The sequence below is a fragment of the Argopecten irradians genome, chromosome 15 (genome assembly GCF_041381155.1).
Source record: "Argopecten irradians isolate NY chromosome 15, Ai_NY, whole genome shotgun sequence".
Taxonomy (NCBI): domain Eukaryota; kingdom Metazoa; phylum Mollusca; class Bivalvia; order Pectinida; family Pectinidae; genus Argopecten; species Argopecten irradians.
The window spans coordinates 7020381-7146603 of NC_091148.1; the positions used below are offsets into that span (position 1 = coordinate 7020381).

Sequence of the window (126223 nt, forward strand, 5' to 3'; positions counted from 1 at the left end):
TATCATAATTTAAGATCATTTTAGATTAAGAAAGAAATCTTACCGCTAAGTCTGTTGTCACCACCTGCTGATCCCGATCATCTTGTTATACTGAGCAGCGCCTGTTTTATTCCAAGCAATGCAGTTTTGTGTCAACTCCCATGAAAGATACACCGTTATATTCTCTTGTTTGTTATTCAGTAATAGGTCAATAGAAAGGCAAACGTGATTAGCTGAAAAACAATCCTTAGTGCGGATTCTGACACCAAGCTATACACTGTTTACTACAATAACATCTTTTGGGTTTGTTGTATAGTATATCATTGACATGGTACGTAAACTAATTATATATCTCTAGCGTATGACAATCATTTAAGCATTAAATTGCCTTCTTGGGGGATTTATGGTCCTATAATTCTCCTAGGCTTGCAGACAAATTGAATAACGCGCGACCGTAAATCCCAAAGAAGGCAATTTAATACTTAAATTTCCGTTTTCTGTTATTTTTAAGCTAACCTATGATGTACACTGTAATCGCTATTACCAAATCAAATCCCCGCTGCTCCCGTCAGTGGGGCCTCTTCTTGTGACGTCATCAATTGAGTTTTTCATATACCTGTAGCACGCAAGTACGCACAAAATATGCGCATTAATCATTTGCGTCATTTCGTCATGACGGCGTTCAGAACGACGTCACAATACACGTTATACATATTATTACACCAGCGGGGGTTATAGGATAATTATGATCTCATAAATTCCCTTTTGGGTTGGTAAGGTTATATAGTGTCAATCCTGAGCATATGGAAATATAAAAGTATAGTCTTTTAGGCTACAAGGCGAATTTATAAGACAAATAGCAAAAGAAAGGCCAAAGATCATAAGTACCTTAATACCGTTCATGTATCGGGAAGTCAATTTCTTTCCTTCCGTTCCTTTTTTCATAAATAAGTTGATGAAATGTCATCTTTATTTGATATCTAAATCTAAATTAATAATCAACACTTATATAGATACATTGTTGTAAAGCTGCCATGATTTAAGTAAATCTTGTCATCGTGTCTTCTTGGATGTTATTGGTGCCAAGCAATTCATACCTAATTATCAACGTATTGTGATAGCAATTCTGCCCAATTAGTCCACGCCCGGATCAATGCATTTATCAAACATAACGTGTTCGGTATAGCTCACAAATCAAAAACCTTGACGGCAAGGCGAACATAAAAGACAAATAGAAAAAGACAGGCCAAAGATTATTATTATAAAATGCGTCCATGTATCTGAAACACGCATCAATGTATCAATTAGTTGCCGTCATGATCAATACATGTATCAATCATAATACGTTTTATGCCCATAAACCATAAATCAAATTATCATTAGGCATGCAAACACATTGGGCTACTTTCCTTTATATTGGGCCTTAATACAATACACTAATGTAATACAGGAGTTATCTTCTCCTGACCACACTTCCGTTAAGGCTTGAAGAAGGGAGGCAGCATATGAACCGATTGAATCCAAGTGGTAAATCCACGGTATCTACATCTGTTTTGGCTAAAATTGCTATTTACACTTTACACAACAGTTTTTTTTTTATATATTACATGTAGTCTAAACTTCCTGCTCGTTAGCGTGTTGATATTGGCTTATGTGATTGAATACCACATCCTTCTCGTCACACGTAATGTATATCATTTAATATACCTGCTGTTGCCCAAATATGACGTCATCAAGATTAGAATTTCAATATCGCTTAAGCTTAGAATATACCAAATTATTCTATTTATCACGAATTTATAGATTTAGTATAAAACTACTGATGAATCAGTGTTTGTTGTGACGATAATTGAAAAAGCAAACAATTGTTGCTGGTTTATTTACATTAATTTTGTTAAATCGATATGCATAATTGGCCTTTCCTGTGATTTAGCCTGCTTGTATGGCCTGTTGGGGACATATACACACACTCACACATTTTAAAACACATTTATACAATATTTCAATGGTTCTATTTAAGAAATATTTATAGTAATATGTGTTCATCAATTTCTTCATTATGATAATTATATATTAAAATTCATGCATTAAATTGATTCGTATAATATAAGTTGATTAAATATAGACGTTAAAGATCTACAATATTGATATTTTATTCCTTCTTTTTCTATCAGCAACATGCCCAAAGCAGCGAAGAAACATTCTTCATCTTCAGCTACACAGCCAAAAAGGAGCTCATGATCAAGTCACCTTCCAGTTTCAAATTCCTCTCAGACAGTGATTCAGTCAGTGCAGGAGCTTCCAGTTCTAAGTTCCACTTAGCCAGGAATGCAGCTAGTTCTCAAGCCTGTAAACAGTGTCTCGTACGGTACGGTCATTGATCCTCGGCCAGGGCTTAAAATACACCCCTGGAAATTGTCCCAATCTTGCTAGTAATACTGACATCGGGTCCATTTGTTAATTGTGGTGTTGCCAATTTCAATAATTTTGAGAATTTACAACTTGATGCCGTCCATATTATTACAGGCTACCAATATATACTAAAACAGAGTTTATTTATAAAGAAATTGGATGTCTTCCGTTATCTAAACGGAGAGAGATAAGAAAATTAACCCTCTTTTATAATATAAAACATAACATAGCTCCCTCATATTTTTGTGATATCTTACCAGAAAACATTCGTGTCCTGACAAGCTATGACTTACGAAATTCCTAGAAAGTGAGGAAACAATGTTATATAGACTTCAAAGCAAATTAAACTCCTTCTTTCATTCAACTTCACCTTCGAATAATTTAGATATATCTAGTAGGAATTCTCCAACTTTAAATTTAATCTAATCAAATATAAGTAAATCATTTCTTACGATTTGTTTTCTACATTTTGGAACTAGACGCTTAATATTCTCCATTGTCGGTAAATTGTACGTAAACGCTTCGCATTAAAGCAATTTACCTCGTGCTCCATTGGGTTTATCATCTCATAAACTAAACAAAGTAAGAGGCAAAACCTCAATTAACAGCTGGTACACTTTGATTTTGATTTAGTTATTTTGTGTTTACAGCTGGCTGTAACACTTTAGTCAGATTGTTCCAGCAAACTGTAACCTTTCCAATGTCTTGCTCTAACTCTTTGGTCACAATTGCTCAAGCTTCGTCAAAGTCAATAATGAAGAGTGCTAGTTATCTATATAACTAGCTTGCTGTAACTGTTTATCACATTGCTCAAACATGAACATTCTATTTAGGTACTTTTCATGGAAGATGATATGAAAACTAATTGCAAAACTTTGTTTTCCATTCGATACATGTATATGGAGTATAATTTCCGATGACATAATAACTGATAAATTTACTTGTGCTAGATAATTTATACATCATAAGTATCAAGGATATTCCCACAGCAAGTGGTAAATACATTGGAGTCAACTAACCGTGTTTGTATTTATATTGGACGTTTACTGAACTATTAAAATACAAAATATGTTTGTTTATCTCTTAAGGGTGTTGACTTTAAACTACTTTGATTAGTAGATTATTGAAATCGAGACAGGCGCTGCACTGTATATTCACCAGCAACACGCGTATGCCGGCCAGGATCAGCAAGATTCTTATTAAGTTTCAGTACTTCCAAATATATTCATATAATCGTCATCATAATTGTATATACATGTATATATTCATAAAATAATCGTAACCCCACAACAGAGATACATATATGTCCATCTTTCTGTTACACTTTAAATTTACTACCACTGTGTACGTCGTACCTCATTAATATGAGTCGGGACTGACAACGTACGTGTTTTGAAACCCCAGTTTGCAGGTATAGAGATTTCTACGCATTATGACATCAGCAGATCGGAAGGATTCTGATGTCGATGCTTGGTATCTGTGTTTCGGTTTAGACATAGACAGCTTTTTCCTCAGACACACGCATGACTTATTTTTCAAGTTAAGATAATATTTTAGGAATGTGGACACGCTAAATTATGTACTGATTATAGCAAACTTTTTTTGTTGGATTTTTTTTTACAAATTTCACTCCAGTTAAATACGTCATATTCATGTATATAAATATATGGCGTTATGCTATAGCACATATTACATACATGTTCTTCTGTTTATCCTTACCGCAATTCGTTTCAGCAGACTTTATGAAAAAGTTATAAATGTAAAGTGAGTTTGAACAGGAGAATCAGACGACCCGGGTAAGGTTTTGGAATCTATAATGTATATGTCCTTAAAAGATTAATATACAAATAAATATTGTGATTTCTGTGTAGACTCTCCTGAGGATGAAAAACACTTCTTTTTGATGTCCTAGATTTATCACCCCACGTAAAAAACTCAATCAAAATACCTATAATTTGCTGGCTCCAAATGTCAATCATGACCTTATCATTAATCGCATACATGACGTCTTTGTTAAAATTTTATTACATGGCTCTGAAGATAATATCGATTCATCAAACAAAGAATTTTTGATTATGTTTCCGAATATATCATCGACTCCAAAAGATTCCAGATAATTATTTCTTTACACTCCAATCCCCCTCCCCTCTGCATTTTCATCGCTCTATCCCCCTCCTTCGCCCCCCTCTCTCTCTCTCTCTCTCTCTCTCTCTCTCTCTCTCTCTCTCTCTCTCTTCTCGATTTCTCTCCCCCTTCCCTTTCCCCCTTTTTTTGTCGTGGAATGTTTGTGTGAGTGAGAGTGTGTGCGTTATTCTAAGGTATTGTCATGTTTATATTGTATTGTCATATATGTCGAGGAGAGTATCTAGTGGCCCTAGGGCTGTTTAATCCTCGTTAAAGAAATAAAGAATTAGAACAATATCCATGTGTACATTTGTTTATTTCCAGTAAAATACAATTGTTGATCATGTGGTTCCCAACGCCGTGGATATACAGTGTACATGGATTATCTACATGTTATTTTATATTACTATGTAGTAATCAAAGATGTTCAGCAACGAAATATATATGTTATTAAATCCTTATGTTCCAGCGTATTTGAACTCATATCTGTGAGAAAAAAAAACTAAATGATAATATTATATAGGTCTCAGACATGTACAACGATATCTGTGTCTTTTAAATCGCTATTTACAACCAGATAGGTTATATTATTTGAAAGATTCCGAACATTTCCAGACAGACTTGCGATGAGAGTCGACCCTGTTGTCATTATGACGTCACAGGTTGGGGCCACCAAATCGGGTTGTAGGTCTTAGGGCTTCATGCGTGTTTTCGAGAGAAGTCGCGTGATCTCTGATAACGTAACCCCTATGAAACTCGAACTTTCTCCATTTTTAACACCCCTCACACTATATCCAATGACACATTTATTAAGCCTTTTGTAACAAACGGTTCCTAATTTCGCGAAGTCAGACCAGTGTCTTTATTGTGTATGTAATGGTTAATAAATTCTTGAAAATGACTTCGTGAAAGATAAGATCGTAGCGTTGCAAATTATGTATATTGAACTCGTTTAATAAGATTCATACAATTAAGAAATGTAGTTCATAGTCACTCATGTAAGATCCTCTTTGTCACACTTTTCAGTGCAAGATGACAAGGCGTTTTATATGATATATGTATCAAATAAAAACATGAATGTATAATCCAGATCTTATAAACATTAGGGAATTTGTAGTTAAAACAGTTAAAAATATAAAGGAAAGTACATCGTCCCATATTTTAACTCGGACAATAAAAATTCTAATATAACAAAGTCCTAATCTTGGTAACTATCTTATGAATATTTTATGTATAAACACTATTTTTCATGTTATTTGAAACCAAACAGTAAAAAAGTCCATGCTTTTGATCGAATATCCAATGTAGAATATATACACTGAATGTTGTGTACTTGTAACCCTAAATCCAATACTATTTTTTGATTATTATTCGAGAAACACTTAAATTTAATCTGGATAATAAAATGGATCCATCAAAATTATACACAATTTATCAATTTTGAAGGAAATGAAATCTATTGTCATTTTTATATCAATATTCAAGAAAATTTCCCGTTTTTACCTAATGAAAGTTACACAAATATGATAATTAATGTTGGAAAGATAATCTATATAATTTATGATTCCTATTCAACATTGTCATCATTATTCGATAACATTTCATATTGAGAAGACAATATTACCGGTACGTCTGTTGTTGATTCCTACCGTCATATGCGTACTGCTGGTGAATATACAGTGCAGTGCCTGTCTCGACTTTACAATTCCACTAATCAATGTAGTTTTAAGTCAACACCACCAAGAGATAAACAAACATGGTTTGTTTTTAACATTTCAGTAGACGTCTAATAAAAGGACAAACACGATGAGTAATTGATACATAGCTTGGAGTTATCTCATCGTGTTTGTCCTTTTATTAGCCGTTAAAATTTAATATTGTTGGCAATTTCATTTTCGTTAAAATATGTTTTCACAATCGTTTTATAATTGTTATAGTAGTCCCCGATAAAAAAACACTTGCTAAAAAATAATATGTTTCCTATTCTGATAATTCTATTCACGAGTAGCAACCCTGCCAATGACGTACGTTCCTCTTGTATTACAGAGCTTATTGCCACAATGATATTATCACACTAAGGATTACAACAATAAGTGTCAAAATCCGAAACAACCGATCGTTTTCTACCTGTCACGTTTGTCCGGTTAACTAACTATTACTGATCAATAAAGCAATATGTTGGTTTATCTACTAGGAAATTCTGTACAAAAGTACATTGCTTGGTACGTTCCATCGAAACAAGGTCTACTCTACTCACTGCCAACAAGACATTCGGGATCACGACGTGCTGCCAATAACCCAACTTAGCGGTAAGATTTCTTTCTTAATCTTAAATATTATGAAATGATCATTATATTAAAATTATAATAAAATTTGACATTAGATATTTTTACTGAACGCAAAATATTTATAGATTTTATTTCCATTACAATAGTGTAAATTTGATTTGACGAAACTTTATTTATTTTCCGGATTAATGTAAATCACATTTAGGGTTAAACAAAGAATATGCATTTGATTGTTTTCATCAATATTAATAAATTATTTATTAGCTTGATGATCTTTTTATTGTATTGATTACAAAAACAGGATAACAAATTTTGCTTTTTCTAACCTCATAATTGCCATCTTTATGTCAGTAAGTTTTGGGTAGACATTTATTGTTTTGTTTGATACACATATCAAAAGCTTTACAATTTTTAATTGAAATGTTCATTAATGACACATCGACTCTTACAAACGTGGTTATATGAGTTTATTTTTAACAAATTCATTAACTTGATATGCCATGAGTCTTCAGGCAAATGACATATCTGTATCACTGTATTCTACAAGCTGAATAAAATTCATATTACGTAGACACAATTATCACAATTATCATTTTTAAATGTAGGTTACTTTAAATAGAAAAATTACCATGGTAAGAACGCTTTAATATCATTAAAATACATCGTTAAACATTCTAAAATCATAAATTTTTCCCGGAGGAGACCCCCGGACCCGCCAAATTCCAAAATCTCGCGCCTTCGGACGCTCGCAAATTCATCAAAATGCATTGAAAAACTCATCTTAGCCATTCTAAATCGTAATATTTTTTCCCGGGAAAGACTCCCGAACCCCCATAACACCAAAATCTCGCGCTTTCGGGCGCTCGCAAAATCATCAAAATACACTGTAAAATTCATCCCAGCCATTCTAAATCGTAATATTTTTCCCGGGGTTGACCCCCAGACCCCAAAATCTCGCGCCTCCGGCGCTCACACGCTAATTTGGCCAGTTTTCGTTAATTTCTTTTGAGCGACCCCACTGTCTATAAATGTGTACAAGGATTATATTTAATGATATATGAAAAAAGTATATAAAGTATATATGGTTGTGTGTTGAATTAATCTCCTCCTGTAGGTGCGGCGGGGGGAGGGGGGGGGGGTTACAAAATATTGAGGACCTTTGCCCCCCCCTATTACGTTTCATCTTCCTACGCCACTGCCATACAATTACTGTATACAAACAATTGAAATTCACCTGTGGTTTGTCGTAACACAGGTTTACCTGCACATATCGTATACGCAGGCGTATGAGAACATACTACAACAATGACTGCTAATTATGAATTGTTTAATATTCCTTTCAAGTCTGGCTTCCTAATTAGTGTCACTTTACAAATTGTGACTTACCTGTATATAGATACGACGCGTGTTTACTCAATCACACCCAGCATGGCTCGATCAGCGTGGCTGATCATGACCGGAAGCGTGTTTGTTTAGGAATCAAAAGAAACGAAAGTGTTTCCTAAGGCTTGTTGATAGTGCAAAATAATTTAACAAACCCACAATGTTAAATGTCTAATTCAAATCTAATTACTGGCTATTATTGAATAAACTAAAATTATTGGCACACGTAAAAAGTATGTGTATTATATAGATGTATATAAATAATAACTCTCTTTTTTCTAAATTCTGATACATGAAGTTGTGTTCTTTTCTGGATCTTCAAGTAGCTTTGATAAAAAAACGTTTAAAAACTATAATATAGTGTCTAGATTGATATAAAATATTTTCAAAGTATGATTAAGAATTTCCTCTGTTATTTTGGGGGGACTTTTTAAATTAAAAACCTTTATCAGCGTATACATTTAATCAATTGAATACCACATGCTCTAAAGGGCTTTGGTATATAATCTTCATTAGCATCAGCTATACAGATTTTTTTCAGTTAAAGTTGCTTTGAGAGAAATAAGCAAAAATAAGCAATACACAAACATTTTTATAAACGCTACCTATCACTGACCATTTATTTTCTTTTTACCATAAACATCCATTTGATAGTAAGACAGACTCTAAGTAAATAACTATACATACCTCCCCATTTTACAGGTAGTCTGTCAACACAAGAGCAGCTTCACATCGGTAATCAGTCTTGCATGACAAAACGTTTATTTTTAATTAATTATTTAATTGTATCTTAGTTGATTTATTGACAAACAATTGTGACTTCTTGAATTGCTATATATTTTTTCACTGAATCAGGAGAAAATGTATCAACAATCTATCAATTCTCAATTTAAAAAAAAGTTAGAAAGAAAGAATTTGTATAGTGAAAATACTGACAACAGAGTACATGAAATAAAAGGTTTAGCGTTTAGTCATTAACTCCCATTAACTGTTGTGAGACTGGGAATTATACAATAGCTATCTGTTTCTTGTAATTGCTAATAAGGCACAATAACTTTAGGCTAATATTAAACTAGAATTAGTCAAGAGACAAGAAAACAAACTAGACTGAGCTAAAATTAGCGGATTTTAACTGAAACTACGCTACATAATACCAAAGATAATCGGTACTCATGCAATCATTCAAATTGATTTCACATATTTATAATCGAATCTCATAACATTTCATGCATATAATTTTCCGTTATATTTCTTTTTTTTCAATATAACGTATAATACACAACAACATATCAATCATACTTCCACATACAAACAGAACAAAAAAGCAAAAAAAAAAAAAACACACACACACACACACACCCTCACACACAAAGACACACATACTCTTCACACAAAATCATATAATCGAAATACTGCACAAAAGACAGCACTAAACTACATTATACAGAACACAACAATATACAATTGATAAAGCATTTTAGTTAAACTATGTTACTTCAATAAAGTGACTATGGTGGTCAGGCTTAAATTATTTCCTACTTCCTATTTACCACCAGCACTCCGCCTCTGGAACGCGAGTTCGATTCCCAAGTGGGGCAGTTGCCAGTTAATGAACGTTGGTTGGTGTTTTTTCTCCGGGTACTTCGGCTTTCCTCCATCATCAAACATTGTTGTTTTTACATAACCTTGGCTGTAAATAGGACGTTAAACTAAACAAACCAAACAAAGTTTGGTATAATATACAAAAATGTGAACCACTTTGCTTTAAATATTCATACTAGACAACATTACCCTCTTCTGCTTATTATTCTGTCAACAGATGGCGAATGCTTGCTACGTTCCATCGAATGTCAGTGACTACACAGATTACGACACAGATATTGCCCCGATGTGGATCCGAGTCGGAGTGGTGGTGGTTGGAGCGGCAACAGTGCTGGTTAATATCCCAGCAATCATTGCTGTAATATTTACAAAACTTCGAAATCCTCAAGCCCGCAATTTACATCTTCTTATCTTAGGATTGACAGATCTTCTAGTTGGATTGTCCTTGTTTCCAATCTTAATTACGTTCATTGATCCGAATAGTCAAATAAGTCATACGTCTTGCTTTTTCCGGATGTACATTTTTGCGTTCATCTACTTCAACTCATTAGGACAAGTTTGTGTAATATGCATCGATCGAATTCTCTTGTTAGCTAGACCGTCATGGAGATTCACATCGAAATACGTAAGACGATATTTCTGCATGCTAAGTAGCATGTTTGTATTGATATTTTTATCATTGACTTTGATCTTCTTGATGTTTGGGTTTCCAAAAAATCACAAAGTTGCTTGCAAGCTTGAAAGTCTTTTCTGCGACCAGTTGCGCCATTTGTGTATTGCCATTGGTGTTATATCTACTTCTATTGAGTGTGTAATTGTGATATGCTGTATAATAATGATAATAGTTCTACAGAGACACGAACGTAAAATTCGAACGCAAGTCGGACCTACAAACAATATTGATACGGCTACAAAGGGAGTATCCAATGCACAAATACAGACTGCTGAAAATCGATATCAGATCAACCAACATAGGAACGGGGAACAGGAAAGCCAAATGAATCGAATAAGATTTAAAAGCACATTGACAATTATCATTATTATCATTAATCTTTTTATCTGTGTGACACCATTAAACTTAGGATTTATCGTGCAAGGTTTACGTCTGTTAGAAACTAGTAGAACCACACGGCATGTGTTGTTGATTTTGACCTCTGTTAATTCTTTAATTAATCCTTTTATATATTGTTTCAGAACCCCTGAAATAAGACTTACCATGCGGAACGGAATTACCAAATGTAGATCTGTATTTAAATGTTAAATAATGTCGTTAATTCGAAGACGACGAACCCCAACAGTGACTTCGCCCACCAAGTAAATACGTCACTAGTGTAAAATAACCTTTGCGATTTCTATTGGTTGGAAACTCATCGTGTCATCAATGACGTGACGTCAGCATTCGAGAACCTCGTGACAAAATATATATGTTGTATAGTGATGTTAAAGTGTATGTTCATTCCCATACATAAATGATAGATACTTCCACTTCGATGACTTTTGACATGGGCACCTAAAACTTCTCCATTAACTGTGAAGTGCATATTGTATTGCGGTATGCAAAACAGTCGATTATTTATTATAGAGACATGCTAAAGTCATTGTTTTTTGGGTTTTTTTTTTGCATTTAGTTCGATAAGGTAATAATTTATAAAGGGTTTAAAAACGTATAGTTGTTATCACCATTCTTTCAAATCCTAGCACAATTAAAATGACTTTACATTGTGAAAAGTAACAAACTTCGTCACAATATCTCGTAATTACTTGATATCTGAAATATATCTCCTCGTCTTTATAACAAGCCTGATTATCTATGGCAATTGTTCATCAAATAATAGTTCAATCAGGTTATAATTTATAAACTCGATCATTGGACGATATTTAGTGTATCTTTACAGTACACAATGTAACAAAAGCATCATTGGGATTCTAATAAAACTATGGTCATTTACATGAAGAGACTAACGAATCTAACTGTTTTATATATTACATAAATATTCTTGAAAACCCCACATTTCTGTCAATTTTCTTTTTAAACTTCATAGTTTAAAATGAATATATTGTAGCGTAATGCATTTTATTGTTGAATCATGTCTATTTTGTCCATATTATTATTATTAACTTAAATATCAAAAAAATTGTAATGTTTTAATAGTATGCATACCAACATTTTAATTTGGTTCGTGTTATGATAATATAACTCGGCATTGCAGGGCAACAGACAAATTGAATAACGCACGTAAGCGCATTACATGTATCAACATTCACTATAACTACATTTTTTTTTATATTTATTCATTTATTTTGTTATTGTAATTCGAAGTATTTCATTTCATTCATTCGTCCTACTTTCGATTACTAATTCATTCCCTGGCTATTTCCTTAGCATTTGATAACGAATAACTAAAATTGCTTGAACATGGATTTTATTTTCACCAACTCAATTTACTGCAAAATTAATTGAGATTTATGACACCCTTTCGAATATTATGCCTAAAACATTTAAAACGTTGATTTATTTTCGCTTTCAGGTACAAAATGTATTTAAACCACTTTATTTCTCCGTATACGATATGTTGCGCGTTTGTTATTTTTAACATAAACTCGTTGCCAATGGTTCTTGGTAACAATTGTGCATTCATTTGAATCTAATTCCATCTAATTATACATTCGTGAAGCATCTGAGTTCTCTCCCAAAATTACGCAAAAATATGCACATCCCGAATATTATAAGACTCTTTCATATGTGGATATGAAGGATAGGGATATCCTACCGAGGGTCACAAAATGTAGTAAAATCCGAGGCTTGCCGAGGGTTTTCCAACATTTTGTGATCCCTAGGGTAGAATATCTCTATCCTTCATATCCACTTATGAAAGAGTATTTTTCTTTCATACCTCGACATTTTATTGCAATTTTCCAAATAAAATATCCCGCCATTTTGAAATAAATTCAAAGAAATCTACGGCTGAAAGTCAATTTTTCGAAAAATTACGTGATATTTTCAACAAAAAATCCGCTGTTTGCATCTTTTATAGTAAAACCAGTCAAGTTTGTGGGGAAAAAAACATTAAAATTTTACCGAGGAAATAAAAAAACTTGATGACGCCGTGACGTCACGAGGCTTTATTGCATGGGTAGCTATGCAATGCAGCCTCAGGCGGTATGAGTGTATTGCTCTAGACCACCCAGTATTACATTGTACACCCGTAGGTATGGAAGAAAAAGAGATTCGTAATGGTTTTGTTTTACTGAATTTGTTTTTAATGCTGAAGCGGGATTGGACTGCGTAGAGCATTCGGCTAGTGTTCGCAGGTCCCAGGTTCGAATTCCTTTCTGGCCGCTACATTTTTTCCTATCCTGTAACAGAATTGCCGCCCAACTAAATACCCATGGTGGTGGTATAAGGGTCTCGGATGTCTTCGAGGGCGAAAACTTTCAAGAAGGAGGGAGGAGTATAGCGGGATTGGACTGGGTCGATCATCGGTGACCATGTAGATCAACGCTAAAACATTCGACTAGTGTTCGGAGGTCCCGGGTTCGAATCCAATCTGGCCGCTAGATTTTCTTCTATCCTGTTACAGTGTCAGTTTTCTTATATAAGTCGCAAAAAAGCGAACTTGAAATCGTACTTGAAAATTATTTAGTTCAACAGTATCATTCATAATCAAGTCGAAATTAATCCGACATGTTATCTCTCAAACTTTTGCATTGCCCACAATTTTATAACATCGACTCGTCATCATATATGCGATGAAATGTTGAGGGCGCCATTTTCGTTACTAGGAATTCTTGAGCACTGTCAATAGCAACCCCCTGTTTTTTTATTGCTTACATTGTATTAATTATCTGCCTCTAACATCGTTTTCAATGATATCCATTTCCACCCAATAAATGACCACCTGTGCTCACCGTAGCCCTTAGCATATCGCTATTCTAAATTATATTAATCAATATTCCATCGTATTATTCTCCCGTTGTTTAATACCTCGTGAATATGTTGCCATATCAACACCATAAAGATAAGTATCCGTCACCATGATATGACAGTGAGCGTTCAGCCTTGCGATATGTCTCCCGAAGGAGGTAAAACATATGCTATAAATTATTACATTGCGTTGAAACTATTTAGTTAAGTATAAAGGGCCACTGCGCATGCCTTTCCGAAACGGCTCTTAATTTTTAAATTCGAGATCGATAATTTTGTAGAGTCGCAAAAATTATGAACTTACCGTTAATACTACATATATCATCACCTTCTGAACAATTTGATTAAAATAAATAAAATGTTAATTTTTATAACGCGGGTCGTCTTATGTTTCTCGCCGTCTTCCTATATATCACGTGATATATATCGTTGACAATCATGCATTGCGCCAGGCGACAAACCAGCGAAATGACCAGTTTTCAAATATTACGCAGGAAATCTGTATATCTTTGATGTTGTGACCTCCTCTAAGGCCATCGGTATAAATTTACTGATGTTATTAATGTTTTAAAGAAACCTTTAAAGTTTGCTTCGTAAAGGTAGTGGGCCTTTGGCCTTTAGACCTATTTGATGGTAAGAATAAAAGCGATTTTTTTAGTAAAAGTTATAACAGCATATTTACAATTGCCATTGTTTCTGAATCGATAAACTAAGTTGAGGCAGATCTCATTATTTCCCAATAACCTGAGTGCAGAACGTGACCCGATTCAGTGCGTATGAATACAATTTGTTCATGTAAACATTGGCGGACTTCATTTAACATTCCACAAAATCACGTGTCAATGTTTACAAATAACATATGTACGAAACAATCGCAGATATACAATAAAACATATTCAAATTTTTAGACATGTTATTGCTTTTTGACCTGAATAAAAAAACTGAAATATAGGAACTATTTTTTGTAATGTCATAGAGAAATGGGCGGGATTAAGCTGCAGCCAACGGCGCGCTTTTTCTGAATGACTGTTGTGCACGGATAAACATGACGGCAGAATAATTTTGACGGCGAATAGCACAAGGTAAAAATAATGTAAATGATTGTATCTGATGTTCTAGTTGATTTTATTGTTCAAAGAAAAATATTATAAATATAAGGATTAACCTCTTACTTTGCTTAGTTTATAAGATGATAAACCCAATGGAGCAGGAGGTAAATTGTACATAAACGCAATATACCTCGTTCTCCTTTCGGTTTATCATATCATAAACTAAGCAAATTAGTAGGCCCATCCTTAATTATTAAAGCGCTTCTTCTAACGTACAATACAATAAACACACGAGGTAAAGGATCTAGACAACGTAGATCGATAAACTGTTTTATTACATAAATACAAACAATTAATCAAATCAATGTTTTTTGCTCGACTTTCATGTTTCTGAAATTACTTTGGTTTACATGCTCAGTATATAAATCACTACAACACCATGATATTTTAAAAAAAATTGAAGAAACAAAATCAAATTTTAAAATGTTTCCAATCCCTACCGGTAAACGTAGTTAATATGTAAAAATGGAAATGACACTATTATATTCAATATCTTCTATTTGTGTAACGTGAATGTTGCACTGTGTGGGTCAGAGTGGAAATAACAACTCAGTGGCTTTTATGTTCCACATCAAAAGATTTTCAACATTTTACACTCTTCCAATCCCTAAGGGTAAATGTTGTAACAATGTATAAAAATTGAAACTATTCAAATAAATCAAATGCTAAAAGGATGTTAATATTAAATATTCAATATGTTTTAATATACATTTACATTGGACATGTACTTTAACATAACATTGCAAAAATGCATACTCGTTTTGTATGGTTCACGGTCAAGTTCATCCTCGATTTTCCAGGGGTTACTATCACTGTCGTGATATCCTCGATACTCCAGGGGTTATTATCACTGTCATGATATCCACCCTTTGGCTATGTTATAGCAAAACCAAAGGCCCTGTTTGTGACAATAAATGAGACAGATAGTTTCTTTGACGCACACTTAAAGAAGTTGATATCGATATGGTTGAGTGCATGGCTTTGAATTTGGACATCGCTGTCTCTGTAATTTTGAAAAAAAATGATATGGCATATTTCATTGGTTGATATACATGTAATGACAGTGATAATAATTTCTAGAGTATCAAGGATGGGTCAAATTATTTAATCGTGATATACAAGTGGACAGTGATATCTCAACCCGAGTGAAAAATTTTGGTTGGTCAACCCGAGGCTTGCCGAGGGTTGGCGGACAATATCTTTCACTCGGGTTGAGATATCCCTGTCCACTTGACAGACCTATATTTGATTATTTTCTCTCATACTTTCACAAAACATTATGCAAATGCAGTTTTTTTAGAAATATATCCATAGCGCCTCAATCAAAGGAACGTCACAGTGCTTCAAAATTAATGACGTCGCCCACAATAGGCACCGCATGTATTAATGACGTCACGTCATTGTCTAGCGCGTGTGAGCTGTCTTATCCCTACCTCACAACCGCAGTATAACCCTGTCAAGTATGGGAGAATACATTGTCTGTGTTATCCGTCATTTTTTAAAAATGTAATATAAAGTCATATGTATGTTTATTGCTGTCTTAATATGGAATATGCATAAAATAAAAATTGAAAAAAAAAAACAAAAAAAACACATGTTCGTATCATTCATAAGGGAGACATCAAATTCGTATGATTTCGGAGTCCGAGGTAGAGATGGGCACAAAAAAAATAGCATTGTCATTTTGGAGTATAAGCAACTCAACACCTACAGTGTATATATTTGAATGGCCTTCGACGGTAGGGGGGAGGTATTGTCAACGATGACCTAACAGATAGGGTTACATATGAAAAGACATGGTTTATTAAAGTCTATCCAGGAAAGACAAACGGAATCCTTAATTATTTCGAGTTTTGACCCAAAATTACATTTTTATGTAAATTATATTGTTTCTAATATTGTCACTTTTGAATTTTTAGATAATCGATTCCGGTTGTAAGTTGAGCTAACACATTCACAGGAATAACTACCTATATGATTGTCAAGATTCTAGAGTAATGCGCTATATACATGTATGTTTGTCATAAAGGGGCTTACATCGTCTAAGTGGTGGCACTTTGTTGATATATGTAGGATGATTTTGAAATGAAAATTATCGCTCTTTCCAACGGTAGTAACCATGATGATGTGGTAAAAATGTGTTATTATAACCGCTAAATCTAGGCGGGTTAGAAATTTCGAGTCTTGGAGCTTTCCACCCTTCTCATATATATTACCATGTAGAGTATGATTTTTACCATTTTTATCTAGACCTCTTAAATGTCTGAATATGGTCTTAGGGCACTCTGGTGGGTCCATGATTATATAATATGTAACTCATTCCAAGATCCATGTGAGCACACTGACCATATAAGTAAAACTATTAATAAAACAACTAGGACTTCTTCGAAATTTAAAATCCATTCTTTTAGACGTACATCAAGCACACTGGAATTTAATTTGTGCTGTACTAGAATACCCTAAAATCTCGATGATAAGTCTGAATAAAAAATAGGCCTATCTTGAAAGTTAGCTTTGTAGATCTCTTTTAAGGGTAAATTTTGAGCTATGAAAATAATAGTTCAGACTGTAAATATAAGGATTAAAGTCTCTTTCTGGTGGTTCTATCGAAGGATAAAGTTGAGTAGGGTATCGATATTTGTTTCATGGACCGCTTCGCGGTCCATTCCAAATATCGATACCCTACTCAACTTTATCCTTCGATAGAAGCACCAGAAAGAGACTTTAATCCTTAAATAAATGTATATTTGTATAAATTATCAAATGTGTTCATGTACCTAATGTATTTTGTTTTCTTTTGTTTTAATTTGAAATGTTTCGAATTAAGCCAGTGTAAGTAAGGCTATCATATGTTACAGAATAAACACATGTAACTTCTAAAATACGAAGGGCTTGAAAATAAGCCGGTCCTGAAAATAAGCCTGGGATTTCCTACCGCAATGTAAGCCGCGGCTTATCGTCGAGATTTTAGTGTAGTGATAGATACTAGCTATATATATACTTGAAGCAGGTTGTACTGTTAACGGATTACTATCAATAAAACATTAAAACTATTGATTGTGAAACTGGCTGGGAACCTTCGCCTAATAAACACTGTTCTCCATTGATTTGTTTTTCTGAAGTCATAATATATATTCAATTCTTTCAATTCCGCGTTGGCCGAGTGGGTCATGAGTTTGAATCCCATGTTGGGCTGTTGCCAGGTACTGACTGTTGTCGGTGGTTTTTCTCCGGGTACTCCTGCTTTCCTCCACCAACAAACATGACACGTCCTTACACGACCCTGGCAGTTAACAGCACGTTTAACTAATAAAACCCAAATTCTGTCAGACTTTGCAAAATATCCTAATCCTTTATCCAAAGAAATTGGATGTAACAATACCGGATCCCACACCTTCTTTCTAACGAAGAAAATTATACTTGTCCAAATTGTTAGACTTGGATCTTCGTATATTTGCTTTCCTTGTACCAATTTCCTAATGACACCAGACATAGACAAAGTATGTACCTGTATTACTTTTGGAAATAGTATTATCAACATAATACATAAGGAATCGTTCAGGTTCTCTACGGACCTTTACATATGTATTTAGATCTAGTTTTGTGACATATCGAAAAAGGCATTGCACCATGAACACATTCTGTTCAAGGGAACTAACTCGCAATACAATTTTCGTATTTCAATTCTAATGCAGTTATTCCCCTTTATTCACAACATTCTTTGGCCGTAATTATTTTTACACTGCCAATATATGCATTAATGTATTTCAGTAGAGAGAAGTATTTTCTGCATTCATTAATATTACCACATTTCAATTTTAAAAGCAGGCACACATTTTACCCAGCCCATGTACGCTAAAAGGGGTTATCACTAAACATCAGTGTATTCATTCAGTTTGTGAATATCTAATTAATCCAGTGTGAAAATTATAATCTTTTAAGAAATAATATAGGATAATATAATATACAGATATGGGGAAGGCTTTTAAAAACCAGCTCGTCGCCTAAAACGTATGAAAAGAGAAAGATGAAAGGAAGCAATAACAATTGTATAATGCACGTTATCCCCGATACAGTCGAAATGATCAAAGTTCGAAGTTGAATAAAACCCCTAACTTTCCTCTTAAATAACTCTTTTCAATAGCTCTAGTATCAGTGAATCAAACAGTTTATAGCTAATAAAACGAGCCGAGATAAGCCCCTGGTATTTTGCCTTTTTCCATGTGACCTTTTCTAGGTTATATGGCCCTGAATAGTTTACCCACCGTCTCGTATGGTGATAGGTGAGTGAAAGTGGTCGCCATCTACTTTAATATGTGATATATTTTTAATTCATCCAACCTATAAATAATTTCAGAATGAAGGTCGCCACGTGGAACACTATTTACTTGATCTATTAAGGTAATATATATATAATTTTGCTGAATTTTCGACTCATATCACATGGGCTCTATACATATATATGTCGTGATTTGGACAACACCGATGTCTATACTATATCCGCAGGATCTTTATTACTCCGTCTTTCCTCTAACCTTATCACCACACGTAGACACTATAAAAATAGACTGCTGATATACATGTACCTGGCGTTTCCCTTAAAGACGAACTATTGTAGTTCCGAGTATCAGTTGGTTCTGACACCAGACTTCAACATTTTAACAGACATAAATATATTGCGTTTAGGTAAAAATGTGTAGAACTTTCTAAGAAACAAGTAACAGCTTTTTTCTCATGAAATAATATTTTTTTTTGATAAATGAAAACAATGTTCTATATGAATAAGTTTTTTTTCATTTTTTTTATAATGAAATTAGTACCAATGATATAGACCAAACATATACATTTTCAATACTGAACGGGCACGACGAATTGTTGTTAAAGTATGAGCAAGTTATGTGTTTTCATTTTTTTATAGTATACGTTATAAACTAGGTACAGAATTATAAGCGGGAACCCGTATTTATTTAAGGCTGCATATCAGTATTACCAAAGTCTAAATAAGGACTATTTGACAGTTAATTTGATCGACTCAACCATGTGGAAATCGTAGACACGGCATTATGATTAAGTACGTATATATGTCTATCAATCACGGCATCTCTAATAAAAATTATTTCAATATTACTTGAAAATCATCTAATTTTTTGGAATGCTAAAAATATTCTTATTACAATAAGGCATTGCAATTAAACAAGAAAATCCTTTTGAATTTATTAAGTAATTAATTTTCTTCCCGAAATAACGAAAGCACATTTTGTTCTCTAGCCTCTATTTCCGGATAGGAACTAACCACAGCACTTCTAGATAAGGTTAATGTGAATATATGTACATGTATACATGCATAAGTGGTACAAACTAGTTATAGCTGTAGCCAGGACATAACTTTATTTTGCAGCGTTTTCGGTCAAAATAGAAATATGATATTCACAATGTATCTGTTTGTAAATTTGAAGTGAATATATATGGCCAAAGCTGAGCTGCGAAGTCTTCGATTTTAAAGTGAATTTGGGCACAGTTCTAGGCACAGATGTATAGAACTGGATGATAAATATCATCAGTGAAATGAGACTGACATTTGAAACTTTCTCGAGTGAAAGTGTGTGTGGTGCATAAATCTAGGCCATTTACAACCGACCCCATCGCACACACACGTGTACTTTATCACGCGACAGGGCCAAGTACGTATATACTAGTAGAGTATAATTTATGACGGACAACGAGCAAATGTCCGCGAAACCCTGCCACTGCCGTGTCAAAATATATGCCCCACCACTAGTACTGTGTCAATAAGTGACTGTTAATGAAAAACGGACACTTTACGGCTGGTCGCTTCCGTTTAAAAGGTGACAGCAAACGTTTGTGTGCGAAGTACTTGATGAAGCACAATATTACGTATTTGTTTGAATGTAAACACTAAGGGAGAGAGGTTAAAAGTTAGTCTGTTTGTATCCGTGTTCATCCAAGTGCGACCCTTCAAGGCCAGGACGCTAGGATCTAACTCCACCGCTAATGGCGCGCAGAACGTGCCGTACGGGACAAAGACATCCTACGTCGCGTGGATATGTGCACATGTGGGGACTACTGAGACCAAGCACGTGATTCCTGAGGGGATGTTTACGTTTTTTTCAGTTCTTTGTGCAAATTGTCATTTACTGTGATTTTGCCGGATATGTGACCTCATTGTAGCACGTGGAATTGACTGGACTGACATTGACTATAAACAAATCAAGGTACTGTATAATGTTTATTTTCATATTGTATTAACAATAGCCATTGTTTACTCATTGTGAAATGCATGCTCTTTCAAATCATTGTCATCAATAAATCAATGAGGGCGAAGCTTCACCATATGACAACGTTGAAACAAAACCCCCAAAAAATAAAAAAATAAAATGAAAAAAATAAATATTGTCTTTTATCAGGAAATCATGATATGTAATTGGTTTAATACATTCTACCAAAATGCGTAATGTCATCAACATCTAAAATATCAGATGAACTTCAACACATTTAACTTAAAATGACATATTATGAAAATGATTGTGTGTGATGTCCAATGGCCAACAAGTTAAAATGTCTAATATTTCATCCTAAACAGTATCCGCACATAGATCAAGATGGATAGTTTGATTTAACTATCAGCGACTGATCGTAGGTCGGTGATTTTCTCATCAAATACTCCGGTTTCGCCGCGTAATAATATACCACGTCTTTATATAAGTGAACACAGTTTCTGATAAAACCCTTTATCTTTGATTCTATACTAAATTTCTCTACGTAGATTTTAATTTTGATATTTACGTACACATGACAGCACGGGTTTATAAGTGAGAATCCTAGGTGACAGGATGTCATTCTTATTACAAAGGTTGAAATGCACGATAAAAAAAAAACCCTGACAAACGTGAACAAATACATCGTTATCACTTAACACTGGATTGATGTAAATGTAGCTTTTTATTCAATTACAACGTAAAAACGTGCAATGTGCATGGTTGCCTGGTATCGACATTACATAATTTCGGCACAGCAGACGGATATGTCGTAAATGTGATGAATATGATATTTTATTTGCACAATACACTTGTAATCAGTTTTCTTGGGTGGGTATGTATTTACACAATAAACACTCTCCTGCAATTTCCCACTTTTTATTAAATCTTTTAAACCACACTTCAAATATAGTGAATATCCTGTACTTGAAAAGTACACTGTAAGGAGAAAAAAACTAACATGTAATTTCACCTACTGAAAGTGACATGATGTAAAGTATGTTTTTCGACACAAATGGGTATATGGACCCATGAATGATATGTTTTCGACACAAATGGGTATATGGTCCCATGATGTAAAGTATGTTTTTTGACACAAATGGGTATATGGGCCTATGAATGATATGTATTCGACACAAATGGGTATATGGGCCAAGCAATGGTGCTACATTTTAACACATGTTGTAATATAAGCATATCTAAACTTAGATCGAGATAATGAAAGAAAGACGCAATAAAGATTTTATATTTGAAGACGATGGGATAATTTTGCCGCCAGGGTAACATTCGGTAGTAAAATCACCGTTATTTACATTATAACATTTTTTTATCGCTGCTCCCTATTGTTATCTATATACCATGCACACATTTATATATGCACTCTGACGCCTTCTAGCACGTGGGGTATGGAAATGAGTGACAGCGAAATGTGCATTTCATTAATGTCGCATTACGATATGGCGAACATGTCAAATTTCACCGAGGTCAAAGGTCAAGTTCGCCCGCGGACCATGTGTATATATATAATATGTGATAAGGAATTGCCTGCGGTGGTGTGCTGTACGGCCAATTTAAATACTAATGATATTTTATGCACTTGTCAACGTCAAGCATCAACTATAAATAGCTTTAAAGTGTCTACGGGTTTTAATGGCGACTCGGTAATTATATATTGTTAACATTCTCTAGAGCTAGATGTTGATGTGATAAATAGAGGTTACATAACGAGTGGCTGATGGGTACGGAATTTATTTCACACAAGGATTTAAAGTCTCATATACGTCCTTGTTTCACACAAGTGAATTATTTTGTAAAAGTTACAAAACACAACAAAAAGCTGTCTTTTTGTAGCTTTACTAAAGCCCAAGATTGTGAAATAAATTCTACATATCAAATAAGTGAAATAACCTCAATTTGTGTGACCTGTTTCTACCACAATTAAATCATCTTCTTGAAGACTAGACTAAGGTAATTAGTGGTTGCATAACGAGTGGCTGTTGGGTATGGAATTTGTTTCAAACCAGTGAGTTATTTTTTAAGTTACAAAACACAAAGAAGTCGTGTATTTTGTAGCTTTTACAAAGTACATGTAACTTACGAGTGTTAAGTAACTTCCATATCCAACAACCCCAGATTGTGTGACCTGTTTTCGGGCTACTACAATTAAATCGTCTTCAAGAAGGCTAAACCAAGATAAACAGAAACAGAATTTTTACGAATTACATTTTGAACGAACAACTCTTCGATGCATCCCTACTTACTGAAGGTCTTTTGTGAATCTACATGTATATTTCTATAATTACTAAAATAATAAACTAATATTCGTAACATGCGTACGTACACAGATATGATTGCATGTAGCATGATTACTGCTGGAAATTCAATTCGTTTTAGCTTTGTTGTGCGTCCCTGTTCCATATACCGCAGTCTCCCAAACCACACACCTCGCTTTTCACGCACGCAAGACACCACTACACGGGAGGCCGTCCTTACATGACCCTGGTTGTTAATAGGACGTTTATATAACAAACCAAACCAAACTGGCGCGGATAGGTCTCGAACCTACGATCCAGGAGTTGAGAGTAAGTGATGAGATATCTAACACTGTGATGATTCGGCCGCACAGTTAAAATAATTAGTGATAGCCATTTCTACATTATCATACATGTATGTGACAGAGTATTTGCCTCCTCATCTCGATTTCCCGGGGGATCAGAAATCATAGCAAATGCAGGATGGCACGACAATCTGTTTAAAACCATCCGTTTGCGACTTCATTTACAGTAAAGTTGTATATGTCTGACCATTTGAAGGTACCACTATTTTGGTCACATTCAGTTGACCCCGAACATCGTGAATACTCATTTGATACTGACTTATCAGAAGCGGTATTTCATAATCGACTTTGGTGGGTCTGTAACAAGATCACAGGGATCTGAGAATTAGTTACAGTTTATATAATTATGGATCCACCATACACAGGGATCTGAGAATAAGTTACAGTTTATATAATTATGGATCCACCATACACAGGGATCTGAGAAATAGTTACAGTTTATATAATTATGGATCCACCATACACAGGGATCTGAGAATTAGTTACAGTTTATATAATTATGGATCCACCATACACAGGGATCTGAGAATTAGTTACAGTTTATATAATTATGGATCCACCATACACAGGGATCTGAGAATTAGTTACAGTTTATATAATTATGGATCCACCATACACAGGGATCTGAGAAATAGTTACAGTTTATATAATTATGGATCCACCATACACAGGGATCTGAGAAATAGTTACAGTTTATATAATTATGGATCCACCATACACAGGGATCTGAGAAATAGTTACAGTTTATATAATTATGGATCCACCATACACAGGGATCTGAGAATTAGTTACAGTTTATATAATTATGGATCCACCATACACAGGGATCTGAGAATTAGTTACAGTTTATATAATTATGGATCCACCATACACAGGGATCTGAGAAATAGTTACAGTTTATATAATTATGGATCCACCATACACAGGGATCTGAGAATTAGTTGGATCCACCATACACAGGGATCTGAGAATTAGTTACAGTTTATATAATTATGGATCCACCATACACAGGGATCTGAGAATTAGTTACAGTTTATATAATTATGGATCCACCATACACAGGGATCTGAGAATTAGTTACAGTTTATATAATTATGGATCCACCATACACAGGGATCTGAGAAATAGTTACAGTTTATATAATTATGGATCCACCATACACAGGGATCTGAGAAATAGTTACAGTTTATATAATTATGGATCCACCATACACAGGGATCTGAGAAATAGTTACAGTTTATATAATTATGGATCCACCATACACAGGGATCTGAGAATTAGTTACAGTTTATATAATTATGGATCCACCATACACAGGGATCTGAGAATTAGTTACAGTTTATACAATAATGGATCCACCATACACAGGGATCTGAGAATTAGTTACAGTTTATATAATTATGGATCCACCATACACAGGGATCTGAGAATTAGTTACAGTTTATATAATTATGGATCCACCATACACAGGGATCTGAGAATTAGTTACAGTTTATATAATTATGGATCCACCATACACAGGGATCTGAGAATTAGTTACAGTTTATATAATAATGGATCCACCATACACAGGGATCTGAGAATTAGTTACAGTTTATATAATTATGGATCCACCATACACAGGGATCTGAGAATTAGTTACAGTTTATATAATAATGGATCCACCATACACAGGGATCTGAGAATTAGTTACAGTTTATATAATTATGGATCCACCATACACAGGGATCTGAGAATTAGTTACAGTTTATATAATTATGGATCCACCATACACAGGGATCTGAGAATTAGTTACAGTTTATATAATTATGGATCCACCATACACAGGGATCTGAGAATTAGTTACAGTTTATATAATTATGGATCCACCATACACAGGGATCTGAGAATTAGTTACAGTTTATATAATTATGGATCCACCATACACAGGGATCTGAGAATTAGTTACAGTTTATATAATTATGGATCCACCATACACAGGGATCTGAGAATTAGTTACAGTTTATATAAATATGGATCCACCATACACAGGGATCTGAGAATTAGTTACAGTTTATATAATTATGGATTCACCAGCGTACCCATAGATCATTTTAGACCTTTAAGGGATCTATATCTGAAACCGCTAAAATTCATACTCTACATTCTTCTATACAGTTAAAGAGTGCAAAGCTCTCCGACACAAAACGTCTACCCCACCTAGCTTTAGCGACTTAAAACACATTTCTAGCACGTCTTGACTAAAACGGTTACTACCGCTTGAAAGAATGACAGTTTTTCTTTCAAAACCATCCTATATAACTACACTAGGGTTAGGGTTGAACGTTTTTATACAAGTTGTCATCATTAAGATATAATAGCAGCCCTTTTCATCGGAATCTGGAAATTCATGATGCCATTTCTACTTTTCTTCGGGTGTCTCTGGTGTGTAGGTTACGCCAAAGGTAACTGACGAGGTGTCCCGAAAGAAGCATAACAACTTTTCATGACAGTCATCCATTGCGAATGTAGCGGAGGTTCCGCTCATGGTTACTGCGTGAAAAAATGACATGATAATTTGCCATTGCCCGATCGAGAACATTTGTCTTTTATTTTTGTTGAAAGGGGGCTGCTATCATTACACCAGGCACGTTCTCAATTGACCCTGCTGTTGATAGGACTTTAAAATAAGAAGAAAAAAAACCGCAAAGGATATGACTATAACTTATACCTCACTGTTTGTCTTAGTGTCCGGGTCTTATCGTGTCATATTGATTTATTTCTATTTTGTGTTTTTAATCATTTGTTTTTTTACAAGTTTTTACTTTTATTATTTCTTTGGTTTTTTTTTCCTTTCATTTGAATCCGACAAGACCAGGATACGAATGATAAAAAAGTTATGATCATATCCTTTCGTGACAAGTAAATACCAGAATATTACATCATGTGTTTTGTACATGACCATGATAGATGGAGAAAGAACGAACCCAAAGCACCGTAGATTTTAGAAAGATAAACCAGTCGCCATTTTCGTTTGTTTCGACAAAATATTACATGGATGTTTTAACTAATATAAATGGCTTGTAGGACGAAATAAAGTAAGACTGTTTTCTAGAGTTTCAAGCTTTATGTATTTGAGTCTCCTGTTAGTGGGAGTTTGACCATTTGAGACATATTTGAGTACATATAACGACAGAACCAGGTACAAAACAGGCATTTTGGAACAAACTACGCGGATCAGAGTTATCGACATTGATCTAAATTAGTTCTTGAATGTGTTGTTTTTTGGAATGAAGTAGTATGCTGTTTCCATCTGAGATATGAAAGATGGATTACATCTAACGACAGAACCAGGTACAGTGTACCAGGATCAGCGTTTTCGGTTTTTATCTAAATTAGTTCTTGAGTGTATACGTACTGGGCACCATATTTAAGCAATGGAATTATGGAATAGACTCTTATATGGCAAATCGTTTGACGAGACATGACAGAACAGCTGGTGAAGACAATCCTAGAAGTGATGTCTTGAAGAACCGCGTTAAAATATATATTCAATGTTGCATCTGCAAGACACTTGTTGCTGATCTTCCAGATGCCACGGACGTTATTCGACAAGGTGAATCTAAAATGGAACCTGAAAGGAGGGCAAGGCGGAAAGAGGGGGAAAGGCGTATCAGAAAAACTGTCAATTTCTTCCAACGTCGCATACACAAAGGACTTCTCAAACTCATGGATGTGCGTATACGTCACGTGTTGGTGAAACCAAGAATAAAAAATGTCCAGACCCGCTGTTGTACCATAAATAATCAGTTGAGGTCATTTCAGGAGTCGTTTAAAGTAAATGCCATGGAATGGGTTCGCAAATAAAGCAAACAAACAAAAACCAACCTAAAGCATAAATTATTCAGCCATTAATTCCTTAGCTATAAGAGACCTATAGGCTATTTGTTTTTAATGTATAAACTACCACATACATGTAATAAGCTATGCATATGAGAAATAAGACGTCACAAAAACCCATTAGCATGTACTCTGGTGTAACGAGTAACGAAATTTATGAAACATCTACGATGTATAATGCGCTTCTGACATGTAACAATTGTGTTGTTTCAACAGCTAATTTGTCAACTCAATTGTGTTATTATGACCTTTGTCGTGTCCTGTAGGTTGGGCATTAAAATTGTGCCTGCTGTCCCCGTTGCATCAAAGTAAAAGACGACTTTTAAGATTTTATTTGATTTCGAACGTTTTTCTTGACAACTCCCTACTTTAGGCCTTCGATTGTGCGCTCGCTTTTGTTGAGAAGACTGTGGGTTCTTGTCATTGGTCAGGACACGCCATAGTCTATACAGGTGGTAGTTTGTGCCCTTGCTTAGCGATTTACATAAATGGAATGGGACGGCTAGTTTTCTGTTCGGTTCCGTCGGTGATATAGCACTATTACAAGAACAAGAGTCCACATATTACAAGCGCATACAACACTAATATACCACAGTCGCGTAAAACATAAAAATCACACATGCAGCACAATACAAATACAGGAGAGCCTGCCCGTATCACATTTTCCGTTAAAGTTATATTTGCCGTTAATTTCATACTCGCGAATCAAGAACTTTTGATATTTCATTCACCACCAAAAGTTACCACAATTTTGAAAATTACAACACTTACAAATCATAGGTTTTAATTTTACAAGTACAAATTAGACCTGAAAATGATTTTTACGGCACTTCCATAATTCATTATAATCGCATCTACAATGCATTAAAATTAGTACATACGGTCAGACCAGGAAGCCAAACTATGGTTAGAAAATAGTTTCCGCTGACATATTTCCAATTAAACAAAAATAAGGCATAAAAACAAGATTTGTACAGTGCTAAAATTCTGTCTTGTAAATAATGTTTACAAGCCATCATGCATTTTTGTCTGCTCATTTGAATGATTGGCAAAGCTTAACATGATGGTATTCAATAAATTAGTGAAGAAAAAAACCCATGACAAAATGTTCGCCCAGTTTCGGCACATATAACTTTAATATGACATTATAACATGGGAAAACATTCAACACATGAATCACGTTACGGTATTGAATATCCAAGTTCATTATCGACCAGTCGATTTATAATACGACATATTGAGATATCGAGGTCAATCAGTTGAATGATATCCTAAAAAGTCGACTTGTCTTATTACAAGTTAATGGTGGTAGCAAACTGCGACTCTGTAAATCGTCTTCCCAAGATGTTTATGTCGAGAAGTCTTTGTATAAGTCGAATTATTGAAATAAATATACTAATAAATCATTATAGGTTTCAATACAAATCAATATAAAACTATAAAAATATCAAACGTGAGTGATTGACATAATGAAGTTAAGTTACCGTAACTCGACCTAAAATTACTACACGACGACAGACATTTTGCACCATAGGTTTAACTGTCGTCCGACATAAAAAGGAATAATATACCTGTAGGCATGATTTTTTAAGAGATAAATTTACCTACAGAACTAAAAAAAAACCGAGTAGTTTACATATAGAAATAAACTTTACAAAGGTAACGAATATGTTTCATGTCTCATAACTGCAGACGTACTTTTTTATAACTTTAAGTAATTCAGTGTCTGTTTGTTGAATAAGATCGCGGTTTTTTAACATCTTTTTTTGTTAAAAAACCTCAATGACGCCCAAAGAAGTTTCCGCCAATATAACGATTATGCTTCATGTCAAGGTAAAGTTATCTTCATAATCTTTAAGCAATTCATTATGATTGTCTGACAAGAAAACTATGGTCTTTGCACGTAAATACTTCAATACAACGCATACTTAACAAAGAAACTTTTGTAAAGGAAAAGAATTCTCTGCCAAGGTAACAGATATGTTTTCTATCTTTTCTGAAACATTCTTTGTTGTTATCAGGTATCTTTAAAATCCTCGATCATCGAGTCTGACTGAAGACAAAATAATTATTGTCCCTACATCACCTTACGGTTTTAGTAAGACATCCTGTCTGTTAAACGGTAACTATCGGTGACAGTCATCTTTTAAACCCTTTCACCCCCGAAAGACACGTTTGACCTCTACTATATGTAAAACTGGAACAGTCTATCATAGACTTTCAGGGGTGAATGAGTAATAGGGTGGTAACGATTTAGTATGGGTGCTTCTTCTCAAATCAATCTGTAATAAGAAATGCTTTCTATAGAAGCGTCACAATGGGCGACATTCGACTCTTTAACGAATTCTAATATAACGAGTTGTAACGATTCAACATCGGCCCTTTTCAAATCTATAGTAAGAAATTCTTTCTATAGAAGTGTCACAATAGGCGACATTCGTCTCTTTAACGAACTGTAATGATAATATCGACCCTCTTCTCAACGGGTGGAGCTTTATTTAGATTCGTTACCATTGTAACATGAGTTTGAATTTCCGATTGTCATTGTCAACAGTTACAACAATGACGTCTTAAGATTGATACGAATCATTCACAAAAGAATTGCAAGCTTAAGCGTACACTGTATATGTGAATGGCTCTGTATGTGACCTTATTGTGACCGAATGCGCTAGGGGCATTTCATCCATTAGGGTCTGTTAAGTTAACGAACTAATCTTTGAATTTCATTATTAATTTTAAAAAAATGTATGGATAGTGTTTGTTTTTAATTTTGAATCACCTTTAATGAGAAACAGGAGCATCTGATGAAGTCATATAATGGTTTGGCAATACAATGTTTTGTTTTTAATCTTGATATATTTAATAGCTATAGGTTTATCTTTGTTATGCATATGATGTCACATGTACAACCACGAATATTCAAAATTCAATTTTTTTAAAAAAACGTTAGGTTTTATAGTCCATCAGTACAAAACACTGGCATGTATACAAAAATAAAAGAGTTTGCTTATTAATTATTACTATAGTTGTTTACTTTACTTGTGTCCTTGTTAACTACCCACGCTTCCTTTTTTTAGGTCATCTGACCCGAAGGGTCAGGATGACCTATAGTCATCATGTTTCGTCCGTCGTCGTCCGCCGTCCGCCGTGCGCCGTCCGCCGTGCGCCGTCCGCCGTGCGTTAACTTTTCACATTTTGAGCTTCTTCTCAAGTTCTACCAGTGCCATTTAGCTGAAACTTACATGAAATGATCCTGACATGGTCCCGACAAAGTGTTGTTATTTTTTGGGTCGATCCGAAATCCAAGATGGCCGCCACAGCCGCCATCTTGAAAACACATTTTGAACTTCTTCTCAAGTTCTACCGGTGCGATTTGGCTGAAACTTGCATGAAATGATCCTGACATGGTCCCGACAAAGTGTTGTTATTTTTCGGGTCGATCCGAAATCCAAGATGGCCGCCACAGCCGCCATCTTGAAAACACATTTTGAACTTCTTCTCAAGTTCTACCAATGCGATTTGGCTGAAACTTGCATGAAATGATCCTGACATGGTCCCGACAAAGTGTTGTTATTTTTCGGGTCGATCCGAAATCCAAGATGGCCGCCACAGCCGCCATCTTGAAAACACATTTTGAACTTCTTCTCAAGTTCTACCGGTGCGATTTGGCTGAAACTTGCATGAAATGATCCTGACATGGTCCCGACAAAGTGTTGTTATTTTTCGGGTCGATCCGAAATCCAAGATGGCCGCCACAGCCGCCATCTTGAAAACACATTTTGAACTTCTTCTCAAGTTCTACCAGTGCGATTTGGCTGAAACTTGCATGAAATGATCCTGACATGGTCCCGACAAAGTGTTGTTATTTTTCAGGTCGATTCGAAATCCAAGATGGCCGCCACAGCCGCCATCTTGAAAACACATTTTGAACTTCTTCTCAAGTTCTACCAGTGCGATTTGGCTGAAACTTGCATGAAATCATCCTGACATGGTCCCGTCAAAGTGTTGTTATTTTTCGGGTCGATTCGAAATCCAAGATGGCCGCCACAGCCGCCATCTTGAAAACACATTTTGAACTTCTTCTCAAGTTCTACCGGTGCGATTTGGCTGAAACTTCCATGAAATGATCCTGACATGGTCCCGACAAAGTGTTGTTATTTTTCGGGTCGATCCGAAATCCAAGATGGCCGCCACAGCCGCCATCTTGAAAACACTTTTTGAACTTCTTCGTAAGTTCTACCAATGCGATTTGCCTGAAACTTGCATGAAATGATCCTGACATGGTCCCGACAAAGTGTTGTTATTTTTTGGGTCGATCCGAAATCCAAGATGGCCGCCACAGCCGCCATCTTGAAAACACATTTTGAACTTCTTCTCAAGTTCTACCGGTGCGATTTGGCTGAAACTTGCATGAAATGATCCTGACATGGTCCCGACAAAGTGTTGTTATTTTTCGGGTCGATCCGAAATCCAAGATGGCCGCCATCTTGAAAACACATTTTGAACTTCTTCTCAAGTTCTACCGGTGCGATTTGGCTGAAACTTGCATGAAATGATCCTGACATGGTCCCGACAAAGTGTTGTTATTTTTCGGGTCGATCTGAAATCCAAGATGGCCGCAACAGCCGCCATCTTGAAAACACATTTTGAACTTCTTCTCAAGTTCTACCAGTGCGATTTGGCTGAAACTTGCATGAAATGATTCTGACATGGTCCCGACAAAGTGTTGTTATTTAGGTCGATCCGAAATCCAAGATGGCCGCTGCAGCCGCCATCTTGAAAACACATTTTGAACTTCTCAAGTTCTACTGATGCGATTTGGCTGAAACTTGCATGAAATGATCCCGACATGTCCGTGACAAAGTCTTGTTATTTTTTGGGTCGATCCAAAATCGAAGATGGCTACAATGACACTATATCTAATTAATTTCCTATATGTTAAGGCCCTTGGGCCTCTTGCTTGAAATAAAATTTGTTGAAAGAAATTGAAAATGATCCTGACATGGTCCTGACAAAGTGACACCATATATAATTAATTTTACTATTGCCAAGGTAGTCAGATGACCGTTAAGGCCCTTTGGGCCTCTTTTATACATTATTTGTACATTTTCATGTTTTACATAAATTCCTGTTGCTTAGTAACCGTTTTTATTCATACGTGAATGCATGTTGATACCACATTTACATGATATTCTCCCTAAATGTTAAATGATTTGCATTTATAATAAGATGTGCTTGAATATGGTCTACGATCGTAGTGTTGCAATGTTCTGTGTTGTATATGACTCAATTCTAATTCATTCATGTATATTATATATTAATTAATATATTCCAGTCGGTTGTGCATATTGTAATATCAATTTTTATATTTCCTATGCCATCCACTTATGATCAAACTTCTCTGTATTTGATAACGAAGTGAATCTATGATTACTTTTAAGTTTGGTTAAATATTAATGGTATATAATGCGTGTTAATATCAATGCTAACTATAACGGATGTCTCGAGATCCAAAACAGACATGGTAGAAGTAAAATTTACGGTCAATTAGCCCCACCTTCCGGTGATTTTGACGTCATATGTTGACGTGATTTGTGTGACGTCATAATCACAAAACGTTGGGACGAATCGACGGTATGTCGTACTTTACTCACGTCGTTGTCGAATATTGCAAACACTGTATAATGCGTTTTAAGAGATGGAGGACTTGTGATACAAGTTAAGAAAACTTAAATCACTCGTCTATTGCGGTCCTTCAAGGCCATCTTATCAATAAACATGCAAAATATTTAAATCATGAGATTAGAAAAACAAATAAGAATTAAAAACTAAATTACTGTGACAATCTTGACGAACGCTGAAATCTTGGTGTACATATATACAAACATGATGACGTAACCTATTTGTACTTTTAATAACGAAACTGGATTGTTTCATGTTTAACGTATTCAATGATTTAAAAAAAAAAAATTCATGGTTTGTCTTCAACTTAACCCTTATAGTGCCGTAGGGCCGATTTGGGCCGATCTTCGGGTTTCCAGAGTGCCAGAGGGCCGATTGGGCCGATCTTCGGGTTTCCAGAGTGCCAGAGGGCCGATTGGGCCGATCTCAAAAATACCAGACCCCATTTTGCTTTAATTTGATATTTGCGTATATATAACTGAATTAACGTAAATGACCGTAAATAAATATCTTCCGAAATTTCAACCGACGTCATTTTATGACGTCAAATATGACATAGCATGACGTCATTTACAAAGGATAGACGTCATCTTAATCCAGACATTTCCACCGATTTTTAGGCCTATTACTTGTTTTTCATTCAGTTTCATGTGCATTACACAGAATAGAGAGACAATTTTATTAATGTTATATCACTATATTCTTATCAATACACTATGCTGCTCATTTGTCCTGTATACATAGTGTTATATTTTATTTTCCTCGTCATATCGTCAATAAAAACGACATAGGAGAACATGTTTACAGGATGACTGGGGTCGTACCGAAACATGCGTCTGCTAGATAATAATTTTTATGCTTTGTTTGCCAACAAAAAGCTTTATTTGGTCACAGTGCAACAAACTAATTCGCGGCCTTAACACACATATTCTATAGTACATGTATTATACGGATTCTCCATAGCGTTAACGGCATACATTCCTATATATACCAGTCAATATTTCGGTAAATAAATATCACCTCACGTTTTAGAACTCATAAAAAATATTACAATACTGCATGTCCATGTCATTTTTGTACATGTTTTATGGAGCTTGAGGTTTATATACACTACAATTGTATATAGCAATAAGAAATCGCAAGTTTAGATCTAATTGACAGTCCACAGAATATGATATTTGACTACAGACCAAAGAGATTTTGAAATATAAATGTGAAATTACCCAACGGTACCGGCTTCATATGAAATATGGTATGCATATTCAGTTCACACTTTCAAGTAGAGGCTTCAAGTGTAAGATCTGCAGCGTGTTCCATTTAGTTTTCCTGGGACGAACCTGGCTTTCCGCTAACTACTTCATTCCCGTACACTACTCGTACTTGGGGTGTAAACACTTTAGCATAAAAGGGAGTGAGTGAGTTTGCCCGTTGTCAGTATAAAGACCGAGGGGATGTGCTGGCATGTTTCAGTGAGATAGCACTATAAATGGACATGAGATTCCACTGTTGCAAAGAGACATAGCATGAATAAAAACTATGAATTAATATGATATAAAACCTAATCAAACAACTATTAATTGCGCCCAAAATCATTTGGCAACAAATGGAAATACTTTAACAACGCATTTACGGTGAAAAAACCCACCAAAATACAGAAACTTCTAGGAATAAAGAATATATCCTCGAGATTCTTCGTAAGAAGACGCCATTCGCGGAATATAGGAACACTTTTCTGAAATCTTTCTTGTCTAGAAATTTATGTCGAGGATCAGAATGTCAAAGAGCACTGCAAAGAGTGGGTCCAAGAGATGCGAGTGAAACTGCATATAGAATCGTACATATAGCAAGGCTATCCCTCCCATCGTCGGTTATCCACGTTAATCAGCCTACAGAACGTAGGTACTATCCCCTACAAACATATATAACTGCAGTATATGGTCAATGCATATACATAATTACATATACATAATGAAATATTTCCACTACCTATATCTAAAGTAAAATACATCCGTTAAAAACAGCGCAAAAACTAGTGACCGCCGTTCCAAAAGCATCCGTCGTTAGCCACATATATACAATGTATACTTATTGCAACTGTCTATTTGCAAATCGAAAGTTATAGACAGGTGGTCGTTAATCGTTATACACCGGTAGTCATATACGCAGGTTTGACTGTATTATCAATATCCTTACGAGGGTGGTACTTTGCTTAAGCGTGACCTTATTATCATTCAGTTCTAGATTATTGTTTTTAATCGCAGTTAAACTGAATTGACAACTTCACGTGCGAATGTGCGTACATGTAGATGTGCATTGTCTATATTGACAGTTAAAGTCTACACGACCGTCGTGCTAATATTAGGAGATGTATCGTTCCGACTTTTTCAAGCATATTTTATCCAAAATTAAAATATAAATCGGCTTAATGTTCCAACCTTAGTGGGCACAAAGAGAAAACAAGATCACTGAATATATTTACTGAATTATGATCAGCGCGTACTTAATGTACATTAATAATATAGACAGACCTTGATCCAGCATGTTTTAGTGGGACCTCTTGTTGATTTATCAAACTGCTGAATATTACCGAGAAACCGATGTCCAAGACAAGTTAAACACGTGTTTGGTCTGAGGCCGGGAGCACAGGGGTCCGAGAATAAGTTAAAGTTTATATCAACTTGGACCCACCCGAGTGTCCATAGACCATTTCTAGAGGTATTAGGGTTCTAGATTAAAACAAAAAACAGTGAAGTTCATATTCTATCTGTACACGAGAAGGGAGAAAAACTCCCCGAGACAAAAACATCCACCACACCAAGTTTTAGACACAGGGACCTGGCACGATTTTAGGTACTATAATATATATATGTATACTGTTAAAAAAATCGTTCCAGGTCCGTGGTTTTAGCGGCTAAATAATAATTTTTCGAGTGGGTATTATTACAATTCAATTAAATTCAACTTTTTTAAACACTTTTACTATTACACATGTAATTCGATAGCTAAACAAATAACAACAACATGAACACAATAAACATACAATAAGTGTCAAAATGGTACTACCGTTGGAAAGAGGAGTGATAATTTTCCATTCAAGATCATCCTTCATAACTAATATACAAAGTGCGTCACTAAGATGACACCATCCTCGATACTCCAGGGATTCCGATCACTTACGATCTCTACACCCCTGGACTATTTCATAGTAAAATTGGGGGCAGCTCAGCGGAAAAGAGCTGAACCAATCACAGGCGTGCAAACATTTCATTTGAAGACTACAGAGAGATCGACGCCCAACATCAAAGCCACACGTACAGCCAACCACATTGTACCGTTACATGGCTCGGGCATGGATCGGAGCCCCCGTAGTATCGAGGATGAGATGACAATCAATCGGGTTTGGATCAGCGTGCATTTAACCCATAGATTAAAACAAATTAAAACATTTATACAGGTATGTCCTGAAAATACCAATCGAAAATTATTCTAATTATAACTATAAGCAATCTGTCTGTAATTTTGCTACTGTCGCTCGAAAATGGGAAATGAACCCATGAAAATTGATTAAAATTTGTCCCATGCATGAAAATGATGAAATATATAAAAATGACGTGGCCGAATACTTTTGGCACGGTATATTGCCCAGTATGCATCGACACTATCTAAGTGCCTAACAGAGTGAGACATTCAACGATGATTATGTGGTTGTACAGGTCCATGTGCGTGTATATGATCAATATAGATGTGCAAGGAATTGGATCAGTACTTATTTTATTTCATAAATGTATTGGAATTTGCATATATCTGACCGCTTAATGTTATGGAATAAAATAAGTTTACGATTATTAATTAGTGTTTGCAAATATCTATTTTTCTTTTGGATCCGAAAAATTCGGTGAAAACCCATAAATTAAACACGTTCGACGTCACTTCCATCGGCAAATCGCGCGTCAATATCTTTGACGTGATCACTCTCGACGAGCCTATTTATGTCGCGTCATCAATTTTTGGCGTCATCAATTATTACGTCATTTCTGGCAAATTCAAAAATTCGGCAGTGAAAGGGTTAAAACTCCATTTTAATTTTCCATACGGAACTGAATATTTCTTGTAATAACTTTTTTTTTACTTATCTTTAATTAATACCACTCCTCATTCAAACTCTGAACAAGTTGATTTAGATATATCTATTCCGTATCTATGTTAATCGAATCAATTATTCATCATATGCAGCCTAAAGGTAAAATACTTAGGTATTCGTTTAACTCATTCAATATGGAACAAAAGTGAAGAAAATATTTTCGTCACAAAAATAAAGGCACTATTGTCTTCAAACAGAAAAAATAACAACATTGTTTTGATGGTTGAATTGTGGTGTTGTCACATCTTAAGACCCATTTCCGTCTCTTCACTGTACTACACATTACATCAAATACATCGTTTAGGTAATGCTTTGATGTTTTGGTTATTTCCTCGTGTTCAGTGATGTATGACATACGATAAGACAAGTGACTGTGTCATTCAGTGTCGCATCAGACAGCAAGAACCACCGGAAATGTGTAGACATCATTAAACACCACAAACGCAACTGAATTCATCACCTATCTAGACTACTGGATAGAATTTGCATATTCCTTTAAGGAGTTTTACGTCATTTTCACAGATATCTGCCATAAGATTGATGAACACGTGTGTAAACTGCACCACAACAGACCCGTTGTTGTCATCAGAGGTCAACGAATCGCACATGGACGTTCATTCTGGTTCATGAAAAGAGAATACAGGTAAGATAATTATAGATGTTAAATTATGTTGATAGAATAATGAAAGCTTGACCTGATGTTCGCTTCACAAACCATTACTTATATAAATCCTGTTATAGACGAAATTGTACATGTATTTGTTGTTTATGTTATAAAGATTTTTGCCAACATAAAGTATATCACTGCATGTCACGTTCCTAAGATCAGAACAGTCCTAATTATGCATAAATATCCAAACTGTGGAATACAAACATCAATTAACTGCCACGTGCACTTCATTTTGTGGTGTTTTGTTTTACTCTACACTCCTTGTATCGCAAACGAACCAGTAAATTGTTTGTCATATTTTGACACTATTTCATAATTTTAAAATGTTATTAACATATGTTTATTGTTACAAAATTTATGTTGTGACAGATGTATCATATTGTTTTAATATTACATATCACATCAATCTGAATATTTGTTCCATTTAGCTGTATGAATATTTGCAACAATATCATTATTATAACATTATTATTCAAATAAAACCTTGTGTTTACATGAACAGTTCCCAGGTACTGATTGTTGGACGGTGGTTTGTCTCCGGGTTCTCCAGCTTTCTTGCAACAACAAACCTGGCACGTCCTTACATGACCCTGGCTGTTTATAGGACGTTAACCTAATCAAACCCAAACCCGTTTACATGAAAAAGAAAATTATGAAATATGCAATAGACAATCGGACAATGTTAACAAACATATATACAGTGCATGTTTTGTTTGATTCAGCAGTAGTTGTATTAATTTTATATTTAAGATACTACATGTGTGTAGTTTAAAATGTGCTCGAAGTTACTTGACAAAAATATAGCCTATTTATCACATATAGCATATAACATCATGCTTATTAGTATGATAATTAGCACTACGTTTGTACTTAGTCAAATACAGTAGGAGTATTAGATTTAGATTTAAGATTTTAAATGTGTGTAGTTTAAAATGTGCTGGATGTTACAAAAATGTGCCTGACAAAATATTTCGCTTATTCATCACATGATACATATAACCACATGCTTGATAGTATGTTACCCACCACCACTTTTGTACTAAGAGGCACAGACACTTGTTTTGGTTGGAAAGAGCAAGGTCTTTCCCGCCTCGGGCGAACGGTTGTTGATGTACAAATATGTAATTCTTTGTCATTTTAACAACAATCAACATCTCAAATACGCTTCCTAACGCTAATGATCTGTGGCCGTTACAAAGCGTTTGAATGACTCAATGTCACTCAGTGTCCCAAACCTGCCATTTATGTCGTAGTAGATGGTCGCCTCGAGCGACGTTACAACACTTACGATCATGGCATCAACAATACTCGAAATAGAATACTCCCGTTATAATAACTTGTCGCACTTTTAGATGATACACAGATAATGCAAACGTAGATACCCATAAATCTGTTATTATCGCGGGTCAAAATGTTCGCGATCAGTTTTTTAAGGATATACATCTACATTTATACACCTGAATAATTTCTCAGGATTTCGCGGATCTCACATTTTTGCTGTTCCAATAACCCGTAAAATCGCAAAAATCGCAATAATCGTCTATATAGTATATTCGGTGTTTAATTTTGCAATTTAGATGACTGTGTTACCATTTCGCGATGTTCTTCTTAACGCGATAATATTTATCAAATAACACCCGCAGACGGAATTTTCGCGTAATTAGCGAACCACCATTTCAGTAAGCATAACTCTTTAAAATAACAAGTTTAGCCCGTAACAGATCTGCATAATAGTCATTTGTTGCCAGTTTCTTTTTTTAAAATATCCAACAAGAAACGAAAAAATAATAACCCACAAATATAATTACCTGACATATAGTAAATAAGATAGTTGTATGTTAGTTGGAAGATTATATTAACGACCTATTAACAGCCAGGATCATTTTAGGACGTCCTGAAGTTTATTCGGTGTGTTGCGTTTGTGAAATGTGTGCGTGGTTTTGGAGACTGCATTATGTGGAACTCTTGTCCTTTTAAAAGAGTTATCACTTTGAAGCATGTTACCAGAGACACACAAATCAAAGATCAAATAGGCTTTGTGGAGTGACATTGTAATTGCCCCGTTTCCGTCGTCCATGCAGGATACATGTTGGTAAATGTATAACAACTTCAAGAAGTCGGTCAGGCGATACATGTATGTTGCCTTGAAGCATCGTAAAGATGGTATATTTTGATATTTACTACCATTCCGTTTTCAAATACCATACTAAAAAAACAGAAAATAATATTCACTTCTGCTTCACTAACAAGTGTAATCGCGTCTTAAGTGTACGAAACAGTTGTATAAACATTAAAATAGAGAATGATATTCGTGTTAAAGAAATACGCCAAAGACTAACGTGTCGTTTAGGCCATTAAGCAATGTCACATGATATTCAATGCATTAATTAGATGTACAATTAATATCAGTGGTACCTAATTTATTCAGATGACGTTATAAAATACATAGACGTCAATTGATGACTGAGTATTAATTGTAACTCGGCTTTAATGTGGAGGTATATTTAGGTTATACTAAGGTTGGAGTAATAAATTGTTCACCATACTCAAAGGAATAGTGTCCTACGTTATTGTAAGTGTACTTTTGTACCATAATCAAATCTTTTTATTGACACTATAACTGTATGAAATATCTATTTATGTCTATGGATAAAATTGACGTCGCGTTGATCCTCGCATCTTAAATGAATCAATAAGATATCTTATACAGCACTGCTATAAATACTTATAGTGAGGTTACATATATGTGTAACGTTATATATAGGATATTAAATGAGGTCTTCATGTGGTCTTTCATTTGATGTTTTATGAAGCGAGTCTCAAAAAATTTCATTTTTATTAAGTCTAGGTGAAAAAAACAAACCAAACAAACACACAAACAAACAAAACTATATATAACGCTATTTTGATGGTAACGTTTATCTATTATTGCCTGACCGTATTCAAGATTGTTTTATGGGCTAAGATTAGATCGCACCTATATAAGTAAGTACGCTTACAAGATTCAATTTTATATTATTATAATTGATAGCCTCACATTATGTATCATTAATGTTTTAATCTTGCAGTTATTTCTTGGTGAATATTAAATGCCGTTATATATATATTTTTTTTTGCATAAGTCATACAACGAAATTTTCTTTAAACACTTTAGATTTAATTTCTCGTTTGACATGAACCTCTTCAAAGGGTTTTTTTCATTTCATTCTTTAACGATAAGTTGATAATTTTGTGTTCAATGATATGGAAATATAACAAAAAAATCAGAGTGACTGTACATTTTAAGTCTTTAAATCTACACTACGCAGACGTGACATTTCAATTATATTTAGATATGTTTTGTCTAAAATCATGACCACCAATGAAAAACAACGTGACAAATGATGTTTTTCACGTTTATTATATTATACATTGCATTTATAAGCCATTAAAACATGCGCTACACTGAAAATTGAATGATCCAATTACAATTGACCAATCGTCAACACGAGTGTACCTATTCAATGTCGAAGCAAACACAATGCAAAATGCAAAGTCACGTGCTGCACCTGGACGATTAGATAGACAGACGATGACCCATCAATAGCATGTGCTCTTTTAATTTGTATTGTAAACTAATTGTTTCTTTATTCACAGGGAATCGCATTAAAGATGGTGTACGAAACAGTTTGTGACGGCATCGATCTAGACTTTGTCGAGGAGACAGGAAGTGATGGAGAAGAGGAATGGCTACAGTAAGTCAAACTTCCGGTTTTGAAATTGAAACATATTACAGCTATTTACCGCTTCGAATAAATGCTGAGTAAAACCATTTTGATGAACGCTTGTCAATCTGTTGTCCGAAACATGAAGAAATTATGCCATTGAATGAAATAGGGGTAAAAAGTTCAAAAGAATGAAACAATTACTTGTAGAGACGCTGGTATGAAAGCTCACAACAAAATAACAAAAGACAGGCAATTGTCAAAAAAATCCGTTTTAGATGCGACAATCCATCGTGCCTAATAATATAAATATACACTCTGTAAGCTCATGAATGTATTGATTGATATGTAATTCCATCTTGTATGCAATGATGATTGTAATTTGCTCACAAGTTTAGTTTATCGGCCCATAAAGGACAAATTGCTTCTGATTGAAAATGTGAAGTTTTGAAAGAAAGATAATATATATTACCAAATGCTTAAGTCAATTCAAATATAAGAATTTATTTGAATACTCACAATTCACATATACAGAATGAGTGAGCAGTCTGACAAATTTTAAAGCAGCTGATGTAAGAACGCGAGGACATATAAGCGAAAAGCGTAACAATAACATAATATATTTATCCTATATGGAATACATGCATCGTATGAAAAACAACAGAATTATAATTATATCACCATCTTACGAAGATGGTATTCTCCAAAAGCCCATTCTTTCGATATGATAACAAATTCTAGTCGATAGATGTACAAACATGTGAGGAATGGGTTGCTATTTTCCTTGGTATTTATTTAGTCCGACCCACTTTTTGACTTTTCGATAGTTCCCCTATGAGATGAGATGACAATATAAACAAAATATATGGGCTTGGTTGAATTACGGTAACCAGGCGTCACATGGTATATTGTCGTCAACCACAGGGTTAGCATTTTCAAGCGCCACTGAATTGTGGTTTTTACGACAGATATTCATTAAGTTAACTTAACGTTTCGTTTTTATAAAAATGAGATATTTTTCTTTTCTGCAGTGCATAAATTTGTGCTCACATTCATCCTTTAGATTATTATATAAAACAATGAAAGTAAATTCTATGATTGAAATACAAATAGTGTATACTATCATTTAATTTAACTGTTGTTGATATACTATGTACGGGTGTTACTGAAACATATTTCACAGCTAAAAGCTACTTTTGATTCAACTAATCAGATATTTATACATGTACAATGGATAGCATTACAATATTTCAAACAATATATTTTTTGACGAATATCACAATAGTGTCGGGTAGCCATCAGGGATCTAACTCTGAAAGCCCAAACCTATTTGCTTTCTACTCCGCTCCTGTACTGATTTTGTATCTCTCTCTGCAAGGGGAATCCCTTTAGCATTAAAAGGGATCCCCCCATATAAGATGGTAACTGAATAACGCTAAAGGGAAATCCTCTTTGCCCGAGGGAGATTCAAAGTTTATAAATGCCATATCAAGACAAACGTCTGTCCGTGCAGTACGGTTTGTTCATTTTGCACAAACAAACAAAAATATATATATAAAAAGTTAAATTAGAGCAAAATGTAATTCAATATACTAAAGTATTTAGGAGAGAAGATATAATTTAATGAAATATTTTAAAATTTGACTGGAAAAATTGAAATAACTAGGTATGAAAAGAACATTTAAACAAAATACATAGAGACCAATAATTCAAATTCATAACAAGTGTGTTTATTTATGTATTTCATTTTCATTAACAATATTGTTTATCACTAATAGTAGAGGCAATTATGTGTATTGCTATTTCACATTTGCTGATCATTTGGTGATGTTCAACGGATAATATTAATAACAGTGATGTACATATTATAACAATAGAGGTTTGATGCATTACAACTACATGATCTGAAGAGTTCATTAGGATTGCGTGCTATATTTTGGAGTTGAATTTAGATTTGGAGTTGATACAGGGTATTTAAGGCTGCATTTTGGAGTTGCAAGTAAATGTATTATATATCAGAGTTTAAAGCCAAAACCATGTTTTTGACTTGATATTCAAGGTTATATTTAGGAGTTGACTTTTCAAGTGATGTGTTGGAGTTAATGTTCAAGGTTATGTTTCTGAGTTGACATTTATAGTCATGTTTTAGAGTTGATATTCAAGGTTGTGTTTCGGAGTTGATAATCAAAGTCATAGTTTGGAGTTGATATTCAAAGTCATATTTTGGAGTTGATATTCAAAGTCATATTTTGGAGTTGATATTCATGTTAAGTTTTATGTTGGAGTTGAGAGCCAAAGCCATGTCTTTTGGTTGATATATGATATGCCACGTTTTGAAGTTTATATTCGAGGCCATACAGATCAGAAACTAGTTGATGAACATGTTCACCAGTGTATTGTTTAAACCTGTGTCTTAACCCTGATGTCATAAATAAATGTCCCCTGTTTTATGGCATGTAGCGAGTATGTTTACGAGGACATTCAAAAACTTTGTACCGTCCTGTCAGCTTTTGGATACGTTATGAAGAAAGGTAGTCTTGTCAGTTTTAAAATAAGGAGACAAATGTATCAATATTCAATACTCGTTGATTGCATGATCAATTAAACCTATTGATGTTTTGACGACTGTTTCTTGACTATAGAGATAATAGTTTCAAATAATGCGTTAAGCGTTCGCATAAACAGTCTGCTATTGATAATTTACCTGGCATGTTTATTGTCCATCGATAAAATTCCATACTCGTAAAATGTCAAAAAGTAATACAACTGCATGTAGACTTAAGCTTCTCGGTAAACGTACATTACTGACATATGCTAACTACTTCATTGTCTTGGAATGTTAAAAGTGTCTCTTGACGGATCTTTTGCAATCTCATGGATGACTATCTTTCCTAATATGGCGGTAGAAGTTTCTTGAAAAGATGCCAGTGAGCCTTGAAACGTTTGTATTAATTTTTAATTTCTTTTATTTTATATACGAAAACCGAAGCATACAAAAGAATAAAAGTTATGATTGTGAATTCATTTCAAATGAATTATAATGTTTAGTAGGTACAGACTTGAATTTTTTTTTCGCGTGTGATTAGTTTTTCGCAAAAATAAATTACCCCGAATTGGTTTAAAACATGTAAAATAGAATCGTAAAAATTTAGATCGCATAAATTTATCGTCGTGAAAAAATAACATAATTTGGTTTACGGGAAGATGATGTTTACTCTTGACACCTATGAGCTATTTCTATACCTTTTCTCTCAACTTACTTTAGGAAAAGAAATTTTGAAATAATAATTAATCATAATGATTTAAAAAAAATCTTTTTGTACCATTTTCGACTATAGTCGACATGATTTAATTCTCCCTCTTTACCACAGTAGCGCAGGAATTATCATGGCTTTCCACTGATACTTTTTAAATTGATAGAATGTAAAAGCCGCTATATTGTGATCACAAATTTAATTGTACTTGTATTTAATTACATTATAAAAGGTTGAGTATTTTTGGTTTAACGCCTATTGGCTGCTTGAGTCTCGAGAACCCATTATGAAATCACCGACCGTACTGAGGACTTATGTCTAACACAGGTTTCGAGCTCGGGACGCATAGATGGACGACTTTTGGTAATACTGTCTGCTTATAGTAATACTAATTTGTTGGGACGTTTTAATTTCTCGGCCACCGCCTCACGATTATGCATTTATTTTTCAGATGTTGTTTTAAAAGCTATAAGTAGGTATGGAGCATAATAAAACAACTTAGGCCAGTTATTAAAATGATTATCAAAATTTGATGTGTATTTACATGCGGATAAAGAATATTAAAAGGGACAATTCAGTCTCAAGAGAACATTAAAATTTGTACATATATTGTTAAAACATTTAAATGCCGCTATATTGTGAAATATTGTAAAATAATTAAAACCCAAGTTTTAATGGAAATTAGATCAGTCGGTTTTTACTGTGATATGCCAGAAAAGCCCACGGTGGAAGAAATGCGTGTGAAATGTTCAAACTCGATCGCTGTCCGCCATTACACATTGTGATCTAACATCTTGTATGCCGAACCCTGGCCCTTGCTCGTAGAGTAATGCAACTTTTGTCTAGAACTGCTCAAATCGCTCTGACAGTAGTAGGTGAGTTATCTTGCCTCAAAATCATTTTATCACCTCCTCAGTGGTTATGTAGTTCATCTGTTTAACTTTGGCTCGGGTACATGAGTACAGCGTACATATTGTACCTGCATAATCGTAGTGATCAACGATTTGTAATTACAACGGTATCAATTAAAATACTCAACTTTGACGTGGAATTTGTCAATATTTTATGTTATATGTTTCATAAGAAATGTAGAACAATACATTTATGCCATAGTTTGCTTATTGGTTATGTAAAAGAATTAGCCTGAGTTAATTGTCCCTTTAAATCTTTAGAGGTCGTATAAAATTTGATATTTTGGGTAAAAAAGTATTCTTTGTTGAAAAATAGTTTTTAAAAGAAATTGGTAAAGATGCGCAAAGTTGTGACATGATGTTTAAGATAGATAAAATTGATACAATTTCATATTATGGGAAAAAACAATTCTTCGTTGAAAAATATTTTTTAAAACAAATATGTTAAGATACGCAAAGAAGTGACCTACATGTAACAGTCAAAATAATTATATGCTAAATCATAATGCTCATGCATCATTGCACATATAAATGTCATTTTACTGTCTGCTGACTGTGCATATTGCATTTAAATATGCAACTCATTATTCACTTGTGCAACCCCCAGTGCAAAAATGTAAGTTTTTACTACTGTGGTTTATTCTCTATGTGTATCGCTTTCCCTTTTAACATCGATGTCATCTTGGTGTTGGAATAGCCCTGCGGTTAGGGCGTTCAACCATGGCCTTTTGCCCCCACTGCCTGATCAAAAAACCTGACTATTTTTGTTTATATCAGTTTTCTCTATTGAGTATATATTTATATTCCATTTGCGTTTCCTTTGACAGTATGACATTTTATGTTTTGTAAAATTCACGCAACCAAAACAAAAATGAATCTTAAATAAGGTTGTATTTATGAATTTGTTTCTTTTATAAACCAGCTTCGTGCTAGTAGTTTAGACATAATATAGACATTTATTTAAACACAATTTATTTAATAAATGAAAAGCCTATATCTTGTTTAGCTTAGAAACACTTTGATTAATGAATAAAAAATTTTTTTTATCTCTTTTTTATTTAGAAACGCTTTATTTGACAAATGAAAACCCCATTTCTAATAAGTTAAATAAATGATTGTCTGCCACGTTAAAAAGCTGTATAGTGTCCAATTGGGTGTACTACATATCAAATAATTTTTCTTTAGTTTTCAAATCAATTTTGACCTTCTCTACAATGCTTCATCAGGACGCTGCCATAGATATATTGATAATGTGTATTGATTTAAAAAAATCATGAATCATAAACTGGATAGTACATTTTTATTGTCATTAGATTTATTTATAGGGGTTCGGAAAAAATTCAAACTTTCGTAAACATTTGTTACAGCTTTGTTCATAGTGACATAGATGCTTAGATAAAGAGATGGGTAAATACGACGTTCTCTGGTACACATGAGACCCAAAATTCTACAAAAGAAAAATATTACTATAGGAGTATAGGCAAAAAGGTTTTTAAACTTTCATGAGAATTCGTTACAACATTCATCAAAAAGTGACATTAACACCGAGGTAAATAAATGGGTAAATGTGACGTTCACTGTTAAATAAGACCATAAATGCTGTAAAATAACACACTACTCTAAAAGTCGACTATAATGGCGACACTCTTTATTCACTATTGTTTCCTTTTAAATCGTAATTTCTCGAATCTGAATGTCTGCGGATTTTGTCGATGATAGCGATAACTGGTAGTTATGTTAGGTCAATGTTTTCTTTAATTGACTTCGAAACCTAAATTTTCAACACTGGTTTTGTTTCATGTATCAGCATTATTTGTTTTTTATTTATATGTGTTGTCAAATCCAATTCCTTTTCGAGCGTTTTTTTTGCGGACGACGTGAAATCGACAAAATTATTCGCCGTGGAAATGCATGCAGCAAAGGTACATTAGAACCTAACATAAGTCTTAAAGGCTATTTTTTTTATTTCGTTGTCATTATACATGTTTTTCATTGGTCGAAACCTACATTTAGTCGCAAAATTGAATCGCCGTGGAATAGTCATCAGGTATGGAGACGCAAAAATGCAGACGCCGCGAAACTTCTCGAATCCAGTTACTTTCATACTTATCACGGTGTTTTGTTTGTAGATTTTCAAAACACCAGAGCCACAACAAGCTGACATTTACCTTATGCATAAGTTTCGCAAATGAATACGTCATTCACTAACATTAAACCTTGACCTACTTTTAGTCTGCAACTAATGCAGTTGCATGAATAACTAAACTTTAATTGTCACTGCCGTTTTGTTAATTATATATTCATGACACCGCGAAATATGTCGACTTTTAGGTCCAGTAGAGCGTGACGGGAGATATATTTAGATCCCTAAGATGTTCTTACTTTCATCTGATACGATCAAGTCTTTTAAGATGAAAAACATCCGGAATTATATGTAAAAAAAGGACACTTATTTAACTTATTTTGGTCCAATTGTAACGCTTGACCAACTAAGCGAGATATCTCTTTTAAAAATTGACATAAAGTGAAAAGAACTTGGACATATCTCTATGTGTATATACATATACATGTGAATGTGTGTGTGTTTGTGTATATATTATGTAGTTGGAGTAAGAAGGAAACAGGCGACACACGAGATTAATATACGGATTCGCGTAGCATCTTAAAATGCTCGTGCTGTCTGACAATGGGTGACAAAGACACCAAGAATGTTCGATTTAAGGAACCGATATTGGAGGATTTTATCAGCTTTTCTGATGACGATCCATTGGATTCGTTGAACCATTTGAACAGGGATGCCACATTTTTTGCAGATTCAAAGTTGAATATATCGCAATATATAAACTGATCTGTATCAGAGTGCATTTTAAAGACGGATATGCGATATTTATTTTTCAATGGATTTCAATACCCAATACTTCTGTATATAAACCTCATTTTCAATCCTTATACATAATTGATAATTTCGTTTTCTGTTATTTTATTTATAGTTCCACCCGGGTGAAGTACTTTACCAACGAACTTTCCTTTAGGGGCCGTCTCAAAAGGTTATTTTTAAGAAAGCCGGAAACACGTAAGTAATTACTAGATTGATTGATATTGTTATACATGTAAGTCAAACTAATATTGCTGCCTTTATAATCACAAATAAATTAGCCTTGACATCAGTTGTATCGATTATGAATGATGTAACCATTTAATTACAACTGATTAATGTAATTGCATATGAATCAGATTATTATGTGATCCATTATTTGATGATTTTTAAAAACGGTCAAATATCTGTTCTAACACAGTAGACTTTTGTGCTTGCTTATCATCGTATATGTTGTTTGATATCGAATTACCATAATTCTTCTCATAGGAATCTTGTCGTGAAAAATATTTGCCTGAATTGAGAACATATATGTCATCTCGCGTTTGATCATGAATGAAATTTGTATCGTTACATCCATCATCTGTCGCTCTAATTAAATGTATTGATTTTATAATGGAAATTTATGCAGAAGGTATTACTAAATGCATATCGTAAAATATGCATATCAATCTGTCTGTGACTGGGAATGATATCAGAAATGGTGATGATAATGTTTTAATAGACTTATTTAGATTAACACATATTTAAAACAGCCATTTCGTTTATATTTTTGGAAGATGAATGATTTAACATAGAGTATTACGTGATCACTATATCCATAGCTATTTCCGTTACTGCGACACTTAATCTGTAATGAATCATACAACTAGGTCTTACTTAAGAACAGAAACTTCCCTATTTAAAAATAAACAATACTTTAAAACATTGTTTGAGATTATCAACATCTTTTCCTTATCCTATTGATCTTTTTATCGTTCCTCCTTCAAGTAAGACCAGTGGCAATACATAATTCAACTAGGGACTATGACAGGTCGTAATATAAAATTTGTGACTAAGACGTTCCAGACACTTATTCAGATCATAAAGACCAGTCGTAATATGCAATTTGTGAGTAAGAAGTTGAAGGCACTTATTCACAAAATAAAACAATTGCACAATGCAACTGGTAACTAGGAATCAGGTACGTATTCAAACCATTGTGACCGGTAGCAATATCGAATGTAACCAAAACCTTATTTTAGCACAGTGCGCTCTCCAATAGAGTTAAAGGTAGTTAACATTAACGTAGTTGTAAGGTTTACACATTTAAGAACTGTACAATTAAAGTTATGAATCACTGCATTGTAAGCATACACAGGTAATATGGACCAATTTATTGTCTTGCTCCATTATTTTTACGTGTATATGTATGTTAATTAATCTATGCACGTCTCGTGTGTGTATCTACATGTATGCACAGTCAGGCACATCGCAGGAAATGTCACATCAAGTCTAATTAGTTTTCCGTATCACATCTGTGTTACCATACTGTTATTGTCTTTCGATGAGGTTAATACAAAAGTATATGAACCTGAATATTGACACATAAACACATGCTAAGTCATAATCATTTTATCCAAGCTTTCAGAACATTAACTAACTCATTACGTTTAAACGTGATACATGTTAAAAAGCTATATTATGTTTGAGATTATATCTAGATGGTTGATAATATAATGTTTTATGACAGTTGTTCTCAGTACATCTCTGGTGTATAATTTCATATCCCGACTATGTGGATACTAACATACATAAGCATTGCCATTATTTACTAGAAATTTAATGGTATAAATTGTTGAGCTTTCCGAAATGCTAGAAATGAAAAAAAAACCGCACATTATTATGGATATTATATATTGTCCTACAATATAATATAACATATACCGTAAATATCTGACATTGTTTCTTAGCAAGCATGTTTTGCCTTGTCTTTATTTCATATAGTGTATGTGTGCAGAATAACTTAACCATTGGGTTAAATTAACCTTTTTAGAATTCATAAACTTATTCAACTTTTTAAAATACTACTTAAATAATGAATATTTGGCTATTTCAACGCACTCTACTTATACAGAAGCTGATCAATTCAGCTGGTATGATTGATATTTATTGTTTATTTCAACAATCTCTCATTTTATTTTTTTTCAAAAATATGAAAATTTTATCTTTAAACCTGTTATTTTCTTTATATGGTGTCTGCTGCTGCACATATGTAAGTAATACGAAAGTGGTACTTGTGCAATTATGATTTGTAAAATATCCTTAAAAATCGATAACTTAAACTCCTTCCCAATACTGGCCTTTCTGATTTGTTATCCGCCAGGGTCCTATCCGGTCAGTGGTTGATGACTTCCGCTTCCTGTCGTTATCTCCGAAACATGACCCAAACTTCCGGTTTGCCTTTGTTTTAATGTATTATCAAGAAGCAGATAAAACTTTACAGTGATTATGTTTGAAAATTATTGCAACTGGAACCATTTAAAGAAAAATAGCTCTATATATCTGTCTGAATGTTTTTATTACATAGTACACGTTTTAAGTCACCTGGATTTTCTGATATTCCAAAGACCATAACATACTGAATGTAACTGTAAAATTCCAGGATAAACTTAACTAAAATCAGGTAGCTAAATGATTCGATATTTTCCATTTGTGTATTTAAAATACAAAAACTGTGTATGTTCTTAGCAATTTAAGCAATTATCACATCGCCAATCTTTCTTAAGATAGAATATACCTAATTCACCAATATATAGCTGAAGGTAGTTTTACTGATTGCCAAGTGGTTAAAACTATTTGGACTATATGCGCTACCATCAGTATTCAGTGCTAGTATCTGCTGTCTTTACCATTCTCCTCTTCATTTAGAACAATTATGACATTTTCCCCAATATTGGATGATAATTATTTGGTGGTATTGATATCATACTGTGTTCTAAACCACGTGTCCACAGCGTTCCAATATCAAAATTTTAACTGATTCGGTTCAACGGTACCTATATTTAGGATAGAAATTAACTCGGACGATCACTAATCACCCGCGAAATAGATTATTTAATTGCATCCGAAAATATGTTCTTTCACATTATATTGAAAAGTATTACACAGGTTTGTTTATCATCAATCAATCTAGATAGTTGATTCTCTATTGATGTAATGGATAAATATCTATGTGATGCTATCATCAGTAAGGATGTCTTTAAAAAAAGTAATTTCTTTATGCAATCACATTACATAATTGTTGGGGATCGCTCACATATACGGTCCCTTGCCTTGTAGATATGCAAATGGTAATGTGATTCATTATAAGTTAAACATTTGCCCCTATATCACCATGATTATGATTTTACTCCACTTTGAACAAACAAGGCAGGTTAATAAAGCAAAATATTTTAAATACTTCCCAGCTTTTAAGCATGGCAATTTTTTTTTTACTTTTAAGGGAACGAATCGTTCTCTATACACTAAAACAGGGCCCAGTTTCATGAACATTCCTTAACTTTCAGGAATTCCTTAACTTAAAATTCTCCATAGGAAAGCATTACAAAAGTTAAGGCAAAATCTTATGTTTAGGAGCCTTCCTTAAAATAAGTAATGCTTTCCTATGGAGAATCTTAAGTTAAGGAATTTCTTAAAGTTAAGGAATGTTCATGAAACTTGGCCCAGTCCAACAGCTGTCAAAACAGCGAACGTTTCACGCATCACGTATGACTCCTATTTAAAAAAAAATAATGAAGACTAGTAGACGAAACTCGATATTCGTCTAGAATGTGTAGCATCGCCAAATGCGTACATGACTATGGATCAAATCTTCGGCCAGTCATTCCCCGCGAACTGAAAACGGAAACGAAACAGAAATCGCCGCGTTACATTAAAATGTATGCCACCTCTTTGATAATAGAGTCAAAATTAAATCTGCTTTCCTGCAGTCTGGAACCAGTATTTTCATTCATAGCGGCTTTTTACGGAGATTGATCTTATTTTGCATAGTTCATAGCCATTTGCTTGTACTTTATTTGTGATCAGAACAATATCGCGGAAATAACATTTCGTGGTACCATATCGTTTTTAAAACTCGCGAAATATAATCGCACGCAAAAAAGTTAATGTAAACATTCTGATTTGTATAGACGGTCATTTGTTTGACCTTATCTTTTCTTTTCCGGACGGTTCATGGCGCGAAAGGTCAGTATTTTGATTAAACATGGATGTTACCTTTCGATTCTTTTGATATCAAGACTAGGAAGCTTAAGTGTTGTCAAACGAATATATTTGCGAAGTTATATCCCGAAAGGAAAAGACGTAACCTTATAACGAATTAATTATATATTGTAGGTCTGGGGAGTCGGATAGTTGACCTTGTACTAAAGGTCATCCTGTGTCTCCTTTATGTCATCAGGGTTGAATTAGATGATCATCTAGATTATCAGTGGTACGTATCCGCATTTAAGCAAAGACATATTGTTATCTTAGTTTATGTTTTTAAAATTGAGTTTGATATTTGTCTAAATTTTGCACAGTCTATAAATGCAATCTTATCAACCCTTTGTAGTATGTCCTTTCAGTGTCCTTTATAGACAGGTTTGATTGTAATTACTTAAAATTAAAAACTGTAATTAAAAATAAAAATTGTTGAATACCTGCATGCACTTTAGGTTATGTATATGCTTGGTTTACATCTTGTTGTCTTTTGTATTATTTTTTAAAACTCCGTTTCTACCTTATAAATCCAACCTTGACTTTGTTTAAACAAACATAAACGAGGCTGGTTTTGTTGTGATATTTTTTTCTTTAATTCATTGTCAAATGTATATCTGTGTTGTCATTGGAAGGATGCCTTGAAAATTACTTAATGTATATTCATAAATTTTATCATTACATACTTCATAGTTATGGATATAATTGCTCTGAACGAAATCTCACGTTACCGGAAGACAATGATAGGATGTTGTTCTCATCGAACGCGATCAACTGGTAAGTGTTCTATTTGATAATTACCACACTTAATTTGATGCTTACAATTTACACCATGTAAAGTACTGTTATTATCTTTCAAAATCCAATGTTAACTGGTAAAGGTAGGCTGCCCAACATACGGAAGGTCGTATAACAAACATTTTAAGCATATTTGAGTTAAGTTGTTTGATTTAGCAATTTAATTTGCGAATAAATTTAATGCTGAACTAGTGACTTTGACTGCAGTTTCTTTTTAAAGCTACAAATGTATGATTATTTTCATCTGAACATGAATACTTGCGTTAAATTGTTTAATTCGTATAGAAATATATTAAAAGTTTCATTGCGGGAAACTCTAATAAAACTTTCGTTTAGGTAGTTTCAAGCGCAAATGAATAATTACTCTGATATTATTTTGTGAAATGTAAACAATATTGAAAAGAATATTATGATAAATCATATTTCTCAATTTGGAAAAATATTCAATTTGCTATAAATAAAAATACATTTACAACCCGGAAAATTATTTTTGATAAGTTCTTACCTGTCATACGACCACCAGTGGGCTCGACCGTTATCGTTTATTCGGAACAACCTGTTCTGTTTGTTATTGTTTCAGGTATAAATCCTGGCATACCTACACATATTATACAGGCCTATGAGAGCTTTGTCAAGGCTTGTCAGAAAACAATAATAATCACCAAATCCGTCTTTAATTCATAAACGGTCAACTAAATCGAACGAGTCAATCGAAGTAATCGAAGATGGCATTGGTCTCAAAAAAACTTGAATAAAGTAGAGACGACTTACTCTTGTTGAAACAAGACGACAAAAATTCATATGAATGTAATGTTACAGATATGCGCGGTTTCATTTTCTTGTTCTTTAATTTTTACATCTAAAGGCATGTGTTGGTCTGGGTTCGTCGGTCCTCTGTCTTATGGACCATCCAGGTTCTTCTCTCCTTTATCACCCTGATGAAAGGCTTATTGGATATTTATATAGGATCAAAGGTGAGGGCAATTTAACTTTATCGCTATGTTGTACTTAATGAGGCATCCTCGTACATGTCGGGGATATGTTAAATGCGCTTGAACAATCTATATGCAAATGTTTTAATCAAATCTTTAAAAGATGCGTGCTTATGCGTAGGAATATTTGATTTTAACAGTCTTGATTCAATCAGGTGCAATAAAAGCACGTCTATGATGCCTCTGTATAAGATATTTTATCAGTTCATTTTCTTATCGATCATCAATCAAGTTAGACCGAATCATCTGTCTCTTAAAATCAGATCCTATTCTTTATGTTGTCGTTCGGTCTACATGTTAGTCTTTCTTCATATATCTGTCGTTCGGGAGAATGTTCTAATGCAACCATATTACGTTTATTTAATAGTAAAAACATGAGTTAACTTAGTAGGTTTAGTTTCGATAATTTCTATCATATCAAAATTATATTATGGACATGTTTGTATAATTTACGAATAACTGGTTTCATTTTCAATATATGTCTGAATTGTACGTTCACAACATTCACGTTCAACTAAAGTCTGTTTCTGCAATAACAGCGGATCTAGCGCAATTACAGAAAGGGGCTATATATTTTATGGATATGACGGGACAGATGTGTCTTTAATAATGCAATAAGACAACAGATTGTCATAATAATACCTTATGATAATACTAGACTGGTCTGATTGAGACAGCAGTAATGGGCATATGGTTTATACTCGTATATATCACATCTGGAATATGATATTGCATTTCAAACACAGATGCGCTTAATTAAAACATTATTGCTATTCCTTAGCAGAAAGATACATAACGTTTTGTCCTATTTTATTATTTCTCCAGGGCACCTGTTTGCAGAAACTTACACATGATGGATTTATATTGGATCTAATATGCACAGTTCCTTTCCTTTTAACTGTAAGTTTGTTGCTTAAGGAAAATCATTATTTTGCCACGAGGAATAATTCCACACCACTACTACCGGACTTGTTAGAGTTCACTATAAACGTAAACTTCGAAGATAACATACATCAAATAAAACCACTTTATTTTCACGAGATATACATTTTGCGTAATTTTTCAGTATTTTGCGAAATTTTACGAAAATGCTCGAATGTGAATTTAAATATTTTCGCAAATAATACTGAAAATGTCTAATTAATACCCGAATGTCAGTAAGCTTGCGAAGTTATGCATTCACGTATATGTTGAAAATAAGGATGACTCGAAAAATCTTATTAAAAAAATATTTTCGCAAATTGATTATTTCAACGCGTGGTTACATACAATTTGTGTTTAGCTTCATACATTAGCGTTATGTTTGTCAAAATAAGCATAACAGTTATGTGAGGATGATGCGGGTAGTAAATTTAAGGCATTTGTTTCGAATTTTCTGGTAGATCGAACTCTGAATTATCTTTTCAGACAACAATTTCGGATAGTTCAAACTGATCTATCAATATTTATTCAATTTTGCTCGAACTCACCGGAGGTTTACCGTACATTATGTTTTTTGTTATTAACATGTGTTTTCTTTTGTTTTGATAGTTAGCGTACCCGCCCCTGCTGATCAACATTTTCATTCCTTCTTTTCTCAATTGCTGGCTCGTCCGAAGATCTCTTCAGAAACTTTTGGTATGTACTCACTAGTTTAACGTAACGTTTCCATCGGTCATATCATGTATGTTCTAATATCATAACGTACAATGTCACTGGTTAAGTAATATGTAAATAACACTATCGAATAGAAATATATGATTTAGATTATTTTAATTAAACACTTATAAGAAGCCATGAAAAAACACAGTTGTTCTTACTGCATGCTTTGTATCAAATATTTTACCTACGTTTGTTTTTAAAAAAGACATTGACGGTGTAAAAACATATAGTACATTAAATTTCATGGAGAAACAGAAACGAGATTTTTATAATTCGATAATGCGTGAAAAATGAACTTTTCCAATTAAGAAAAATTTGCCATATACAATTGTTTTACAAAATTTCTAAGTTAACAAAATTTTGCCATATGTAATGATTGTACACAACTTTAACATTAAAATAATTTTGCCGTAAACAATAATTTTACACAACTTAAACATTAAAATAATTTTGCCGTAAACAATAATGTTTCACAAATTTGAATTTAAATATTTTTTTCCATATACAATCATTTTACACAACTTTAACAATCAAATACCTTTACATGATAAAATGATAAGATATGAACATTGAGAAGTCGAAAGTTAAGAAAAGTGGTTTAGAACTTCTGTCGTCTTTATCGGAGGGGTAGATTTTAGATTTTAAAATAATAGTATATTACCAGTTGAAACTAACATCTTGAGGAGCATACTGGTTATAAAATAGCTCTCTCCCTCCCCACCTCTCTCTTTCTCGTTCTTCCCCCACTCTCTCCCTCTCTCTCTATCTCAAATACAACTTTATATATTATGTATATATTCTCTTGTAAATGCCATCTTGTCTGTAATTTGAATGTTTTATTATTTTTGGGAACGGGCTTTATATAAGTTGTATAACTTGTGCCCAATCCCATTGCACATTTTGCAATAAAATATGTTTAAATCAAATCAAGATAAAATATCTTTCAACTCTATATAATTCACGTTTATAATTTTAGAACGATCTCCACCTCACAAGACAGCGGTTCCAGACAATATCTGTGACACTTTCCCAACAGCTCCTGGTGCTTCTCGTCACGCTCTGGTGCCTTATATTCACCACGTAAGTAAACACATGTTAGCATTTCTGGTATATCTAATTAACGAGTTTGGAAATGTGCGGCAACTCAATGAAAGCGACAACGTGAAGGTCCAACAGCACTGACATCATTATTTGTGTGGAGCTATATTGTGGTCTTCATGTTGAAAACAAAATAGACATACTTTTGAATCTTATCAATTTTACAAGTTTACACCTAGGTTAATATTTTGCTGTGTGAATATACTCTCATATATCAATTTCAATTCAGATGGAATATTTGTAACTGTCCAACTGAGGTTCGTTTAACTCCGTGGTCTCCTCATATATTAGTATCAATTCGAACACAATATCAATTAGAGCGGAAATTTTGTAAACCAATTAAGTATGTTTATACTCAATGGTCTCATCATTAAATCTCAGATACAAAGTACTTTAATATACATTCCATACCTCATGCGGAGTACGTTTGTCGAGAAGTTCTCGTTTGCATTATATGCTATATTTGCCATTCGTCTTGTTTAAAGGATATGTGGTATACAACACATACAGAGAGGAAGCGCGGAGCACCACCTGTCGATGTTCGAGGCTATGTATTTCGTAATCGTAACCTTCAGCACTGTGGGGTACGGTGATATCTCCCCAGATACGTGGCTTGGGCAACTGTTCATGGCCTTCATGATATGTCTTGCTTTTGCCTTTATACCAAGACAGGCAAGTATATTTCCCTGGCATAATTATGAATGTATGCTATATATTTTCTATTTTCATGTGATGTTGGGAAGACGACGCTCAAATAATCTGTATATTAAAAATGATGTTATAGCTCAATTATAGTTTATCATTATGATTTTTACAATATACACGTATATCATGATTCTAACCGTGTTGTGTTATGTCGTGAAACAATTTCAAAGAAAACTATATTGTATTTTATTAAAATGCTCTTCTCTTTATGAAACCAAGGTAAACATGTAAGATTTATCCTTAAACAGAATAGTACACTAAAATCTGTTGTTATGAAATAGCCTGTATAATTTGCTTTGAAATATAAATTGTCTTTCAATTAGATATACACTGCCCTCCAAAAATTATGCTACATAAAATGAGATAGAGAAGATAAACAAGTTGATAAATAATATATTCTGTTGCCTGTCTGAACAAAGTTTACATATTTCTATATGCATGTGTATGTATATTTGTAAAAATGCAAGTGCAACACAACTTTTGGAGGACATTGTATTTTGATGCATTACTATCGTTCACAGGTTGAAGGCATTACATCAACGTTGAAGGAGAGGAAGAAGATTGGTGGAGAGTATAGCCAGCGGCACTCAGCAGGACATAGGCATGTTGTCGTCTGCGCCACAAACCTCACTGCAGAAAGTATCATGGATTTCCTTATAGAGTTCTACGCTCATCCAAAACTCGAGGTAATTATTGCTTCCTCCTGTTGTACGCCGATCACAAACTAACGAGGATTTGCGTTTACGCTTGCAGTATGCTTTGATTCCAGAACTGAAATTTTGATCGAATTTAACGGAAAATATAATAATCAAGAGTTTTGCACACATCTTAAACTCGAGGTAATAATTGATTCTTGATGATGTACGCCGGTCCCAAATTAGCGATGGTTCACGTTTATCGTAGCTTTACAGTGTGTTATGCTCACAAAAATAAAATCATGTTGATAAAAACTTAATAATAATTAGATTTCAGTCAGCCCACATTCCAAAACTCGAGGTAATTATTGCTTCCACCTGTTGTACGCCGATCCCAAACTAGCGATGGTTCGAGTTAATCGTTTTCCATATACTGATCCCGAAATTGAATTATTTTGATCGAGACTTACGAAGATGATTTATATGGAAACTCTTCGCACAACCAAAATGAGTGGTACATATTGTAATGAAGGATGTTTTGTACCGCAGTGTCTTCTTTATTCATCTGCACCTAATCGAGTTAAAGTAACATGTATTTTTTCCACATTACTTACCCGTCCAGCCATGTCATAGAGCCGTATCATAAAAACACATGTATAATGAAACTATTGTGACGACGCATGCAATAATGACTTCATGCCATTACTATATAGTTATATGACTGTCTTGATTGCCAGAAACGTCACCTCCCTGCCGGATTTCTTCTCTATCTCTCTCTATAGAAACATAATATGTCTACAGCTTCATTGATACTAGAAGTATTTCGCACTCGGGTCTATGCAACATGGAATTGATCTAACTCGTAAAATATTTTTATACCACTCGTCAAAAGGCTTCACACATATCAAATTATCAAACCAGCCATATTCTAACCTGATGTCTCCTTTCTTATATAAGAAAAATATGAAGATGTTGTCTACATGTTCATTGATACTAGAAGAATCTTACATTTGGTATATGTAACATGAAATTTAATTAATTCATGAACTAGTTTGGATATGCTACTGGTTTTCAGATTTGAGCCATATCAAATAATTGAACCTGTTAAATAGATTTCACTGATGTGTATCATCTATTTAGTACATTCAATATCATAAACTCAGAACATGTAAATACATTTGTACCTCCACACAATTCTGCAAAATCTAAGTAATATATTAGTTAAGTAATCCATATTATTTACAGTGAAAGAGAATATATACAGTGTAGCACTTCATTTTCTAGCCGTTAAGAGTGCAGCATTTCACACTTAACGATTCACTTCCGCAATCGTTGCGGTTTTGTTAAAATGGCTATGTTGATTGATAACAGAGTATGACAGAGCATTTGTCCTCATGCATAGTCAGCACTATCGCTAATTCATCGTCCCCTGTCGGTCATATCGCACGTCATCAAAGTAACACTTGATGTATTTCAAGACAACCGTAAATGTATTCAGATAATATTATATAGGGTTATAAATGCTGACGTCTCCAATTAGATGTGGAACAATTTATAATGATAGGAACACAAGCTAGAAAATGAAAATGCTATCATTATGATTCGTTGCCGTGGTAACCTATTGCAGATCTTTGATGTGTTCAAAGGAGAAAGTTGTTAGAAAAACAAAATCAAAATTTGAACATATGGGGTAGGAGGGACACTTAACACAGCGATTCGACTGTGGAGTCGTGTTTGGTACATGTGTGCGTGTATTAGTTCACATTACAATCAGTTGTAGTTTTATGATACGTTATTAGCGTTGACCATATAATGTAAAAAAGTGTTGCTTCAGTTTAGCAGATAATGTCTGTAACTGTTTAATGTTTACTTGTTTATCGATATGTAAACCACAAATAATCTCATATTGTTGAAAATGTTATTAGCTTTAGCACATAATTAGTGAAATTTTCTTTTTTTTTTCTTTTCATATTAAACCCATTGTTATATTTACACGAAAATCCACAAATAGGCAAATAATGAAAATCATAAAAGGATAGTACGAAAAGAAATGATTTTATCTTGATTTGAAAATTGTTAGGGGAAACTTTGATTAGCCTAATGACCGTTTGTTCGACTGGGTTATAATATAACATATGAGGATCAATGATTAACAAGTGTGAGTGCATATTTCAGGACCATATCGTGGTGTTGCTGAGTTCGGAGGAAAGAGATACAAGTCTGCAGATGATACTAAAGGATCCTAAATGGGCCCATCGTGTTATATATATGAGGGGTTCTGCCTTGAAGGATATTGACCTTAAAAGATGCAGGTGAGATTTAGCTGTATGCATGTAAACTATCTTCAGATGAATGCAAATCAAAGTCGTGTGATGTTTTTTCCCAAAACGCCATATATAGCTGAATTCACTGATTCACTTGATATCCAACTGAAAATTTAGATAAAATTCAACTGCAAAAGATCTGAAAATCCTGGATGTCACATGAAAATATATTTTGGGTATTACGTAGAAATATATGAAAATGTATTATTTTTTATTATTAGTTTGTTTATCGTTATGTAAATGCGCTATTCTCATTGTAGATTTGTTTGTTTGCTGTACAGCATAAAATGTCGAATTGGTGAATTGTTTTAAATAGTTGGTTTTAACTGATGACGATACTATAGATATTTATTCATTCTCTATTTTGTAAATCAGGATCCACGAAGCTGATGGGTGCTTCATCCTTACGCCGACAGCTTGTAATAACAGGGATGAAGCGGTGAGTTTTACTAAATACCTTTTGCTTGTTGTTTCGTACCTGGAATTTCAAGCTTGAATGTTGCTTATATGACAATTATATTGGAATCATTGGGATGCTTGGATTGTCATAGCATAAACATGTTCATGTTCACGTTTCTGTTTACTATTCATTTCAGTATTTGTGACTAAAAATGAGCTTAACATGTACCATGTGCATATAACTTTCATTTCTTAAAGTCAATATTATTTTAATTTTGAATTGCATAAAGTAAATCATATAATGTTGACTCCCAAAGCCGATATTCTTACTTTATAAACGATACGTGATGTGGTGTGTATGGTGTAGTAGACCTCGTGAACAATCTACGTAAATTTGAAATGATTTTAGATTAACCATACCAACTAATTTTCATTGTACAATAAAGTATAGCAATGAGTAAGATTGTTCTTATTTAGTAATCATCAAATACCGATTTGTTTAGAATTTGATTCCATGTGATGGGCTGGTAAATGCAAAATAATCTTATTATGTATTATATTTGGGGCCGAATTGTCCGGGTGGTTAAGATATCTCGACATATTACCACAAGTTCTCCACCTCTGGGTCGCGACATCGAATCCCATGATATACGGTTGCCAGGCATTGACAGCTGGTTGGTGGTGTTTCTTCGGGTACACCGGTTTTCTTCCACCTACGTCCTGACATGACCCTGACTTTTAATTTTACACTTAGAAAAGCCAAATTATTACATATTACTTTTATTGTAGGATCAACACACAATTCTGCGATCGTGGGCTGTGAAAGACTTCGCACCAAAGTGCAGGCAGTACATTCAGCTATTCAAAACCGAAAACAAAATTCATGTTAAATTCGCCGGTACGTATAAATGGAATTTCAAGTTTATTAAACTACATACATATAAAGTGTGCGTTAAATGGTTAACATTCCATATATAACGAGTGTACTTATATCAGATGAAAGTTACGAAGTTTATGCAACTTCAGCCTAAGTGTAGAACTTGAGACCTGTGACTATAGTAATTGCGGTAAAGAAGGCTTAAATTGATTGACATCATTGGAGATGTGCGAAATGTAATGCAATGACATGACAGAATTCTTTCACTTTAAGAGAAATCACAGTTAAAAATTCTAGATATATGTCTTTTGGTGACCATACAATTTAAGCTGAAGTACTATGGATGTTACTATAATTGTCACTTTTGATACGCTTGACAAATTGTCTATGACATCTCCTCTTGCGGTTGGTTTTTCCATCTGTTTAGTGGTCAATTTGCGATTATTTTCTGTAAAATGTTTCTTTATCATATCAACGTAATGCTCATCTGGTGACATTTTACTTAAAATGACGCTAGTGGAACCAGGAACCAGGAATATAAATAAAACTACGTTATACATTACTTCATTTGCTGCCCAAAAATCACAAATAAAATATTTCTACTCACAAAAGGCTTTGCAAGGCCCAAAGTACGAATAATTTTGCATCATTTTGGTTTCGAGTTAGTTATATAAGTTACATTTTATAGAGAATTTGCATCGCAGTTTTATTGTTAAATACAGATAAATTTATTACCATATTATAATGTGACTGAACAGCGATAAAAAAGGTACGAACAAACTGTAATGAAGACGTTCTTTTTGACGCAATGTTTGATAAATGAAATATAAATAAATAATTTAACTTATTTAATACATTATATTGAAGATGTCGGTCATCTGATGTAAGGTAGGGGATGTGTTGGATTATTTGGTGTATGTCTGTATGCAATGTTTTTTGTTAAATTGTGTCTTCTTGTGATACCGTATATCGCTTATCGTTATTTGTTCCGGGTAATCGTGAATCAGCATAGAAGACAAAATGCAGGTTGATTGTTTTAACTTACTGAAAAAAATAATAAAATTTCATGTACAGACGAAAGTCGCCTCAAACGTGAGTAACACCTTGTGCTACCAAAGTCACCATACCTTGTTTGAACTGAATTTCTCCTTCCAGCCCTCCATAATTAGCGATAGTAAACTACAAAAATATAATCTTATTTTTTCTGATAATTATTATTCACTATGAATAAGCTAGAACCTGTATACTTAGTTAGTAATTGAGGTATGACTTTCAAGGTAATATTTCAATATTACTCAATATATTAAATGCATTACATTTGTTATTTACATCTATTATAATACAATTATTATATCATATTTATTTTGTTATTATTGTATTTATATCGATATACTTTACCTTTCTCCTGCTATATGTTTTACAGTTAAACACAATAGATTATTTCATATAAATTATACATATAAATTCGCAATGTGTTTGTATTTTGTAGTGTGTTCATCCCATTTTTTCCCATTCCTACCGTGATACATATACCTCTTTTCTTCCCTTTTCGGACTTTATATAGTGTTTACGCGTGACTTCAATTCAATGAATTCCCCAATTGCTATCATCAGAATATCATTTAATTACATTATTAAAAAACACTGTAAACAGATTTTTTTCGCAGCAACTTAATTTCGTATTTTCGTTTCTTAGTTATTTATCGCCTTGATCTAATTTTGCGAGAAGGGAAATGCTCCCTTACACCTATGGTTTTTTTTTTTATTTTTTGTTCGCGACGAGGTATTTTCGTGATTTCTGCGTGCTTGTGAAAATTGATATATAATTTAAGACGCGAAAATAAGCTAATCTATGTTAATCATATAGCACTGCTAAAGCTGATTATCAATTCAATGTATTTTAAAGTAAATGAGACAACGTTTTAGAAGCTTATAGGTTTCGACGAGAAATCAATTTGTTTAGCTAGTTCATAAAGAGTTAGCTCTCTTTATGCTCTGTCGGCGAAAAAGCTATTCTTAATCAAAGATTAAAATTATCAATTATGGCATTTCACGGCTTAATTAATTATTTCTTCTTCTACAAATTCTATTATACCGTATGCGAATAAAACATTTATTTACATGTTATGGACATGTGTATAATATGTGAATTATGAGTTCGATTTGTTAAGCTAGTTCATGGAGAGTTCTCCTGCATATTTTCTCTAACCCATTCGCCACTCATGGATTATGAATTAATTGTAAGAAAACTCATTTATACTACAACATTCATTATATTGTGAATATTTTGAATAATTTAAGGAAATTGTTATAATGAAATAATCAGAAGTTCCAGAACATATAGTGTGCGAGGATTAGATTAGGCTCATCATTATCAAAGATTAAACTCTATTATGGAATTAACATATATCTATGAGTTAATTCTTCGTTCGAATGTTCATTTCACTTTCTACAAATTCCATTTTGATGTTAATGAATAAAACATTAATTTGCATTTGCAGGAAATAATTATAATGTGTGAATTGAAATAATTTGAATGTGGATTTGATTTTTGTTTCAGAACATGTGGTGTGTGAGGACGAGTTCAAGTATGCCTTACTAGCCAATAACTGTCTTTATCCAGGGATGTCAACGCTAGTTACCCTATTACTTCACACATCCACGGGCGAGTAAGTTTTTTTCTATCGAAGAGTTATCTACCCTTCAAAGTATGTTTTATTATAATGTCTCCACATTCATCGTAAAATCACGACTTTTCGTTATTTCAATAAATCACATTTTATATCGAATACGTTTGCAACAAGTTACATGCAATTTAATTAAATGCAATTTCATTCATTCCTGTAGCTTGTATTTTCTTCCACGTTCATATAACTTGTTTGCGATATGTGTATATTTTTTTAACTAAATGGTTTCTTTTTCCCTTCGTTATGACCCCATCAAACACATATATATTATACTGTAAACCAACTTTCTTTCGCGTTAGCTTGATTTCCATATTTCCATTTCAAAACCAGTTTACGAAGGTAACCATTCGCGGATTAAAAAAAATGATAGGACCTTCCTATCAGTATCAATGATGCAGATGAAAGTTCACGGAGATAAACTTTCGCAAATTTACTTTAATCATGAAATTCGCGAAAGTAAATCGCACGCCAGCACGCCAAAAAGAAGGTTGGTTGCATTAATTCAAATGGTCAATTAAAATTGATTACCACAAAAAAATGATTTCCGTGGTAAACTATAACGCGAAAAAATGAATCTTAAAACTATACGCAGTCAATAAATATACGGATAAATGAATCAGATGGAAACACAAACACAACAATGAAGAAGGAATATTTTAACACGATACTCATGTAGCTTAAATACAGCAAATAATAAAGATATGACACGTCATTACTTGAAAACAATTTTAACTTTCAGAGCAGGCCATATTGGACAGGAGCCATGGCAACAAGTGTACGGACGCCATTCCAGAAATGCAGTTTATCACATACAGTTATGTAAAAGTATGTTTTTCCGTGGCTACACTGGGCAAAGCTTTACATGTGCCTCGGCAAATGCACATAAAAGGTAATTTGGTATTTTCCTTCCTTCATATTTGATGCATTTGTGGTCCCGGTGGCAGGATGGCATTGGACTTTATTACGTATCACTTGCTGAAGCAGTAACACTTATTGCTACGCCGCTTGAATTACATATGTTTTAATTTGACAAGGAAATCACGCCATATTGCAGGTTCGTGTATGGTAGTCATGTAGCAAGATCCTTTGAATCAGACGCCTGACAGGTGCATTTCAAGCATTGTCTGTTGAACTAATATGAAAACAATTTACTGAAATATATCTTCATAATATGTCCGGATTTGGACGCCATCTTCCTGTTACATTATATTGTCAGGTAGCGCTTTACACCCTTATTTTATTGACAAGCAAGCATTTATGTTATAATTCCGAACAGGAAACAAGTAATGATAAATATTCTTGCGGATTGGCCCGGAGTCATTTTAATAAAGCATTTTGTTATATCCACTTTTCAAATAAATATATATTTAGAGTGTTATACCATACTAAAGCTCATAGAGCTATAATTGATATCTTGTTACATTTGATATTATGATATACAATAAATATCATAAACGCATATCAACCTTCTACTTCTTTCCGGGCCTACCTGACATTTCAATTGTACGAATGCACGCTGATTATCTCGCTTTTTACAGTCCGAACAGATAAATCCAAACTTTAAATTCATATCATTATGACATTGCTTCAATTCCATTTCCTTTCTCACGAACGAGTTAAGCTTTCGTGTAGTCCATTTTGGGAAACAAATACTGGTTAAATACTTGTTAATATAATTGTCAAACACACAGGGTTGTATAGGAATGAATTGTAAGTTAATGCTTATATTTCAGTAAGTAGCGTGATAGATATAATCTTATACTTCTGTCTATGTATTAAACTCTTACTTCCAGATTTGGGGTTTGCTTGGTTGCTGTCTTAGATATCACAAAACCGGATCCTCGATTACAGCTAAATCCAGGAGCCGAATACAAACTGAAAGATTCTGATTACTGCTTCTATATAGCAGAATTTAAAGAAGAATACGCCAAAATATGTTCAGAGGCAAAAACCGATCAGAAACAGACTGGGAATGAGCCTAGCAAAAACCTAGGTAATATGTTATGTAATATTCATGTAAATTTAAGGTTTATGTTTCTTTTGCGTCCCTTTGTAATATTGGACCCAAGCATCATTTAATTAAGTAAATATAGGAAAGGGAAACATTTCAAAAAAATAATTTTAAAGGGTTTTGCAGTTTTATTATTTTGCCAAGAAATGTATCATTTAACTGATTTGTTATTTGTATTATTATGACTTGCAATGGTGACGTTATAAATTGGGTAACGATATTTGTATTGATATTTACTGAGGCCAACTAGATTTACCTTCTTCTATGAAGAGACGTATTTTCAAATGGTCTTTCCATGTAAAAAAAGAAGAGCTATCAAAAGCAGAAGAGCTATATACTGAGTGAATTATAAGATGGTAAATCATGTTAAGTTTCTGGAATCTAAGAATCCATATAATATTAGACTTTCCGAACTTCGATTCTTGAAAAATCTATATTGAATGAAAACTTATCGCTTAAAAACTATACATGGAATTATATTTCTATTCAGAACAAATATCGGAACTGCTTGAAAAACTACTGCAGAAGGACTTGAGTTCTCCCCAGGATGAACAAGAGGAAAGTGTGTTCAACAATACCATCACGTGTCAATGGGGCCTGGAAATAGCACGGCGCATGCGCACGAAATCGCCGGAAACTCGTTCGTCAGAAAGTGATCTGGACGACAATGTTGTAGATACTGAGGTTGATACTCATGGACAGACGGATCCAGCTGTACCTAAAGTCCTTCAGCTGTATGAAGATATGGGACAAGAAAGGTTAGAGTTCATATTTGTTGCAGTTAGATTAGATCTCCCGCATTGGTCGAACCCATTCATTGCTTTGTCCCATTGGTGTCTTTTATAGACACGTTTGTTTGTATACTGTTTGCCTGTTGTTCTACTATTGATACACATGAGTATCATCTTCAGGACATTAAAAGCAAAATATCATTAGCTGTATCTTAGAAATTAGTAATTTTTAGGATGTCGTGAAAAGATATTTTCTAATAAAGTAAATCACATCGCCAGATAAAACTAAGAAAGCAAACCCAGTTGAGACTATCAGGATATGTTCTCTTCTTTTTAATCAAAATGCGTATGATGATTTTATTGGGTAAGGTTAAAGGGTTAAATGTTAGAGACCTAACACCCATTATATACTAGTGTTTAAACTACGATCGCCAACGGTCATTATTGGTCTTTTTGAAGACTATTTTACAGTCAGACAGTTTTATAAAAAACATCAATCCCATATAACTGTTAATATCAAATTATTAATCAGATGGTCGATACACAGAGGTCGCTGGATGTCGCTAATGTAAAATTAAAAAGTATTATATTGTAAAGTAAAGTCAAGCCTGTTGTAATGGACACCTCTGTATGAAGGACACCTGTCTTATAAGGACAGACTCATCAACCCCATTTGACACAATTTACCATGTAATTAACCTCTGTAGAAAGGACAACCGTCGTAAAGGACAAATACATCAACCCAATTTGACACAATTCACAATATATTTGACCACTGTATAAAGGACAGCTTTTTATAAAGGACAGCTTTTTATAAAGGACACCTTTTTATAGAGGACAGCTTTGCTTTGTCCCGTTTATGTCCTTTATAGACAGGATTGATTATATATGGTTTTTGCTTATTGTTTTGCTATCAGTATAGAGAAGTATACAGAAGAGTTATTATCTGTTGCAGTATTACAACAGGCCCGCCTCCACCGACGTTATACGCCAGCAAACAGAAAACATTATGTCACGTGATGAAATCACCAAGACCCGTTTGCTGTTTGGAATGGGGAACGGTATGTTGTCATAGAAGTTACAAACGTAATGTACATGTATGTATGTATACGTCATATGACATTATGATGTCATAACGGTATCTTTGTATCATTTTTTTGTTTTAATGAATACAATCCGGAATTCAACCATTATACAACCGTTTTCGATATAATTTACAAAACGGCTTGGTATTTGCTTTAAGAAAAAGAACTTTTAAAACTTTTACTTGAGCACTTAGGTCATTGAAATTCCTGAATGTATTTCCTCTATGTAATGTCGCCTTGGAAAAGAATTGTAGATACGTGGCTCAACGGATACTTTCAGTGGGACATAATTTTATTTATTTGTGTTCCTTTATAACGTTAATATAGGTATGCGAATCTTTAATGACAGTTGTATTGTTTCAAATACGAACTATATATATTTATATATATATATTATTCATCACATAATCTGCCTGATATCCAGCGATTTTGCCCATGTTATATTTTTGCATATGTCACTATAGAGATTTTCATTGGCTGAAAACGCATTGTGACGTCAAGACAGAAACAATAAAATAACGTCAGGAAAAATAACATGACGTCGGGATTTCGACGACGGCAGGACAAAATGGCGGTCTCGCTGGATTTTCAAAATACCTTTTTGACTTGTGACTCTGTAAAATTAGGTTTATGGCGTTATGTGATAAAGGGTATCTTAAAGTGTTCATTTCATGTGAGATTTTATGAAACTTTTCAAGCTTCGAAAAATAAAATAAAAAAATACCTAGACTCGTTTAACAAAATCTCCTATGAAATGAACACTCATTTAAGATTCTTTATATATTACTTGATTTACATTTCAGGACTGTGAACACTGTACATATAAGAATGCACGTGATAGCAGATGGACCAATCAGCTTATAATTCTGGCAGCAGAGCACGCATGCGTGGGAATCCATAACTTCATCGTTCCACTGCGATCAAACTTCATAAGCATGAATTCATTAAGTCCGATAATTCTGCTTTTGAATGAAAGGTAGTTAAAGATTTTACTCTCAGGGAATCATCGATATTACAATCATTGCATTTTTCGAAAAAAAAAATTATGCATTATTATCTCGGTAACTCGAAGTAATTTCGACCGTTATGAAATGTCGAGTTATCAATGTATCATAGTGATGCTGTGATGCTGGTTTTTAATGGAGAACTGCATACATGTAATATATTAGGAAAACACTTCGAATTATTAAACAGACTGTGAACTTTGCGAATTAAAGGAGAATAATCAATAATGTTCCATCCAAGCAATTGTACCATGTAAATAGTGTGATCGTTAAGGGTTTGGCATTCTCAAAAACAATTTGACATTTTATACTGTTTATAGATAATATACAATAACTTCCAGCTGTTCAATTATCTCCATGTTTCATAGTTCTAAAAATTCTTTTTGTTTTCAACAGACCGACAAATCTATTTCTTGAAACCATAGGACATTTCCCGCTGGTTTATTGGATTCAAGGAAAGATAACAAGGTTTGTATTTTGACTTAGTCTTAAATAATCGTTTTAACCAAGTATTGGCGATTTGATCCTAGCCCGAATTAAAAAAAAATTGTAAAATATCTTTTGCAATATTGATGATCTTTTCCTTGCCGGAATCCACAAAATACTAAAATATCTTTATTTCCTTCATTCTTTTCCAGTATTGATGATCTTATCCTAGCCGGAATCCACAAAGTGAGCCATCTTGTGATTGTGAACCACGAGTCTAAATCAAAAGAAATGGAGAAGACCATGGTCGACTCAGAATCTGTTGTAGCTGTACAGACAATACTCAAGTAAGGTTTTGTTTATTTATTTGTTGATTTTCAGGCTTCCACCTCTGGGTTGCGAGTTCGAATCCCATGTGAGACATTTGTCAGGTACTCTCTGTTGTCATTGTATTTTCTCTGGGTACTCTGGCTTTCCTCTATCAACATACCTGACACGTCCTTATATGAACCTGGCTGTTAATAGGACGTTAATCTAAAAAAAACTAAACCCATTTTGTATTTCTTATATAAATGACGGAAATACTCTTCTTGATATAGCTCATTTTTTATTAAATTACTTTATTATTCCTAATATCCAAATATGAATGTCTTTATCGGTGCTGTTAAAGTATTTGAGTACCTAAGTTTTGCATTTAAGCATTGATGTCACATTTGTTAATTTTATCAGTGAAAGACACTTTGCAGACTGAGAATTTTTGAAGTCGATTCAAGTTTGTAAACAAAGTGTCTTTCTTACCACAATGACATAAAAATCTTCGTTGACTTTCCAATGATTTTGTTTCCAAATCATTACGCATCGGTTTTCGTGTCATTCTAGGATTTTATCTTCAAACTCGCATGAAGAAAAATAATCGATTTATCAGAAATTCGAATTTGGTATGAAAACAAAAAAAAAATAATTATGAAACCACAGCCTCACAAGGTCCACATTAGGTTTTGTTATTCTGTCGCCAACATTTTCGGCACAGTGCCAAAAATTACTATAAATATGATTGTTAAAAAATGACGAATTATCTCCCTTTCCTAGAAGGCACAGTACGCAAAATGGTTTGATTGACAGATATGACGATAGTTATTCACATATTTTCTTGATCTTAATGATGAATGCAATATGAAGATAAAATAGGCAATGCATTCATTTAGTCATTTCCAATATTTCGATTCAGTATATAAGTTTAACTGTACGTTGTATTTGTTTCTTTTTATTCTAGATTATTCCCAAATACCAATATCATCACAGAGCTCAGCCAAGCTTCAAATATCAGGTTCATGCAATTCCAGGCAAATAATGAGTATACCCGCCAGGTGTCAAAATTAGAAAGGGTGAGTTTTTCATTGATGTTTTTTTTTAATATTTCATGAAAATACTGAATAACTTCGTTTTCGTTACCTCTCATCATAGTAAATATATGTAGTTACACTTCCAATGACTAGCATTTTACTTGCAGTGAAAGGCGAGACTTGTTCTGTTCTTCAAATAAGTGTAGTTTGATTGTTGCTACATATTTTCAAATTAAGATTGTGCTTCGCACAACCGGAGGCCTAAGTTTTGATTAAGTGTTTTGATGTGGAGTTTTCTAAGATTATCCAGTCTTTGGTTACGTTTGAATTTGAAGTTCAGCACACATAAAATTTGTTTCTAAGTAAAGGTATTCGAACTCATATTAAATTCGGGAGTTCGAATTCCTATACTTAATTGTGATTATGCCTCATCTCTGTATATCTCTGCAATATGATTGGAAATATTTAAAGTGTCTCTTTGGCTATTTTTAGAAACTGAAAGAAAGGATGAGCTCCACGCTGTCTCACATATTCCGTCTTCCGTTCGCTGCAGGACAGGTTTTCAGCGCCAGTATGCTTGATAGTCTCTTATACCAGGTTTGTGTCATTCATTTCCGATATATTGAAGTTATTATAACGTATTATGCTGGCGTATCGAAGTTGATAGATTACTTTTTCAAAACGAAAATTATTTTGAATGCAATTTACAGTAGCGAATTTCGCAATCATAGGATACTCGCGAAAGTTTATCTCTGCGAATTAATACCCGCACCATATATATTGAAACTAAATCCATTTGATATTTCAAATCCGCTAATGTTTATCTTGTTTAGAAATAGAAATAGCGAAATTAAGACGCCGCGACAAAAGTTTGGCTAATATCTGTTAAAACATGTTGCATATAAATATCATTATCAATACATGTATATGTATCATGATAAAAAACCGCTTAGTATAGTGGAACACTGTTATATATGACGCGCTTGGGTAAAGGGTCATCTTTTCAAATTAATCACATTTCAATATATAGATATGCGCGAGCAGACATTATATTTCATTTGAAATTACTCAACGGACATTTCAGTATGACTTATTTCATTAATAATAAAATTTCCCTTTGCACCCAGATATTAACTTGTGTTCTGGTTGGATTTAAACGGAAATTGATTGATTCGAAGTATTCAAGTATATATGTATCTATTGGTTTCTTGGACGACAGTTCTAGTTGATTTTGCGAAAAATGATATAAAGTTACACAATTGTTTTCATGTTGTTTTTTTATTTGTTTTTCAGACGTTTGTAAAAGGATATCTTATAACGTTTGTTCGTCTCTTACTGGGCATAGATGCCGAAGACAACTCTGGCCACTTATCAAGTGTAAGTATATCGTCTAGTCCATTATTTTTGCATGATAAAAACTTTTGCGATTTCGGAGGTCGTCGCCAAAGTCGCATAGAAGCCATCCGTGTCAAACATTGTTGTCTCCATGTCTACCCTTTTAATCAAATATGTTGGTGCTCGGTGGCCGAGTTATTATGATGGATTTAGGCGAATTCGAGTAAACAAGACTGCAAATGATTTTAAAGAAAAAAAATAAATTAAGCTACTACATAAACTGGAGCGCACGTTTAGTTTGTTCTTTTTTGAGTTATATTATAAGATCACAAAAGTTATCATATTTAATAAAATAGCATTTTGACAAATTAAGATTTGACATTCATATTGTTAAATTAGCAATCACATCATGATATTGACAACCACACCGTTATATTGACATTCACAACGTTATATTGACAATATAATCGTTACATTGACAATATTAACGTTATTTATAAATTGACAACATTAACGTTATGTTGGCAATTACATCATTAAATTAACAATAACAACGTTTTATTTGCCATCACAACGTTATATTGATAATCCTATCGTTATGTTGACAATTTCATTATTGTGTTGACAACCATGGCCCTGCAGGTAGGGCGTTCGAATTGTACCTGCTGCCCCTATTGCATGATCGTAAAAGGCGACTAAATTTAGGATCTTATCTTTTCTCTTCTTCCTAACTGACTTTATCTTTCCAAATGCCTCCCATGGCACCGCCTCACTTCTGGCCTTGAGTTGAGCGTTCGCCCCTGTGAGGAAGGCTCTGGGTTCTGTCCCCTGGCCGAGACACACCAAAGTCTATAAAAGTGGTAGTTTCTGCCACTGCTTTGCGCTCAGCATACAGGGAGTCGGACGACTGGTTTGCCCGTTGTCAGTATAATGTGATCGGGTGGTATGTGTTGCTTGGTATCAACAAAAAGTGTTGACAACCACCTCGCAATGTTGACAATCACATCGTTATATTTACAATTACATAGTTATATTCACAAGCACAACATTATATATAACTTATATTAACAATGGTATTGTTATGATTCAAATATTAGTAAGTATCTTTATGAAATCTTAATCACGTTTGTTATAATGCGTTTATTAAAATTATAATATTATTTTCATTTTTTTTTCAGATTCGTGTTAAAAACATGACTCTCGCACGATATCGGACGTTTGAAGAACTTTATCAAGGCATGGCAACTACAACTGGAGAAATCCCTATTGCTATTTATAGAACAGAAAAATCAATACCCGAGACGTCAGAAGACGTAAGATAATTTATCTGTTAATAATTCCAATATCTATTTAGCTTCAATACTTATATGACATGTTAAAAACCATTTTTTGCATAGAGTTTAACTGAGAAATGTGTACAATTAACCCCAGATAAATAACTAAATAATTGTTTATATCTCTAAGGGGTTTTAATCTCGCTAAATTCGCAGGTTCATCTAAATTCCTGAAATTTATCAAAGTTACAGTTTCAAAGGCTACAAAGATAATTCGCTGAATGAGCTCCTGCGAGTCAGTTCCATACTGTAAATCGAGAATTTTTTCTACCGCGAACTTTGGGAAAAATGCAGTAGTCGAAAACTACATCAGTACATATAGATAATCATTGTTGTTGACCATTGGCAGGTCCCCGCATCCCCGAACTGGCTGCCATATAGTAATCACTATATACGGCTGTTCGTATGTGTATCAGTCTGTTTTGTTTGTTTGTCTGTGTGTCTGCCCACAACTGGTTGAATAGAAAGGACCTCTTTTACGATAAAACACGATTTTGATACCTTTTTGATAACGTTTTGGATCAAAAAGGGAACCCTGAATTACATATCTACAGGGCCATTTTAATTTAGCCATAGCATAGACCCCAGTTACTTTTTGGATTTTTTAAACGTTTGCATTAATGTTGCTACATATAACAATTTATTTTTAATAAAATTGGTTCGCGGGAAAATTTTCATTGTTCGTGAAAGAGGTCCTTTTACGAAATGCATGGCCTAAATATAGCAGATTATTTTGAAATTTAATAGGGTAATGCATCCTCGATACTCCAGGAGTTCCGATCACTTACGATCTCTAAACCCCTGGACTATCTCATAGTAAAACTGGAGGCAACAGAATAGAACAGGTAATTTAGTCATTTGATGTACATCAAAAGAGCCGTATAACGGTACACTGTGGTTGACTGTGTGACTTTGATGTTAGGCGTCGCTCTCTCTGTAGTCTTCAAAGGAAATATTTGCTAGCCTGTGATTGGTCAAATGTTTTCCGCTGAGCTGCCTTCAATTTCACTATGAGATAGTCCAGGGGTGTACAGATCTTAAGTGATCGGAATCCCTGGAATATCGAGGATGAGGGAAATGATGCACATGTAGTACATATGTATGCAATTATTGATTCGTCATCATGAAAATTCAACAAAAAACTAGTGTTCAAAAGTCGTATTTTTTGTTTTAGGTTGGAGTGAATAATAATGAAGGCAGTAAAAGGAATGGTCTGATGGAGGCCCACAGCCGGCCATCTCTACCCAAAGGACCGTTTATGGGCAACCATATGCAGAGTAGTGACATGAGCGACCTTGTCAGGAACCGTTTACAGAGCCTCGGAATGGATGCAGATGATTATGGTATTTATGTATTAAATATTATATGTTTGTTTAAAGATGCACCACCGCCGACTGACCGTACATGATATTCATCTGTTTTAATAATAACTGGTTATTACTCATGTCAATTTATGTCTGATTAACACAAAAATAATGATAGATAATTTGTTTGCTTTTGGTGCATGCGCAATCAGTACTTCATTCCACGTGATGCTACGTTATACGGATTAATTTCGGTACGCAATTAATCATTTTTTGTATTTTCAGTTTGATATGAAATATAAATCTCAAATTTCCAATGGTTATGATAGTGTGGAACGAGTAAGGGTTTTTTTCTGGAGAAAATTACAAATTCGTCTGCTGTGGTGTTTGATAGAGAACCATTACCATTTAGTCAGCTTTGTAGGGCCCCTAATCACTAGTTTTGAAATGGAAAGAAAGATTAAAATCGTAACAAATATAATTATTGGTAATGCTAGAAAACATACCGTAAATTAGAAGTTTACACATGTTTTCATTAATCTTCCAACAGATTATGTTTCCAAATGTCAATCAATCGAAACCCCATCTTTAGTGTGAAAGCATAGAAATCATTAATTTGGAAAAAAAGCAATGAAACTTGATTTATAATAAGTTACATCAGTCGAACGATATAAGCTAAAATTCCTAATTATGTCGTAATTTATTTATGTATACTCTAATTAACAGCTGAAGAAGACACTAAGGATGATGACATATCCTACGTCATCTTGAATCCAACACCAAAGAGGAAACTGAGAGTAGGCGATATTGTGTATGTATTAATAAGTTACATCACTAACAATAGACATTCTAGAAAATTTTGATACGAGAAAACTTCAAATTCTGTAATTATTATTTTGATAGTGTTCGTCACATAATTCGAATATGCAAAAAGTTATTAATTCATCATTATTCAAAAAAAGCATTCACTACTGTATACACGTAGTATTACACATTATCTTTTAGCCGTTTTAAAACATCATTCTTACGACAAAATGTAATATATGAAACCATAATTTTGATAATATTTGCGGTGTATTGAATTTCGCAGATTAGGATGGATCCGCGAAATAAGCGAAATCGAACCCACTCGAATTTAGCGAAATTAAATTTCCCACAAATATTAGCAACTAAACAGTGTAAAATAATCCCTATACCAATATGGATTTCTGATATGTATTATCATCGTAGAAGACTAAATAAATTATTTGAGATTATTTTTTCAGATATGTTGTTCAACCGAGCAGTATGGCGGCTATACCTCACAAACAACGATGGAACAGGACGCGGTCAGTTCGACTAAGAAACAAGGAACACAATGGAAACACAAGATCACCAAGGTCAACATCTCCTATTTCAACCTCACCAAGGTCAACATCTCCTACATCTTCTTCAGGAGGATCCTCTTCACCTAAAGTAGAAAAAGAACATTACTCTGGAGTAAACTTTTTGACGCCTGAGTTTACTACAGAGCAAGACAAAAACGGCCGATTTACAGTTGTGCCATCGACATAACTGCGCGAAAGGATTAGCATATCCTCAAAACGAAAAATCGACCTTTGCGCAAAAACGTTATATCTGCATGTGCCACTAGTTGATTAAAAATGGAGGAATTAATTTCAAACGCCTTAAAATTTGGAACGATTTCCTAGAACTCAGGTTTGTACCACTTCGGTTACATCGAGTCTACTAGAGGACTAGAGGAATAATTGTCCTAATTCGAGTTCTTTAAAAAAAGGAAAAGGAACATGGCCCACTGTTTTCTATATCACATAATATCCATATCATGTATGGAATGTATGTTGGTATTCCTGACGTCAAATATCGACGTGCTACAATATGAATGTATACGTATCAAAATATACTATCGTACTTCCAGTTAATATGGATGTACTACAATATAAATGTGTTTAGAAATACAATCATATTACACATGGTTGTGAAAATGCCCTTACAACATATTTTCTCTGGTATGACTTTGCTAGAGTGACGCTAGAACAAACACTTCATATGCATTGAAACTCGCAATTAATTTTTACCTATGTCAATTTACCAAGGTGCTAAATTATAATTCCGAAAAAAAGATATGTTTACAATATTGAATTAGCTTAATTTGTTATAGATTAGTATACCACCTATACGTTTTCATTATTACAATTAGGATTAATTTTCCAAAGCTGCCAAATAGAAAATATATATATATGTATTTCTAGATAGGACATAAATGAACACGAAAATAATGTTGACAAACATATAATGCCTTTTAATTACAACATCAAATTAATTTAATTTTCAATTTGTTATAGATTAGAATAACACCTCGTACGTTTACATTATTTTAATTAAGATGGATTTTCCAAAGTCGAAAAATGGATAAATATCAATTTCTAAATAACATATTTATTATTTCTTATGTTGACCTACAAATAATGCGCTTTAATTACAACCCAAGCATTAAGTGACGCTTTTAATTTTTAAAATTAATGCCGTTCTCGTATAGTTATCAGGACTGGAACTATCTTCATTGATTTTAACAAATGAGCAATTAAACCATTGAACAATTTCTTTTTAATGAGAAAGAAACAATCTCATCAAAAGTAAGAATGGTTTTCGCTTTACTATAGGAAGAGTAAATCTCGTTCATCTGGAGTTCCACCAAGATATTGGCTTCACCAAGTCGTGTGTTTTGTCCTAATAATTTCTCATTCACTACCATTTCATAACTCAGTGAGTTATTATGTTAATCAAATGACGGTTGTATTTTTATTCTTCCATCCACTTTAATTGAACACTTTTGTTTTGTTATGTGTAATTATTTGCATTACATAACCATACGTCTTCCTTACTTCTATTAGTTCTCTCATATATTATCCAGTGCTAAGCTTATGGAAGTTATGTGTATGAATTCATAATGTATCCATACTATGTGTTCGGCAGTCACATGCCTTATCAAACCAAGCTAAGCATTAACTATATGTTATTAAATTCTAAACTTTTAGATATAATTTGATTTTAATCTTCTTCTCCTATCAATATATCTTCCCATTGTCAAATGGTTTGCTTTCATTAACTCATTTTCGTTTTAATACATTATAAAAATCATAATGTTCTTCTCCATCTTTTGAATTGCGATAGTTCAAATGTGCGAGAGTCTCCGGGGGGTTTGGTGTTTAATAAGTTAAGACCTAAATCGATTGTTGCGAATACATAGAGGGTAAACAATGTCTAAAGAATATAGTGTTATATTCGCCGTAAATGGACGCGGATTTTGACGTATTATTCTTCAGTTGAATCAATTGAATCGGATAGTTCAGGTAAATTAAGTTGTGATAATAATTCTAATGCACCTATAAACACGTGCGATACTTTGTGAACTTGAATAACAACATATTCGGTGTTTTATGTTTTATGTTTCCATAAGAATTTGCATTATGTTCCGGTATGCTTAGACAGAAGAAAAAATCTCATACGTAATCTATATATTAATTAGATCACTTGAACTAGCATCACTTTTGAAATGTTAAAGTTGTACGTCTGTTATGATATCGTGCATATAAATGTAGTTCAAAATATTTATGGATCATAATTCTGATGTCAAAACATGCAATGATTTCCTTACAATGTCTCATTTTGACCTTTAGTTCCTTTATTTGTTGATCTTAAGTGTGATGCCAGAAACAAATAATGTCCTTACAATATCAATTTTAACTGTTTGTTGTTGTAATTAACCCATTTATATTACTAATCAATTTTCATACATTCCAATACCTTGTAAACGCGATCTGAATATACATGTAAGGTGTCAATTTTGCCATTTTTGTTACCTTTTTCTACTATTGTTCCTTGCAAAACTGAAATTAATAATTTGCCAATTTTGCCAATTTTGTTTGCTGTATTTCACTTTCGTTCCTCGTATAATTGCTTTTAATTACATGTCAGTTTTGCCATTTGTGTTAGTTTTATTTCATTTTCGTTCCTGGTAAAACTGATTTGAATAATTTGTCACTCTCGCATTTTTTATCATATCGGATGCTATTTGAAGCCTATATTAATCATGTTTACTGTGTTTTCAGTAGAAAATGTGATGTCAGACAATATTTTTACTTACACATCAAACAGATGTGTCCCCGGGTTCCTAAATTTTAGTACCTGACCCGTACCCGGGTTATCGACATACAAGTTTATAGGCATATTCATATATGAACGTATCAATTCCATGAGTTTGTGGTACATTTACCAATGTTGTTAGGGGCGATCTTCAGATCTTCAGTAAAATCCAATGTATTCATAAGATATGTCAGAGAAGTATTTTTAATTTTATAAAAGATAGTGTGGTATCCATTTTGAGTTTCGGTCAGTAATTTGGTAATTAATATCAGACAATTGTAGCGTAACAAGCTAACAGAACCCAGCATATCCGTGGCAGATGTTGTTCTAAATTAGAATTTATTCTATATGTAATTAAAATGATCGGCTGCGGTTAAAATGAAGTTGATTTTAATAGTATACTGGCAGTTTCACATGTAAGCCATGTATTATGAAGGAAATCATACTATAACGAAAGGAACAATGATTTTTTTTTATCTTTGGCCTCTGAATGTTGTTTGTGACATAGACATGTATGTGGCCACACCTAATTCCGTCCTTGTTTAATTACAGAGTTATCTGCCCTTGCGGGTAAGTATTGATTATGACCTCATGTGTTTGCGAGCGTAACGTCATACTTTTCAACGACGAGAAAACGACGTGAGTTTCTCTCACAAAATAATGACATCACTATGGATACCTAGCAGGAAGGGAGGTAACTCTGTAATATGCAAAGACCGATTACTCTTCGTTTAAGGCGTAACTTGTCTATACCGGATTTTAACCGCATATTTGGCCAGTATATCAAGGTATCCGGAATAAAAAAATTTATTACTGTCGATGAAAATGAATATGTCATCATATTTGTCGAAATAGACAGGTTTCCGGATAAGACGGTAAATATATGGAATGCTCTTAAAATTATGTTCAGCTTTGGAAAAAATATTTTTTAACTTCATTATCAATATAATACGAAAAAATAACACCCTACAGCTTTTCTATTTAGCAAAATACTGAAAACGTACTTAGTTTTGCGGTAATTCTTTTTTGAGTTTTTTGCTTTCTGCATTTTATGCATAATAAATATATATATATATTAATTTTCAAGTAGATTAGCGAGTTCATCATTGCCAAACATTATTAGTTGTATCGCTTCAAAATGATATTAATACTTTCAGTAGATAGCTTAATGTCTCTGCAATGTCCATGTCACCATTGATGGATCGCCAGCTGTCAATCAAACCGCATGTGACTTTGCATTTTGTATTGTGTGTGATACGATGTTTGCTCCGACATTGAATAGAAATACGTGCGTTTGTGAGCACGAGGCGAGCTATATTACACCGGGCGATCAGTCAATTGTAGTCGCTACCACTTTTTATTCCCAATGCTTCGAATCTAGCTACCGTGAGAAAGTATTCAATGCATATATAACAGGCAAATTGTAATGACAACAACGAATGAACATATCTATGCAACCTAAAACTTTTATTTTTATTTTTGATTGCATTGTTTGCTGTTTTGCCATTTCAATCGTTTGATGTGAGATAGTTGTTATCTTGTTTGTTCGTGACGTTTCATTGTTACCCATTGTGTTACATATAATTTTCATGAAATGATTGTTATTATTTTGTATAATTTTCATTGTGAAAATAATGAATTAAAACCTTTGTGAAGAAATACTTAATTTTTAGTTTTATGTTTAGTTTCACCCAATCACACTCTTGTTTTACTTTTCTGAATCACGCATTTCTTTCAAAACTCAATAATTCAAAGAAAAAAAGTTTTTGAAATATAGTCACAAATTAAGCCAAGGGTTAAGTTTGATAAAGGTGGCGAATTATGCAAAATGAGAAATGTTAAACAAGCCAAGATACGAAAGGCAGATCTAGCGATTAAATACATAAAAGGGGTGAGCCATCGATATGCTTTTCGTTTTGCGGTCCTATAACGAACTGTAAAAACTGTGCTGATGTTATTCTAGATAGGACATACCTGTGGTAAAACAAATCTGTAGTTGGGGCGTAGTTGTGCGTACTACACTACATGAAAGGCGACTACATTTTTTTCTCTACAATGTCTGCCTGGCGTTGAGCGCGTTCGTCCCTATGAGGGAGGTTCTGGGTTCAGCATGAATGGAGTGGGACGACTGATTTGCCCGTTGTCAGTATAATGAGACCGTCTTTAATGTGATGTTTGTGTATTATGCGGCATGTTACCCTATACAAGAAGACACAACAACATTATGCAACTGTTTCCTAAAACATGTACCTCGCGCTTTACACGAGAGGCCGTCTTTGAATAGCCCTGGCTATTAATAGAACATAAATATAACAAGCCAAACCACTGATCATATAATTGATTTAACGCAACGGTGACTGACACTTTTCTAATTCGCTTAAATTTGCGTCTATTCAAGTGTGATAATACATAAACCGTATCTTTTTTAAAGTCTGATACTTCTAATATATCGAAATTTCAATGAAAACTTATGAGTTTTTACGTCATAGATGGTAATGGGTAGTTAACTACATATCAAATTAATACATTAAAGACAGAGACGTTTAGTAATTGTCTGCAACTTTATTAATTCAGTTTTCGTTTTCAATGTTACAATACATATCATATAAGAATAATCAATAAGCTAACAATTATTACGGGACTGGCGTCATCAGTGGATTATCAGGTGAGATTTTGAGTTAATTTTGAAATGCCGACGTAAGCACTAAAGCATATTGCCATGTTGTCAATGTGTCAGTACTCTATAATTACTAATGAAGGTTTCACACGCTGACCTCAAAAACAAAAAATTGTAGGTAATAATATATGATGAAAATGTTATCATTCATCTTGCAGTTCTCGCAAAATGTCAAAACATAAAAGAAAACATTTTGTTAAGATAACAATTACTGCGGCTATCTCACATCCAAATGCTCAGCTGCTTTACTATAACTAATGCAGACTGCTAAACCCATACACATTCTGTACCTAACACTTTTAACAGGACGGACATATTTATAGTATTAAAAAATATATATCGTATGTAACAGGACGAACATATTTATGTAATTGAATTATAGCTAATTATTTAAAAGGACGGACATATTTTTGATATTGAAGTATGTCTAATTTATTTAAAAGGACGGACATATGTATGTTACTGAAGTATACCTTATTCAGGTAAAAATGACGGACTAATAGAATCTTACATGGATCTGTGAAGTGGACAGGGATATCTCAACCCTCGTGAAAGATTTTGGCCGGTCAACCCCAGGCTTGCCGAGGGTTGACGTCCAAACTCTAAGCCTCGGGTTGACCGGCCAAAATCTTTCACGAGGGTTGAGATATCCCTGTCCACTTCACAGACTCATGTTTGATTCTTTTTTCTCCCAAACTTAGTAGAAAAAAAGATGAAACTCCACTTGGTTTCCAGCTTTTTCATCGCGACATTATCGCAGGAATGACGTTATGCGTCAAAATTGATGACGTCATCTACAATGCGCGCCGCAGTTAAGCCGCATGTATTGATGACGTCACGTTACTGTCTAGCGCGTGTGAGCTGTCTTACAACCCCCTGTGTAAGACAGGTATCTTTTCCCTAGGAACCACGGGATATCCCTGTGAAGTATGGGAGGATTTTTTATGTTCGTGAAGTATACCTAACAGTTAAAACAGGACGAACATATTTATGTTGTTGAAGCATACCTAATTTATGTAAAAGGGCGGACATATGTATGTTACTGAAGTATACCTTATTCAGATAAAAATGACGGAATTTTTTTTTTTATGTTCGTAAAGTATACCAAACAGTTATAACAGGACGGAAATATTTATGTTATTAAAGTATACTTTATTCACATAAAAGGATGGATGGACATATATATGTTATTGAAGAATGCCTAAAAGTTTTATATCTTCATGTAACACATGTTGTTATTCTCTAGGTGTCCATTATTTTCAGTGATGATCAGATGTCAAAGTCGAATCGATCGCCTGTCGACCTCATTTGGAACGTTACCAAGCAATTTGAATTATTCTATGACGATTATTTTCGAATCATTAGATACTAACACTTCATGCATTTCATATCATCAATTATAAAAAAAAATAACAAAATAAATTATATTTTCTTTTACCTCGCCTGTGTTCACCGGTGCGAAACCCATAAAAGTGTTTTTTCGCGATCAGAATTGTCATGTGAATGAGTCATAAGCCAATTGACGATTGAGAAGAGCCTATTTTCGATGCCATTGTAATCATGTGGTTAAGATGTTCCGACATATTACCACCAGCCCCCCACCTCTGGGATGCGAGTTTGAATCCCATGTGGGACCGTTGACATGTACTGATCGCTGGTTGGTTGTAATTTCTCCGGGTACTCCGGTTTTCCTTCATCATTAAACCTGGAACGTCTTAACATGACCCTGGCTGTTTATGGGACGTAAAACTTTTCTATCCACACTTATTCCAGAACCGATAGAAGAAAGTAGTTAGTGTGTTTTCCATTGACCCATTCCACTACTGCCGTCACGTTTGCTGCGTCAGACAGGAAGTGACGTCGACGAATGTCTATCTTAATGCTTAGGAATAGAAAAAAGTCACCAGAAACTAGGTCAGACGAGAAGACAGCACGAATTATTGATACATACCCGTTTCGCTTTACAGCATTTATTGTATCATTAGGAATTTCTCTTTTTTATCTTCTTTTTCAGTAAAACACCAACAGAACGTTTTCTGTTTCCCACGGATGACTGTTATCGCTTACAATAGCATAGTACCTCGTATCCCGTGTTAATATATTACAGAGTTTACTCCCTTGCGGAAAGGTAACCAGCGTCACGTCATTTTTTGTGGTTTCAATTCACGTTGTTTTCTCTGTAAAAACATTACGTTACGCTCGCAAACACATGATGTCACAATCGATCGCCTACAAGGGCAGATAACTCTGATATGTAAATACAGAAGAGCAATTTTGCACTCATTTTAATGTACTTCTCATGGAGAAAACGTCGATAGTTTTTGTCGCAGGATATGTATATTCGAATCACGTAAATTTTGATATGAGAAATTATTTTTTATTAGTTTCAATGTTTTACCATTTTATCTTATTAATTTGCCTGTTTATGCGTAGTTTAAATAGATACATGTATACATGATTAATTGATAATTTAAATATGTGTCATACTTATGACTAATGACTTATAATTGCTCTCAAAAAGTGATGATGATAAACGTACGTAGTGGTGCTCAATTAATTTCATCGCTAGGTATTTTGGCAACACATGTGATGCCTTAAGCGACAATTGTTATTTATGAAATTTAATGTTAAGCATAATTAATGTAGCGATATTAAAAACAAAACACAAATAAGTTCATTGTACTATATATGTTTATATATAGTTTTAAACAGTGAAACGTTGCGAGGCGTTCTTTTATACTTTGCATTATTTTTTATTATTTGTTTATATTTGTAATTATTTGAAATATTGAAAGTTACTAGGTTTTTGATGTATATTTCATTGTTCTGGTTATTGGATTTCCTGAATAGAAAATATGCATTCATAACAACAGATGCTGAGTTTGAATAGGAAGGCTTTGCATTTTGTAATTTAGAAAAATTAAATATCAACACTCAAATGAAAACCAATGACATTCTGGACACTACAAGAATGAATGGCGTCATAGTCTGCATTGCATTGATTTCGTCAGCTACATATATCGACGGATTTTTCAACATCAAAAACCTGATGAATAAATCAGAGGATAATAGTGAAACACCTGTGGAAGATATCGTTTTAAATGAAAAGGTTGTTCAGTTTCAAACTCCAGTAGATGGCGTTGAAAACCAAACAGAATGTAATTCCCATCTTGCGGATATTATGGAGTACAACAGAAGAATATCGAATGAAATAGAACAGATTGGAAACTCTTTATCAGAATTTGAAAACAGAATACGTGTTTTGAAAGCCATCCAGGCAGAATTTTGGAACAAATATATGAGATTTGGAGACGGTGAGTTAAATTTAACACATTAATTATATCTAAATTAAAGGTGAAGAATTCTTTTAATTAGTGCTTAATGATTAATATATTACAAATCATTCTCTCAGAGCTCATTAACATACATATCCATACGTAAGTGATATTTTTGTGGTAGAATGATATGAGAAAGAGTATAAAAACTTTAAATGTACATGATAATATAAATTATAATAGGAACATAAATGAAGGTCTGTTTGAGTGTTATCGATTTAATTTTCTGATGGAAATGTATTGAATGTTTAATTAATTTCAATGGTTGCAATTTGCTTTATAAACGTGTTTCCTATATAGTTCTGTTTTATTATGCACTTCAATGTCTTTATTTACCGATAATGAAATGAACTATTTACAAAACAATCCAACTAAATATTAATGTAATAGAAAAATCGCGTTACATTTCAGCTAGCGACCCAGTAATTCCAATTGATAACGGCGTAACTACCATTTCAACACCAACCGCTACTCTACCAACCATTAAAACCAAACAGACCACTATAAATGAACAAACAACTGTACCCACCCAGACCACTACACCTCAATTAACAACTGCACCCACGCAGACTACTACAACTAAACAAACAACTACAACCATTCAGACAATCACAACTAACCTACCCAACAACAAGACAAACACAACAACTGAACTAACAACTACAACCACCCAGACAACCACAACTAACCTACCCAGCAACAAGACAACCACAACAACTGAACGAACAACTACAACCACCCAGACAATCACAACTGAACCGACAACTACAAATATTACTGAACCGACAACTACAACCATCCTTACATCTACAACTGAACCAACAAATGCAACGACAACTACAATGCAACTGAACCGACAACTACAACTATAACTGAACCGACAACTACAACTACAAATGAACCGACAACTACAACTACAACTGAACCGACAACTACTACTGAACCAACAACTACAACCACACAAAAAATCATAACTAAACCCACAACTGCACATACAACTGAGCCGACTACTACAAGTACAAGTGAACCAACAGTTACAACCTCAACTGAACCATCTACTACAACCAGCACATCGAGTTCTACTACAGAAATATCACAGTCCTGTGATGAAGGCTGGATTACGTCACCGAACAAGTGTTACTATGTATCCGACAAGTACGAGACATTAAGATGGAGCGAAGCCAAGGTGAGCTGAATATATGAAGCTAATGTGTTTTATGTACGCGCAGAAATTGTTTTAGCGCAGCTAAACTATTTTATTTTTATTCCACTTCAATTTAATGAGGGGAAATTTATTTATAATAATGTTTCTTCAATTCTTCAAAAACCAAGAAAGCATGTTGTTCGAAGACCGCAGTATTTGTTGCTGGTTTCATTTGTATGGGTCAAAAATTAGATCGAAATAAAATAACATCAACTATAGAAAATGTTTTGCATCCATCCATTTTATGTTGACTGACACTTGTTTAAAAGAAAATTCTCAATTATTTAGAGCCGTTGTTTGGAAATGGGAGCCAAACTTGTAGAAATCAAAACAGACGAAGAAAGTAGATTTTTATATAAGCATCTGTCCAGTCGGATTGGTAAGTAATCTTAATGATATCAAAATTTATAATCTCAAAAATATACATGGCAAATGTTTATATACAATTATTAAACGGTAATGATATATAACCTTAGATGTTTCTTGTTCGAATACTGCGAGATACGGTTGCTAGGTACGGTTCACAATGTTTATTTTACAATGGGTACTCCGTTATTTCTTTATCAAATAAACCTTGCAAGGCCTTGTTAACAAATGACGTTGGCTATTACATGTAAGAAGATGTTGAACAAGCAAACCTAAAATGACTCCTGCTTCATCTTAACTTCAATATAATGTAGTTTATACTTTTTATGTTGGAAACAAATATTAAGTGCCTTTTTATGAATTTCAAATTAAACATGAACTAAAATGCAATTTAAAAATAATTTAAATTAAAATGAAAAAACAAATGAGTCAACAGGTTTGCAAAAAAGATATTTGAGTATTACATGTACTATATATCGTATCTGTGACATTATGCTTATCTATTAGTATCTTCTTTTATATGCAGAACTGTTTCAATGGTACACATTCACCTGCCACATCCTACACGATAAAGCAAGGGGCCGCGGTGGCCGAGTGGTTAAGATGTCCCGACATATTACCACAAGCCCTCCACCTCTGGGAAGCGGGTTCGAATCCCATGTGGGGCAGTTGCCAGGTACTGACCGCTGGTCGGTGGTTTTTCTCCGGGTACTCCGGCTTTCCTCCACCAACAAACCTGGCACGTCCTTACATGACCCTGGCTGTTAATAGGACGTAAAAATAAACAAACCAAAAAACCCATAAAGCATGTGCTTGACTATTGTCTTTATTAGTATTATCGGATGGCCTTAGGATATTGTACCCAACGCTAACGTCATTTCAGTAGGAACATTACAAAGAGTTACGTACCATCACCACAATACTCGTACCGCTTGGTTTAATACATTACGTTTAGTTCTCATCGGTACATTTGTATCGATATGATAACGCCCTCGACCAAGTAAGAGGTCATCAAATTAAACTTTAGTTTATATTCCTCGTAGAAACGAAATCTTTATTTCAACATATCAAAATATGTTTATATTTTATGGTCATATAAACTTCACTATGCGTGGGCTCGAATAAATTAGTCCGCTCTAGGTCTCCAAAAGTGAGTGCAGAAAATGCCGCAAAAATTTGCCAATGTTATTCGTTAAAAAAACACACGGAAAGTGAAAATAAACTGTCGCAGTATTGCTTTTTATCTATGTTAGTCAAAAGCTCAGATACCAATACAAAACGATGTTTTTTGTCTTTATTCTGCAATTATAAAAATACATGCGATGTTTTTTCTTAACAAATTGAGCGTGTTTGTGTGTTCAAGGCCGGAAACAATGCCAGTTAACATTAATGTCTCGTTACAATTTACTAAGTTTTGATGAATAAAGCGGCGACATTTTGTGATGTTTGACCTTTTACCTTTACTAAAAATCTATTTGTTGATGTATAACACTTAAAGCTTCTATGCAGCGAGTATGTGAAAATTAAGATATAAATGATTTGATAACTTCACTTATTTAGGACATCAAAAATACTCTGACAGGAAGTTGTTAATATACACCGGACGTAAAAGGCGAGCGGATGGCGCGTGGGTGTTCGCCTCCAGTGGAGAGAAGGTCGACACCTCTTTGAGGACTTGGGCTGATAATGAGCCACATGGAGGCAAGCAGACGTGTGGATGTACGAAATTATCAAATGGCCTGTTAATGTCGGACTGCTTCTGTACGGGATATTCGCTTAATTACATTTGCGAGAAAATGCGTAAGTTCTTTGTTCCGCAAATATGTATTTTCTTTTTTTTAAACCTTTATTTGCGAAATGTGATTTGTATTAAAATCAACTCTTTGGTATTCAGAAATTGACATCTTATTTTAAAATTAATTAAAAATCCACTGTTTAAATGTCATGCTAAATTCAGCTATAGATTCGTATTTTATCTTTTTTTTGTGTGTGTGCAATAATTAGTATTTTATCTTTTTTTTGTGTGTGTGCAATAATTAGTTCTATATATCTTTCAAAAATTGGTAACGATCTATTTGATCATTTTATTGTTAAAGGGAATAAACATAACTATTTTTAAAATAATTTATGCTTTCCGAAAATATTTGCCTAAAGAGACTGACTGTTGACTTGAACTAATGATGAAAAATTGTTTAAATTGGCATGAAAGTACTGCAGGTCATAAAAACCAAATTTCCCAAAGTCACATGCACAATGTCGTTTTTTTACCGGGAATATACATATTTTGCAATATTTAAGGTGGGTTAAGAACATTTTTCCGCTATTATGCGTAGCCTTTTATCGCCCGTTAGTAATAAGAATATATATGTATGATTTCATAAAATGTGCAAATGAAGTCATTAAATGTCGATTTCTATTTTATAGCGAGACCTATCATGACCACCGGTATACCGATGAGTACAGTTAATACCGGAACTGGAAGTAAAGCCTGTAAGACGGGATGGATAACATCTCCGGAAAAGTGCTACTACGTATCTACATTGTCTGAAAAAACTAACTGGAACGATGCAAACGTGAGAATGATTCTTTAAAAGTCTTCTGACCCTGTAGCCCAAACTGTAAACGTGAACATTTCCGTGAGTGTTTAATTTCGCGACTACTACGGGTAAATATTTCCCTATGTTGTTAATTTCGCGATAATACATATGTTAACTTTTTGTAACATAGCTGCATGTAAAAAAAACATTACGCGAGATGGAAATTTTTGGATCTTAAGCATATTTTGCGCGATTAGTGTAAATTTCCCTCGCGTTTTCCACGTTTTCAGTATTTTATTCTCATTTACGATTTTTTACTTACAAGACTAATATATATTCACGGGAAAGAAATGTTGAAAAAGCAGAACTAGTTTACAATCCAAAGATTGGAATATACTGTACATATGTTCTTATAAAATGTTGATTAGTCATTTGTCATTTAATCAGACTCGCTGTAAAGCTTTGGGAGCTAACCTCGTTGAAATCGCCACAGACGAAGAGGGGGTCTTTTTGTTAGATCGCTTGCCGAGTTGGGTTGGTAAGTAAGGTATCAAACTTGAATGTTAAGACCCTAACCAAGTCATGAACATTCCTTAACTGAAAGAAATTCCTTATGTAAAATTCCCCATAAGAAACGTTACAGAAGCTAAGAAATATCAGAGGCCAAGGGGTCTTTCCTAAAATATGTAATGAATCTCTATGGAGCATTTTAAGCTAGGATTCCTTAGATTCTATAGGGAATGTTCGTGAAACTGGGCCCTGAACATCGCTATACAGAGTTATATGGTACTGCTGTGCATGTGTTTCTATCATTCACGGTTATTTATTCTTTAACGACTTTAAATATCCGGTAAAATTAAATCCTATTCTTAAATTTCGTCTTTGCATATTATAGAGTTAGCACCCTTGGGGGTAAGTGTCATTCTAAAAAGTGTAGCGATTTGCTTGCAAACACATGACGTCATAACCAACACATGCCTGCAAGGACAGATAACTCAATAATGTGCAAATACAGAATAAGTTGATTTACAGAAAACGTTCATTACTCGCTCTGCATAATATCTAAAGTGGTTCTGGTCGATATACCCGAATATATTATCTCCACCTCTGGGTCACGTGGTCGTATCACAAATGGGACATTTGAAAGGTGAAGGTCGAAGATCGATGGTCCATCTGTTTTTTTTCGAATTCAATTGTTATATCACCAACTGTGTCATTTCTGGCATTATTTTAGGCGATGATGTAATATATACAGGCCGTAGGCGTACGAGTGATGACGTTTGGATCTTCAGTAGCAATGAGACGAACGTGGATACCAGCAAGCGGTCATGGGCGATCGCCGAACCGAGTGGAGGATCTCAACAGTGTGGATGCACGTCTGCGCCAACAGGCTTTTTAATGGTAGATTGTTACTGTACCGGTTTTGAGGTCTTCTTCATTTGCGAGATTAGGAGAAATTAACTGATTTGTTGATATCAGACATTAAGATTTAAGCATCAGTTTTCTTGTATTTGCAACAATTTTTTATTTTGAACTTTCGTTCCTTTTCTTTTCTCTTCAATTATTTTGTTAATGTATTCCAAACGTGTTTTTCCCTAAATATCTTCAAATTTATCATTTATAACTAAGTAGTTTTTTGTTTGATTAATGGCTTCTTAATAAAGCTATTTACGTTACCGACTGTTTAATTTTGTTTGCCTCTTCTTTTGTGTCTTTCCACCTTTTAGACGTCCAACACAGCGTTATACCATCACGCCTAATTCATCGCATGTAAGGTCAGCAGGAAGTGTCGACTCATAATTCTAACAGTTACCCTAATACCAATTTTGTTATGAAGTGTTGATAAGTTATTTTTTCATATACCTCACGTTTTTCAGAAACGGGTTTTGCCAATGCAGTAAAACACGGTTATAACGAACATCTCAATAGTAGAAATCCGGCTCGGATGTAATGTGTCCGCCTACTGAAACATTAATGTGACGTCATGTATATATTTCAGGACGTCAAATCTGTATGTGACGTCATAATAGTGTTATTACACATGTGTCTTACTATATTTATGATATGGACTATGACAAAATAAAGAGAGATTATACTGTTAGTGTATGTAGAAACAGGAACTATAACTAGCCAACACTCGTAATCTATACATAAAGTAGTATCCAATCACTTCGTTTGTTGAATATATAGTATAGTATCTCACCATTGATTGGCTAATGATAATCAGTCTCTTTGCCTGCCATGCTGTTGGGATTCCATGTAGTTATGATCTCTCAGTGAGTTCCAAATAAAATAGTTATATAAGTTAAAGCAATTACGAGAAACCTAGTCATATAATGGATATATAGATTATCGTATGACAGTTTGTTCTTGGTACATACCACTTATCGATATAAGCTTACACATATTTATATCCACCTAAATTCATTCTATTTCTGTCTACTATATTCTTTTTTCTGTTTATTTGTTTTAATTAAATGCAATCGCATTTTTTTATCTTACAACTCAATGCTAACGTGCATACCTTGTGAAGTAATGAAATTAAGCTTGTCAATTTTAGTTAAAATCTACGTTACTGAAGATATATTAAGTAAACCTATCCGTTCATTTGTCGACTATAGTCACCATGACTTTGTCTCGTTGTTGATTATATCCGACATTCGATATTGATTTCTTTCTTCAAAACAAATATCCTATTATATTTATCTTTTAAATCAATTATATTTGATTTTTTTAAGTTCACAACACATTTTAAATAAAATCTAAATAATATAAAAATTATGCTGTCCAATGACAGATCGCGTTACACATTGTGTGCACTAAAAGCCTTGGTACTAATTTGATTTTTAATGAAGTAACATTGTATAAGCGTTCATTGTCTGCAGTTGAAACATATAAACATTAAGATATAAAAGTGACATTGCAGAGGGGTAAAGTACGAAACGTTACGCAAAGTATAAAGTGGACTTATTGTCATCAGAAGATCATAGTTTATAAGAGCCATGTATTCCGTGTACACATTCGTAGTAGTATTCCTACTGGTACATACCACTCACCAACAAATTATTGGTCCGGAACGTAAGCAAGAGTTCTGTAACGCGGTTCAGACGAATCTTGTATTAGAGGAGGCATTGCCTTTGGTTCGGCGTCACTTAGAGGCTGAGACTCATTCAAGCAGACTGCTAATGGATGGGGTCAACGCTAAACTAAAAGCTCTACAGTCGGACCGGGACACCAAAAACCAGGCATATGGTGACATAAAAGATATCAACGTTTCCTTGGAAGCGGTACAGGCTGAACTGGAGACTACAAAACAACGTAATAACGACATGGAAGTGTCCTTGGAAGCGGTACAGGCTGAACTGGAGACTACAAAACAACGTAATAACGACATGGAAGTGTCCTTGGAAGCGGTACAAGCGGAACTGGAAACTACAAAACAACGCAATAACGACATGGAAGTTTCCTTGGAAGCGGTACAGGCTGAACTGGAGACTACAAAACAACGTAATAACGACATGGAAGTGTCCTTGGAAGCGGTACAGGCTGAACTGGAGACTACAAAACAACGTAATAACGACATGGAAGTGTCCTTGGAAGCGGTACAGGCTGAACTGGAGACTACAAAACAACGTAATAACGACATGGAAGTGGCCTTGGAAGCGGTACAGGCTGAACTGGAGACTACAAAACAACGTAATAACGACATGGAAGTGTCCTTGGAAGCGGTAACTACAAAACAACGTAATAACGACATGGAAGTGTCCTTGGAAGCGGTACAGGCTGAACTGGAGACTACAAAACAACGTAATAACGACATGGAAGTGTCCTTGGAAGCGGTACAAGCGGAACTGGAAACTACAAAACAACGCAATAACGACATGGAAGTTTCCTTGGAAGCGGTACAAGCGGAACTGGAAATTATGAAAAGCCAGATCCAAGAGATGAAAGTAACCAAAATGGGTATTGTCCTTATTAACATTTACTAGTATGATTGGTTTTGAATAGTCTGTATATCCTGTTATTATAGTCAGTGTTTTTAACTTTTTTTTCCAATACCATTGTCAGTGATATTAAAAGGTCAAAATCCCAATACCATTATCTGTGGTTTTGAAATGCCTATTTCCCAATTTCATTGTCAGTGGTTTGAAATGTCTATCTCAATACCATTGTTAGTGGTTTTGAAATGTCTATTTCCCAATACCATTATAAGTGGTTTTGAAATGTCTATTTTCCAATACCATTGTTAGTGGTTTTGAAATGCCTATTTCCCAATTTCATTGTCAGTGATTTTGAAATGTCTCTGTTTTCTTGTACTAATGTCATTAATTTTAGATCTTTCTTAAATGTCACTGGCTTGTCTACACGGACTCCGTTCTGGCACTTGATACCGCCATAGTAGGCAAAACCAGCATGACGCTATTCCCTATATGAAATGAGGTACTGATTGCGTAGACAACAAAAGACAAACAAATAATTGCATATGTACATTGTATCTTTTGTTGATTAAACAGACATAATTTTTTTTCTTTTATTTTTCCTTGATTAACCTACTCATTAGTCATTTTCAACTAAAATATAATTATAGTCAAAAATATATATTCGAATAATTAATTAAGTATATTTAAAGACTTTGCACCTTGTACGCGTAAATATTTTGATGTGTAAGTTATTTCAAGATGAATTTATTTGTTAATTTGTTCCGTCATGGTTTTATACATGTAACAAATATCATGTTTAGGAATTTTTCGCGCTGAAACGTCTTCCGGGTAGTTAGCTGAATATTTCGTCTTGCACGTTTGCAGTACACCAGTTGTCATTGATGTATTGTTGTAATCAATATTGTTATCATTATAGGCAGCCCCACAACCATTCCCACCACAACAACATCCAATGGACCACTGGAATGTGACAGCGGCTGGATTTCTTCTCCAGAGAAGTGTTACCATGTGTCTTCTACCTCAGAGAAGACAGACTGGTTTACAGCAATGGTTAGCATCGCCTAAGCATTCAGGTTGTAAAGTACGGTGTATGTAATCTGGTAACTGTTATATACATTTCCATGATTATCACAATGCATTTGATACCACCTCCATAAGACAAATGACCAGACAGCAGATGCTCATGTGTAAAAGTGTTGTCTTCGAAATAAAACGCAAAGATCGATGCTCGAAGTCGATTTCGACAGTGCTAATAATGCCATAATATGCTATACAAGGGCCGAAATGACCCTATCTGGCAACTATTTGCTTAATACCATATATGGTATATATGTACCACCCCGTAATGGTTTTAATACTGGTCCATTGCTGGACATCAAACATCGATCATTATCTGGTCATTTATCTGATGAAGGTGGCAGTGTACACATCACAGTCTATTCTGACATAAACCTTTATGTTTTAGTTTCTGGTCTATTCTTACATAAACCTTTACGTTTTAGTTTCTGGTCTATTCTGACATAAACCTTTACGTTTTAGTTTCTGGTCTATTCTGACATAAACCTTTACGTTTTAGTTTCTGGTCTATTCTGACATAAACCTTTACGTTTTAGTTTCTGGTCTATTCTGACATAAACCTTTACGTTTTAGTTTCTGGTCTATTCTGACATAAACCTTTACGTTTTAGTTTCTGGTCTATTCTGACATAAACCTTTACGTTTTAGTTTCTGGTCTATTCTGACATAAACCTTTACGTTTTAGTTTCTGGTCTATTCTTACATAAACCTTTACGTTTTAGTTTCTGGTCTATTCTGACATAAACCTTTACGTTTTAGTTTCTGGTCTATTCTGACATAAACCTTTACGTTTTAGTTTCTGGTCTATTCTGACATAAACTTTACTTTACGTTTTAGTTTCTGGTCTATTCTTACATAAACCTTTACGTTTTAGTTTCTGGTCTATTCTTACATAAACCTTTACGTTTTAGTTTCTGGTCTATTCTTACATAAACCTTTACGTTTTAGTTTCTGGTCTATTCTTACATAAACCTTTACGTTTTAGTTTCTGGTTGTGGTAAAATTACAACATTACATTAGTTGTCACTAGTCTCGATTAAAATGGTCAGTTGCAAAAACCAAATCTTAAATTGATCTGGATGTATTCTTCTATTCCGATCGGCTATTTTGGAGTGATATTTTTCAGTTATATTTTTAGCTGGTTATTCCCTATAACACTAGCTTTACTACTACCTGTAGGATGTTTTGTATGATTTCAGGATCGATGTATTGGTCTTGGTGCAAGACGTGTTGAAATAAAGACGGATAAGGAATCTAGCTTCACCATGAAATCTCTCCCTGGCTACGTTGGTAAGATTTGTGTTTGTTTTGTTTTTGTTTATTTTTATTTTGTTTTATTTAATTAAAACACAAAACCGCTTTAAAAGATACATGTAGCGTGTTTTTTTATACCATTTTGGATATTACTGTTGTATCTAGTGATTATTTTTCACTTTCGAACCCGGAGCCATCCGATCATTAACCAAATCTAGAATCTGAAATCATAAGCCAGTTTTAGAATCATTACATCATCAATTAAAATGAAACAACTTTAGTGTATATTTCAGGGAGCAATGACTACTTAAGTACTGAACGGAGAATGAGTGATGACAATAGATAGGTGTTTCTCAGTAATGATGGGGAGGCAGATACGTCTGTCAGGACCTGGTTGGACGGATATCCTGTAGGTGGCAATCGAAGATGAGGATGTACTTGGAAATCAGACGACTTTCTCATGCATGCCTGGTTTTGTACTGGGTTTAGAGAGTTCTACATATGCGACATCATACGTTAGCTTTGGTTACAAAAAGGATCCTTAGTGTTATTATAGAACGTAATACAATGAACAAAAGCCCGTTGCATGATATAAATACATGTATATTTTATCTACCTTCGTATGCCTCGGGAAGCACGGGTATGTTACAAGCTGATTGCAGGAAAGATGATACGAAGTCATATGCAAAATCTATAATGTAACTATGTTTATTAGTAGTATTTTACCCCTTTATTGATACAATATTTTGCTGATTAGTTCAATTGAATTAAGTATGAAAAAATGGGCTTTTTCGTTTTGTCTATTCCCTTATTTTGACAATACCGATTACAATACCGGTTGGCGCGTTTTGAGACCAATTGAATAAAATATCTTATACAAATCAACAAGCATCCAATATATATTTCACCGCATATCTTAATAAATTAGATTAACAGTTGTAAATGTCTTGAAAAGGAACCTAAACAGTCTGAACAATCATACATTTGAGGTAAGAGTTCGCAAGATTATAATATGCAACAGCTATATAAAGCGTAAACTACAAACATAATTCGTTATATGTTTAGATAGTAACATGTTTAAGATTTCTTAATATATCTAGGTTTACCTTCATTTTGTCATGAAATACCACATTTGTTTTGAATTATCAAGATGTAAATCTTTTGTTAAATTTGACACAACACTGGCCACACTATGACGGGAAATAACTCTTGATAGATCATAATCTTTTTAAAGAAAACGTGATACGTGATTCAAGATATATTAATACTAGGATAACATCTTTCTACTTATCTCTCGAATATTCCATGTGCATATTGTATTGTTTATAATATTTCAAAAAAATAAAAAAATAAAGGAAAAAAAAATAGGAACAAAAAATAATACCTGGAGCTGTACAAGCGAAGCTGTAAACTACAAAATGACGGAAGGACGATATGAATGTTTCCTCGAAGGTGATAGTGATAGAAAGAAAGAAGATGTTAAAATTATGTTAAAAATAATCAGTATCTCCTTAATATATATCTTTTGGGAATATTCATTTTCTGATTATATTTTTAAATGAGGTGAAAAAGAATATTGTTATATTACATTGTTAAAGGAAAAAAATGGGACAAGTCAATGACGACATTATATATGTACATACATTGTGAAGTAACGGAATTGAAGTTTTTATTTTTACATAAAATATACTTGACTGAAGATAGAACATTTAAAAGCCTCTTGTTTAGTAATGGTAGATGGAGGAACGAGGAACAGTTCCTTGTTTTGTAGCAATATCACGTATCCAGTACATGATTTATGCTGTCCAATGACAGATCGCGTTACATATTGCATAGAGTGAAAGGCTTGGCGATTGGTGAAGTATTACTTTGGCTTTAGATTAAATGAAATCATGTAAGTGTCCATTGCCTGCATTTAATCATATATAAACGTTAAGAATATAGAAGTGACATCATTTAAATGTAAGACATATAGAGGATAGTACGACGTGGACTTATTGCCAACAGTAACTTATACCTTATCAGAGCAATGTATCCCATCTACACATTCATAGTGGTATTCCTACTAATCAATATCACTTACCAACAGAGTGTCAGCCAAGAACGTAAACAGGAGTTCTGTAAAGCGGCACAAACCAATGACGTATTAGAGGAGGTATTGCCGTTGATTCGGCGTCACTTAGAGACCGAGTCCGAAATATGCAGACAGCGAATGGATGGAGTCAACGCTAAACTCGGAACTCTAGAGACGGAGCTGGAAGCTACGAAAATCCACATTAAAGAGCTGAAAGAAGGTATTGTATCTATTACCCCGTATGATTACCATTCATTTGAAATGCCTTTATTTCACCGAACTGTTTTCAGCGGTTTGAAATGTCTCTATATCCTCGTAATATCGTCGTTATTTTTAATCTTTAAAAAAAATCCGAAATCAGGCAATACCAGCAGATCTACAACTTAAGCTATTTGACTGATTAATTTAACCGATTATGTTATATGGGTCAGAAATATTGGGTTATGAAGATTTAAAGCTTTTAGAACAAACCCAATTTTTGCAATCGAATTTTAAATGTTAGAGCTAGAACGCCTGGGAATATGATTTATGGTGAATAGGGAAGATATTCGTTGGAAATAAAAGTAAAGCTGGGAATGTTAAATTTTGGAACAATCTTTTGTTAAGTAATAGTTTATATAGACTAATGGCAAGATTAAGTCGCAATTGACACATACAGTTTAAATGGTTGGATCGTGTTAAACAGATCTTTAATGATACAGGATTTAAATATATATTTGATAGTGAAATACCTATAAATGCCGATTTTATTCAAAATTTAAAAAAAAAATATATCATTTTCGAGAGGTTTTTACAAAGTTATCGGAACAAAACAGAATTACTATTACAAAAATTTCGTACCTCAAATATAAAGTTCCCTAATGAAACTAGGCTTTGACTTGGTATCCCAAAGGAGAATAGAACATGTAATTTATGTCATGTTGATATCGGAAATGAATTTCACTATCAAATGTGAAAAAAAAGGAAATTAAAACTATTCGGGAAGAATATCTTGCTCAGTACTACTTTTTTGAAATTGGAGCGTCTATTGAATGTTTGTGTTGTATCCAAGTCATGAAAAAATTTGCTATATTTCGAAGAAAGGTAATGATATTACTTTAAATGAAACACTATACAAGTACAACTTTCTGTATTTCTATACCTTGTACATGTAAATTTTGTATCTATCTTGTCGTGTAAATGTTTATATATATTATTATGTACTCATGTAATACATCTTCATGTGTCTGAGAGAAACAATTAAAATCTTGAAATCTTGTAATCCCGTTCTAGGGAGTAGGGGGGTTTCGAGCTAAAACGTCCTTCGCGCAATTATTGTAAACTTCTTTCATGTACTTTTCCACCTTCACAGTTCATCCTTTTTCAACGATGTATTGATATAATCAATTTTGTTATAATCTTTGTAGCTACTACCACTCCAGCGCTGACCACGACAACATCCAATGGACCACTGGAATGTGACAGCGGCTGGATTTCTTCTCCTGAGAAGTGTTACTTTGTGTCTTCTACCTCAGAGAAAACAGGCTGGGATTCAGCAATTGTACGCATCGTTTAAGCATTCAGTTACGGAAGTACAATTTATGTAATCTAGTAATTGTTGTATAAGTGTGGCGTTTATATGATCAGTACAATTTGTTTAATGTCACCTCCATCAGACACACGACTAGGTAGTAGATGTACAGGTGTAAAAGAGTTGTCAACGAAACGAAAGTCGCAGATCGCGCTCGAAGTCGTTTTCCACACTGCTGAATATACTACAATATGCCACAGTAATGAAATGGGCCGAAATGATCGGATAATATAATCTTTTGTTTAATACCTGGTCATCTCTTTGCGAGAATCAATGTATCCCTTCGTCTTGGTTTAATACTAGCCCAATACGGAGCATCGCACTAGTCATACATAAACTTTTGTTTTAGTTTCTTGTTGTGTAAAAAATACATCTTTATATTATTTTCCCCTTTTCTCGGTTTACCTCTGACCTTCTCTGAGCCGCAAAAAACGCAAAAAAAAGTTCATGTTCAGACTAAGCAACATACACAATTGAATACAAAAACAAAGTTTTCTGTTCCTGTACTTTATGACGATGTATATTATAGCAACCAGCATGTCGAAAAAATTACGACAGTGTTAATGATTTGTAGGGAACTGCTAAATCACATTTTCTCGTGCTCTTTTTTCAAAACCAATATTTAAGTTCTCCTGTAATAAAATAGAAAAAATCAGTTTTTTTAATCGCAAAACTTCACAGGATAGTAATTATGACATAGGTTGAATTTTACCCTATAAATTCCTAAAATTCAAAATATCGGTTCCATATACTTGTAATTCTCTTAATTGATATTTGAACCTTTCAATCAAACCTTCCTAATTCATATTATTTTACCTCGGGATACGTTCATGTCATAACACTTTTGTAAACCCATATTTATTCTTGGCTCAATCTTCTGTTCACATCGGCTATTTCGGCGGGTTATTTTCCAGTTACTATATTTTTAATTGTTTGCTCCCTTTAACATCAGCTTTACTATCACATGTATACTGTTTTTATTTTATACCATATTAGGTTCGGTGCATTGACCTTGGTGCAAAACTTGTTGAGATCAAGACGGATGAGGAAGCTAGCTCCATCATGAACTTACTCCCTGGCTATGTTGGTAATAGTTTAGGTTTTTCTTTCCGTATCGTTGCATTTGATTTAAACACGAAACCGGTTTAACAAATACATGTATCGCGCATTTTATACCATTTAATGATATTGAGATGTAGATCTAGTGATTTATTTCACTTTTGAACCCGGGGCCCTCGGACCACTTACCGAATGTTCTTCCAATTGATCTGCCTTGTCGTATGTTATCGGCCAAATCTAGAACCGTTGCATCATCAATTAAAATGTAACCACCATAATGTATATTTCAGAAAGCGATGAATTAATTTATACTGGACGGAGGAAGACTGATGACAATAAATGGGTGTTTCTCAGTAATGATGAGGAGGTGGATACATCTGTCAGGACCTGGGGGAGTGGACAGCCTCAAAGTGGCAGTCAGAGATGTGGATGTACTCTGAAATCAGACGACTTCAACATGCATGATTGTTATTGTACAGGGTTTAACTATTTCTACATCTGCGAAATCACGCGTTAGCCATTTGCTACTGAAAATCATGCCCAGTGTTTCCAAACAATGTAATCTATAAAGCATTTCACGCTTTTATCAATACATATTTTGCTTTAGTGTTCAATAAAATGAAGTATGAAGAAATGAGCCTTTTAGTTTGGTTTATTTCTTTATTTTGACAATACCGGTAACAATACCGGTTGGCACTTTTTCAGACCAATTAAATAAAATATCTTATAAAATTGATATGTTTTATTAATACGATGTTACTCTATTGATAAATGTTACAATGTTTAATTAAATTAAATATTATACCTCATGTTTATAACAGTGTATGTAATTAGTTGAAACACATCACATAACAAGGAAATAAAACGTCGTACTTCTATCGGGAAAAATAAATTATCAAATTTCAATAGGGCGCGTGCCCCTATGGTGACCGCCCGTCTTGCAGATGTAGTTATCTCCCCTTCCGATTGTGAAAATTGACGGACAATGAGTAAAACGTCATAATTCGCTCATCGCAAGTTTTAGAACTGTAGAAGAATATGCCAATTTCAAATGATAATTATAATTTTATACTAGTGTTTTAAAATTGTAATAGATGACCATAACAGAAGCAGAACAGTCGTACTATTGCCTTCCATTTACTTTGTACAAGTACAAGTATACAGTTTCAACGAAATCGGAGAATATCTACATTTCGACATTTCAGAAATGCATATTCCGTTACCATGGCAACACATGCCTTTACATATGAAAACCATTATGTTTTTGAACGACACATGCACTTTTTGTCTTAATCCAAACAATATATTAAATGTTACCAAAAAGAAGTTGGGAATGACGGTCGTGTTGTTGACGATATGGCGACATGAATAATATGCTTTATTGCTCGAAAGATTATATACAATTAACGATGAAGAACTCTTTATGTTACTTAACAGAAACAGAAAAGCTGCGGTATCAAAAACAAATAATCAGAATTGAACAATCAGCTTGTTTTCAATGAAAATTGACTATCTTGCTCCCAAACGGCGAGTGCGATGGAAGGCATATCTTTTCATATCGAGTATCAGGACCTATCAAAGTGCATCACATGGGGATTATTGATGTTCTTAAGCATTAGGGAAAATAGAAGTAAAATCATATTAAAATAAGTGCAATTTAAGGAATAGTACGACGCATGCCGTGCCTACTGATCAAAAGTATGTCATTGTCGCTTTATGAGGAGCCTCTGAAATCCCCCATGTATAACAGTCTTTTAAAATTTTAACAACACTATACTCTAAAATTGAATAACAGACTGGTTTCCAGCTACTTTTATATTTTTTTTCTAATATTTTTCCATCATAAGTAACACGCATTCTTTGTTATATTTCATTCAAATCCGATTATATATTGATCTACAGTAAGATGCATTTGTTTTTTAATGTATGATAGAACATATGAAAGCCCGCAAATTACCATAGATTTTTCCCTCTTTTTCTGTACCCTTGAACATTACAGAAGATGTTAAATGCTATCATGACATAATAAGATAAGCTTGGGTATTTCTGAATGCTCAAGCACTATCAACTTACAACGTTCTTACCATTCCATTGAAATGCCTTTATAGTTTACCGATCTGTTTTCAGCGGTTTTGAAATTTTCTTTTTATCCTCGTAAATATCGTCGTAATTTTCAATCTCTTTCAAAAAGATAAACCCGAAATCAGGCAATACTAGTAGATCTACAACTTAAGCTCATTTGACTGATTAATTTAACCGATCTTCTGTTATATGGGTCAGAAATATTCGGTGTTATGAAGATTTAAAGCGTTTTTTAGAAAAAAAAAACCAATTTAAATTTTGCATATCGGAATTAAAAATTTAAAGCTAGTACGCATGGGGAATATGATTTTATGGTGAAATGGGAAGATATTTAGTCAAAATAAAAGTAAAGGCGAAGAGAAGAATGTTAAATTTTTAGAACATCTTTTGTTAAGTAATAGTTTAAATATAGGTCCTAATGTCAAGTTTAAGTCGCAATTCAGAACATACAGTTTAAATGGTTGGATCGTGTTAGAAACAGATCTTTAATGATACAGCGATTGATCATGCTATATTTGATAGTGAAACTATCTATGAATGCCACATTTGATATAAGTATGAAGTTTGCATAACTCTGCGTGACGGTTTTATACAAATATGATTTGCTGACACAAGTATCTTCGTCCACATGTTCGATTTTATTCAAAATTTTAAAAAGATCTCATTTTCGAAAGCGTTTTGTACAAAGTTATCGGACAAACATAATTACTAATTACAAAAATTTTCGTACCTCAAATATAAAGTTCCTGGAAATGTAAACTTTTTTTGACCAATTGATATCACAAGGAGAATAGAAACTATGATAATTTACTGTCATGTTGATATCGGAGATGAATTTCACTATCAAATATGAAAAAAGGGAAAATAAAAAACTATTCGGGAAGGATATCTTGCTCAGTACTACTTTTTTGAAATTGGAAGAGTCTATTTAGTGTTTGTGTGGTATCCAAGTTATGAACAAATTTGCTATTTTTCTAAGAAAGGTAATGATATTACTTTAAATTAAGCCCTATACAATTACAACTTTCTGTATTTTATATACCGTATATACATATAAACTTTGTATCTATCTTGTTATGTAAATGTTTATGTATAATAATTATGTCCTCATGTAACACATTTTCATGTGTCTCGAGAGTAACAATGGAAATCTTGAAATCTTGTAATCCCCGTTCTAGGGAGTAGGGGGTTTCGCGCTAAAACGGCCTTCGCGCAATTAATGTCAACTTCTCTCATGTACTTGTCCACGTTCACAGTTCATCCATTTTCAACGATGTATTGATATAATCAATATCATTATCATTTTTGTAGCTAGTACCACTTCAGCGCCGACCACAACAACAACAAATGCGCCACTGGAATGTGACAGCGGCTGGATTTCTTCTCCAGAGAAGTGTTACCATGTGTCTTCTATCTCAGAGAAAACAACCTGGTTTTCAGCAATTGTTAGCATCGTTCAGTTATGGAAGTACAATTTATGTAATCTGGTAATTGTTGTATAAGTGTGGTGTTTATATCACCAGTACGGTTTGTGTGATGTCACCTCCATTAGACACACGACTAGGTAGTAGATGTACAGGTGTAAAAGAGGTGTCAACGAAACGAAAGTCGCAGATCGCGCTCGAAGTCGTTTTCCACACTGCTGAATATACTACAATATGCCACAGTAATGAAATGGGCCGAAATGATCGGATAATATAATCTTTTGTTTAATACCTGGTCATCTCTTTGCGAGAATCAATGTATCCCTTCGTCTTGGTTTAATACTAGCCCAATACGGAGCATCGCACTAGTCATACATAAACTTTTTGTTTTAGTTTCTTGTTGTGTAAAAAAATACATCTTTTTATTATTTTCCCCTTTTCTCGGTTTACCTCTGACCTTCTCTGAGCCGCAAAAACGCAAAAAAAAGTTCATGTTCAGACTAAGCAACATACACAATTGAATACAAAAATAAAGTTTTCTGTTCCTGTACTTTATGACGATGTATTTTATAGCAACCAGCATGTCGAAAAAATTACGACAGTGTTAATGATTTGTAGGGAACTGCTAAATCACATTTTCTCGTGCTCTTTTTTCAAAACCAATATCTAAGTTCTCCTGTAATAAAATAGAAAAAATCAGTTTTTTTAATCGCAAAACTTCACAGGATAGTAATTATGACATAGGTTGAATTTTACCCTATAAATTCCTAAAATTCAAAATATCGGTTCCATATACTTGTAATTCTCTTAATTGATATTTGAACCTTTCAATCTAACCTTCCTAATATATATTATTTTTACCTCGGGATACTTTCATGTCATAACACTTTTTTAAACCCATATCTATTCTTGGCTATATCTTCTGTTCACATTGGCTATTTCGGCGGGATATTTTCCAGTTGCTATATTTTTAATCGTTTGCTCCCTTAACATTAGCTTTACTATCACATGTATACGGTTGTTATTTGATACCATATTAGGTTCGGTGCATTGACCTTGGTGCAAGACTTGTTGAAATCAAGACGGATGAGGAAGCTAGCTTCATCATAAACTCTCTCCCTGGCTACGTTGGTAATATTTTAAGTTTTTGTTTTTGTATCGTTGCATTTGATTAAAACACGAAACCGGTTTAACAATGACATACATCGTGCCTTTTATACCATTTAATGATATTGAGATGTATCTAGTGATTTATTTCACTTTTGAACCTGGGGCCCTCCGATCACTTACCGAATGTTCTTCCAATTGATCTGCCTTGTCGTATGTTATCGGCTAGATCTAGAACCTAGTACATCATCAATTAAAATGTAATCACTAAAGTGTACATTTCAGAAAGAACTGACGTATTTTATACTGGCCGGAGGATGAATGATAACAACAAATGGGTGTTTCTCAGTAATGATGAGGAGGTGGATACATCTGTAAGGACCTGGGCGGACGGGGAGCCTGAAGGTGGTTCTCAGAGATGCGGATGTACTCACAGTAACTTCAAAATGTCTGACTGGTACTGTGATTCGAATCGTCTCTACATTTGCGAAATTAAACGTTAGCTGTTATTTACAAAAAGGATCCCCAATATTATAAAGGAATGTAATCCATTCGCACGGAACTTTGGGTTTTTTACTCGCTGATTACGGGAATGATGGTTCTGAGTCATATACAGAAACTGTAAAGTATCTAGTATGTTTTATTATTTCATTCCTTTATTGATACAATATTTTACTTAAGTGTTTAATTAAATGAAGTATGAAGAATGAACCTTTTTGTTTCGTTTATTTCTTTTATTTTGAATCTACCGATTCCAATACCGGTTGGGACGTTTTAAGACCATTAAATGAAATATCATATACAAATCAACTCGTATTCAATATACATTTTACCGCATAACCATCTATGACAGACCGTTCAAAAGAACATGATTTCGTAATGATCTCCCAAAACGGCTAAGTCAACGAGAACACTACTCGATTGTAACATGTCAAATATTCGAAGTCACTTATCTAATATGACTTGTATTGATTTTGTTGTCTTTGGTCTTACCGTGTCGAAAGTTGATTATGAGTTCGTGATTTGGAAAAAAAAAGTTTTTATCATTTCATAGAAGCACACACGGAAACGCTGACTTCCGTAATAATGTGAATCCAAGCATCCGGTTAGGAAGCCTGTTTTTGACATATATTTCATACAATACGAATGTAATGAATGTAATGTAAATCTTGAATTTTATATCAGGAAATAAAATATAAAAAGAAATATGGTTATAAATGGAATGAAAAAAGATAAAGTTATTGTGGAAAACTATATTGGATGTGTACTTTCTGAATTGATAACATTTCCCGCTAAAATTGAAGTCAGCTGTTTCCTGGATTTCATCAATTGACCGAATGTTCCTTCAATCGAATTACGTTTGAAACAAATACGAAACAGAAAGTTTTTTATTTACCGGAATACTAAATTTAAACGAAATTAATCAGTCGAAATGTCATTATAAGGAATGATACTTATTTTTTGTTGCATACTGAGTGTGTAAACATTGCGTTTTTGTACAGATATTTCAACATGACGTGCTAACGCGCGTCATTTAAAATATCTGTCCCAAATGCAGTTTACACTGTTCACAATAAAGTTCTCATAAATTATCGTTCAAAATTATATAAAAAAAACAATGATCTTGCAAAGGTACATGTACGATAATTATACATATAATAAAAAAAGAAGATATGTGTGTATAATATTTCGTTACCACTTTTACGCATAACAAAGTATGTAACCCTAGAAGAGCATAACAATTTCAAAATGTAATTATAATTTTTATACTCGCTGTATTAAAATTGTAATGGATTGGCCATACCAGAATTTCCCCTAAAACGTATCGAACAGTCATACTATTTCATTCCTTTATTCCACGAAATAACTAATTATAAGTCAGCATATCTACAAGTCTTTGATATCTACCTTTCGACAATTTAGAAAATCTTGTTTTTTTAAGTGAAAACAACTAGAATTAAATAATTAGGGGTCAGTGTGCTAGTTTTCTGTTGAGTTTTCAATTTTTTTTCGAATTTCATTTTTTCAAAATCAACTCATCTAAACTACACTTAATCGTATAAAAACAAATATAGAACAGATCAGTTTATAATTTTTCACAGTATCTTAATACGCGTATTATGGTCATCACAGTCAACACACAAAATATTTACAGTGTTAGAAATTAACTTCAAATAGCTAAACGGCGTCATAATAGTGATTTCGTTGACAATTCTGAAGAAAAACTGGTATTTTTTCACAAAGAATCAAATTGGCCGCCAATATAGAGCATTTTCAAATATAAATCTAGTATAAAAAGAGTAGACGTCAAAAGATATTTTTAACATAGCTACTTGCTACAAACAGAGACTTATAATTAAAAATGGGTACGTTATTTTATCACCTGGAAAAATGTCAGCAATGTAAACATTGATCAGGTTTTATGCATGGCAGTCAATTATGTTTTCACTCTAAGAGTGATCCAACACCTATTTAATTGCAGGAATAGTAATTAGTTGTGGCTTTATTAGTTTAAATTTCTTATTAATCGCCAGGGTCATGTAAGGACGTGCTAGATTTGTATGTGGAAGGAAAACCGGAGTACCACAGAAAAAACTCATCGACCAGCGTAGGTTTTACATGTGTTTAGTTATATCAGCGGGTTTAGTCTGTATGCCCTATTGCTAAGAGTGTAAATTTCAACAGATAAGTGTAAACTAAGTAAATAAGTATTTATGAGGATTGCACTTACATAAAAAGAATGTGCACCAGTATAGTAATGGCCTATTGAGAAATGTTAGAGATTATAAGTGCCCGTAATAGATCAAACACACCAATTGAAGAATGGTTATAGAATATTTCTGTATCACCACCTTGTAAAGTCTTTGTTTTTTTGTGTGTTTTGTTTTTATTTGTTTGGTTTTTTTGGTGTTGGTTTTTTGTTTTTTTTTTTTTTGTTTTTGTTTTGTTTTTTTTGTGTTTGTTTTTTGTTTGTTTGGTGTTTTTTTTTTTTTTTTGTTTTTGGTTTTTTTTTTGTTGTTTTGTTGTTGTTTTGTTTTTTGTGTGTTGGTTTTTTTTTTTTTTTTTGTTTTTTGGTTGTTTTGTTTTTGTTTGTTTTTTTTTGGTTTTTTTTTTTGTTTTTTTGGGGGGGTTTTTTGTGTGTTGTGTTTTTTTTTTGTTTTTTTTTGTTGTTTTTTTTTTTTTGTTTTTTTTTTGTTTTGTTTTTTGGTTGTTTGTTTTTTTTTTTTTTGTTTTGTTTTTTTATTTGGTGTTTTTTTGTTTGGTTTTTTTGTTTTGTTTTTTTTTTTTGTTTTTTTTGTTTTTGTTTTTTTTTTTTTTTTTTGTTTTTTTTTTTTTGTTTTTTTTTTTTTGTTGTGTTTGTTGTCTTTTTTTGTGTGTTTTTTTTTTTTGTTTTTGTTTTTTTTTTGTGTTTTTTAATTAGGAAAAATGAGTGAATTAAGTATAAGGGAACTCATATTATAAAAAAGTTAGAAATGAAAGAGTAAGTAATATATATGAGGTGAATTGAGTGAGATATCAGTTGTTTGTAGATGATGTAGAAATAAAAGAATTATAGTATAAATATGTTTAATGTATGATTAATGGAATAATATATAGTGTAAGAGATAAGAAAGTATAAGATGTGAAACATTGTAGTATGAAACATAATATTATTGAACCTGTAATATATAAAATAAACAGAAATAATATAAGTAATTTAATATGTAATAAAGATGGTACAAGAAAAAGTTAGATTTAACAAAATGAGTTGAGTGAATAAATTATATAGATTGTTATACAACATGTATTAAGATGTAAATGTTGGGTGTGATATTTAGTGTATAATTAGAGACAGAGAAAAAAGAACATAAAAATAGTAGAAAATTGTAATGAGAATAAATGAAAAATAAAGTTACTTATACGTTTTACTATTAATAAATAGAGAGAGAAGTTTATGTATTAAGAGAGTAGTTATATGTGTTAGGTGTAGATTTATAACGTAGGAAGTAGCTTATGTTTTAATTGAATGAGAAAGTATAGTTATATTTAAGTCGTCTTGTGAAAGATAGAAGAATGAGAATGAAAGAATTGAATAGATTTGAAACTATGATTATAATATATCGTTTTTTGTGTGTCTGTTAGTATAGATGGATTGATTGAAGAGTGTAAGATGATTGGTTATGGATGAATTGGATGGAGGAGAGTTGATGTAAAAAATTGGTGAAAAAGAATTTAGGTGAAAGATAGTAATAAGTAGAAATGAGGAGAGATAGAGATAGAGTAAGAGATAAGAAATTGATTTAAAGATAGAAAAGATTATGAGAAAAAATTAAGTAGAATAATAAAACAAATTTAATAGAAGAAGTGAGATATAAATATATAAACTTAACGATAATATGAAGGAAACTTGATAGAATATAAATACAATATAAATAGAAATAAGTGAAATAAAGAATGATGGTGTAAATGTAGATAGAGAGAGTGTTAGAAGAAATATATAGTTATAAAGATGTGTGATAAGGAAGAGGAGATAAGAATAGAGATGATAGGAAGTGATAGTGAAAGACTGAAATTTAAAACGAAAAAAACGAATGAGAGGTTTGTGGTATGTGTAAAGAAGATAAGATCGTAGAGAGAGTGTATAGTATTGTAATTAATAGAAAATAATATAATATAAAATATATAAATTGATTGATAAACTGGTAATTGAAAGATATATACATAAATAATCCAATATAATAAAAGAAATAGAATATAATAAAGACAGAGATAATAAATGAGTAATGAGTAAGAAAAAATGAAAACATTAAACGAGATAGAATAAATAATAAATGAAAAATGTGAAGTTGAGACAGGTGAATACCTAATAAAGAATTAGTAAAATGATTATGTGTTCGAATAAACTATGGTAAGAAAATGTGAGTAAGAATAATTGGGGAAAAAGTTGAATAAAATATGTGAACAATAACCGAAATACAGTATGTGTAAATGCGATGGAGAATGACGTTGAGAGAATGAAAAGACGAAAGAAAAAAATGATTTGATAAGTAGATAAAGAGTATAAAGTGAAAGATTAAACCATGTAACAAGAAGAGAGTAGTTAAAAATGACCGCTTGACATGTACCGTTGACATGTACTGATCGCTGGTTGGTTGTTAATTTCTCCGGGTAAAAAAAAAAAAATATAAAGAAAAAGAAAGAAAGAAAGGTACTACGGTTTTTTTCCTTCATCATTAAACCTGGAACGTCTTAACATGACCCTGGCTGTTTATGGGACGTAAAACTTTTCTATCCACACTTATTCCAGAACCGATAGAAGAAAGTAGTTAGTGTGTTTTCCATTGACCCATTCCACTACTGCCGTCACGTTTGCTGCGTCAGACAGGAAGTGACGTCGACGAATGTCTATCTTAATGCTTAGGAATAGAAAAAGGTCACCAGAAACTAGGTCAGACGAGAAGACAGCACGAATTATTGATACATACCCGTTTCGCTTTATAGCAGTTATTTATCATTAGGAATTTCTCTTTTTTATCTTCTTTTTCAGTAAAACACCAACAGAACGTTTTCTGTTTCCCACGGATGACTGTTATCGCTTACAATAGCATTAGTACCTTCGTATCCCGTGTTAATATATTACAGAGTTTACTCCCTTGCGGAAAGGTAACCAAGCGTCACGTCATTTTTTGTGGTTTCAATTCACGTTGTTTTCTCTGTAAAAACATTACGTTACGCTCGCAAACACATGATGTCACAATCGATCGCCTACAAGGGCAGATAACTCTGATATGTAAATACAGAAGAGCAATTTTGCACTCATTTTAATGTACTTCTCATGGAGAAAACGTCGATAGTTTTTGTCGCAGGATATGTATATTCGAATCACGTAAATTTTGATATGAGAAATTATTTTTTATTAGTTTCAATGTTTTACCATTTTATCTTATTAATTTGCCTGTTTATGCGTAGTTTAAATAGATACATGTATACATGATTAATTGATAATTTAAATATGTGTCATACTTATGACTAATGACTTATAATTGCTCTCAAAAAGTGATGATGATAAACGTACGTAGTGGTGCTCAATTAATTTCATCGCTAGGTATTTTGGCAACACATGTGATGCCTTAAGCGACAATTGTTATTTATGAAATTTAATGTTAAGCATAATTAATGTAGCGATATTAAAAACAAAACACAAATAAGTTCATTGTACTATATATGTTTATATATAGTTTTAAACAGTGAAACGTTGCGAGGCGTTCTTTTATACTTTGCATTATTTTTTATTATTTGTTTATATTTGTAATTATTTGAAATATTGAAAGTTACTAGGTTTTTGATGTTTATTTCATTGTTCTGGTTATGGATTTCCTGAATAGAAAAATATGCATTCATAACAACAGATGCTGAGTTTGAATAGGAAGGCTTTGCATTTTGTAATTTAGTAAAAATTAAATATCAACACTCAAATGAAAACCAATGACATTCTGGACACTACAAGAATGAATGGCGTCATAGTCTGCATTGCATTGATTTCGTCAGCTACAATATATCGACGGATTTTTCAACATCAAAAACCTGATGAATAAATCAGAGGATAATAGTTGAAACACTGTGGAAGATATCGTTTTAAATGAAAAGGTTGTCAGTTTCAAACTCCAGTAGATGGCGTGAAAACCAAACAGAATGTAATTCCCATCTTGCGGATATTATGGAGTACAACAGAAGAATATCGAATGATAATAGAACAGATTGGATAAAACTCTTTATCTGAATTTGTAAAACAGCGGTGGCGTATTCGTTTACCGCTCGAATTTGAATAGAACATCCACGGCCAGACAGTTTGGAACAAAATTTATGAGATTTTGGAGACGGTGAGCTTTAAATTTGTTAAACACTTTTATTTATAATCTTAATTAAAGGCGAATGAATTCTTTTCTGTATTAGTTGCCGTTAATGAATAATTTGATTTATACATAATCATTCTCTCAAGAGCTCATTCAACATTACATATCCAATTCGTAAGTGATATTTTTGGTGGGTAGTATGGTTATGAGAAAGGAGTATAAAAAACTTTTAATTGTTCATGATAACTAAAATTATATTAGTAACTTAACAATATGAAGCCCCCAGTCGGTTTGGAGTCTCAGTTTATCGAATTTAATTGTTCTGATGGAAATGTATTTGAATGTTTAATTAATTTCATTGGTTTGCAATTTGCCTTTCTATAACGTTGTTTTCCTATTTAGTTTCATGTGTATATTAAGCACTGTCAATGTCTTTATGTATCCGATAATCGATATGAAATATTTACAAAACAATCCAAATAAATCACTACTTAAGTATATAGAAAAAGAAAAAAATCGCCGTTAACAATTTCAGCTTTGCGAACCCCGTAATTCCAATTGATTAACCGGCGTAACTCACCCATTTCAACACCAACCGCTACTTACCAACCATTAAAACCAATACAGACCAACTATAAATCGAACACTAACAAAACTGGACCACACCCAGATCACTACACCTACAATTAACATACCTGCCACCCACGCAGATACACTAACAAATTACATACACAAACAACCCTACAACCATTCAGACAATCACTAACTAACCTACCCAACAAACAAGGACAAACACAACAACTGAACTAACAACTACAACCACCCAGATAAACCACTTACTAACCTTCCCCAACAACAAGACAAACCACAACAAAAACCTGAACGAACAACTACAACCACACAGACAATCACAACTGAACCGACAACTACACTACAAATACTACCCTGAACCGACAACTTACAAACATCCTTACATCTACAACTGATACCAACCAAATGCAACTACACAGACACACCACAGCTGAGCCGACAAAATACAACTAACTATAATGAACCGACATACGACACCTACAACTGAACACGACAACTACAACTATAATTTATGAAAACCGACAACTTACAATCTACAAATGAACCGACAGACATACACAACAACAACTGAACCCGACAAACTACTACTAAAACCAATCAACTACTAAACCACACAGCAATAATTATCTAATTATAACTCGACTACATGCTCCTTACTACTGTTGCCAGACTTACGTATTTGTAGTACCGGGTTCCCTAAAAGGGTTCTACCGCAACTTGAAACCAGAGTACGTCTTATCTCGCAACTCCGTGTTTGCTTCGTACAGCAATTCCTCTGTCCTAGTGATGAAGGCTGGATTACGGTCTCCAGTACTACGTGTTAATATGTTATCGAACAAGTACGTAGACCTTTAAGATGGTGCGAATCGAAGGTGCAGCCTGAATGTTATGAAGATTATGTCGTTTTCTGTACCGCGCCAGCAAATTGTTTTTAAGCGCAGCCTTAAATATTTTTATTTTTATTCCCACTTCTCAATTTAATTGAGGGGAAATTTATTAATAAATAAATGTTTCTTCAATTCTTCAAAAACCATGACAAGCATGAATGCGTTTTCGATAAGGTCACCCGACGCAGTATGGGGTTGTTGGTTTCTTGGGTATGGCAGTCTATAAAATATATTGTATGATCGAAATAGATAAACCCACTCAACCTGCAATTACTAGAAGAAAATTGGTTTCTTGCCTTCCAACCATTGTTATGTTGACCCTGACACTTGTTTAAATAGTGAAATTCCCTCCAATTATTTAGAGAGCGTTGTTTGCGACTATTGGGGGAGCCAAACTTGATTAGGGAATCTCTTATATTCCAGACGGAAGATAAGAGGCGCCCAGCTGTAATTGTAGCCTCTCTCCCGTTTTTATATAATGCCATCTGTCCAGTCGGATTGGTAAGTAATCTTAATGGATATCAAAATTTATTAATCTCAAAAATATACATGGCAAATGTTTATATACATAATTATTACAACGGTAAGGAATATATAACCTTAGATGTTTCTTGTTCGAATACTGCGAGATACGGTTGCTAGGTACGGTTCACAATGTTTATTTTACAATGGGTACTCCGTTATTTCTTTATCAAAATAAACCTTGCAAGGCCTTGTTAAAAACAAATGACGTTGGCTATTACATGTAAGAAGATGTTGAACAGAGCAAACCCTAAATCGAAGCCTATACTCCTGCTTCATCTTAACTTCAATATAATGTAAGTTTATACTTTTTACGTTGGAAACAAATATTAAGTGCCTTTTTATGCATTTCAAATTAAACATGAACTAAAATGCAATTTAAAAATAATTTAAATTTTAAATAAAATGACAAAACTGGAACCAAAGGAGTCAACAGGTTTGCAAAAAAGATATTTTGAGAGTATTACATGATACCTATATATCGTATGTCGTACTGTGACTTATTATGCTTATCTATTATTATCTTCTTTTTATATGCCAAAACTGTTTCAATGGTACACATTCACCTGCCTGCCACAGCATCCTACACGAATTAAAAAACCATGGGCCGGGTGGCTCGCAATTTCGGCCGAGTGGTTAAGATGTCCCGAACATATTACCTCATCAAGCCCTCCACCACCTCTGGGAAGGCGGGTTCGAATCCCATAGTGGCGGGGGGGCAGTAGTGTATGCCAAGTACTGACCCCCGCTGGTCTGGGTGGAGGCTTTTTTCGCCGTCTTCTCTCCGAGGGTACTTCCTACTACTTATCCGTGACTTTACTTCTCCTTCCGGTCTTTTTCCTCCAAACCTCCCTGTGTGTTCCTTCCTTTCCTCCAAACATCCAACACTGGCAACGGACCGTTGCCTTAGACATGACCCTGGCTGTTAACATTTAGGTACCCGTTTAAAAATAAACATAAAACCCAAAAATCCCAAACAACAAAAACGAAAGAAAACCCATACCTGCATTGTGCTTTGAATATTGTCTTTTATTAGTATTAATTCGGATGTGCCTAAGTATCATTGTTACCCAACGCTAAATAACGTCCAATTCCAGCTAGGAAGAACATTAACAAAGAGTTACAGTACCTAACAAACAACCTACTGCGCCAATAACTCGTGTACCGCTTTGGTTAATACCATTTACGTTTTAGGAGTGTTCTCATCGATTTACATTAGTATCGATCTGATTTACAACGGTAACGCGGTCGCCCATCGTAAACCAAGTAAAAGAGGTCATTTATCAAATTAGTAAACTTTATGTTAAGTTTATTATTTCCCTTACACGATATAAACAAATTCATATTAAATTCAAACAACTCAAAATAAAAGTTTTTTATTTATATTCAATGGGTCATAATAAAACGTTATCACTATGCGTGGGCTAGGTCCGAATAAAGTAGTCCGCATCATTTGTCTTCAAAAGTGCCCAGAAATTACCGCTACAATTTGCTAATGTTTATTCCTTAATGTACTTTTGTGATTGTGAAAAACCACTCGGGAAAGTGAAAATAAAACCGACGCAGTATTGTATTTGTTATCTGTATTAGTCAAAAGATCTCAGATACCATATAAAAAAAGATTATTTTGGTCTTTATTCTGCTATTATAAAAATATTTAAAAAAATTACCCCAAATACATGCGATGTTTATTCTTAACAAATTAAGCGTTTTTGTGTGTTCAAGGCCGGAAACAATGTCAGTTTATATTAATGTCATTCCGTTACAATTTACCATTCCTAGTAGTGTGTAAGTTTTGATCAATAAAGCGGTGACATTTTGTAATGTATGACCTTTTACCTTTACTACTTTAGAGGTCAAAGGTGAAAACTTTATTTATGAAAATTTATTTTCTAATGTATAACACTTAAAGCTTCTATGCAGGGAGTATGTGAGAATTAAGATATACATAATTTGATAACTTCACTTATTTAGGACATCAAAAAAACTCTGACAGGAAGTTTGTTAATATACACCGGACGTAAAAGGCGAGCGGATGGCGCGTGGGTGTTCGCCTCCAGTGGAGAGAAGGTCGACACCTCTTTGAGGACTTGGGCTGATAGTGAGCCACATGGAGGCAAGCAGACGTGTGGATGTGCGAAATTATCAAATGGCCTGTTAATGTCGGATTGCTTCTGTACGGGATATTCGCTTAATTACATTTGCGAGAAAATGCGTAAGTTCTTTGTTCCGCAAATATGTATTTTCTTTCTCTCTTTTAAACATTTATTTGTGAAATGTGATTTGTATTAAAATCAACTCTTTGGTATTCAGAAATTGACATCTTATTTTAAGATTAATTAAAAATCCACTGTTTAAATGTCATGCTAAATTCAGCTATAGATTCGTATTTTATCTTTTTTTTGTGTGTGTGCAATAATTAGTTCTATATATCTTTCAAAAATTGGTAACGATCTATTTGATCATTTTATTATTAAAGGAAATGAACATAATTATTTTTACCCAAAAATGATTTATGCTTTCCGAAAATTGTATTAAATGATCGTTGACAATGCAACGTCTAAGAGACTGTTGACTTGAACCCATGATGACAAATTGTTCCCATTGGCATGAGAGTACTGTAGGTCATGAAAAGTAAAAAATTTCCCAAAGTCATATGGACATTCTCGTTTTTTTTTACCGGGAATATACATATTTTGCAATATTTAAGGTGGGTTAAGAACATTTTTTTCGCTATTATGCGTAGCGTTTTATCGCCCGTAAGTTAATAAGAATATATATGTATGATTTCATAAAATGTGCGACTGAAGTAATTAAATGTCGATTTCTATTTTATAGCGAGACCTATCATGACCACCGGTATACCGATGAGTACAGTTTCTACCGGAACTGGAAGTAAAGCCTGTAAGACGGGATGGATAACGTCCCCGGAAAAGTGCTACTACGTATCTACATCGTCTGAAAAAACTAACTGGAACGATGCAAAAGTGAGAATGATTCTTTAAAAATCTTCTGACCCTGTAGCCCAAACTTTAAACGTGAACATTTCCGTGAGTGTTTAATTTCACGACTACTACGGGTAAACATTTCCCAATGTTGTTAATTTCGCGTTAATACATATGTTTACTTTTTGTAACATAGCTGCATGTAAAAAAAGAAACATTACGCGAGATGGAATTTTTTGGAGCTTAAAGCTGACAATGCAAGTTAAAAAAGTATACATTTGAGAAAAAAAAATTCTCAATTTTTTTTTCAAAATTCGTTTCTGAGACAACCCCTTGCATTTCTAAGGACGGGCAGTCGCCAGTTTGTTTTAGCTCTGCTTTTATACAACACCGGGTACTGACCCCTATATAAAGCGCGTGAACCACACACACGTGCAATCAGTCGAACGCTTGCTGTTCCAGGTGTAACAACTAACACCTGACCTGCTCTAGATCTACTGTACTTTATACCCCAGACGTAATAATAATAAAATGGTTAGTTACTTTCAATGTTTTCTCAAATTAGTTTCTAAGATATATATAAAGATCTATACAGTTAAATTGAAAGTAATGAATGAATTCATACCTTCTTTCCACGTGCGAGATCCATTTTGATTATAACGTAAATAAACACGGAAATTCTAATAGGAGATAACATTGTCAAACTAAAAATAAATACTGCACTTACCTGACAAGGTTTCATTGAAGTAATATTGTCAGCTAGATCCCAAAATATGTCAAATACGAGCTAATAAAACACTTCAATATACATTAGATATAACACCCAAATGTACATGTATGTGCCCTTGGTAGTTTATATATGGAAGCGTCACTTGTTCGGGACAGGTGGTCACGTGCAAGTGGCCATTAGAGTACATCGGGTACGATAGTATACGTGGAGATATGTGGACGGATTATTTTCAGGATTTTTATTTATTTGTGTGGAAAGTTGAATTTGTGAAACATCTAAAATGACAGTTTACAAGAGTTGACATGTTTGCTTGCTAAGTAAGCCCTACACATATTTACAGGTAAGGGGTTTTATTTATGTATTAGTAGGCGATACACAGTGGACAACTGTGGACAAAAGGTGTATATGTTCATGACTGAGTGCACGTGTGTCGATTCACGCGCTTTATATAGGGGTCGGCAGGCGTCTCGTATCCAAGCAGAGTTCAAGCAAAATGGCGTCTGCCCGTCCTTAGAAACTCAATGGGTTGTCTCAGAAACAAATTTTGAAAATCTCAAATGTACATTTTTTTAACTTGCATTGTCAGCTTTAAGCATATTTTGCGCGATTAGTGTAAAATTTCCCTCGCGTAAATTTCCACGTTTTCAGTATTTTATTTGCATTTATGATTATTTACTTACAAGACAAATATATATTCACAGGAAAGAAATGTTGAAAAAGCAGAACTAGTTTACAACCCAAAGATTAGAATATACTGTACATATGTTCTAATAAAATGTTGATAAGCCATTTGTCATTTAATCAGACTCGCTGTAAAGCTTTGGGAGCTAACCTCGTTGAAATCGCCACAGACGAAGAGGGGGCCTTTTTGTTAGATCGCTTGCCGAGTTGGGTTGGTAAGTAAAGTATAAAACTTGAATGTTAAGACCCTAACCAAGTCCCAGTTTCATGAACATTCCTTAACTGAAAGAAATTCCTTATGTAAAATTCCCCAGAAGAAACGTTACAGAAGCTAAGAAATATCAGAGGCCAAGGGGTCTTTCCTAAAATATGTAATGAATCTCTATGGAGCATTTTAAGCTAGGATTCCTTAGATTCAATAGGGAATGTTCGTGAAACTGGGCCCTGAACATCGCTATACAGAGTTATATGGTACTGCTGTGCATGTGTTTCTATCATTCACGGTTATTTATTCTTTAACGACTTTAAATATCCGGTAAAATTAAATCCAATTCTTAAATTCCGTCTTTGCATATTATACAGTTAGCACCCTTGCGGGTAAGTATCATTCTGAAAAGTGTGTCGATTTGCTTGCGAACACATGACGTCATAACCAACACATGCCTGCAAGGACAGATAACTCAATAATGTGCAAATACAGAATAAGTTGATTTACAGAAAACGTTCATTACTCGCTCTGCATAATATCTACAGTGGTACTGGTCGAGATACCCGAATATATTACCTCCACCTCTGGGTCACGTGGTCGTATCACAAATGGGACATTTGAAAGTTGAAGGTCGAAGCTCGATGGTCCATCTGGTTTTTTTTTCGAATTCAATTGTTATATCACTTAAATCAAACCAAACCAACTGTGTCATTTCTGGCATTATTTTAGGCGATGATGTAATATATACAGGCCGTAGGCGTACGAGTGATGACGTTTGGATCTTCAGTAGCAATGAGACGAACGTGGATACCAGCAAGCGGTCATGGGCGATCGCCGAACCGAGTGGAGGATCTCAACAGTGTGGATGCACGTCTGCGCCAACAGGCTTTTTAATGGTAGATTGTTACTGTACCGGTTTTGAGGTCTTCTTCATTTGCGAGATTAGGAGAAATTAACTGATTTGTTGATATCAGATATTAAGATTTAAGCATCAGTTTTCTTGTATTTGCAACAATTTTTATTTTGAACTTTCGTTCCTTTTCTTTTCTCTTCAATTATTTTGTTAATGTATTCCAAACGTGTTTTTCCCTAAAATATCTTCAAATTTATCATTTATAACTAAGTAGTTTTTTGTTTGATTAATGGCTTCTTAATAAAGCTATTTACGTTACCGACTGTTTAATTTTGTTTGCTCTTCTTTTGTGTCTTTCCACCTTTTAGACGTCCAACACAGCGTTATACCATCACGCCTAAATCATCGCATGTAAGGTCAGCAGGAAGTGTCGATTCATAATTCTAACAGTTACACTAATACCAATTTTGTTATGAAGTGTGATAAGTTATTTTTTCATATACCTCACGTTTTTCAAAAAACGGGATTTGCCAATGCAGTAAAAACACGGTTATAAACGAACATCACAATATAAAACAGTAGAAGTCCGGCTCGGATGTAACGTGTCCGCCTACTGAAACGTTAATGTGACGTCATGTATATATTTCAGGACGTCAAATCTGGTATGTGACGTCATAATAGTGTTATTACACATGTGTCTTACTATATTTATGATATCTGGACTATGACAAAATAAAGAGAGATTATACTGTTAGTGTATGTAGAAACAGGAACTATAACTAGCCAACACTCGTAATCTATACATAATAGTAGTATCCAATCACTTCGTTTGTTGAATATATAGTATAGTATCTCACCATTGATTGGCTAATGATAATCAGTCTCTTTGCCTGCCATGCTGTTGGGATTCCATGTAATTATGATCTCTCAGTGAGTTCCAAGTAAAATACTTATAATAGGTTAAGCAATTACGAGAAACCTAGTCATATAATGGATAATATAGATTATCGTATGAGAGTTTGTTCTTGGTACATACCACTTATCGATATAAGCTTACACATATTTTATATCCACCTAAAATTCATTCTATTTCTGTCTACTATATTCTTTTTTCTGTTTATTTGTTTTAATTAAATGCAATCGCATTTTTTTATCTTACAACTCAATGCTAACGTGCATACCTTGTGAAGTAATGAAATTAAGCTTGTCAATTTTAGTTAAAATCTACGTTACTGAAGATATATTAAGTAAACCTATCCGTTCATTTGTCGACTATAGTCACCATGACTTTGTCTCGTTGTTGATTATATCCGACATTCGATATTGATTTCTTTCTTCAAAACAAATATCCTATTATATTTATCTTTTAAATCAATTATATTTGATTTTTTTAAGTTCACAACACATTTTTATATAAAATCTAAATAATATAAAAATTATGCTGTCCAATGGACAGATCGCGTTACACATTGTGTGCACTAAAAGCCTTGGTACTAATTTGATTTTTAATGAAGTAACATTGTATAAGCGTTCATTGTCTGCAGTTGAAACATATAAACATTAAGATATAAAAGTGACATTGCAGAGGGGTAAAGTACGAAACGTTACGCAAAGTATAAAGTGGACTTATTGTCATCAGAAGATCATAGTTTATAAGAGCCATGTATTCCGTGTACACATTCGTAGTAGTATTCCCACTGGTACATACCACTCACCAACAAATTATTGGTCCGGAACGTAAGCAAGAGTTCTGTAACGCGGTTCAGACGAAACTTGTATTAGAGGAGGCATTGCCTTTGGTTCGGCGTCACGTAGAGGCTGAGACTCATTCAAGCAGACTGCTAATGGATGGGGTCAACGCTAAACTAAAAGCTCTACAGTCGGACCGGGACACCAAAAACCAGGCATATGGTGACATAAAAAGATATCAACGTTTCCTTGGAAGCGGTACAGGCTGAACTGGAGACTACAAAACAACGTAATAACGACATGGAAGTGTCCTTGGAAGCGGTACAGGCTGAACTGGAGACTACAAAACAACGTAATAACGACATGGAAGTGTCCTTGGAAGCGGTACAGGCTGAACTGGAGACTACAAAACAACGTAATAACGACATGGAAGTGTCCTTGGAAGCGGTACAGGCTGAACTGGAGACTACAAAACAACGTAATAACGACATGGAAGTGTCCTTGGAAGCGGTACAAGCGGAACTGGAAACTACAAAACAACGCAATAACGACATGGAAGTTTCCTTGGAAGCGGTACAAGCGGAACTGGAAATTATGAAAAGCCAGATCCAAGAGATGAAAGTAACCAAAATGGGTATTGTCCTTATTAACATTTACTAGTATGATTGGTTTTGAATAGTCTGTATATCCTGTTATTATAGTCAGTGTTTTTAACTTTTTTTTTCAATACCATTGTCAGTGATATTAAAAGGTCAAAATCCCAATACCATTATCAGTGGTTTTGAAATGCCTATTTCCCAATTTCATTGTCAGTGGTTTTGAAATGTCTATCTCAATACCATTGTTAGTGGTTTTGAAATGTCTATTTCCCAATACCATTATAAGTGGTTTTGAAATGTCTATTTTCCAATACCATTGTTAGTGGTTTTGAAATGCCTATTTCCCAATTTCATTGTCAGTGATTTTGAAATGTCTCTGTTTTCTTGTACTAATGTCATTAATTTTAGATTTTTCTTAAATGTCACTGGCTTGTCTCTACACGGACTCCGTTCTGGCACTTGATACCGCCATAGTAGGCAAAACCAGCATGACGCTATTCCCTATATGAAATGAGGTACTGATTGCGTAGACAACAAAAGACAAACAAATAATTGCATATGTACATTGTATCTTTTGTTGATTAAACAGACATAATTTTTTTTCTTTTATTTTTCCTTGATTAACCTACTCATTAGTCATTTTCAACTAAAATATAATTATAGTCAAAAAATATATATTCGAATAATTAATTAAGTATATTTAAAGACTTTGCACCTTGTACGCGTAAATATTTTGATGTGTAAGTTATTTCAAGATGAATTTATTTGTTAATTTGTTCCGTCATGGTTTTATACATGTAACAAAATATCATGTTTAGGAATTTTTCGCGCTGAAACGTCTTCCGGGTAGTTAGCTGAATATTTCGTCTTGCACGTTTGCAGTACACCAGTTGTCATTGATGTATTGTTGTAATCAATATTGTTATCATTATAGGCAGCCCCACAACCATTCCCACCACAACAACAACCAATGCGCCACTGGAATGTGACAGCTGCTGGATTTCTTCTCCAGAGAAGTGTTACAATGTGTCTTCTACCTCAGAGAAGACAGACTGGTTTACAGCAATGGTTAGCATCGCCAAAGCATTCAGGTTGTAAAGTACGGTGTATGTAATCTGGTAACTGTTATATACATTTCCATGATTATCACAATGCATTTGATACCACCTCCATAAGACAAATGACCAGACAGCAGATGCTCATGTGTAAAAGTGTTGTCTTCGAAATAAAACGCAAAGATCGATGCTCGAAGTCGATTTCGACAGTGCTGATAATGCCATAATATGCTATACAAGGGCCGAAATGACCCTATCTGGCAACTATTTGCTTAATACCATATATGGTATATATGTACCACCCCGTAATGGTTTTAATACTGGTCCATTGCTGGACATCAAACATCGATCATTATCTGGTCATTTATCTGATGAAGGTGGCAGTGTACACATCACAGTCTATTCTGACATAAACCTTTATGTTTTAGTTTCTGGTCTATTCTTAAATAAACCTTTACGTTTTAGTTTCTGGTCTATTCTGACATAAACCTTTACGTTTTAGTTTCTGGTCTATTCTTACATAAACCTTTACATTTTAGTTTCTGGTCTATTCTGACATAAACCTTTACGTTTTAGTTTCTGGTCTATTCTTAAATAAACCTTTACGTTTTAGTTTCTGGTCTATTCTTACATAAACCTTTATGTTTTAGTTTCTGGTCTATTCTTACATAAACCTTTACGTTTTAGTTTCTGGTCTATTCTTAAATAAACATTTACGTTTTAGTTTCTGGTCTATTCTTACATAAACCTTTACGTTTTAGTTTCTGGTCTATTCTGACATAAACCTTTACGTTTTAGTTTCTGGTCTATTCTGACATAAACCTTTATGTTTTAGTTTCTGGTCTATTCTTACATAAACCTTTATGTTTTAGTTTCTGGTCTATTCTTACATAAACCTTTACGTTTTAGTTTCTGGTCTATTCTTACATAAACCTTTACGTTTTAGTTTCTGGTCTATTCTTACATAAACCTTTATGTTTTAGTTTCTGGTCTATTCTTACATAAACCTTTACGTTTTAGTTTCTGGTCTATTCTTACATAAACCTTTACGTTTTAGTTTCTGGTCTATTCTTACATAAACCTTTACGTTTTAGTTTCTGGTTGTGGTAAAATTACAACATTACATTAGTTGTCACTAGTCTCGATTAAAATGGTCAGTTGCAAAAACCAAATCTTAAATTGATCTGGATGTATTCTTCTATTCCGATCGGCTATTTTGGAGTGATATTTTTCAGTTATATTTTTAACTGGTTATTCCCTTTAACACCAGCTTTACTACTACCTGTAGGATGTTTTGTATGATTTTAGGATCGATGTATTGGTCTTGGTGCAAGACGTGTTGAAATAAAGACGGATAAGGAAGCTAGCTTCACCATGAAATCTCTCCCTGGCTACGTTGGTAAGATTTGTGTTTGTTTTGTTTTTGTTTATTTTTATTTTGTTTTATTTAATTAAAACACAAAACCGCTTTAAAAGATACATGTAGCGTGTTTTTTTATACCATTTTGGATATTACTGTTGTATCTAGTGATTATTTTTCACTTTCGAACCCGGAGCCATCCGATCATTAACCAAATCTAGAATCTGAAATCATAAGCCAGTTTTAGAATCATTACATCATCAATTAAAATGAAACAACTTTAGTGTATATTTCAGGGAGCAATGACTACTTAAGTACTGAACGGAGAATGAGTGATGACAATAGATAGGTGTTTCTCAGTAATGATGGGGAGGCAGATACGTCTGTCAGGACCTGGTTGGACGGATATCCTGTAGGTGGCAATCGAAGATGAGGATGTACTTGGAAATCAGACGACTTTCTCATGCATGCCTGGTTTTGTACTGGGTTTAGAGAGTTCTACATATGCGACATCATACGTTAGCTTTTGTTACAAAAAGGATCCTTAGTGTTATTATAGAACGTAATACAATGAACAAAAGCCCGTTGCATGATATAAATACATGTATATTTTATCTACCTTCGTATGCCTCGGGAAGCACGGGTATGTTACTAGCTGATTGCAGGAAAGATGATACAAAATCATATGCAAAATCTATAAAGTAACTATGTTTATTAGCAGTATTTTACCCCTTTATCGTTTTGTCTATTCCCTTATTTTGACAATACCGATTACAATACCGGTTGGCGCGTTTTGAGACCAATTAAATAAAATAACAAATCAAGAAGCATCCAATATATATTTCACCGCATATCTTAATAAATTAGATTAACAGTACTAGTTGTAAATGTCTTGAAAAGGAACCTAAACAGTCTGAACAATCATACATTTGAAGTAAGAGTTTGCAAGATTATAATATGCAACAGTTATATAAAGCGTAAACTACAAACATAATTCGTTATATGTTTAGATAGTGACATGTTTAAGAGTTCTTAATATATCTAGGTTTACCTTCATTTTGTCATGAAATACCACATTTGTTTTGAATTATCAAGATGTAAATCTTTTGTTCAATTTGACACAACACTGGCAACACTATGACGGGAAATAACTCTTGATAGATCATAATCTTTTTAAAGAAAACGTGATACGTGATTCAAGATATATTAATACTAGGATAACATCTTTCTACTTATCTCTCGAATATTCCATGTGCATATTGTATTGTTTATATTATTTCAAAAAAATAAAAAATAAAGGAAAATAAATTAGGAACAAAAAAAATACCTCGATCTGTACAAGCGAAGCTGTAAACTACAAAATGACGGAAGGACGATATGAATGTTTCCTCGAAGGTGATAGTGATAGAAAGAAAAAAGATGTTAACATTATGTTAAAAATAATCAGTATCTCCTTAATATATATCTTTTGGGAATATTCATTTTCTGTTTGTATTTTTAAATTAGGTGAAAAAGAATATTGTTATATTACATTGTTAAAGGAAAAAAATGGGACGACAAATGACGACACTATATATGTACATACATTGTGAAGTAACGGAATTGAAGTTTTTATTTTTAC

General features: G+C 33.8%; 6 protein-coding genes across 12 annotated transcripts; all 6 read left to right on the top strand.

Annotated features, from left to right (window-relative positions):
• The first annotated feature begins 10005 nt into the window (after positions 1-10005).
• LOC138309785 (5-hydroxytryptamine receptor 1E-like) lies at positions 10006-11674 on the top strand. The gene has a single exon (XM_069250995.1). The coding sequence runs from the start codon at positions 10006-10008 to the stop codon at positions 11047-11049; it is 1044 nt and encodes a 347-aa protein (XP_069107096.1). The 3' UTR covers positions 11050-11674.
• Positions 11675-20249: 8575 nt separating this feature from the next.
• LOC138309392 (potassium channel subfamily T member 2-like) lies at positions 20250-81604 on the top strand. Of its 5 annotated transcripts, XM_069250582.1 has the most exons (31): positions 20250-21055; positions 37939-38059; positions 41723-41820; positions 48946-49028; positions 53208-53304; positions 53763-53846; positions 54733-54841; positions 55685-55759; positions 56390-56476; positions 57477-57580; positions 58084-58270; positions 58825-58989; positions 61114-61250; positions 61638-61701; positions 62451-62559; positions 63613-63630; positions 65098-65206; positions 65964-66113; positions 67018-67217; positions 67726-67993; positions 68922-69027; positions 69855-70027; positions 70452-70523; positions 70694-70828; positions 71755-71866; positions 72317-72421; positions 73118-73201; positions 74338-74472; positions 75668-75836; positions 76524-76608; positions 77063-81604. In XM_069250582.1, the coding sequence occupies exons 3-31, from the start codon at positions 41738-41740 to the stop codon at positions 77349-77351; spliced, it is 3594 nt and encodes a 1197-aa protein (XP_069106683.1). In that variant the 5' UTR covers positions 20250-21055; positions 37939-38059; positions 41723-41737; the 3' UTR covers positions 77352-81604. The 5 variants fall into 5 exon arrangements, with proteins under 5 accessions (XP_069106683.1, XP_069106685.1, XP_069106684.1 ...); XM_069250584.1 differs by lacking the exon at positions 63613-63630 and having other exon boundaries at positions 20254-21055; XM_069250583.1 differs by lacking the exons at positions 20250-21055; positions 37939-38059 and having other exon boundaries at positions 41552-41820.
• A 5202-nt stretch (positions 81605-86806) lies between these two features.
• LOC138308977 (macrophage mannose receptor 1-like) lies at positions 86807-91744 on the top strand. The gene is made up of 6 exons (XM_069250059.1): positions 86807-87141; positions 87448-87538; positions 89086-89325; positions 89950-90098; positions 90510-90600; positions 91297-91744. Exons 2-6 carry the CDS (start codon positions 87463-87465, stop codon positions 91521-91523), a joined length of 783 nt encoding a protein of 260 aa, XP_069106160.1. The 5' UTR covers positions 86807-87141; positions 87448-87462; the 3' UTR covers positions 91524-91744.
• A 1320-nt stretch (positions 91745-93064) lies between these two features.
• Positions 93065-95068, top strand: LOC138309668 (tropomyosin-like). Its single transcript, XM_069250883.1, has 2 exons — positions 93065-94025; positions 94920-95068. The coding sequence occupies exons 1-2, from the start codon at positions 93065-93067 to the stop codon at positions 95066-95068; spliced, it is 1110 nt and encodes a 369-aa protein (XP_069106984.1).
• A 3186-nt stretch (positions 95069-98254) lies between these two features.
• LOC138308979 (snaclec coagulation factor IX/factor X-binding protein subunit A-like) lies at positions 98255-106360 on the top strand. Of its 3 annotated transcripts, none has more exons than XM_069250061.1 (4): positions 98255-98627; positions 104430-104563; positions 105583-105673; positions 105935-106360. In XM_069250061.1, exons 1-4 carry the CDS (start codon positions 98363-98365, stop codon positions 106150-106152), a joined length of 708 nt encoding a protein of 235 aa, XP_069106162.1. In that variant the 5' UTR covers positions 98255-98362; the 3' UTR covers positions 106153-106360. The 3 variants fall into 3 exon arrangements, with proteins under 3 accessions (XP_069106162.1, XP_069106161.1, XP_069106163.1); XM_069250060.1 differs by lacking the exons at positions 104430-104563; positions 105583-105673; positions 105935-106360 and adding exons at positions 99814-99947; positions 100974-101064; positions 101327-101674; XM_069250062.1 differs by lacking the exons at positions 104430-104563; positions 105583-105673; positions 105935-106360 and adding exons at positions 99814-99947; positions 100974-101060; positions 101327-101459.
• Positions 106361-110138: 3778 nt separating this feature from the next.
• LOC138309671 (macrophage mannose receptor 1-like) lies at positions 110139-120200 on the top strand. The gene is made up of 5 exons (XM_069250884.1): positions 110139-110234; positions 116457-116697; positions 117321-117469; positions 118963-119053; positions 119776-120200. The coding sequence occupies exons 1-5, from the start codon at positions 110139-110141 to the stop codon at positions 120000-120002; spliced, it is 804 nt and encodes a 267-aa protein (XP_069106985.1). The 3' UTR covers positions 120003-120200.
• The last annotated feature ends 6023 nt before the right edge of the window (positions 120201-126223 follow it).

Coding starts and splice junctions, on each gene's coding strand:
- LOC138309785 (XM_069250995.1), top strand. CDS start 10,006: ATGGCGAATGCTTGCTACGTTCCATCGAATGTCAGTGACTACACAGAT.
- LOC138308977 (XM_069250059.1), top strand. CDS start 87,463: ATGGGAGCCAAACTTGTAGAAATCAAAACAGACGAAGAAAGTAGATTT. Junction 87,539..89,085: donor GCATCTGTCCAGTCGGATTG/GTAAGTAATCTT, acceptor TCACTTATTTAG/GACATCAAAAATACTCTGAC. Junction 90,601..91,296: donor TCGCTTGCCGAGTTGGGTTG/GTAAGTAAGGTA, acceptor GCATTATTTTAG/GCGATGATGTAATATATACA.
- LOC138309671 (XM_069250884.1), top strand. CDS start 110,139: ATGTGTGATAAGGAAGAGGAGATAAGAATAGAGATGATAGGAAGTGAT. Junction 116,698..117,320: donor TTACATTTGCGAGAAAATGC/GTAAGTTCTTTG, acceptor TCTATTTTATAG/CGAGACCTATCATGACCACC. Junction 117,470..118,962: donor CTAACTGGAACGATGCAAAA/GTGAGAATGATT, acceptor TCATTTAATCAG/ACTCGCTGTAAAGCTTTGGG.
- LOC138308979 (XM_069250060.1), top strand. CDS start 98,363: ATGTATCCCATCTACACATTCATAGTGGTATTCCTACTAATCAATATC. Junction 98,628..99,813: donor CATTAAAGAGCTGAAAGAAG/GTATTGTATCTA, acceptor TAATCTTTGTAG/CTACTACCACTCCAGCGCTG. Junction 101,065..101,326: donor CTTACTCCCTGGCTATGTTG/GTAATAGTTTAG, acceptor TGTATATTTCAG/AAAGCGATGAATTAATTTAT.
- LOC138309668 (XM_069250883.1), top strand. CDS start 93,065: ATGTATTCCGTGTACACATTCGTAGTAGTATTCCTACTGGTACATACC. Junction 94,026..94,919: donor GATGAAAGTAACCAAAATGG/GTATTGTCCTTA, acceptor TTATCATTATAG/GCAGCCCCACAACCATTCCC.
- LOC138309392 (XM_069250580.1), top strand. CDS start 48,642: ATGGGTGACAAAGACACCAAGAATGTTCGATTTAAGGAACCGATATTG. Junction 56,477..57,476: donor GATCTCTTCAGAAACTTTTG/GTATGTACTCAC, acceptor TTATAATTTTAG/AACGATCTCCACCTCACAAG. Junction 61,702..62,450: donor GTAATAACAGGGATGAAGCG/GTGAGTTTTACT, acceptor CTTTTATTGTAG/GATCAACACACAATTCTGCG.